Source organism: Cryptomeria japonica, chromosome 9 (genome assembly GCF_030272615.1).
Source record: "Cryptomeria japonica chromosome 9, Sugi_1.0, whole genome shotgun sequence".
Classification (NCBI taxonomy): domain Eukaryota; kingdom Viridiplantae; phylum Streptophyta; class Pinopsida; order Cupressales; family Cupressaceae; genus Cryptomeria; species Cryptomeria japonica.
The window spans coordinates 736,734,864-736,879,042 of NC_081413.1; the positions used below are offsets into that span (position 1 = coordinate 736,734,864).

General features: G+C 37.2%; 2 protein-coding genes and 1 pseudogene across 2 annotated transcripts; 1 reads left to right on the forward strand and 2 right to left on the reverse strand.

The window, feature by feature from the left end:
* Positions 1-4,690: 4,690 nt before the first annotated feature.
* Positions 4,691-86,815, reverse strand: LOC131038653 (protochlorophyllide-dependent translocon component 52, chloroplastic). Its single transcript, XM_057971148.2, has 7 exons — positions 86,009-86,815; positions 43,777-43,964; positions 43,363-43,468; positions 43,021-43,164; positions 42,644-42,862; positions 38,373-38,563; positions 4,691-5,067 (listed from the first exon to the last, which is right to left on the reverse strand). The coding sequence occupies exons 1-7, from the start codon at positions 86,636-86,638 to the stop codon at positions 4,794-4,796; spliced, it is 1,752 nt and encodes a 583-aa protein (XP_057827131.2). The 5' UTR covers positions 86,639-86,815; the 3' UTR covers positions 4,691-4,793.
* LOC131038654 (uncharacterized) lies at positions 28,016-31,237 on the reverse strand. The gene is made up of 3 exons (XM_059210999.1): positions 29,526-31,237; positions 28,888-29,417; positions 28,016-28,785 (listed from the first exon to the last, which is right to left on the reverse strand). Exons 1-2 carry the CDS (start codon positions 30,069-30,071, stop codon positions 29,019-29,021), a joined length of 945 nt encoding a protein of 314 aa, XP_059066982.1. The 5' UTR covers positions 30,072-31,237; the 3' UTR covers positions 28,016-28,785; positions 28,888-29,018.
* On the forward strand, positions 40,568-41,335 carry LOC131858103 (mitochondrial uncoupling protein 5-like; annotated as a pseudogene).
* Positions 86,816-144,179: the final 57,364 nt, after the last annotated feature.

Sequence of the window (144,179 nt, forward strand, 5' to 3'; positions counted from 1 at the left end):
AAAAATTTGCAAGTTGGAGCCATAATCTGCACTATTGAACTATCCTTTGTAACCCCTTATTCACCTGCTTTATCTACAATGTGTAACTGCCCTCGAATACTCTAGAAAATCTAACTCCCATTTTGGGTGCCAAGAGTCCAACAATCCATTTCTCCACTAAAGAAGATATTTTGAAATTTGGATTTTGATTTTACAACTTCTCAAGGTCATAACTTTTGATATGATTATCAATTATAATATATCATTGGAAAGTTCTCAGAAAGACACTTGTCCTAAAATGTGCCCAAAGGGTATGTTTTGATTTTTGGTCAATTTTTCAGGCCCATTCAAAGCCTCTAAGTGCCTCAAATTTGAATTTGAATATTTTTAAAAGAATTTAAAAAATAAAAAATTTATATCTCACAAATGACAAGTGGTATTGAAGCGATTTCCTTACCATTGGTTTCATTTCACCATTCTAGAGATCTACGTAAGATTTTGTGTCCATACATGCACAAATAACAACTTACTAAAAATAGTAACCTTACTGATTTCAACTCTTATTGAAAAAGAAAATATTTTTGGGTGATGCAAGATTTCTCTTACACCCCAGATGCTCCTCCACTAGATTATGAAGTTTTGCAATTATGATAATGTGTTTTTGAGCAAACCTAGAGCGGAGAATATGAAGAGCCTTTCAAATTTGCCTTAAAGGAATTTAATGTAGATCTATAGGTAAATATAAGGCATAATTATAGGATAAAGAGTATATTTAAGAGGCTGATCTACAACAATCTTGAGCATTTTTATAAGAGTTTATACCAGATTTTGTGAGGAACATAAAAAGCAGTATTATAGCAAATTGTTGAGGTATATTGGAGCAAACTTGAGGGACATTCTTAAGCAAATCTTAGATGGATTATTGTATATTTAGGAGCAAACGTTTCAAAGAGAATCAAAGCATATTTATGAGACATATTGGAGCATATTTGTGATCAAAATTGTGAGTGAATACATAGAAATATTTAAACCAGATCTATGAAAGAAAGATATACATCGTTTGAATCAAAATTGTGAAGGAAGGCATATGTGTGTGGATCTGATTTGTGAGGGAAATACTTACATTATGCAGAATCGGAAGTTTTAAGTGAAGTAAAACTATATCACTCATCGAAGAAGTTGGAAGTTGGTGCTTCCTAAAGGAGAGATTGGCATTTCTCTCTAAGTTGGTGCTTAGCAATGAGGGTTGGTGCCTATGAATTGAGAGCATTTGTGTCTCCTGTGTGTTGGTGTCCATGAAGTTGTAAGAAAAAGTGTTTATCCTTTTAATTTTCTTGGTGGTCATTAATCCTTTTAGGTTTTCTTTTATGTATTGTCGATAAATTATATTATTGCTCTTTCTCTTGTTCTTGAAGAAGTAACAATATTTCCCTTTCTTCTACAATAACATTCTCTATAGTTTCTAGTTCTTATGAAAATAAAATTTGGGGTCTTCTGTGTTACTACCTTTTCCTTCTTTGAAGAAGCACCAACATTGAAATTTATATTTCTTTAATGAAGTATCTTTTTGTTATAGTTGATCTTCCTCCTACAACTATTTTAAGAGCTTGATTTCACTTCTCTAAATTCTTGAAAACATCTATTATTTCATCTCTTTGGTAACACCAATGATTTTTCAATGTTATCCCCCATCCACAAAGCACTAAACACATTTTCGAAGCTTTCTAGGATTCTAAAAGTTGTGATTTAATTATTTTTATAATATTTCACTTATTTTCCTAAGAATAGAACACACTAGGATAAGTGCACATACCAAACTTCTATGACCATCTAATGGAATTTGAAAGCCTTAAAATATTAGTAACCATTTTGATAGGTTGTTATATAGTTTCCTATTTTCCCTATCCCAATCAAATTATCAATCGACATAAATTATTTATTAATTGCTTTTCTAGATTCAACAAGTTCTATATTTTGTGTTTCTAACCCTCCACATATTTTAGTCATTTACTTCAATTACTTTGTTTCCTATATCTATAATTGTTCTTTATAGGTCTTTCCACTCGCATATGGAAGTTAATACTATTGTACATGTCTAAGATTCCTCTACAATTTGACGACCTCTATTCTATTCATGATAGTGTCCATATTTATGTTCTTTGTCAAAATAATAGGTATACTAGAAATTTCATAAATTCTTAATCTAAATTCTAACATCTAAATCATCAATCTTGGAACCTGAGATACACTTTCCAGCAATATGTTTCTCCTTACGTATTTTCTTATTTAGCAAGGTATTTTCAACTCTTAACTCTAATCATTCCATTTTATAAAGCAAACCATAATATTATTGTTTGGGGAATTAGCATAGTTCTATTTTAGGTAGAATACACATATAATCTTAAACCCCTTTCTAATAGCAAACCATAATATTATTGTTTGGGGAATTAGCATAGTTCTATTTTAGGTAGAATACACATATAATCTTAAACCCCTTTCTAATTTATACTCTTGTCTAAAAGCTAGCCAATTCTTATTTGTTAGTATACTAATAATGAGGTTCATGTTTTTCTTCTTTTGAATCCCTATTGGAGCATGATAATCAATCAAAATTGTATCTCATCATAACACAGTATAAGAAATAAATCATCACGATCTTTAAAAAATTCTACTTAGGTACATTTTTATTTCTTGTTTATTTTGTTTTCTAAAAGTTAAATAATTCTTATACTCTTTAAATGTTTTCATGTCAATGAAATGGATTAGCTAAAATATGAATCAAATATTCATTTTTGTGGGTAGAAGCTAATTGTTTTTAATCATGTTCAAGTAAATAAAAAATCTTTTTAAACATAGTCACAACAAGAAGTTTACTTACATAAAAAGGAAATTATTATTTTGACTATCCCAATTAAACTTACGATCTAAAACATATTTCAATAAATTTGATAAGTAATCATGAAATGTATTATTTATTAACTAATAATTAGAAATGAGAAAAGTTGTGAAGTCTTTCAAAATCCTTAAATCGGGCACCATCATTTTAGTTCCCATTATAGTTACCACCAATGGTTTCGTTGCTAACCTACATGTTACACAAAGTGAGAAGGTTAAGGGTGGAGTATTTGGCATTAATTGGTTTTCTTCTGTGGTGTCTACTACTAGATCTAGCTATAATCATGTTAAATCTTGGAGTCTATTTCTAATGTTACTAGTGTGAATGAAGATATAAGGAAAAATGTTGCTAGAATTGACGATGACCATGGATCAAGATGCATAGTTCTAAAAGTTGTTGAAGGTGATATGCAAAATAGGCCCTAAGGATGTTGCTCGAGGGAAAAGGCACATGCCAAGACAACCAAAGATGTAGATACATGGTCCACCCTCAAACAAATGGTTTCTCCAAGGTGGCTAGTTAAAGTAGTTTAGAAGATTCACGATTTGTAAATGAGATGTGGCAAGGCTAAGGAAGCAAAAAATTACAAAGAGATAGATTTGATATAGAGTTTTAACAATGTGGCCCAATTTGCCATATGTAAACAAATAAGTGTCTAAAACTTCGATATATTGTGATCTTTCCATGTACTTGGGAATTTTTAATCATCTCATTGAAATGAAGAGAATACATTTTATTCTTGCAAAGGGACTTTGAAGATACAAGAATGCTACCCTGTTTTTCAAACCACATGGTTCTTGGAACTTAATCTATTGTAAGAAAATAACTTGGTTTTATCAATATGGGTAATGATGTCTAATCATCCTCTCTGATTCAAACTTTCTTCCTCTTTGGAGCATGGACAATACTTACATAAGTTTGTTTCTATTTGGTTTGAAACTTAAGGGCTTATTCATACAATGTATGTTCATATTTCAATAGAAATTAATTAATCCCTAGGTCTTCCAATAGATATTTGACTAAAATTGAGTGGTAATTTTAGAAAACAAAATATTGTTATGAAAGGTTGACATTTAAAGGTAGAAATTTTTTGGGTCTTGGATATTTGTCAAATTTATGTCCGAAAAAGACTATCAAATCCACTAGCAAGGTTTATTGGGGGTAGAATGTTAAATTGCAACATCAAATTGTGGAAAGCCCCATGGAAGAGTTATTGAATGTCCTACTTCTAACAAAAAGTAGCAACAAAAGTCTCGCCTCCTCACATAGTGCAAGAAGATAAATTGTATTTTCCTATTATTCAACAAAAAGAGCTTTTGAAACCCTTGTCTAACCAGAAGTTAAAACAAAACAAAAACCTTGTAATATTTTTGAAATAGCTATATAAAGGTGTTATTGGCACTCCAAGAGATTGCCACTGAATTATATTTTAAAATATACAAAACAAGAATTTCTCTTTGTTGAGGGGGAAGGGGATTTTATATATAAAGAAGCCTCTCTAAATAAGGGTTGGACAATAGTCTATAATAAAAAAAAATTCAGTTGTATAAAATTATTCTCACGTGATTTTAAGATCTAAAAGAAAACAAGATTGGAAAAAAATTGAAGTTAGCTGATTCTATTTTATTTTGATATTAGTTAACAACCTTGTTGTCCTCTTGTATTTCTTCAAAAGGATGGGCCTCCATACTCTTCTATATTTTCTCTAAAAATAGACAAATCATATATACCAGCTTGGTACTTAAGCTAGGTATTTTATACATAAAAATTTTAAATAAAATATTAAAAAAATCTAATATTCCTTAAAACCAAATGTAATTGAAACAATAATTTATCATGCTATAGTTTTCTATAACTCATGCTTGGTTATGAAAATTTATGTTACATATAAAAAACTATGTCGTCTTGATTATACACTTCACTTGACAAGAGCATGATTATAGTCATGAAAATAATAGGTTTTGTGGATAAAGTATGGTAACCATCTTGATGCTAAGAAAAACACTAATGCCCCACTAACTAAAATTGAGTTTGAAACATTAAGAGACAATAATGACATAGGTTTAATGATTGCTTTAGCTCCAAGTATTGCAATACATACAATGGATAACACTGGCGTGATGCTCTCAAGAACTCTGAATACCTTTAAAGCACCACTACAACTACGACACTTCACCACATGGGTCCAATACCTGACAATATTTTAAATTCACCACAATTAGAAACATTACCATTTTCTTTCTAACTATAACAAGAATACAACACATAATTTTCTATAATGTTTAGTAAATATCTCAAAAAAATGTTAATAGTTGTGTCATCAAAGAAGAACGTGTTATCTTTTACATTATCTAATATGACATAAATTTTGTTTATGGTTCAAGGAGTAGTGTTTCTAATTAAAAACATGAAATCACATTAAAAATGATCTAAATTGTTATTTAAAAAATAAGAGGCCTCATTATCAAGAACATCATTGTATATAAATTTAAATAAATATTTTATTAACTGTTATATTTAATAGAAACACTATTACATCCAAATTATCGTAAGAATGTATGTTTACTCCAACAACGTATATGGCTCAACCAAAAGTCATTTTAAAATCTTAAGCATTAAATCTATAAAACATTAATCAACCAAGATCAAGATCAACACCAAGGTCAGTCCTCTTCTATAAATGTGACTAAAAGAGAAGTATATGTAAAACATTTAAGGGGTCCATTTTTTTCATATATGATTGATAAATTTATACCAAAGCCAAAGGAACCACCACATGAAATACATGATCTCATCTATAATGTATGCAAGTGCTTCAAAGATCAATGAGAGAGAGAACTATTATCACAATAAAAAGGACAAAGTTGCGTAAAATTATTAATCTCTAAATATACCTTTCCAACAATACCAAAGCAAAAGTGGGGATATATAACTAAGTTTGAGTCTAATGATGTGACAAACAACAAATCATCTATCCAACAATAGCGTACAATTAAAATGCAAGGTCAACCAAAAGATGTTGAAAAGTAAGAAGCAAAACAAAAAGAAAAGTTTTGAAAACAAATTGCTCCTTCAACATACATATTTGTGAAGTGACCTTTACATGATGATTTAGATCTAGTATCTCAAATTCAATAGCAAGCAGTTAATCTTATGATTTAAAACTCACAATTGAAAAGATGAAATATTATTGGTTGATCATGGTTACACTTACCATATAGGCTGATCATCTTCATATACTTCTACTCAATGTGTTGCTATGCCTTCAAAGTTTTCTTTTTCATTTGTACTTCATTTTTATTTTTATTTTCTTCCTCATATTTATATCTAGTTGGTGGATGACAACACATGTTTAATGGTGCATACTAATGCAAGTGAACATGAACATTATTTTTGTTTTGTAACCTCTTTTTCTTTTCCTTTTCTATCTTCTTTTATGTTTTCCCTATTAATTTAGGATAAATTTCCTCAACATAGTATCATTCCTATTGACCAAAACATGATTTAAAACAAACAATTTGAAAAGACGAAATATTAGTGGATGATCATGGTTACACTCACCATTATGGCTGATCATCTTCATATACTCCTACTCAATGTGTTGCTATGCCTTCAAAAGTTTTCTTTTTCAATTTTACTTCATTTTACTTTTTATTTTCTTCCTCATATTTTTATCTAATAGGTGGATGACAACACATGTTTAATGGTGCGTATTAATGCAAGTGAACATGAAAATTCTTTTTGTTTTGTAACCTCTTTTTGTTTTTCTTTTCTATCTTCTTTTACATTTTCTCTATTAATGAATGAAATTTCCTCAGCATAATATCATTCCTATTGACCAAAAATACTGTAGCTTCTTTCTCTTTTAGTTTTATTACTGGCATTATTGATTGAGTCATGTTTTTTGCACTTCTCATTTTGATTGATCGTCTATTTTTTTCAACCAGTTATAGGTAAACAGTCCAAAAATATTTCATCAACTCAAAGCATATTCCAGCGGCAACCTTATGCCAGGGTAACATCAACCAACTTCACTGACAAACCTGCCCTCTTCACCATTGGAGTTTTGATTTTACATTTCAACTTCAAATGCTCATAACTTCAGTTCAACACCTCCTTTTTACAAGCAATTTTTTTTCATTTGAGTTGAAATTTTGTGCTCTTCACAGTGATGCAATAGGTATTTTGTTATGGTGCATTTTTTTTTTTAAATTGCAGATTCTCCTAGGTGTTCCTTAGCAATTCTCATTTTGGGAACTTTTGGAGCTTTGTTCTTGCTCCTACAATATCATTTTTTAGGGTTGTTTTAAAGTGTGTGAATTTTCCTATACAGTGGTGTGATCAAATTGATCTTATTCTGTGTAAAAAAAAAAAATTGGGTTTGTGGCAAAATTTGGCATCTGTAAGCACCAAGATCAAGTCTAGCTTGTTGTTTTTGGCAACTAGCACCTAAAATTCCACTAAGCATAGTGTCAAAACTATATTTTTCTAGGGGGATTCTGATTGTGTAATTTCGAGGGGTACATCAAGTCTCTCGATTGGTCTATTATGTGACTAAATGATGTAGGAGCATCCATGTGTGTAGGAGATTCAAATTTGAATTTGGCTTCCTCAGATTTGGATTAATCCTTCTTGGGGTGTAGATTCATGGAGTTACAATTTGTGACAACTCACTAATTCACTCCTAAAAGATAGTTGTTCAAAATGAGCACCCAAGAATTAGTAGCTTGGAAGTTTTTATTTTCAGGACCCAGGTGGAGTTATGGAGTGTTATAACTAAATATTGTTTTAAAATGTTGGTGGAGGTGAGAAGTAAAATGCTCTGTGGAGAATTAAATGCCATTTAATTACCTTTTTGGCATCTTCCAAGTCTTGTTGTGGGTGGTGGTGAGTCATGTGCAGTGAGAAAATTGGCATTATTGACAATTTTCTATGATAAAAATTGCAAGTTCTCATTTTGGGCATGGGATTTTGGGAACTATTCTATCCTTGTTTTTAGAAAACCAAAGTTGTTTTCCCTCTCATTTTGTTTATGTAAATGGAGGTTTTGAATTGGTGGTAGAGGTTGCATATTCAAGAAGCCTATTTTGCAACAAAATACCAAGAAGAATGAAATTCTTTTCCCTTAGTAGTTCTTTCTTTCTTACGTCTAATTTTAAATCAGATTAGTATCAAATTTCAGATTTCTATGTATGCCTATGAGTTTGCAATTCAATGTAATATTAGATTTTCTTTGTAAAAGCTCAATTTCAAGAGCATTCTGATAGTAAATATGAGACTTATTTTGCAGATTTGTCTTATGTTTCTTTGCATTTTTTAGTTGCATTTGAATGTTGTGGTAAGATAAGGGAGCACTTCTACATCACTAAAGTTGAGGAGTACATCATGTGTACCAAAAGGCATCTAACTATGATCAGCTAGATAGATGGAAGTAGGTGGCTAAATATTTGTCCCCATCTCTATGGACTAGTTCCTAAACCATTGTTAGGGGTAAAAACGTATGTTAGTACGAATAATAATTATAAGTGTGTTATGTGTGTTTATGTTTTGTTGTTGCCGAGAGGTTCCCGTCGGGTAGTTGGGAGTTGGTGACGGTTGGCAACTTGGCCAACCGTCGGGTCTATATATTGTTTGGTTGGAACCTCGGCAAGGGATCATGTATGGAGAATTGGACACATTGGAATAAAGATATAACTTTTTGGTCTAATTATTATCATCTGTCATTTATATTATGATGTACAATTATTATGTTCTATGAATGCTTGGCACGTGCAGGTAATACTACGTTATTGATTATTCACCACTATACCTTTAGGACTAAACATTTTGGCATTGTTGCCTGAACGAACCTGGAGATAACTATGGCGGCAAGCAGAAGCAATTAATGGGCCGGCCGTTTGACCAGCAATTAATTGTCGTGGACAGCGACACCTATGAGGAGAGTACCGCGGAAGAGGAACGAGAGGATCAATTGACGGCGGACTTGCTAGAGTTGTGGGACGTGTCGGTCACGCAGTACGTGCAGCGAGAGGCTCAGGAGAGAGCCGTCTCAGAAGGAATGGTACGTGGTGAACTCACCGTCAGCACCCTCGTCTTTGACCTCCTCAGGAGCATTCTAAGGTTACTTGCCAGAAACTTGATTGCACAACAAAACCAAAGAGAAGAAACAGCAAAGGAACTTCGGCGGCAACAAATCCTCCAACGGTACGAGGAACGGAGTCGTAGGGAGGAAGAGGAGAGGGAGGCCAGTCAGCGCCGTACCTCTGGCACTTGATGCCCCTACGGCCGAACAAAGACAAACGTACCCCTGCTACCAAAGGAGTAAACGAGGGAACTGTACGGCAATCCCTCTGCATAAAAGAACAAGCCAACAGGAGACGGCGACTAAGAGAGGTTGCCGACTCAAGAAGTCCGGAGAAACACAACAAAAGTTGGAGTGTGAGTTGGAGTCGTAGTTGAGAGAGGCAAGAACCGTGTACGTGGAAGGAGTTGGCCGAGGTCGCCAAGAACCTGCCACTTCCAGACGTAGCGGAGGAAGATCTTGCCGACTAGGCCCCACAGTCGACGTCAAGTGAAGAAGACTCCGGAATCGAATCACAAAACACCCGATTGGAATTTTCCGAACAAGGAGAGGAGGCAGTACGAGACCTGCACGAGGAAATCGCCACTATTTTCGAAGCAACTTGTCCGGCATTAAAAACTTGTCCTTGTCAGAGGGCATCAAAATAGGAAGATTGGATCCGGAAACCCCGGGAAGGAGGGACTATAGAAGTGAAGGTGACCAAAGCCCGATTGGCAGGGACCCAACCAGACCAGGAGCGTACGGCACCATCCGGACACATAGTACCTTTCCGACATATAGCCATTTCCAAGCACTACATAAAACCGCACAGAAAAGAACGATGGCACACACCCCGGAGAAACAAAAACTTCCGAAATTCATGGGCGACAGGTCAAAGGACCCCGTATGGCATTGCAAGACATGCGTCACCATCTGGGAAGCAAATGGCCAGGACGACTGGGACTATTGGGTGAAGGCATTTACAGCCACCCTGCGAGGAATAGCTATTGATTGGTACACAGACCTTGATGCTCAATATAAAATATCCCGGAGCAACCTAAAGAAGGCATTAGAGGAAGAATTCAAACTCCTACGGGACGACAACGAGATTGTGGCGGAAATTTACAACACCAAACAAGGAAAAAACGAAAGCGTTCGCGCATATAACAGACGGCAGAGGGAACTACTGAACAAAATGGAGAACCAACCGGCAGATGGCCTCAAGAAGCAGTGGTTAGTCGAAGGATTGGTACCATCCCTGAGAAGGACAATGAAAGTAGTACCTCCGCCATCATACGATGAAGCATACAATCACGCCATGGATATTGAAAGTGAAAACAAGACATCCCAGGGGAAGCAACGGACCAACGATGGTGACAATACGGAAGACGACAGCGATGGGGGTTCAAAAACAGTGCAAGCACTCCGCAAAGATATGATGAGGATGATGAAGGACTTAAAAGGTGACAAAGAAAGTGGTAGGGAAGGAAAAGAACTATGGTGTACTGACTGCAAGACCGAAGGGCACACTAAAGGAGGTTGTCCCCATAAAGTCTTCTGTGACATCTGCCAAATAACGGGACATTCCACCAAGGAATGCACGTACAACTTGAAGGCACAGAGCGCACAAGTGCTCTACGCCCAACCCGACCAAACCACACCACCAGCAACCCCCCCAAGGCCAACAACAAACCTTGACGCCTCACCCGGAGGGTACAAAAACAATCGGCGGGGGAACAATAGATCCAATAATAACACACCAAGGAGCAGAATTCAATACGACGGGAAGGGGTGACCCATGATTCAGTGCAAGAAGTGCAACGAATGGGGTCACTTTGCCCGAGATTGCCAAAACGGAGGTGATGTAGGAAGTTTGTTGTGCAGATGGTGCGGTCCAGGGAATCACAAAGACATAGATTGTCCAAAGCAAAAAGGGGTGAACATGCTCGATGTAGAGGGATCAAAAGAAAACGTACTGGCAATCACAAGGTTGCAAAACAAGAAAGCCATGTACCCGGACCCTCGCACAGAAAAAGAAAGACTTCAGGAGGCAAGGGCAGATATCCAGCGGGCGATGGCTGGAGAGCGGAGGGCCTCGCACCTGGCCGCCAATACATCGGCCCGGTTGGAACCAAAAAAAACTATCATCAAGCAGATGTTACAAACCACAATACCCGTGCGGGTGTATAACGTTCTGCAAACCATGCCACAGATAAGGATGGCTTTGACAAATATAACCATGGATACTACCCCTAGGCAGGAACACCAAACGGTGGCGGAACCATGTAGTACGGACCCAGTGAAGGAATCTGGTAAGGATGCCATGAATCCTATGCTACTCGCGGTGGGCGCTGGACGAAAACCAGCAATAGTAGAGATGGATATAATGGGGCAGAAGCTTACCAACACCATTATTGATGGCGGGTCCGAAGTCAACGTACTACCGGAGGGAACTTGGCAAAGCCTTGGAAAGCCTACCCTCTGGCCACCAACCTTCCACTTGGTCAGCATCGACCAACATGGTATCAAACCTCTTGGCACTCTCATGGCACAAAAGGTGGTAATTGGGACACAGCAGTTCCTCCTGGATTTTGTAGACATCCCGCTGGAAAGGAAAGCGTACGATGCTCTTCTAGGAAGGGGGTGGTTGATCATGGCCAAAGCTAATCATAACTAGAAAGGGAATATGATCTCAATCGAGAGTGACGGTCACAAGTATGTAATTGATCTCAGGAACTAGTCCGTCAACGAAGAGCTCGCGTCATCAGACTCTGATTCAGAAGATTCCAATCGCTGGGAGTGGGGCTCTGAAGGAGGCAGAGGCAGGAAAGAGCCCGACGAAGGAGTGCTAGAGTTGGACGGGTGTTCGGAGGATGGAGTCAGTTCGATGGCAGGACTTTTTCATTGGCAAATGGAGGACTATGAGGTCTTCCACCCGGAATGTCACATGCTACAAATATGTGAGTTAGGAGAATCAAGCGAGGGGACGGAGGAACAATCCTTTTTCCCAAAGTATGGTAGATATCAAGAAGGAATGGCAAGAGTGGATGACATGCCAGCACACTAGTTTGAAAGGGATAAACCCATCAAGTACGAAGAACGAGATGTAGAGAAGATTAATCTAGGCAACGAAGCAGTACCTCAAATGATACTAGTAGGAGATGACCGGAACTCAGCATTGAAGGCACCAGCCTTCAAGATATTCCTGGAATATAAAGATGTCTTCGTCTGGACCTACAAAGACTTGAAAGTAGTACCGCCAGAGTTGTGCGTGCATCGCATAACCCTCGTACCAGGAGCACAACCGGTACGAAGAAGACCGTATAGGATGAACAAAAACTACGCAACCAGAGTCAATGAGGAGGTCAACAAAATGCCAGAAGCAGGGATTATATTCAAAGTGGAGACAAGTGACTGGGTCTCCCCAATAGTTATCTCCCTTAAAAAAGAAGCCAATCAGATAAGGATATGCGTGGACTTTAGGTACCTAAATGCAATAACCATAAAAGACCCATTTCCGATTCCATTCACTGATAGTATTCTGGAAGAAGTCGTCGAGCACGAGATGTACACATTCCTGGATGGATTCTCCGGGTACAACCAGATAAGTATCGCGGAGGAAGATAAGTTGAAGACCACATTTGTGGTGGAGGAACGAGTGTACGCCCATAACCACATGCCCTTCGGGCTATGCAACGCGCTCGCGACCTTCCAACGAATAATTTTGCACATTTTTGACAAAGATGTCGACAGGAAATTTCAGAGCATTCCTGGATGACTGGTCGATTTTCAGCGATCAAGACACCCATTTGAAGGCTTTGGGAGAGTGCATGGAACGATGTCAGAAGGCTAGGCTAGCCCTGAACCCGAAGAAGTGCAGATTTATGGTACCACAAGGGAAACTCCTGGGCCACATTGTCTGTAAGGAAGGATTGAAGACAGACCCAGACAAGATAGGAGTGATTATCAACATGGAAAGTCCAACGAACGTAACAGGGGTGAAATCATTCCTCAACCACGTAGGCTACTATCGGAGGTTCATCAAGGGCTTTGCGCAGGTGTCATGGTCATTGGATAAGCTGACAAGGAAGGGAGAGCCGTTTGTATGGGGTACGGAGCAAGAAGAAGCCTTCACGGAATTAAAAGACCGACTAGTGAGTGCACCGATATTGGTATACCCAGACTGGATCAAGGAATTTCATGTGCATGTGGACGCCTCCAATATTGCAATTGGTGCTACCCTCGCCCAGGTAGGGGCACAAGGACTAGACCATTCTGTCTTCTTCGCAAGTCAACTCTTGTCAAAAGCAGAAAGGAACTATAGCACAATGGAACGAGAGGCACTAGGGATGGTGTATGCAGTTCAGAAGTTCCGGCACTACTTGTTGGCCACACCGTTCACATTTTATGTGGACCACCAGGCACTAATGTACCTAGTAAATAAACCAATCATCCAAGGGAGGGTAAGTCGGTGACTACTACTTTTACAAGAATTCACCTTCACCATTGTCATATGGCCAGGGAAGTCCCATGTGATAGCAGATCAGCTATCAAGGATCAGATCAGGAGAACCGGCCGAGGGAGTAAACAAAGGCTTCCTAGATGCACACTTGTTCCAAATTGCAATACTGCCAACCTGGTTTGAAAAGATAGGGCAATACCTATCTACTTCCACATTTCCAAGTGAGATGCCTCCAGGGGAACGGAGGAAATTGGCACTAAAGAGAAAAACCTTCCAGCTAATTAATGGACTTCTATACAAGATGGGTCCCAACCAAATCTTGAGGAGGTGTGTCATGGAGGAGGAAGTTCGTGGTGTACTAAAGGAGGGACACGACGGATTGGCAGGTGGACATATGGGACCCAATGCAACCACCAGGAAAGTGCTTCTGGCAGGGCTATGGTGGCCAACTCTACACACAGACGCCCAAGAGTGGGTGATCGGATGTGACACCTGTCAACGAGCGGGAAAACCTCTCGAGGGATTTCATGCCTCTCTTCCCCTCGCAGCCGCAAGAGCTATTCGAACAATGGGGCTTGGACTTTGTGGGACCTCTAAAACCAAGTAGCCTTCACCGGTGCAAGTACATTGTGGTTGCCACAAAATACCTCACTAAGTGGGGAGAAGTTAGGGCCTTGCCCAATAACACAGCTCTGAGTACGGCACGGTTCTTGTATGAACAGATTGTCACCAGGTACGGGATACCACTTCGAATTACTAGTGACAGAGGAGTGCACTTCGTCAATCAGGTAATCCGTACCATGACTGGAATTTAAAATATTTCATAACCTATCCAGCCCGTACTATCCCCGTGCTAATGGACAAGCAGAGGCAACCAACAAAGTGTTGGTATCAATAATCTACAAGTCATGTGGGGTAGAACAGGAGGACTGGGAGGAAAGACTACCAGTCGTGCTATGGGCCTACCGTACAACATACAAAGTCACTACCGGGCATACACCATTTCAGCTCATGTACGCGCAGAGGCAATGGTACCAGCTGAGTACACCGTGCCAAGCCTTCGGGTGGCGGTAGAAAATCGATTAGGGGACACCGAAAGCATGAATGCAAGGCTTGATGGATTGGTAAAGTTGGATGAACGAAGACTGATGGCACAATGGGCGACTGAGGTGGCACAATGTCGGTGAAAGCATTGGCACGACCAGCATCTGCGGAAGGCCAATTTCTGATCGGGACAGTTAGTTTTGAAGTATAACGGTCGGAATGAACTTCGACCAAGGAAGTTCAAGGTCCGTTGGCTCGAGCCCTATAAAATCAGCGAGGTTGGCAGGAACGGATCAGTGAAACTTGCGACTCTGGATAACACTCTGATCAGGGACCTCGTGAACGGTTCCAACTTGAAAATCTACAAGGAAAGGAATAAACCTGTGATTGGAATCAACATGCTAGGATATGCCACGAGAGGACATTGGACCATTGGTCAAAACAAGGAGATCAAGACAGACCTGATAGTAAAAGGGGAACCCTACCGGAGGGATGATGACTGGGCAAAACCCTTATCGGCCATGGAAGAGCGACTTGTACCAAAAAGGGTGGAAGGTGTAGCAGTCCCCAGGATTCACAAATATCTCACGAATGCGTACTTCGGAGACCCAGTGGTGTGGGTACGAGTGTCAGGATATTGGAAAAAATGGGCCCCATACGAAGGAGCTCAGGAGGGGTATGTCGCAAATGACATTGACGAAGAAGCAAAAGCTTGGAGGAAGACTGAGAACCCCCTTAAAGAGGTAGAGTCGGGGGACCTAGAGGAAGAACTCAACCTGGAAGAATATGGGGCAACCCTAGGACAATGTTTAAAGATGGTACTAAAGACAGAGGATCTATTTGTCATCGCGTCCGGAGCAGGCAAGGTGGAAGCCAGACCTAACTCATTATATCGGGTGATTCCCAACCCGACTGGACCACCGAAAATCGACGGAGAAAGAGTAAAATGGTACTACCAATACAAGGACCGGTACATTGACGGCCGCTACAAGGGTGTGGGACCCACACCCCTGGTGGACAAAATATGGGACCTGGAATACATAGGGACCTGCTGCGCACAAGAATGCTACAGAAGACTACCACATGTGTGTACTTGGTTGCATGACTCAGAAATAAAAATGAGGATACCTAACAATACACGAGGAGGGAAGAGGAGGAACAATGAGGAGGGAAACTCCAAATGGGAACTAAACAAGAAATGGAAGGAAGATAAGATGAGGAACGTCGAACCAAGGAAGGGAGGGAGGAAAGAGCAAAGTAATAGGCCAACCAGATGGAAACAAAGGAGACAGGGAAACTCTGCAACTAGAAAAACAAATATAATAAGCTGGCCAGGGACTTGCAGGAGGCCAACCAGAGAGCACAATCAGGCCAAAAGGTACTTGGGCAAATTAAAGGCGAGGAAGCTAATATTGAAAAAGTCGTGCCAGATGAAAGAAGCAAGACGACTGGAAAAACAAGGGGCTTGGAAGGGTGAGGAGGAGAGGTACTGGAAAAAAGCAAGTAAGTTCGAGTCTCAATCAACAGGTAGGAACAAATTAAAAAACCAAGCAAGTAGAAGTAAAAATAATAGGGAAAAAGTAAGACTGTTGAAGAAACAATTATTTTATATTAAATTGATAAGGCATTTTTACCTAACCCTAATTCTGGCAAAGGGAAAAGCTTATAAAAACCCCAACGAAGCCTCATTAGACACAACACAGCAAGATGAACCTGACAGCCAGACAAGACTGGGCGTACGAAAGGAAGTAGTACACCGTACGGATCAGTGGAATGCTGCAAGGACAGAAACAACAGTTGGGAGTACATGTACGAACGCACAAGAGGGGACAATTCCGTATAGTGTACAGAGTGAACAATCAAGAAGGCACGAAATCTGAGGGCTATACCGTACGACATACGGTGTGCAGAAGAGAGTCCATCGTACAACGCAGAGGTCGTATCGTACGGTATACAAAACTCATCGGAAGGGGAGCACGGGTACGGCACACAGGCTACGTACGGTGTACGGCACACGGTGCCTGGAATTGTGGCACGAGGAAGAGCAGACCAATTGTCGTATCAGTACAACTTAGGAGAAACAAGGCATTGCCAACTTGTAGTACCGTACGGCATACGGAGCTACCGTACATCCATAACCCTCGAGGGTAGCTCCCCACCGTACGGTGTACGATACAATTCCGCCAGTACGTGCAAAGCAGAGATATTCGTACGGCAACCAGCAGCGACAATAGAGATTTCCGTACGGCAACCAGCAACGACAATTGCCAGGCAAACAGGGACATCCGTACGGCCAGCAGTATCAGCCACAGAGACATTCGTACAACAACTAGTAGCAACATTTGCCAGACAAATAGAGACATTCGTACGACCAACAGCATCCGTGCGGCCAACAGCATCTATACGACCAACAGCATCTGTACGGCAATCAACATCAACCCCACCCATAAGGCAAAGTCCGTATGGCGTACGACATCAGTCAGGCAGACAGGGAGATCCGTACGGTGTAAGGTATCAGGTGGACAAGCAAAGGTATCCGTACGATAGGCACTTATTAGGACAATCGAGGAGGCCGTACAGCAAGGAAGCGAAGAGTGACACAATGGGTCGTACCAACTGGCGAGACAATCTGGTAGGCGGTTATAATAACGACTCAGGAAGGGGTATGGGCAGAAGGGCAGAGAAAGGCAGTTGCAATACAACCATGACTGCCACAGAGCCTGCCAGGAGCAGGAAAACCAAGAGCAGACTGAAGGCAACAAAGGACTTAGAGGAACTCATAGCTGCAAACGTAGCATTCGAGAGTGAGACTAGCAGTGAATGTCGTACTTGGTGGGAGGAAAACCCTCCAGACCATGTGATGAAGGAATCGCTTAAAAAAGCACAGGTCGACCATGTTGTACAGATGCCCATATTTAACATTAAGGAGTTCGAGCTAGTCCTACGGACCATGGTATCTGGTTATAACCCTCACGAACGAGCTTCGGTCATCCAGTTCCAAGGGTACACAGTGCGGGTTTCATTCAAACCTCAGGCGCGTATTTGGCATTCCGGATAAAGGAGCATCTGCTGCCAAACCAACCAAAAACCTTACCAGAGAAAAGAAAAAATGGTTGATAGACCTAGTGTGCAAGGACAACCTCACAGAAGAACAGTGGAAGAGTGTCTGGGTCAATAGCAGAGGAATGAAGCGTAGCTTCATCGCACCAGGAGAATGGAGGATGTTGATGGACCTGGTTAAAAGCCGCCTGACAGGGGCCAGTCGAGCCTCAGACATCGCCATCTGGATGATTGGGTTAATGAACGGGATCAGATGCGGGAAAGTGTACAACTGGGGGCAACTCCTGGCAGAACGCATTCACGACTTCCTGAGATTAGAACACAAAGTATTCTACATGTGCCATCATGCCATCAACTTGTTCCTACATGTCGTACGCCTGCAGGTACCGCCAGAGGATTGGGGGACGTTTGAACCTCATGAACGGGTCGAACCAAATAAACCCACTATGTACTACTACATCCACCTGGACGTCCTTGGCAACATAGCGCAACCCACACGGAAGAGGAGGAAGCTAGACACATCTGTGGAAATTGAAGAGGTTAGCAGTGTCGAGGATTCCGAGGAAGCGGAAGAAACGGAAGAACAAGAAAGTGGGGATGAAGGGTTCCATCTGTCGGAACACACCACCATAGAGGAGGAAGAGGAAACAGAGTCGTGCCAGCAGGAAGAAGATGAAGAAGAGGAGCAACAGGGGGGATTGCGGGCACAATGGAAGAATACAAGGGTAAAGTTTACACCCTCAAAATTAGCTTTGGCACACCTGGTACCTCAGAGGCGCTTGCAGTCGCCAGCCCAATAGGAGATGTACGACCAATGGGGGTACTATTCCAAAAGATTAGAGAAGGGGAGCCACTAGCACAACGACGAGTATCGTTGCCACAGATCAATTTGGTCGTTCTAGTAGCAGAAACTGGTACGACAACAGGAGAAATTGGTACAACAGAAACTGGTACGGCAGCAACAGAAACTAGTACGGCGGCAGCAAAAACTGGTACGGCGGCAGCATGAACTAGTACAACGACAACAAAAACTGGTACGATGGCAGCAGAAACCGGTACGGCATCGGCTAACTTAGAGGCAACCTTGGGTACTATGACAGATGAGGATATAGACGCGTCACTGGATGGATGGCTAGGACAGTTCGCACTCGCCCCACACCTGCCCCCCTCCCCCGCACCACATAACATGGCCATCGGGCCAGGCATGACTCCAAATAGAGAGGTCACTATCCCAGATGAGGAAAGACCCACTGATCAGAAGCAGCAGGGAAGGGACGAGCAGAGCAGTGGCCTAGAGGGGACTCTCACTGGACTCCATATCACACTACCTGATCCGAGTGACCCAGCAGGCTCACTCAGATGATTCCTGGTGGAGCGACAAGGACTCTCGAATGTTGCACGCGGCATGGCTCAGCTTACTGGACAGATGGAGGTCGGTAATTCAGCGGACGCTACACAGTTGTGTCAATTTATGGCCCAGGGGTGCAAAGATGAGTTCACGCAATACCTTGAGCAGCAGGGATGGCCGGATAATAGTACATCGGAGATGATTCAGAACTGGACCCACAAGCACTTGATAGGAGGCTCAGGCACCTTAGGCACCACTTTCCGCAGTATGGAGGGAACTTTTCAAGAGGTATACTTACAGATGTGGCAACATCAAGTGGAGAAAGAGGCCCAACAGTCGTACATAGTAACCCTAGAAAAAGAGAGCAGGAAGCAGACGGAGTTGGCCATAGTAGAGAAGAGCTTGAGGAAGGAGATGGAAATGAAGATGACTACATGTGAAGCCCGCTGCAGTATTGTTGTGACGTATTCACACATTGCCCCATTGCAAATGGGGGCCTCTACTTTTTTTTGCTTTCCGAGGTTCGCTTTCTAGGTGTTTAGGGTTTGTCTGTTAGCCTTTGCATTTTGAGTGTCGCCAAGGGATCAATAGGATGGTAGGCTTTGCGTGAGCCAGGGGAGTCAGCAGGTGCTCCAGGTTAGGGTTTCTTTGAGAGTCTTCCTTAGGGCCTGGTTTTGCTCTTGTTGCTAATTGTGTCTTGCTTTGTGAGTGGGTATCATTCTTGAAAGTCCGAGCTAGGTCGAGTTGGTGAGTGATGAAGTTTGAAATGTCATCCTGATATTCAAATGCCCTAAAGTTTGGCTAAGTCTGGAATGTCCTGATTCTGAAATTTGGCTAAGTCTGGAATGTCCTAATCCTGAAATTTGACTAAGTCTGGAAAACTGAAGAATCCTCCAAAAACTAGATTTTGCAATATAACTCCTGGAGGTCCGAAACCACTCTCAAACATCCTGAAAGTATATCTTCTTATACTTAAATGTTATATTCCATAAAATGATCCTGACGGAGAGACCAAAATGTCAAATTTCGCTCCACACCCTTCCAAAGGGTCCAAAGCGAATTTCGCTCCTGACCCTTCCAAAGAGTCCAGAGCGAAATTCTCCATAAGACATTCTACTTTGACCAAAACCTAGAACTAACGCATTCCCAGGCTTGAATGAAGGTAAAAATGCTTGTTTGAATGAAGAAATGTGAAAATGAAGTCAAGGATCCAACCCAAAAAGTGATTTTTGCTGACCCTTCCAAAGGGTCCAGAGCGAAAATCTTTGTAGCTCTCATTTCCTTTCAAATTTTGACTAAGTGTTGGTTTCTAGGGCATGTTGGGGAATGAATTGGTATGTTCTTGCCTTGAAATGGAGTTGGATGATTTTAAAGAGCAAGATTTTAGCCTAAAAGAGAATTTCGCTCCTGACCCTTCCAAAGGGTCCAGAGCGAAAATCATAAAACCCATCATTTTCTCCAAAATTTGTACCAAGCCATGCCTAGATCAAGGTGAGGGATGCCCTTGAGATTGTCCTTGAATTGATTGTTGTCTCAAAAAATTATGATTTTGGGCTAGAAAGGGAAATTCGCTCCTGACCCTTCCAGAGGGTCCAGGGCGAAATTTCCAAATCCTCCTATTTTCCTTGCAGTTCAAGATTAGATTTTGGTTTTCAGGACTCAAAGAGGAGTAAGGCATGATGTTCTATGCCTTGGAAATGATTTGAAGTTGAAAGGATGAAGGGATTGCCTAAAACCTAAAATTCGCTCCTGACTCTTCCAAAGGGTCCAAGGCGAAAATCCTAAAACCAACATGTTCCTTTCAAGTTTGTGCTAAGGCAAGACTAGACCAAGGTAGAAAAGGCCTTTGAGACCACTTGTGAGTAGATGTTTGTTACAAAATTTGATGATTATAGGTCAGAGAAGGAAAATCGCTCTTGAACCTTCCAAAGGGTCCAGAGCGAAAATCTTGAAACCACCTATTTTCCTTGCAAGTCTAGTCAAACGTTGGGTTTTCATGGCTTGGATGGGTGCGAGGAGACATGTTCTTGCCTTTTGAAGTTAATTGGTGTTGAAAATGATGGAAATTAGCCCAAACCAAGAAATTCGCTCCTGACCCTTCCAAAGGGTCCAAAGCGAAAAACAATAAAACCATCCTTTTCTCCAATTTTTGTGCCAAGTCAGGCCTAGACTAGGGTGAGAGAAGCTATTTGGAATGCCTTGGAAAGATGTTTATCCACCAAAGATGCAAATTTTGAGCTAAAATTGGAATTTCGCTCCTGACCCTTCCAAAGGGTCCAGAGCGAAATTCTAGATAGGTCCTATCCCTGGCTAGCTTCTTGAGCGAATTCTCCTTTTTGGGCCTTGTGAAGATCGAACCAATGTTGCCAAGTTGAGAAGTGGGTTCAATATGGGGGATTCCAGATGAAGTGAAGTGAAGAAAGTGAAACTTAGTGTGGATAGGTAAGCAAAAAGTGAATTTCGCTCCTGACCCTTCCAAAGGGTCCAGAGCAAAATTCATCAAAGTCACTATTTCCTCTTGGTGTCAAGACAAGATTTTGATTCCTAAGGCATGAGAAGACTGCAGAGAGGTTGTTTAAGCCTTGCAAAATGAGTTGAAGTAAAGGAAGTGTAAAATAAAGCCTAAAGAAGGAATTTCGCTTCTGACCCTTCCAAAGGGTCCAGAGCGAAATTCTCATTATCACACCTAATTTGCCCATTTGAGAAGCTAAAAGGATGGATCCCTAGACTTTGTTGGACTAAAACAAGCATATGCTCACCTTCCGAAGGATTTTGGAGTGAAAAAATGGGGTAATTGAGGCCTAATCAAGAAAATCGCTCCTGACCCTTCCAAAGGGTCCAGGGCGAAATCCTTTGAAACTGCTATTTTTCACCTTGTTGGGGCCAGGCGAGGAGCTAATTGTGAGGTAACGTTGAAAGGAGGTCTAAATGAGCCAGGAATGCAAAATTCGCTCCTGACCCTTCTAGAGGGTCCAGGGCGAAATTCTTATAGGGCCTGTCCCTGGAAAGAGTCTTGAACTAACTTCATTTTAATATCTTTTGTTGATGATTTAAGTTGGAAATGCTATGTTGAAATGAATTTATCATGTGTCCTTAATCATCTTTTGGTTTGTTTTGGCAGATGAAAGAAGACCAGGCCAGGACAAGGATGACCTTCTCCAGCCCAGCATCAACAAGGACGACCTTCTCCAGCCCAGCCTCATCAAGGACGACCTCTTCCAGTCCAACATTTGAAGCAAAGACAAGGTGGCATCCTAGTCATCACTCCTCCAGTCAGATTGGTCCACCTCAACTTGTCCAGATTCAATGTACCCGACTCATTGGAGATGGCACAAATTTCGATGTACCTACCCCAGTTATCCATTGGTCGAATATTCCAGAGAAGACAAGTGTCCAAATAATGCAATTATTTCATTGGCTAGAATTGAGTTGTTGTAACAAACCCTAATTAGGGTTTTCATTGTAAAATCTCGGCCATTGATCTTAAGTGGATCTGAGCCATTGAATTGTATGGAGGGCACTATATAAGCCCTAGCTCTTCATTTGTAAAGGCTAATAATTAGTCAATAGTTGATAGTAGGTGAATAGTTAGCTAATAGTGAATAGTCAGTTGATAGAATAGCAATTAGAGTAGAATAGCAAGAGAAGGCAAAGATTGTTGCCAAGATGTTGTTGTAAAAGACTTGTAAAACTTCATTGAAGAAATGGTGAAATCTATGGGTCGATTCAACAATTTGCATGGTCTTTATACTTCTCAGATTTGATTTCATGTTATTAGATGAGTGGAAGAAATGTGTTTGATTGATGGTGAGATTTGTATGTCCATACTACTAGCAGTTTGTTGATTGCAGACTTGCCTTGTGTAGTCAACTGGAATCATTCAGCTTAAGCTTAACTTCAATTGTCGCTTCTTCACTGATATGCATCAACCTGATGGTGTCCATGCTTATAGAGATGATCTGAACATCATAAAGCTTTCCTCCGAAGATCGCACTAACCTTGTGGAGATGGTCCTGGGATGTCAAAACAAGACTTAGTTAGAATTTCACCAAAGGTTATTCATTGCTCCTACATTCTTAGTGTCAGAGTTAGATCCTTTCCTCGCCCTCATCCTTTTCCTTTTTTTTTCAAAATCTAGACTAGTGAAATCCTGTGTTCTAGCAATATTCAAAGCAAATTAGACATTCAATCATCAAGTGTAAGTCCCCTTGTGATTCCAGCAAAATCACATCGTACCACAAAGAGTTTATCCACGAGTAGAGAACCTACATACAAGAACCTTGGAGTTGCCTCGACTGATCCTTCGGCGAGATCTTCAGCAGTCGGGAAACTTTGCTCAAGAGAGGATAAGGTACCTTTACGTATTTTATTCTGTGTTCGCATGTGCATAAAAAACACATCAACAAGTATGCATGAGAAGGAGGCACAAGCATTAGCAACCCAGGTGGCGACGCTCACTTCACAGCTGGAACAAAAAGATAAAAAGCTACTGGAAGCTGCTCACATGGTAAAGAAAGCTCAGGAACGACAATTAATGGCAGAAAAGAACCTGAAACTCCAGGTCGGACAGCAGCCTCCTACCGCGACCTCTACAGGGACGCCTCCTCCCTCTTCTCGGTCTTAGATATGTTTTTCATTTCAGTTTCTCTTGTTTGAGTCGTCTGGAAGACGACTACGTTTTTGGGGGGGCTAATGTTAGGAGTAAAAACGTATGTTAGTACGAATAATAATTATAAGTGTGTTATGTGTGTTTATGTTTTGCTGTTGCCGAGAGGTTCTCGTCGAGTAGTTGGGAGTTGGTGACGGTTGGCAACTTGGCCAACCGTCAAGTCTATATATTGTTTGGTTGGAACCTCGGCAAGGGATCATGTACGGAGAATTGGAGACATTGGAATAAAGATATAACTTTCTGGTCTGATTATTATCATCTGTCATTTATATTATGATGTACAATTATTTTGTTCTATGAATGCTTGGCACGTGCAGGTAATACTAGGTTATTGATTATTCACCACTATACCTTTAGGACTAAACAACCATCATCATATGGGAAAATAATTGTGTAGGACATAAAGAGTATCCAAAGAGTAATCAGTTGTAGTTGTGATATTGACATACAAATGGTCACTGATGGTATTGAGTGCCCTTGTGACCTTATGATCAAACTTTGGGAGATATATGGACACAAATAAACTTCCATTCCCATAAGAAGATCTTGTTCCAAATTTTCTTCTTCCACTTGATGAGTTTTGACCAATTAATGATAAAACATGTACATTTCTTGTTGAATAGGAAATTTCGGTTGTCTTGATGATAGAGAGACTTCTACTACTACGAATACTTCTATTGAGACTTTTGTTTCTATAGCTCTCTTCATCTATGAGTCAACAACTTGAGATTGAAGACCCCAGTATCCAACAATGGAAAAATCATTTGGTATTCTTACTTCTACATCTTGTGAGGACATGATGCATGTGTCGCCACAATTTTGGCTACATGTAAATCATTGCAACAAAACATACATTGTCTTCCAGAGATGGCTACTTAGGACGATTACTTGACATTTAAAAGTCCCACATTTTAGATTTAGGAGACGCCATTGATTACACTACTCTTCTCTTTGATGGAAATGACTCTTCTTCAATTGTTGTGAGGGAGCACTCTAAGCCTCTTGTTCATTCTCTACATTATCATTCCTCATAGTTTGATGAGTGTGGATGCTTTTTAGAATCCTTGATGCTGAGAAGGATTTTGTTAAATCTTGAGAAGGTGGAATTTGAACTAGTTCAAAAAAGAAATTTATTCAAAACTAAATGCAAGTCTGGTGACAAATGTTGTAAAATGATTGTGGATAGTGGCAACACCGACAACATAGTGTATGAGTAGATGATGAAGAAGTTGAAGTTGAAAAGAATGAAACATCCCAACCCGTACAAGGTCTCATGGTTGCAGAAAAAGCATCAGTTGGTGTTGAAGGAACAATGTTTGGTTAAATTTCAGATTGGTAACTATAAGGATGGAATCCTTTGTGATGTGATGTCAATGGATGCCTATCACATCTTTCTAGGAAGACCGTGGCAGTATGACAAACAAGCTATTCATAATGAGAAGAGTAACACCTACACCATCAAGAAGGATGGTCGAGAATTTGTTTTAAATCCGATGAAGGATAAGGAAGAAGATATAGAAGGTACTGCCAGAATGTGTTTGGTCTCAAGAAAGAAGTTCTTGAAGGACTTGAAGAAGGATGGAGTTTTTTTGCTTTTATTCCCTAGCCAAACCAAAACATGATAGTAGAAAAAGAAGAGTAGTTGCCTGTGGAAGTTCAACAGTTAATAGACGAGTATGCAAAGATAATGATGGAGTTGTCAGATGGACTGCCACCGGTAAGAGAAATCAGTCAATGCATGGATTAAATTCTAGGCTCAAGCTTTCCAAATAAGGCATTGTATAGGATGACACCTCGGGAGAATAAGTAGATCAATAAACAAGTCCATGAGTTGTTGGACAAAGGGTTGATTAGGGAGTCTCAATCCATGTGTTGTGCCTATAGTATTGGTGCCAAACAAAGAAGTTGAGTGGAGGATGTGTATTGATTCCAAAACGATTAATAAGATCACCATCGAGTATAGGTTCTCGTTGCCCAGAATGGATAATTTAATGGATTGTTTAAGTGGATCGAGGTACTTCGCGAAGATTGATTTGAAGAGTGGGCCCCATCAAATTAGAATATGCGAAGGAGATGAATGGAAAACACCATTCAAGACGAAGGATGGATTGTATGAGTGGCTGGTTATGCCATTTGGGTTGACAAATGCATAAAGCACATTCATGAGGAACCAAGTGTTGAAGCCCTATCTTGGTAAGTTTGTCATAGTATATCTTGATGATATTTTAATTTTTAGTAAGACAAAAGAGGAACATTTGGAACACGTTAGGGTTATATTACACAGATTAAATGAAGAAAAGCTAATGGTGAATCTGAAAAAGTGTACTTCAATGAAAATGGAATTAGTTTATTTGGGATTTGTATTCTTAGAGGAAGGGTTGAAAATGGACCCTAAGAAATTGAGGGCTATTGTTGATTGGCCATAGCCAAGGAGTACTTTCGAAGCCCGTTGTTTTCATGGGTTGGTGAGCTTCTATAGGAAGTTCATAAGGAATTTTAGTGGGATATGTGCTCCCATTAATAAAACAATGAAGGGAACAAAGAAAAGGTTCAAGTGGACAGATGCAGCAGAGAAAAGTTTTCAGTTATTGAAGAGAAGTGACAGAGCAACCATTGTTAGCGTTGCCAAACTTTGGAAAAGTTTTCCAAGTCAACTATGATGTAAGTAGAACAGCAATTGGGGGTGTTCTTAGTCAAGAAGGAAGATCAATAACATACTTCAGCGAGAAGTTGAATGAAGCAAAAAGGAAGTATTCAGTGTATGATTAGGAATTTTATGCCATTGTTCAAGCACTCAAGAAGTGGAGGCATTATTTGTTGGCAAAAGAATTTGTGTTGTATACAGATCATCAAACCTTGCAATTCATTAACAACCAAGGTAAGTTAAATCAAAGGCATTTGAAATGAGTTGAACTTTTGCAAAGTTATTCTTTTGTTTTGAAACATTGAAGTGGTAAATCCAATAGAGTTGTTGATGCACTAAGTAGAAAGAGTTTATTGTTGAATGAGCTAAAAGTGAACGTTGTTGGATTTGATTATTTGGGTGAGTTGTATGAACAAGATCCAGATTTCAAGGAAGCATGGATGGCATGCTTGCATCCAATAGAAATGGATCGAACTCCATGGCCGGAGTATTTCATTCGAGAGAATTTTTTGTTCAAAGGGAAAAAGTTGTGCATACCTCAAGGCTCCATAAGGGAGAATTTAATAAGAGAAAAACATAGTGGTGGATTGGGTGGACATTTTGGAATTGATAAGACAATAGCTTTGTTGAGTGAGAGTTATTATTGGCCAAGGATGAGTGTTGAAGTCAAGAAGATGGTACAAGGATGCAAAATATGCCAACATGCTAAGGGCGTGAAACAAAATATAGGATTGTATCAACCATTGCCGATTCCGAAAAAACCATGGGAACACATTACCATGGATTCCGTTTTGGGGTTGCCTCGAACACAGCAAGGTAATGATTCAATTTTTGTTGTTGTCAATAAGTTTTCTAAAATGGCTCATTTTATTCAATGTCAAAAGACTAGTGATACTTCTCATATAGCCAAATTGTTTTTCAAAGAAATAGTTCAGTTAAATGGTTTGCCTAAAAGCATGATCTCATATCGTGATACAAAGTTTGTTGGCCATTTTTGGCATACATTATGTAAGAAGTTAGGCACACAATTAGGATTCAGTTCAACGTACCATTCACAAGTTGATGGTCAAAGTAAAGTTGTCAATAGGAGTTTGGGTAATTTGCTGAGATATTTGATTGGTGATAGACCAAATCAATAGAGCTTGACATTGCCACAGGTAGAGTTTTCCTATAACAATTCAATCAACGGGAGGGGGGAAATATCCCATTCAATGTAGTGTATGGTTAGAGCCCAAGAGGCGTGGATGAACTAAGGAATTTAGTGCAGATCTAGAGAGGGCTAGTGTTGTGGCAGAGGATTTTGCAAAGTACATTAGGGATTTGCACAGGTAAAGGCAAAGTTGGAAAAGAGTACTGCTAAGTACAAGAATTATGCTGACTTGCATAGAAGAAAGCAAGAATTTAAAGTTGGTGAGTTGGTTTGGGTTCATTTGAGGAAGGAAAGGTTTCCCTGGGGAACCTATAACAAATTGAAATGGAAGAAGATAGGTCCCTGCAGGATCTTGAGGAAGTTTTCTGCTAATGCCTATGAAGTTGACCTTCTGGAGAACATAGATATCTCTCCTATTTTTAATGTCAATGATTTGTATAAGCATTATGAGGGGGAGATCAGCGCTCAAACACATCTACCTGCAGATACATCTCATGAAACAACTAGGGTGGATCAGCTACCAAAGAAACAATCCGAAGAGGTGGATGAAAATTTGAACATCTCGGACTTGCCTCGGACACGGCAAACCAAAAATTTCGACTCGGACTCAAACTCGTGAAAGACTCGCAAAAGACTCGGCCAAAAAAGAAACCGTAGTTTTACAAAAAAAACATAAAGAAATTAATGCATTTAGAGAACATAAGTGCCATAATTGAAACATTACACATGTCATATGATCTACAAACACGCAATATTTGAAATTTCATCATTCATGGCAGCATATTCAAGTTTTGCAGCATATTCAAGTTTCAACTTTCAGCTCTAAAATGTATAATGGCAGCATAAGTATATAAATGTTCACAAAATTACATATAATGATATGTCCAAGTCCAACTCCAAATGTGGAAAACAACAATGTGAATGAACAAACCAAAGAGAAGACTACATCTTCCTCTTTGTATTTTTCCTAATATAGCTCAATTTTTCAGGCCTTGAGCTAGAAGTAGTAGAAGTGGGTGTTGTGGTATCTAAATGGTGAGATGATTCTTCTTCAAAGTCAAAGTCCTCATCATCATCCTCATCTTCATCCTCCATTTCATCCAATCTTGCTCATTCTGCATCTTGTGCTGCTCCTCTCTCTATTTCTACAATTTCTTCTTCGGTAAGGAGGACATCGTCACCATCATTTTGTTCATTCATGGTCCAATCACCATATGGATCAATTTCATCTAACTCAATGGCCTCATGTGAAACACCCTCCACCTGTCTAACTCGAAGGTGAAGGTTGTACCGAATAAATACTAGATCATTGAGCCGCTTTTGTGACAATCTATTTCTCTTCTTTGTGTGAATGCTCTCAAATACACTCCAATTTCGTTCACACCCAGAAGCACTGCATGGCTAAGACAAAACACGGATAGCTATCTTTTGAAGATTAGGCGTGCCAGCACCATAATTCTCCCACCATAAATCTACAAAAACCATTTAGAAATATTAGAATTAAGAAAAAAATGTAACAATCAAGTTTGTATTTTTTTTCTTGCACTATTGAACTAAGTTACTAAATTTTTTACCTGGTTGATGTTTTCCTCTCCTATCAATTGCTAGTTGTGATGAGAAGAGTCTCCCCCCTACACTTTTGTAGATCTTGAACAATGAACATTTCCAAATTCAAAAATAGATAGTCAAAGTGTCAAACTCAAATTCAATAATGGACATTTCTGAATTCATAAATAAAGATAAAGCAATTGCAAATGTCAAATCTCACCTCCAACTCATCAAGAACCTTGTCTCTCAACTCAAGATCAGGGGTCATCTTATCAATGCATGTAATAACACCTGCCATGACCTCCTCATCAGCCCTAAATGAATCAGAGAAGTAGAATTTCGGGTTCAAAAAGTAGGCGAAGGCATGTATCGGTTGGTGGAGTTGGTTTGTCCACCTACGATCAATGATGCGCCAAAGGATTTCGCATTTTTTTGTATTTCCACGATAGTAATATGAAATGGCCTCTTTGGCCCTATCCATGGCCTCATAAATGAAACCCATTGGCATGCCCTCTCCATCCACCATACAAAGAACCCTTACCAAAGGTTTTGTCACCTTAAAAAATGAAAACAAATTTTAAATTAGTACAAAATCAACCCCTAAAAAATAAAATCAGCAAATAGACAAGATTGTATAAACTTTACTTTTGTGTTTGTTACTTACCACAATCAACTCCTCTCCACTTTTATTGAACCCTTCATCAAAAACAATGCTCACAATCTTCTCTGCTTCAGGTCTTTTGGAGTATGCAAACACCAACCAAGCATTTGACACAAACATCTGCTTAAGATGAGGAATGGCACTAAGAATGCTCTGCAAAGTGATGAAGTGGCTAGCAAATTGTGTCACTCTAGGTCCCACAAGGTCCTTGCCATTTGTGTGTTTTCTCATCAAAGCAAGCATCCAAGTATGGTTGTAGATGAATTTGGTGACACTTCTTGCATCTTCAACCACCTTCTTCACCCATCCAATCTTCCCAATGTCCTCTAGCATCAAGTCCAAGCAATGTGCAGCACAAGGACTCCATGTAATCGAAGGATGCCTCTCCATAAGCATTCTACCTACAGATACATATGCAGCTGCGTTGTCCGTGATTATTTGGACAACATTCTCAACTCCAACTTCCTGAACCACGCCATCCAACAGATTACACAAAGTCTCTGCATTTTTTATTTCATTTGAGGCATCAACAGACTTTATGAATACCATTGCACCATTTGAAGCCACCAAGAAGTTGAGAAGAGTCTTATTCCGTCCATCTGTCCATCCATCAAATAAAATGTTGCATCCTTTTCTCTTCCAATACCTTTTCTGATCATCAACCACTCCTTGTGTATTTTGTACAGCTTTCTCTAGCAATGGCCCACTGAAGTCATGATCTGTTGGGGCCTTAAACCCCTTACCCGCAACTGTTACTGCATTAACAAAACCTTCCCAATACACATTGTTTGCTGCATTGAAAGATAGATTATTGTAAAACCAAAAGTTTGAAGTTGTTATCCGTGCTTGTTCATGCTTCTCTTTATTCCATCATGTACCTTCAAGTGAAGGTTGTGCACCTGGAACATTGCGTGGTACAAAAAAATTAGGGTCTGATCTAACAGAAGTGCCACTAGCCTCACCCTCATTGTCACCAAAAGATGAAAGTGACTGACGAGCCCGAGTGTGACCAATGGGACCCGAAGTGGACAATGTGGGATTCATTGCAGCTGCCATGGCTTCTCTTGTTTTTTGTCTTTCTTCCTTATGCATATCATTCTCAGCAAGAATGGCCTTCATCTCTCTAATAATTTCAAGAGTTGATTTGGGGCATGCCTCCACACCATATCCAGGTATTTGTGCAAGGTGGTATTTTAATCTATTGATTCCACCAGTCATCCATTTTGTACATTCGGTGCAAGTGACCTCCCCCTTTTTGCTTCCTGCAATCCCATATTTCCATGCTTTATCTCTTTGTCTTCCTGACCTTGGGGTTGCCCTTGGAGTTGAACTTGTCATTGCTGATTTAACATGGAAAAAAAAAATCAGCAAGGTTTTATGGAAAATCAACAAAAGAAAATGACAATGAATCATTTGGGAAAAATAGCATTCAAAAACAAGAAAAAAAAATGAGGATATAACTTAGGAAAGAAAATAGAAAAAAATTTGGCAGCATATCCCCTTGTTTTTCAAGATTTTTTTGAGTTTCAAAACATTGAAATGATTCAAATGAAAAAAAAAGAAAGAGAAAAAATCCTTACCTAGATCTCTCTTGCTGATTTTTTCTTCTTCCCTCTACTCCTTCAAACCCTACAAACCTGCTATAACCAAAGAAAAACAAAAATGAAGTGAAAAATTAAAAAAAAAACTTTGTTTTTACCCTTTAAGGGCGTATTTTCTGGGCCCACGAGTCCTTGTGAAAGACTCGCGAGTCCGAGCAAAAGACTCGCGCAAGTCTTTACGAAAGACTCGCGAGTCCTTTGCAGGGACTCGCCTCATGAGTCCTTGGCGAGTCGACTCGCGGCTCCCAAGGACTCGCGAGTCCGTGGCGAGTCCGCGAGTTTTAAAACTATGGATGAAATCATAGATTCCAGGGTTGCCAAGAAGACACGTGGAAAGGAATACCTAGTGATTACAAGAAAATTTGAAATTGTTAAAAAAATATTTTTCATATTTTTTTTCGTTTTTCTATATGTTAGTAAATGGCATGTTTGAAGGCCTTCAAGGCATTTTTAGCCCTTGAAAGTGGCGAAAGAGCATGGCTAGGCATGCTCTTTCAAATCTTCGCCTACAACTCTTGTAGACCTTTCCAACGAGTTAAACGGCTCGTAATTTTGAGTCCTCATGCAGCATGGTCATCCAGTTGCATATCACAGTCAGACGTTTTCTGATATAGTGCATCGGTATGCCACTTACGATAAGGAACTGTATGCTATTGTTCAAACCTGTAAGCAGTGGAAACATTACATTTTGGGTAAGGAGACTGTCATCCACACAGATCACAAACACCTTCAATTTTTGCAAACACAAGGGAAGTTGCAGAATGATCGACATCAACGATGGTCAGCATATCTTCAACAATTTCACCTCAATATTCGTCACAATAAGGGAAGTACTAACAAAGTAGTGGACTGTTTGAGCAGGCCTCCAATTGCATCCATAAGTATGGTTTTGAACTCATGTGGTCATCAAACTGAAGCTTGGGCTTGCTTGTATGAGAATGATGTTGAATTTGCAGATGTTTATAATCAATTGGTGAAGGGATATCAAGTGAATGGCTTCTATTTGCAAGATGGAATGCTTTGTCACCTTGGGCAAATCTGTATGCCAAATGCAGAACGCAAAAAGTTGATATGGGAAGCTCACTACAGTAAGGTTGCTGGTCATTTTGGTATAGGTAAGACTACTACTATACTTCAGAGGTATTTATATTGGCCAAAATTGCGAAATGATGTTATTTCATATATTCAAGCTTGTACCGCATGTGCTATTGCTAAGCCTGCCAATCGTAAACTTGGGTTGTATTCACCACTTCCTGTTCTTGAAAAACCTTGGCATTCAGTTTCTATGGACTTCATGTCTGGCCTTCCCACCACCAAAAGAGGCCATGATTGTGTGTATGTTGTTGTAGATAGGTTCTCAAAAATGGCAGTAATAGTGGCATGTAAAAAAACAATTTCTGCAGAGGACACTACAAAGCTCTTCTTTGAATACACCTGGGTTCATTTTGGTATGTCAAATACCATTATCTCGGACAGGGATAGCAGGTTTCTTGGTAAGTTCTGGTCTACACTATGGGAAAAGATGGACACAAAATTAACAAAGTCTACTGCTTTGCTTTCCACCCTCAAACAGATGGCCAAACAAAGGTAGTGAATCGGATGATCATACACATCCTACGAATGTACCACTCAAAACATCCCTGCACATGGGATGAAAGTCTTCCATATGTTCAGCATAGCTACAATAGGGCAATTCACAATTCAACTGGCCACAACCCATTTGAGGTTTGTCTTGGTTATCAGCCACTTGCACCCATGGATGTTGCCATACCACTTATTCAACCTGATCTGGTTCCACGTGTTGGTAAGGAGGAAGATAAGGCAGCCCGATTCATTGATAGAATTCATCATCTGCAACAAGAAGTTATGAAATCTTGGAACACACCAATAAGAAATATAAGGACAGACATGATGAGCATCGCAGTCCTCATAATTTTCAAGTCGGGGACAAGGTATGGTTGCATATCCAAAAGGAACGATTGCAGGGTGCCAATAGGAAGCTTCGTCCTCTGCATTACGGGCCATACACAATCATCAAGCAAGTTGGTGATAATGCTTTCGAGCTTAATTTACCCCCATTTCTGGGTCTTCATCCAGTCTTCAATGTGGAACTCTTGAAGCCATATTTTCCTCCACTATTAGATGTTGCAGATGTGGCAGAAACAATCTCCACTACAGAATTGAATCCAAATGCAGCTACTCCATTCCATTGCGATCAGATTGTGGACACCATGGTGAAAACACTCAAACAGCAGCAGATTTACTTGTACAAAGTGGTTCGAGTAGGGCAGATTGCTCAACAAGGAAAGTGGTTTACCAGGGAGCAGCTTCAAGAACGTTTTCCTCATCTCATTCAAAGTGTTGATGCAATGGGGCCCATTGCTTTCCAAGGGGGAAGTAATGATCAGAAGAAAATTTGAAATAGTTCAAAAAATATTTTCATATTTTTTTTAAGTTTTTCTATATGTTAGTAAATGGCATTTTTGAAGGCCTTCAGGGCATTTTTAGCCCTTGAAAAAACCTGATATGACTGTTGGTTATTTGATTCTCAAGGAGTTGTTGGTGACCCTTGGAATCCCTTGGACTTCTATATGTTGGATTTTCGAATTGAATACAATACTTTTTGGCTTGCTTCAATTCTATGCTTTCCTGTTCTTGTAAACAGAATTTACAATACTGCAGGTTCTCACTCAGGTGTTGTCATCCAAATCCATAATCCACCGATCTGAATTATTTTGTCAATTCAGAGGACAATACCCAAAGCAGAATTTGTGGTATTGTAAACACATAATAAATCATATAAAATTTCATTTCATTGAAAATATGTAACCATACAATTTTTGGCAAACTCTGTGAAAGAGAGTTGTGTGCCCTTGAATCTATCCAATTTGGGCAAACTCTATAAAAGAGAGTTGTATGCCTGGAATCTATCCAATTTGGGCAAACTTTGTAAAAGAGAGTTGTATGCCTGGAATCTATCCAATTTGGGCAAACTCTGTAAAAGAGAGTTGTATGCCTGAGCTTGTACAATTTAGGCAATCTTGTGAAGGAGCGGATCACCTAGTTCGATGGAAAGGGAAAACTATTGCATAAGCATCTTGGTTGAAGGCAAATGAGTTGGCTCGGTTTGGGATTTAGATCCCCGATGGGCACAAATGTTCATGAGTTTCCTCTCATGGAACAATTCTCTTACCCGGGGTGTCTAATGTAGGATCATCTCAGGCAAAGGCTCAATCTGCATCATTGTACATATATTCATTTTGTTGGTGGCACTTTTGTTTTGGTTTCAATTTTGATTGATCTTTGTTCTCTGTTGCAAGGGATCAATAGGATACAAAACTAGTCTTTCCTAATTTGAGTAAGTCTTCACGATGGCATGCAACAATTGTTTGCTCGGCAGGACTTCACTGAAGTCTCACCATGTTGAGTAATCATGTCGGCATCATTACTTCATCTAAGAGACATGGCTTGGTCAAAGGGACACGAGGAAACCTCATGCCGATGTTGGTAGGTCTCTTCGACAAGCTCCAGATTCGCTTAGTCGTGCTTTATCAGTATGACTTGGTTAGATCAAAGAGACTTCTCACATCTCTCCTCGACAAGAGTTTTTTCTCACTAATAAGTTCTTGGTCATTGATGGTGGTGACATCAAGGAGACTTTAAAAGTCTCTCACCGATACTTCCTTGTCACTTCAATATGTTCCTCATTGCTAATCGATGGGACCCAAAGAACTTACCAATGTGAGTAAGTCTCACCGATGGCTTTATGCGATTCACATTAGCGGTCCTCGTCAATGATCAAAGAGACTTGAGGAGACTCTCACCTATGTAAGTCTCACTAATGGTTGTTTGTTCCTGCCAGCACTCTTCATCTGAGATCGAAGAGACTCGAAAAGAGTCTTGGCGATGTAGTTGTGTCTCACCAATATGTTGCACGTGGCAAGTTGTGATCAGTCGACTTCCCGCCAATGTGGCTAATGGTTGAACTTTCGAATGCCAGGTAGACTCGATAGTTGAGGAGGAAAGAGGAGGTAGGACATAGAGAAATGGTAGGAAAAAAAGGAGAAAGATCAAGGAAGGCCGAATGAGCTAGCTACAGAGAAACTACAGAACAGAGAGTCGAAATTTAGACATACTATTAAAAGTGTTTTCAAACGTTCTTTTTAAATGTGTTTTCAAACGTTCTTTTTAAATGTGTTTTTCGAGCACTTTGTAAATTGTGTTTTAGGCATTGTTTATTTAAATTCAAAAGTTCTTAATAAAACATTTTGTTCTCTTGTGGCTGTGAGATTGAATTTCTATGAGTATGATCGTTTGTTGCGTGTTTGGGCTTATCCATAGGCACAATTGCTCCACTACTGTAGACACAAAGACTGGTGAACTTAATCATATTCTATCCAATCTCAAATCTAGCTTCAAGTCACTTACTTTTTGGCATCTTATAGGAAATAATGGGCCATAATTGTTAGGACCGATGGCACCTTTAAGGATTGATCTAATTATTTGTCTTAATTCAAGTCCATTTACTTCACTACATGTTAATGTATTGTACTCAAAAATTAACAAAATAAATTCAGTATAAAATAGAGATGGAAGAGCTCAAAAGAAGAGTAAGAAAAGAGATTTTGTGTCTTTTACACAATGGAACAGTTGAAATTGAAAAAAACTATATCTTAAAGTGTGAAGATTACATTGACACTTTAGACTAATTACACGAGTACGTTTTTTTTTGGTGCCAAAGGGTATCCTAGCGTTCTAGACCGGCACCCATTTTTTGAGGCAGGCTGAAGTGAGACTAATCCCTTGGGCTGTGGGTAAGGGCCTGTGCATTACACACACCATATAAACACCAGGTTTGGAGAGTCGAACTTGAGACAAATGGAGAGCAAACCCACTGCCCAAGCCAACTCTCCTATCTGTCACGAGCTAATTACCAAATACTTTAGTAGCAGTTTCCTTACAAGATTTATTCAAAGAGGAAAAAGTTAGGAAAATGGAGAACTTCATCATTAAATTAAATAGAGAAAGTCAATAATTTAAAAAACTAAAATAACAGGGTCTGCTATCTCATAAGCATCTTTGACCTTATGAACATTAAAAACCTTCTATTACATTCTATAATATTTTAAGGTGTGAAGCTTATAATGACATTTAAGCCACTCACACAAATATATTAACAGTAACTTCCTTATAGAATTTATTCAAAAATGATAAAATTGAAAAACAGAAAACTTCATCATAAAATTAAATAACAAATTACAAAACTAAAATAACAAGATAAACTTTTTCTTTAAACTATTATTTTAAAAATCTTCTATCTTATTCTATTCTATAAATGTTGATTAGAGCTCTTAACCATCATCTCTTTGACATTGTTTTTAAAAGTCAAACTTTTGTTCAATTGGGTATGGTTTCAAACCCCGCTGACTTACCTTGGCACGTCTGGAGTCTGGACAGAAATATAATAAATTCATTTTTTTCTTTCTTGCGATGTTTTATTTTTTGTTTGCTTTACATTTTTTTTTTCAAAATCGCTTTCAGTCTATCTTGTATTGTTTTTCGTTGTTTTGTAGCTCCCATTCCTATTGATTGTATTTTATAGTCTCGTTCAACTATTTTGGTCATTGGTGGATGTCAATATAAATTTTATTCATACGATAGTTTGCATTGCGTCTTGTACATGAGATGCACAGGATGAACTATGGCCTGCATAATTTGTACTAACCATCATACTTGTGATGGGATGTAGATAGTACAAGGAACTATCATGGATCTGTATAGTGGAAAAGATGTGTAAGAGGTATGAACATTTTTGGTTTTTCCATTGTCATGAGATATATGCTTTTCATGTATGTCCGGTTCTTTGCTGATCTGGTCACATATCAGGCATGAGATAGAAGCCATTTCAAACATGGCACTTAAAAGATGGATCTTGTTCATGCCATTGGAAATCACCAAGGTTGAAAGAAACTCTGAATGACATTATTCAGCTGCTCTAGTCAGTTGTGTGCCTAATGCTATATGGACAAAGAAGAGGATTCATTTAAAAACTACTTTGTAGCTATTAAAGAAAAGTCATCATTTAGTAGTGTATGAAAACGCATCAAAGGCTAGCTTTAGTGGGAAATTGGGCTCTTGAATAGCATGTCAATAAATGCAGGAAAGTCTCTACACAATAATATATGTTAATACTTTGCACATGGCGATTGATATGTATATGTATGCATCTTCCTAACCCTTTGAATCTCTCTCTTGCTTCATTTATGAGAAGCTGACTTCGGTGAATTAGGCATCAGATCTCATCCACCATAAACCTTTACAGTCTTTAAAAAAGATAATAAGCAAAAATATAAATAAACTCGTCTGAAAGCGCAAACAGAAGAAAGGAAGAACACAAAACGACAGAGTGGAAGGAACCACAGTTAAATACTTAGTTCTCAGATACTGCCTATCTTCAAATAAACTATTTAATTATTCTTCTATCTTCTGGCGCCTTGTTGCTTCCTTCATTTATCATTCTTTCTTCTAAGCTCGGTGCCTGTGTTAATGCCACAAACTGGGTCATTAAGCAGCTAACTGCATGATTATTCAGAGGAATTGAAATAGTGGAGATAGGTTAGTGCCCCACACACAGACTTTTGTGGAGGAACCTTTGGCTTGTAGGAGTGAAAAGATTGGCCTTTCTTTAGCCAAATCTCCTCCTAAAGAACTCATTTCGGCCAGTGCGAGTTTGGATAGTAACAAAAAAAGGATGTTGAATGAGGAAGTGAAGCAGACTAATAGCCCTTTGTCCATCTCTGATTCGGATCCAGGTTTAAGAATTGGGGGAATAGCCAAGAAGAATGGCACAGCTGAGAAGTTGGACAAAGCTGAAGTTAGGATGCACTCCGGCTTTAAGTCATCTTGAATAAGTTGGGCTTTAAGTCATTCTGGGTGTTTCTGCTCCCTTGTGAGCTGTCGCAAGTTTGCTATTGGATTACAGCCTGCATTCTGTTTTTTTATTTTTCCTTTTTGGTGTGTGACTAGAGCCAGTTTATCGGCTCTGTTGTTTTGTTTGTAAAAGGTTTAGAATTATTTCAAAACCCTATCTTTGCCCTTTATGAAAAAGTTATATATATTTTATAGTTTGAAGTTTTCTTTTTCAAATTAATTTTCAGTCAAACCTTGACAAAATTATTAATATGTTCTTGTGGACATTCAGACAGGTAATACTGATATGGATTAAGTCAAGGATATTAAAAAAAAATACCTGTCCATTAATTGTTCTTTAGGAGGGGTTGGTGGAAGTGTGCCATATAAATACTTCTCTCCCCAAGGAACTCCATTGCCCGCATATTGTTTCAGCCATTTTCTAAATGCCACCACAAATGCATCTGCTTTTGTGGGAACATAGCAAGCCTTTTCCCAATTTGTTTGACCATAGTCTTGGAGTTTATGCTCCTGCATTCAAACAAAAAAAAGAGTGAATATGAAAAAGCTTCTTGACCTTTCAATCTAACAATGTTTTAAATCAAAATGCTAGCTTTTCCCTGATTCTTTTGACCATACACCTGGATTTTATGCTCCTATACGAAGACTGAATCGTGTTATATTTAATGAAATAAGATATGGTGGTAATTGAGTAAAATATAAGATAAATTTGGATTTCTTAAAAATGATTTTAACAAAATTTCAGCAACTAAGTTTTAAGTTTTTATTTTCTTAGATTAAAATAGACATTTTAACATGTGATTTCACAAAGAAATATAAAATAAAAAAATATTTTCTTAACATTGAAAAAATAGAAAGGATGTAAAGTGGTTATGGGTTCAGTAATGAATGTTTGGTTTAAAAAGATTTCTTCAAGGATCAAATTCTGATAAATGCAAAGGTTTGATATCATAAGAGATGAGGTTAGATTCAAGTTTTAGACCAATTTGATAAAATAGATGCCCTAATTCTAATACTAATCTTAACAAATTGATTACTTGTGTACCCAATACCAATGGAACGTTACAATTCCTATTTAAAAAAACAGATATCATATGTCAGTGCTAACACAGAACCCTGATTGCATCCAAGAATCATTAGATTTGAAGAACAAATTTCACTATTCGAACCTGAAACGGTATTTCTTCCACAAACAGAAACCCTTCTCATCCTAGCAGAGCTATCATCTTGATTCTAGTTACTTTTTATAGCCTAAATCCTTTTACACTGATACTTATCTGGTATATTTAGATTTTTTTCATCCTATTTACCTATCTCCATAGTTTATGGGCATTAATATAATTAATTTATTTCATTCTTTCTTCTATCAATTTCAGCAATTTCCCTTCTCTTGTTAAAGTCTGTAATTCCATTAATTAAGTTATATTTCATGTCTATCTAGCAAAAGGATAATGGGTGAGAGACTGCTTAAAAGTGTTAGGAATGTGAAGTCCAATGGTCACATGACCTTTTGGCTTCTGCACATGAATGTATAAATGGCTATGTATTGGTGTATTCGATATCAGTTAATAGATGATTTTCCCTGCTTTCCCGTGGATGTAGCCAGTTATGGTGAACCATGTAATTCGCTGTGTAGTGTGTTTGTGTTATTTTCTTTCTACTGTTTTTGTTGATTATAAGTTTTTCTCTGCTCGTTTAAATTAACAATTGGTATCAGAGCTTGGTGAAGGTATTGAGCAAAGATGAAAGAAGATGATGAAGCCGTCAATCATCAAAGAATTTCATGGCAATTTAGACTCGGCAGAGAGTAATGTTGTGCAAGTGAAAGCTAAAACAAAATGCCATGTACATTGGTGGGATGGCTGGAAAAATGAGGAGGATTCAGTTGAAGAAGAGGAAGCTAAAGCAAGTGAAGATGAACTTGAAGAAGATGAGACATATGATGTCGAAAACTACCAAGAGAACAAAATTGTGTGGCTGAAGGAGGAGAATCTGTTACTCACGGATCTACTGATTTTTATGGAGGATTCCTTGGCAAGAATTTTGGAGTTTGAGACTATGACAAGTCTAAGGGGAAAAGAACTGAAGGAAAGCTTAAATGGACCAAAAGCAAATATTGGTAGCCTTGAAGATATATCGACTGAAAGACATCTTGAGCTTGAGAACCTTGTAACAGCTCTGGCAAATAATCATAGCAATGCACAAGCCAAATTATTTGCTCTTCAGGAAGATCTATGGAATGCTCTCTTGAGAGAAACTGAGCTTCAGGCCCAGCTGAAGAATGTTTAGGCGCAACTAACGGATAAGGAGAATGTCTCAAAAGAATTATCGGCTAAGTATATAGAGGTGGAGTAGAAGTTGAAATTCCTCGAAGAAGTTCTCTCAAAATGAGCAGCTCAACCAGAGCATCGGCCATCCCCATCCAAACAAAAAAAATTTAATTATGACGAGTTAACGGGCTTTGAAGAGTTAGGGCTATCAAAATGGGTTGTACAGATTTTTAGAAAGCTCGGCATGAAGCAGGCCACACCTGTTCAAAAGCAATGCATTCCAAAAATTCTTAGAGGGAAGGACATGATGCTGCTATGTTCAGGGGTTTCTACAACTATGATGCAGCACCTACTTTATTCCACTACAAAGATGGGGTTTTATGAGATCTTTAAGGAAAATTGGAAGGAGAAGGGGAGTTCTAATCTTCCCATGTTTAAGAAGATTGTGGCGGGTCTACTTGCCAGTAGCATTGGGGTCGCTATGGGAAACCCTGCAAATGTGGTGATGGTGAGAATGCAGACGAACGAACAGTTGCCCTTGGAGTAGAGGCAGAATTACAAAATCATTCCAGATGTGGTGGCACAAATGGTCAGGCAGGAGGGCGTCACTTCGCTCTAGACTGGTTCGGCTTTGACGATGCAGAGGGCTATGATTGTTACAGCCTCACAGTTGGCGTCGTATGACCAGTTCAAGGACAGCATTCTTTTGCATCATTTAATGGCGAACGGACTTGGTACTCATGTGATGGCAAGTTTCGGTGTCGGATTTGTGGCCGTTGTGGCTTCGAATCCTATGAATGTGGCAAGAATATGTACGACACCTGTAGCAGTGCTGTCCAGTGAGGGGGATGTTGAAATCAATGGTGCTAGAGTTACTGCTGTGAAAATTGAACAAGATGTGGAAGGTTTTGCTACAGCATGTGGTTGGAGGTTTGGCCTCTCTAGCAAGCATATGCATCGTTTGTGGGTGGTACCTGTCATTCAAGGTTCCGCAGTTGACCATTTGCAGTGACATTTGCAAAGCTCAACAGCAAGCTTTCGTGGATGCCCTACCCAAGAACAAGGGTTTGATCATGATGGGGCCTTTTGCCAATGAGTCGATGTTGCAAGCCTTGAGAATTGTACATGAGAAGCTCATCAAGGAATCTGAGAAGTTGAGGCTTTTAAAGCTCGAGAGAATCAAAGATTACCTGCTGATGGAAGAAGACTTCGTGACGAACCAAAAGCGCTGCAAACTGTGGGAGGAGAAGAACAAGGAAGACAGGTCAAAGATTGACGATTTGTGTGGCTCTCCCATGAGCGTTGGGAATCTAGTTAATTGATGAAAATCATGCCATCGTTTCGTTCTTCAATGGGCCTGAGTATTATGTTGGGATTTTGTCTTTTGTCAACAAGGACCAACTCGATCTTGGCTGTGCAATTCTCATACAAAATAAGGCTATTTTTGTTGTTGTTCTTCTGCAAGAGGAGGTAGATCCTATAGTGTCTAAGGAAGATGACAGGTTTTTAGATTTTTTGTTAAGGGGGAGCACATCAGCAGGTGACCGTGATGGAGGAGTGTATTTTGAACCTGCCGAAAGTGGTGTTCCTGGTTATCGATTAACGGGTGTAGTAAGAGAAGATGTTTTTTACTCCGATTTGAGTTGGAGAAGACTCATTCGAAGTGTTCTCGAACAGAGTCTGGCTAAGTTAAAATCTTCTCAAGGCTTGGTTGAAATATGAGATTTGAAGTGGAAACACAAAGATGTTACAGTGCATGGCTGTACCGGTCCGACTTCAGGGAGGAGATTGTTAGGAATGAGAAGTCCAACGGTCACATGACCTTTTGACTTCTCCCATGACCTTTTGGCTTCTGCACATGAATGTATAAATGGCTATGTATTGGTGTATTGGATATCGGTTATTAGATGATTTTCCCTACTTTCCCGTGGATGTAGCCAGTTATGGTGAACCACGTAATTCGCTGTGTAGTGTGTTTGTGTTATTTTCTTTCTGCTGTTTTGTGTTGATTATAAGTTTTTCTCTGCTTGTTTGAATTAACAAACGACTTAACAAGGGATCATCAATCTTTCTACTTTTGAAAATAATCATAAATTGCTGGCCATTGTATCAACCCCCTTAGATTTGTTTAAGCAAAGGCAATCTCATAGTTCATATTGAAGTCCACTTTTCTGTTTAAATTATAAGGCTATTTCTTGGAAACAATTAAAGACTTAATGAAATTTTAATCTTGTGTACAATTTCCAACGAGCCATATATTTTATAAAGCAACTTCTGCTGACATGAAAGGATAACATGATTTAATCAACTAGCCGTTTACCTCAAGATGAAGAAAATATAAATCTGAGTCAAGAAAGAGATTTTGTTGAATATGAGTTATCCACCGTGGCAAAAAAATATTTGACCACAAGGCAAAGTTCCTTGGGAAAGCCCATATAAGTCTGCTTTTGCCTGGGCTCACTGGTACACAAATAAACACAAGTAAAATAGTATTCTTTTTCTCCTCTTTGGCTCCTGATATTGATGTCTGACCCATTCCCTATATAAATCACAACAAATTTAGAAAACGAAATGTGAAGATGGAACAGAATGAACTTAGTAAACTACTTTAAGAAATATGTAAGGCTGCAAATTAAGGGCCATAATCCAGACATGCCTAATTTTTTTCCTTGTCTAAATATTAATAGACCTTCCTACCTTTTTTGGTGTGAAACTGAAGTCAGAGACATAGACACAAGGAGCTACAAAGTTTGACGAGCCTTGTTCATTTTCACCTTGAAAACCTGACTTCTCTAGATTTTTTAAACGCAGGTTTATTGGCTTGCCTGCCCTCCTATCACTCTGGTAATGCCAAAAAAAGATAATAGCAAGATTAAACTGGCAAAGCTTATTCCAATCAAAATTGAAGACAACACTATTCATTCACAATTTTACAGATAATTAGCAGCTTAAATATTTTTAAACAGCTACACTGAAAACATGTATTTTTTTTTAAATCAATGTGAAGCTGCATTAAAAAAGAGGATTAGATAAAGCGACCTTTGGGGAGCCACTAACTCTGGCTGTGTCAGTCTGAGCAACAAGCCCATGATGTGCATATGGAACATGGGAAGGGTCCATAAGGTTTTCAGTAAGTATTTCGTATCTGGAATGTTTCAGCCAAGATTTCAAATGGTTTGCATGTTACATTTCAAAATAAAAATGTAAAAATTTCTCAAATGAAGTTTATTTTCCTTCTGTAAACATATAAAATGACTTTCTATTTTTCATGGTGAGATATAAAACCCACCAACAAAAGGTAGGTAGGAAAAAAAGGTGATGCATGAGCTCTGAGATGCAAAACTAACCTTTGGGATGCAAGAAAGATAAACTATAAAACTACTAATCATTTTGTTTCTTTTGAGTGTGACCCCAGTCAATAAATATTTCCTTCTGGTGTCCAACAAGAATTACCCGTAAGGTATATCTCTCATTGATAAAGTGCATGGGAATGAGGGATCGCTTAGCCCCGGAATGAAAGGTGGCCTTTTCTCCACAGCAATATCTTTGAATTGAGGATCAGTATTTGGCCAAAACCAGATGATACCTTGCTGTTGTAGACATGGATAAACACGTGCACATGCTTTCTTGAAGGTATGCACCTGCATACAAGGCAGCATCACTTCACTTAGAAGAATCAGGCAACATAAAGCACCTTTAGTAGGAAAGCGTGTATAAAACATGTGCTTTAATTTAATGAAAATAAGGGACCTCTCAATTTCATGAGATAAAAAAAATATTGTACATACCAACAAATTTACCAAAGTAAAGCAAACTAGAGTGTAATGTGTAAGTTTGTCTCGATTTCGATTTGATCAAATCATAACCTCCATAATCTTATGAGAGAAAAACATGCATACAAAATTAAAGAATGACTATAATGCAAAGATCAAAGACATACCACAAGGTTACACAAGATATACTGTGGGAAAATCTTCAAGAGGGAAAAAAATCAAGCTCCAAAAACATCCACACTCGATGAATTATTCAGCAACGAAACTTTTACAATACACTTACAGAGTCTCTATTAATACTTCTGAAATATCAAGTTCCTCCAATGTATCATACATCTCCTTAAACTCTCATTCATCCTATTGATGGATCATGGAGTGTGATCCAAAATATTGATGATTGAAAATATCGTGCACAATCAAATCCAGAAACTACAAATAATATTGACATAGATTGTGGAAATCTAATATCATTAGTATTCCACATGTCCAAGCATAATGGGTAACCATGCAACCTCACATCTCATGCATCTACAAGAGAGCTCAATACAAATGATAGCCAAATAGCCAACCTCAACCAGTAAACATCTGATTGCTTTTACACAAAACAACCCACTTGATATTGGCAAAACCATGAGTGCACAAAACCATTGACCCCAACATTTATTTTTTGGTACTAAATTTTTTCAATATTAAATATTTTTCCAATAAGCAATCAACACATAAAATATCTAACCAATCTTAGATATAATTTTACAAATAGACCTGTTGTGAGGTATTCACACATTGCCCCATCGCAAATGCGGACCCCCACTTTTTTCTTGCTTCCTAGGTTGTGTTTGAGTCTTTTGCTATTAGCCTTTGCATTAGAGAAGCATAGGCACTTAAAATGGCTGGGAGTCGGGGGAATAGCCTTGTGTGAAATGTGAAGTAAGTTTATAGGGTTTGCATGTCATGCCGGTTAATCAAGAGTCTAGTTAAAGAGTTGAATAAAATTGCTAATAGCGTCAATCCAAGAGTTCAAGGTTGTAGGTAAGCTCCAATTGTTTTAATTTCCCCTAGAGTCTTTTGCTTTAGAATTGGAGTAAGTATAAGTTTGATCGATTGAATGAACTATTCCAAGGATTGAAATCTTGTGCAATGAAGTAATTAATAAGCTCATTTGTAATCCGCCTCATCTCTAAGTCTTCTCTAGGTTTTAACTTCATGACTCACACTTTTGAAGTGAACTTCATGTTTGAAGGATATGGAGCGAACTTCATGACTTGCCTTCTTGGAGCGAATTTTATCAATGAGCATACACAAGCAAACCTACATGGGTGAAGTTGAAAGAGAAAATGAAGGATGATCGCCTTGAATGGATTCAATACCAAGCGAGCTTCATGATTTCATGTTTGAAGCAACTTCATGAGTTGCCACTTTGGAGCGAACTTCAGGTTGGAGAGTTTTGGAGCAGATTTCATGTTTGAAGCAACTTCATGAGTTGGAGTGATGGAGTGAACTTCAGGTTGGAGAGTTTTGGAGCAGATTTCATGTTTGGAAGAAACAAGCAAGCAAGCAATGTGATTGAAATAATACATCATGTGCACACCCCTTGGGATGAAATTTACAACTTCATGAGTTGCCACTTTGGAGCGGATTTTGCAACTTCATGAGTTGCCATCTTGGAGTGAATTTCATGCTTGGGACATTTGGAGCGAAGTTCACACAAGTCTACTTCATGACTTCAAGGTTAGGAGCGAATCCCATTCAACTAACTTCATGAGTCAATAAAATGAAGCGAGCTTTATACAAAATGCACTTCGTGAGTCAGGGAATTGGAGCGAACTTCAGGAGCTTAGGAATTGAAACGAATTCCATATAATAACAAACTTTAGGATTTGGGAAGTTGGACCGAATTCCACATAACAATGAACTTCATGAGTTGACAAACTGGAGCGAACTTCATGAGTTCAAGGTTTGGAGCGAACTTCAGGAGTTGAAGATTTGGAGCGAAATTTTTTACAAAGGTGAACTTCATGACTTAGAAGATGGGAGCGAATTTCATGAATATGCAAGGTGATTGAAACAAGATTCACATGCACACCATCTACAGCAATCTTCATCTCCAAACCTACATGAGCAAACCTCAACCTCATGAATTAGCATGTATGAGCAAATTTCATATTCAACTTCAAAAACTCAACATGCAAGAGTGAGCTTCATGAATGGACAAAGGAGAGCGAACTCCATGTTCCGAGCTTCAAGGGCGAATTTCAAGTGTAAAAGTTACAGAGTGAATTCTACTTCATGTGTTCCTAATTGAGGATGAATTTGCAAGATTGATTGCAGGACCACTACATTGAAAGAGATTTGATGATTGGAAAGAATCATTTTGAGTTGAAAGGATGAAAATTCAAAGATCACTTCATGAGAAACAAGACGAACTTCATGAGCAAGGGCTTAGGAGTAGACTTCAAGAGCTCCTCTCCAAGAGCGAAAAAAACAACTTCAAGTGTCCCTTCATGAGGGCGAATTCTCTTTATATGCTCTTATTAAATCAAGTGTATTTAATACTTGCTTGTTTGTTTTGCAGGAAATAAAGAAAGAAATAAGGAGATCACACAAGAAACATTCAACGACATGAAGGGAGTCACAAGAGTTTGGAGTTTCAAATGGGAAATCAGAAGTAAATCAATACTTCAAAACTAAGATCTACACCTCGCACATCTATGATTGAAGCCTTCAAGAAGCAGATAGTTTCAGAAGAGTTAATCAAAGTTTGCTTCTCATCATCATCATCGTTGAAGCTAGATAATGTTGAGTATCAAGAGATATTCCTTCATGATGAATCAAATCAAGTCTACAAAGGGCAAGTTGGAGGTCGCATCCCGGTCATCATCCTAGTCATTATCTCTACCAATCAAGGAACATCTACCTCAACATGTCTTGATTCAGTGAACCAAGGTCACCTATGGATGCACAAACTCTGATGTACCTACCCTTGATATCTATTGGTCCACACTCATCGAATGTAATTTTCTCATTGGCTAAGGAGAGTTTGTTGTAACAAACCCTAGTTAGGGTTTTCATTGTAAAATCTTGGCCATTGATGGAGATTTAATCCTGGCCATTCATTGTAAATGAGCTCTCTATAAAAGCTCAGACTCTTCATTTGTAAAGGTTAAAAGCAAGTAGAATAGCTAATAGTCAATAGATAGTCTTAAGAGAATAGAATAGCAATTAGAGTAGAGTAGGAGGAGAAGGCAGAAATTGTTGCCTAAGTTGTAAATGAACTCCATTTTCATTGAAGTAATGGTGAAGTGTGTTGTTTGTTTATAACGTGCATGGTTTCTTGTTGGATCTTCATGTTAGATGATAAATAATTAGATTGAATGGAAGAATTTGTTGAATGCATTTGGGTGGAATCCACCCAATCCATACCACTAGCCTCTTACTGATTGTAAGTGTGCCTTGTGTGGTCAACTGGAATGATATGAGCTTAACTTCGAATCGTTATCCATTCATTGCTTATATATTAACTTGAATGGTGATCAATGTTTGATGGTCTCGATTCGAACATCTTTGAAATGTCCTTAGAAGATTGCACTGAGCTTGTGTCAAATTGTTCAAGTTGATGGTGAGACCTCGCTACGTAGGGTCCTAGCTAATCATTCAACTGTGTTCTTACATTCTAGGCCTTAGAATAGACCTTCTCAACCCTATACCTTTTGCCATTTTTTTTAAATCAAGCTAATTTAGGACAGAGCATCACCATATAGCAACATCAGATGATTAAGTTCCAGCAAATCAAGCATTCAGGCATTCGAATGTAAGTCCCCTTGTGATTCCATCATAATCACATCAAACCAATGAGCTTATCCACATGTAGTGACTCTACATTCATAAACCTTGGAGTCTTCTCAAGTGATCCTTAAGCTAATCTTCAGCATTTGCGAGATTTTGTACAAGAGAGGATAAGATACTCTTGGGTATTTTATTTTGTGTTCGCATGTGCATAAAAACACATCAACAAGACACAAAAGAAGATTTAATGTGACTAAACACATCTCTAAAGGTGCATGACAAATACATATTTATTTACATAAGTTTAATAATTCTTTCTTTTGCAAGGTATACATCTTTCCAAAAAATTTAAACTAAATTTCTTAATTAATTCCAAATGATCTGATGCAAAAGCATTCCATTAAACAAAGAGTCCATGAAAGTGTGATATCATTTGACTTTTACATCAAAGATTGCAGTGCTCCACCAATATCTTGAATGACTAGCAAGTTCCTTATGTAATTTATTTAGAGAGTTCGCAAATGGTTAATGGATCTTGTCATTTCAGAAACATGAATCCATTATCTTCTTGACATTATTTCCAATTACAAGTGATGTTTGGCCTATATTTAAGAAAATATATTTTCTCTAACTAGGGGAAAGGACCCAATAGTTGAGCAGATTCCAATTCTTGTGATAGAAGTTGTTGATTTAATGCCCATACTTGCTGATTTAATGTCCAACTTTTGTACAACATTGCACCAATAGTTGTATGATAAGTACCAATAATTGAATGAAATATACCATTTGTTGTGAAAAGTAACCAATCATGTGATGCCACATCAGCTGCACAAGTGTTGGGGCCTTTTTGCACACCTATTGGTCTCACTTTTTTGGGGGGCTGTTTTGGACACCTTGGCAAAAAGCATGCTGATGTGGCATCATATTTGATGATGTGGCCCTGAAACCTTAGTTATAAGCAGGGGACTTGCCAAGTAAGCTGCTGTAAAAAATTCGGAGTGATTTGAAATTTCCACATAGGATTTTGTGAAGCGCAAAGTTAGGGTGCACAACTACTAGGTCCTTTCCCCTAAACAAGGACCTGCATTAAGTTGCAACTCTACCATTTGTAAAAACAATTATAATACTCTTGTGCAAAACCTGAATAATCCATCCAAATTATTTTTTAAGTTTAACATGGGTCACTATTAAAACTTGAGAAATGATGTGATTTTGATCTAAGGAAAAATTTGAAGTTAGACACAGATGGAGTTCAATCCAATTGGGCAATGAGTGAATCCTGTTCAAGGCATGACCTATAAAAAAAGAGTTGAGAACTTTTTCAGCCACAAAGTCATTAGTGAAGAATGTGTAAATATTGTTGATAATGAAAAACCTCATGAAATTCCACTAAATTCATACAAGACAGAAAAAAAAGAGAGAGAATTCAAAAGCACAACTGCATGTGCATGCTTTTAAGATGGAGGCTGTTGATGACAGTTTTATCAAAATCTATGATTACTTGCAATTGATACTATCCCAATTCTTGAAATAAACTCATTACATAATTGCTTTCAGAAATTTTCATTGATTTTTCATGTTCTATTCTGACATTTTCTAAATGGTTCCGTGTTATTCATTTCTTCAGACTGATCACCGTAGATGTTTTCTGTAGCATTTGTTGATGAGCTGTGAACTAAGCCTCAAAATCACACAATGCTTAACAGACCTGAACCATAAGAAATCATCAACAAAATCCTTCCCTTCTGGCATTAATGTTGATTAGGCCCTGGAATAAGCACTCCAATGGTACCAAGTACTAATGTTGAGGATGAGGAGACACGTGCTTTGTCATGGGACCCCTCTACACTCCAACACCATGCTCTGAACAACATAGGAGGTAACAAGAAGACATCTGTAGGACACATCATGCTCAACATCCTTCAGATTTGAGACTTATAAAAGCCGAGTGACCTGAAGACAATAACCTATGAAAGATGCACAACCTTGAAACTGAGAACTGTAGATGACAGTTATCCTAAACAAAATGGCAACTAATTGTTAAGAATAGAATTCCATGCCCGTGATTCTGGGAAACACATGCAATAAGAAATGTCTTATTGTTGCCTGAAATTATAGGGATGACATTCCAACTTTACAAAATTGAATTTGAATGGTCTATTTTGTATGCTAGAATTAAAAATTAGAGCAGATCAAGTGCTACATAGATTACAAACTCACCAAGTACTTGCTGACTCAGCAAGCACTCATGAGAAAAAACCTAAAATGAGAAAATTGGGACTCAGAGCAATTTTTGGTGAATCTAGGGTGCAGACTTGCTGCAAGTACTTGGTCAGTCCACAGTGAAGGCTCGCTATGAGTACTTGGCAAGTCTGCTGCATGGACTTGTCAAATCAAGTTTATTGGTATGCATAGTGTTGGTTCTCCACCCTGCTACCAGTGATTTCTAAGAAGTTGCAAGTTTCTATGTTCAAAGTTTACTGGGATGATGACCAACAATCAAGAGAATAAAGTTATAAACCATTCCCTCCAGCACTTTAGGTTCTACAGAACCTAGAAGAGGAGTCTCCTATTTTGACACTGGATTTTATATGGGTATAATAAGCTTACCACAGTGTATAGCAGGTAAAATGTTCATACAAATATGGAAAGGGTTTACAAGATTCTTCATGCTGCTAAAATATCCCTTGTACCTTTAGAACTCAGGTATGAACATAGGAATATAAATAAAAAATAAACTACACATTGAATTATTTTTCTCCTTTATTGTATGAGTGGGCTAGAAGGAATTTCTCAAACTGACCATTGTCTACATTTGAGAAAACAGAGTCATCAAATATTTCTACCAATATGTCTTGACCGGCACCGTAACTCTTCTACTAGTTTAGAACAAGTAGCACTATCTTACAATGACTATTATTGCCTTGCAATTCAGAACAAGTAGCACTGTCTTACAAGGACTATTATTGCCTTGCAATTACAAAAGTAATCTGAATACAAAGTTCTACTTAATTATCAATTTCTTAATATTGCATTCCCACTTGCTTCCTAGAAATATTTCTCAACCTCCTTGAAGATGTACTAACTAGAACAACAAATATTATAGAAAATGTATGTAATGTCCCCAAATTTGAATAGACCAGTTTTTGCCCAAATTGACAATTCCAACAATATAATTTCTATTTAACAATTACGTGCTAAAGTAACTTCATCTAATCATTAATAAACTTAAGAACTGATCATTAAATACATGGATTGGTGAACAAAATACATCATGTGGACTAACTACCCCATAACCAATCATAGTTTAGTTTGATAGAAAAACCTCGAAAGGGCACCAGTAAACTGCTCAGCCCAACTAAGCCCAAGAGTGCGCAGTGTCCCACTAAGACAACTTACCCCTTGGCCCACAAGTGGCAAGAACGTCCCACTAAGACAATTCCATACCTTGGGGTGGCCTACTTCACTTGGGGGAACCAATAAACTGCATCTCCCTAGCTTATTTCCATCAACTTCGCATGTAATTGATTATGGGACAATTTATATATAATCTCTACTCGGTCAATGCTGTAATGTCCCCACCTTGAAATATAATTTAAAAGTAAATAATAACAATAAAATTAAAATACAAATGAATAAAAATAAAAATCAAATTAAAATATAAAAGAATATAATTAAAATTTGATTAAAGTTAATGAATGGTCAAAAGGCATGAAATGATAAGTTGTGACTCTCCCTCACATGGGAAGATATAAAGGGGAGAAGATTTCATTTGAAGAATACATCCAAGGGAGATCAACTTGGGGGATAATTTCGGAATCAAAAGTGCAGATCTGATTGTGAAAGGTTGTGTCCTAAGTTACCGGTTCAGGTTCAGGCTCAGGTTCGAGGATGCGAACCTGGTTTGAGGGTTCAGGCAAATTTCTTTTTGCCTTTTGGGTTTGTGGTTTGGGTACATACATACATACATACATACATATATATATATATATATATATATATAGATACATACATACATACATACATAGATATATATATGTATGTATGTATATGTATGTATGTATGTATGTATGTATAATGTGCAAAAATTTAAAGAATATACAAAATTACAAATCTAAATACATTTAATAGTATGCTACTTCATCATTGATCAATGCCAAATGCCAATTGATGCTTCAGAATTTCAATAATATCATATTATGTCATATACTCATGCCATATAATATATATCAACGTATCAAAGATTCATATATGTCCAGGTTCACAATTCAAATGAAAATCATTACAATTACAAAATTGGCAATAAAAAATAAAAATTGTCTTCTATCTTCAATGTTCATCAAATCTGGGTTCGTGCCAAGGTTCGCCCAGGTTCGGACAGGGTCCACCCCAGGGGCCCTAGGTTCCCTGTGGGTTCGTGAGCAAAAATAATAATTGCCTTCTATCTTCAATGTTCACCAAACCTGGGTTCACCCAGGTTCGGACAGGGTTCACCGCAGGGGCCCTCATGAACAGGGGCCCACGGGTGAACCCTGTCCAAACCAGTCATGAACCCAACACGAACCAGGACCCATGCGAACCCGGTCCGTGTTAGGGGCTCTAGACAGGCGAACCTGGTAACTTAGGTTGTGTCCCTTTCAAAGGACAGAAATAATGAAGAGTTGCACTCTTTCAAAGGGTGCTAATGGTGAAGGGTGTGTCTCTTGCCAAAGGGCATACATGATGAAGAGGTGTGACCTCTTCCTCACATTGAGAGATATAAAGGAAAGGAATCAAAAGCCTCCAGTGACATCACCATCGATCAGATCAGATCAGAACTGTTATTAAGTTACAGGCAGTAACATCCTTGATCTTGGTGGTATGCATGGGGATGTGCTTAATATGTATGCTTAATATATGAAGCCTGATAATGTTCTTATGCAGAATTTAATAGTAATATTAATATAGACTGCAATATGTATGACAGTCATACTTAATTTCATATACATTCGAAGTACTCATAGCCCAATTACTTAATCGTTTCTATTGCCCCCCCCCCCCCATAGGGAGAGGCGTGGTGTTGTTAGGGAGGGGCGGAGTAAATCCATCCCAAATTAGGTGAGCCCCAAGGATGGTCTGGACAGATGTTCCTGAAACCTGGGCCCAATTATGGAGGTGGTGTCATCGCACCCTAGACAAGTTAATCCCCATCTAGGGTTGAGGATTAGAAAGGAAGTAAGAATCGGGGCTTGAATATAGCCACTATCAGTTGTACTATGAATAAATATGGTTATCTAATTTAATAAATTAATTTAAGGCATGATAATATTAAGTAATGGGTGTTGATTATTGGGAAATTGGCAGTCTCTTAGTAGGGGACATTACATATGCTTATTGAATTCCTTTCCTTGATGCCCTACCCCCATCGTTGTCTCCCTAGTTTTATATCTTAATGTCTTCATGAATAGGGACGACCCTTGGAAAGTTGCTGCTCTTTCAGGAATGGTCATGCCTCTTCAAACGAACTGCTGCCTTCTTTTGTTTATTTGTTAATCGCTGCTTTTGCTTTATAAATTTGTCCTCCTAGAAATTGCTATTGCAGTCCTTATTTATATGTACAACTTGCTTTAGACTATGAGGAAGCAGCCATAAATATTTCCCAATCGCTGCCCTTTAAGAAGGAAGTCGGCCATGCCCTTTCTAAGTAAAACTACTGAAGGCTAGAATTAATAATTACACCCCTGTCATGGTTGGCCTTTTGTATAGCGATCCACATTTTTTATTTAATTTTTGCGCTTATAATGTCCTTGAATAAAATGTTCTTATGCTAATCTCCCTTAATTTGGGTCGGCCTAAGGGAATGTAATTATCTTATTTCCATCACCTAGGTTTCATTATAAAGTTGCGATCTGGGTGGGGGCATGCCAATGCACAGATAAAGATGTACTAACTAGAACAAATATTGTGGCAAATATACAGATAAAGGTTTTCTACTCTCCTGGATACTTCTCTTCAAGAATACAATGATATAACAAAGGAGAGAACAATACAAATCATACCATCATTCCTACAAATCAACTTGAAGTTTAAATCATTACAAATTTTGCATAAACAGTATTGAATTTGATGTATTTGTGAAAAAATAACTGGCATTCAATATAGAGTGTTTTCCCTCTTTTTCTAACCTCTACAAATGAAAAAATGCATCCATCTTATTAAAGATACCAAGGAGGAAGTACTTGGGTAAGAGAGTGAAAGGGATGCCTACACCTTTGATTTTGATAGGATACACACAAGTAGTCATCGGGCATCAAGCATCAAAGATGCCAAGGAGGAAGTGCTTGGGTAAGAGAGTGAGCAAAAGGCTAACTTTTTAAATGTAGATGAAGGAAACGATGGAGTTCGATTTTCAAGGATGACAAAAAAACAAGTACTCGCATAGAGGTAAGGCTGGAGGTGCAACTTTGATAAAATAACTTGGCGAAAAATATGGAGTTGAGACTTGGGAATTGGGGATGACCCAATGAGGTACTCAAACAAAGAAAAGTCCAAACCTCTAGTCCAATGGAAGACTTAGCGAAGTGAATTGAAGTTCAAAGTTCAAGGGAATGAAGGAACCAATACTCCAGTATGGGTAGGCCCGCAACTCTGACGCAATAAGGAACTCAAGGCAAAGTGAAAAGCTTCGTGGTTTCAAGGATTGAGACGAAGGCATATTGAGTACCAAGGTAAGGGTGAGCCCAAAACTCTAATATGACAAGGAAATAATGTAAGGGGTTAGGATTTTGAATATTGACGTCGTCATGAAAATGCTCCCAGAGGAGTTCAAAGTTCAACAACATTGCACAAACTTGAAAATTTGAACATAATTGTTGGAGTAATTAGAACACTTAATCTAATTATTTAATTAATTACGTCCTTTAATTGCTTTATTCACTTAAGCTAAACTTAGGTGCATTATCCTTTAATTTAATTAGGCTAATAATAGCTTAAGTTGTCTCATTCATTATGATTGTGACACTTGGCACTAGCTAATTTAATCTTGCATTAGGATTTGCTCTAAGGTTTCATTCATCCTTTCATAAGGATTCATTCATTCATTGTAACAATATCTTTTGTGCAATCAATACAGAATTCTTAGGTTGTGTTAAGAAAATTATCCTTGATCTTTCTTTGTGACAAGTGGTGTGCTTGCAGATGGTTCTTGGCTTGTGAGGTTGAATCATCAACTTCTACATGGTATCAGAGAAGATTTGCTAAGTTCCTACCAATATTCTCGAGGGATCCAGCCTTGAGAAAATTTTCTATGCAAATTGGGCTCAAATGGAGGTTGTCATCGCATTCACAGCATCCCAAAACCAATAGACCGAATGTTGTTTCGTAAAAATCCGAGCAGTTGAAGTTTTGGGCAAATTTGGTTGAGGACATAAAAATCAAGGCAAATTTTGGGGGTCAATGAAAAATTTGGGCACTTTGGAGCGAAACAAACATCACCATCGCAATCAAAACGCCCAAAAACCTCAATATTGTCTATCCAAACGCTGAAATTTGAGATAAGCAAAAATTTTGGTGATTCTTTGAAGGGCATGTTTTTTCGTGCAAGTATGGATTTGTATCTACGCCTACATCAGCCTATACTTGCGTCAAAAAAATCAGGTCAATTTGTTTTGAAAACAGAAAAAAAATCAATTTTCAATCCCTTTCATAAGTTTTTTTGTTTTCTTTTTTGCAAAATATTAAAAAAAAGGGGCAAGGGTACGAAAGGTACCCTACACATGTACTAGTACACTTGCGCAGGTACCTGCATTTGTACCTACCAATGTAGGTACAATAGGTGCCAGGGGAATATTCCCCTCAGAATATTCTATGTCCTTTTTTTGCATGCAATTTTTTTAATAAAAAATTTAGCAAATTATTCTAGCTTTGAAGAAATATTTGAAGCCTATTCTGAGGAATCATTTTTATAGCGAAGGGGGTTATTTTTGGCAAAAGAGAATATTCCAGGGATATTTAATTGTTGACATCAAAATAATGTCATCTATACAGACACCACATCATCACCCAAGGTGCCCTTCAAGCCATTTTGACCTACCTTCAGTGTTTTGGCCATAACTTGGTCATACGGACTTGAAATCACACAAACAAGATATTGTCAGAAAGATGGTTTCGGCGCCAATCCAATGGTGCTGGTCTTTTTTCCAAAATCTGCTCCAATTTTCTGTACCAGGCCTGCAACGTCAGATCTTGAGTCTTAAGCTTCTAGGGCCATATCGTGCACATCTAAACTTCGTTTTTTGCAAACAAGTAGGAATTTGAAAGCTGGTGGAGTCCTCTACACAGATCCCAGGTCTATTTCTCCAAAATTATATCAAGTACTCAAAGACCTCAATTTTGTTCATTTCTTGACTTTGTCATTTCTCAGCTTTAAAAGTTGCAAAAGGGTTCGTTTTTTCTTGTTGGGGGAGGGTAGAATCGTCATCTTTCAAATTCACATATTGTCCTAGCCCTTGCCTAAATTAAAAACCAAATTCCAATGGCGGACCCTTCTATTGAGAAACTTATACCCCATAACTATCATGGCTAGAAGACCAAGATGACCAGATTTCTTCAATCTAGGGGTTTATGGTCATATTTAGATGTGACTCAACCAAATTTGACCTGTCAGTTTCAGATCCTTCAACGTAGGGAGAAGATGGATTGGATTGCATGTTTTAGATAGCCTCCAATTCCATATTGATTCCTGCACCGCTCCTCAAGCTATGTGGCTCAAATTTGAGCAAATTTTTGGGGGTATTGATGTGTGTTGCCGGGAATAATCATTATGTTATGTTGTTATATTATATTTATGTTGTCGTTGGTAATAATGAGTTACGACGGTCAGTTAGTTAGCCGACGGGCAGGTAGTTGGAGTCGCGACGGTTGTGTCGTACCCCTTCGGGTATTATATATTGTGTACCTTTTCTTCGAAAGGATCATGTTAGTCGTGTCAGATGTAATGTTATAAGCACTTATTGTACATGGACTGTGGAATTAATACAGAGGCTGGTTATTTAATATATTTCCATTATGTTCTGTGCATTTATTTTCTGCATTTAACTGTTTACCCGAGAGGGCAAACATTTGGCGTCGTTGCTGGGGAAGCCATAAGCCGTATAGGGAGACGGATTTGGAGGTTGAGAACAAACAGAGTTTGAGGGAAGGCATTGCAGGTCCGCGCAGTTGTATGACACTAGGGAGTTATTCAGTTCAGTTTTTAGCCTTTGGGGAGTGTGATGGAGGATTTGAGGTGTCTCCTAGCATTTGTGCCAGCGGATTGTGGCCACCTCCAGGCAGGATAGGTACGCTTTGAGGAACTCGGAGTATGTCTCGGCTGGACGTGAGGTTGCCTTGGTGGATGCACAGAGGGCTCGGGAGGAGCTGACCACCAGGTTGGAGGCAATAGTCGTGTGAGACTTAGTTTAGCGTACCCAGGAGTTGGATGCCGGGAGAGGAGCACGGGTGGCTATCGAGGACAAATTGGCTAGGGAGACAGTATCAATTGAGTAGCAGTTGGTGGAAGCGGAGACTGAAAAACGTGTTTTGCAGACAAGTTTGGGTTAGGCACAGGAGGACTGTGATGGCAAAGGAAGCAATATTGGTGAAATCCGCACTTGAGCATCAGATGGTAGCAGAAAAGGGTTTTCAGGCGAGGACGCAGGAGAAGTGTATAAGATCCGGGCTCGACTGGCGTCGGTAGTTTCTGCCGTTCATCTCTATTTTGTATTAAGTCGTCGGAGTCGACTTCTTTTCTTGGGGGGGATGATGTTGCCGGGAATAATCATTATGTTATGTTGTTATATTATGTTTATGTTGTCGTTGGTAATAATGAGTTACGGCAGTCAGTTAGTTAGTCGACGGGCAGGTAGTTGGAGTCGCAACGGTTGTGTCGTACCCCTTCGGGTATTATATATTGTGTACCTTTTCTTCGAAAGGATCATGTTAGTCGTGTCAGATGTAATGTTATAAGCACTTATTGTACATGGACTGTGGAATTAATACAGAGGCTGGTTATTTAATATATTTCCATTATGTTCTGTGCATTTACTTTTTGCATTTAACCGTTTACCCGAGAGGGCAAACAATGTGTTCCATGCACTTCAACTTGAGACATATTTGACATCATTGGTACCCGATTCCTTCCCCTCCATTGAGGACTTTTGAGAGAAATTTAAATCCATCAAAACACTTTTACAAGGTTGCAGCAAGAAGACTGCCAAAGAGTGCATCTTTTTAATTTTGTCAAAGCTTCGAGGACCCTTTCATTTCTTTGTTTCATCACTTTATTTCACCATAGATGCTTTGGGTAACCGCCTTCACTATGCCTTCATTTCAGGTGTTTTGTGAGCGCCTGACACAGGAACAAGCCAAGTTGACACAACATGATTCAATCTTTGGTTCCAAATCATAGGCTTTGGTTGCTCAAACATCTACAAGGAAACTGAAGAAGAAAAGGCAAAACAAAGGTTTACAATCTACTCAAACAGCTTTGGAGTCTCATGCACAGGATTCAGATTGTTCCTCCTCTTCCAAGAGATCTTCATCTAGGAAGGACAAGTCTAAGTGTGCTTATTGCACCAAGACAGGACATGATGAGCATCGTTGTTATGAAAAGCATATTGATGAGCTGAAATATCTTCTCCAAAAGAATAATATTTAGTCACCTTCATCTAGTGCATCCTCTTCTACCACTTCAGGACCTGCATATTGTGGGTCAACTTCTATGGCATGTGGTGAAGACAGGATGAAAGGCCATGCATTCTTTGCATCAACACACCTTCAGTCCTCCAGGTAGCTTCTTGATTCAAAAGCCTATCATCATATGGCATCATCCGAGGGTATGTTATCTTCTTTCAAGCATCGTACATTTCCACACATTTTGATGGGTAATAACAGTTACATGAGTGTTACTGGTAGTGGTTCTATTGAGGTTAATGACGACACATTCAATGATGTTCTTTGTATCCCTTCACTATCTTCCAACCTCCTTTCCATCTACTAGATTACTTATAGTGGGACAGGCAAGACAGTTGAGTTCACCCTAGATCTAGTGCTCATCAGAGATCTACATAGTAGAGAGCTTATCGCAGTTGGCAGTGTTGATCATGCATCTCGGTTATATGAGTTTTCCCATTTTTCTTCCATTGAGCATGCATTCCATTGACTGGTCCCACCTCTCATGCATCAAGAGTGGATCAAAAACCTGAGGAGAGATTTGGTCAATTGAACTTATGTGTGCTTCAATCATCCACAGTGGTTCCTAAGACTTGTGTTGAGCCTCCTCCACCTCTTTGCTTCTTCAAAGATCAGTTCAATTCAGCAATTGGCAGTGTTGATCATGCATCTCGGTTATATGAGTTTTCCCATTTTTCTTCCATTGAGCATGCATTCCATTGACTGGTCCCACCTCTCATGCATCAAGAGTGGATCAAAAACCTGAGGAGAGATTTGGTCAGTTGAACTTATGTGTGCTTCAGTCATCCACAGTGGTTTTTGAGACTTGTGTTGAGCCTCCTCCACCTCTTTGCTTCTTCAAAGATCAGTTCAGTTCAGCGGGTTGATTGTTCCCTTCCATTTTTTGTTTTGTGGGATGAGTACTTGCTATATATTGCAAGGTTATTTGATACATCACACACTCCAGACATTGGGAACATGATTGAGGATATTCCATTCCTCTTTGATGGCAATTTGAGCATTCTTGTCATCCCATTTTCAATGCCTTCACTAGGTATCTTCACAGTTGTTTGGATTTGCTTCATTTGATTTGGCATCTTTTGATTCAAACATGTGGACAGTTGAGCAGTCTTCCATGGCACGCATCATGAGACTATTCCTTCCATCTCCTTTCATGGAGTTGCTTTTGCCTTGGCCATTTGATTTGTTTCTTCCCAAGGGGAGGGATGTGGTTTTCCGCTCTTGGATCTTCATCTTCATCTTTGGCATTCGAGCTTCTTCATTATGGGGAGGATGCATCATCTCTTCCTTTCTCTCTTATAAGGGGGATATTGATTGTACTTTTGTGACCAATTCAATACTTTGGGGGACATTTGGAGTCCATGCTTAGTCACATGTACTCTTTTCCATTTCTATTTTTCACTTTTGCAGAGGAATTTTCTCTCATTGGGTTTTTCTCCTTTTCTTTGTTTGTGAGAATCGCATTGGTTTGTACATGGATACCTAATCAGGCCCTTGTTGTCACAACCCATTTGAGCTTGCATTTTGCATTAATCATTAGCTCTTTAGCGTATCCCTAAGTTAATCTTAAGGGGGCGGGGGGTGTTGAAGTAATTAGGTCACTTTATCTAATTATTTAATTAATTAAGTCCTTTAATTACTTTATTCACTTAAGCTAAACTTAGGTGCTTTTTTCCTTTTATTCAATTAGGCTAATAATAGCTTTTTAAGTTGTCTCATTCATTATGATTGTGACACTTGGCACTAGCTAATTTAATCTTGCATTAGGGTTTGCATCTAGAGTTTTATTCATCCTTTCATAAGGATTCATTCATTTATTGTAATAATATTTTTTGTGTAATCAATATAGCATTCTCGGGTTGTATTAAGAAAATTATCCTTGCTTGATCTTTCTTTGTGACAAGTGTTGTGCTTGCAAATGATTCTTGGCTTATGAGGTTGAATCATCAACTTCTACAATAACCCCCACACTTCAACTTTTTGAGATTTTTGCAATGTCCCACATTGATCAACGCAAAGAGGATGACAATGGACAACACTTAAACAAATTTTTAACAAAGGAAAAACCCACTTAGACTCTCTTAAATCAGATATAAATGATGGGTAACACAAGGCAACTATAACAAAGTGTATCAAGACTTAGGATTTTCAAAAATTAAGGCATGTGAAACAAGGCTTCGACACACTCTTGTTTCAGTATCCATATGCATGTTTCATTAAAACATGGCAAGGATCTAGAGAACTCTAGGATACAAACCAAAACACACACAAACAACACAATTCACCACAGGTCAAAGACAACCATGGTTGCATAAGACACAAAATAGAGGTGAGAAAAATTGTGTTATGGAAAAACAAGACAAATCCTAAGAGAAATAGTTTTTCAAGAATTCTCTATGCATTAGCTTTTCCTAAAATTCTCCACCCAATCTCTTAATGAAGTATGAATCTTCACTATATAAATTCTCAAAAATGTATGGACCTAGCCACATGGAATCAAACTTTCCACACTCTCCTTCTATCAAACAAATATTTCACCTATTGCTGCCTCCTTATGTGAACTCATTGAGCCCTTCTCCTGCTCTTACCAAGTTCAATCAGCTGATTTATCTTGCAGATCATAGCATCATCAATTTCTTCACTGGACTCTATTGTGACATTTTCACACATCACCCCTTTGGAAATGGGGACCCCACTTTTTGCTTTGCTTTAGTGTTTTGCTTGGCGATAGCGTCCGAGTTGTTAACCTTTACTTATGAGTGGGGTTGATTCTGTCAATCCAGGATGAGTAGTTAAGGTCAGGTCGCTAGGTGATGTCAAGGTTGCAAAGTTGCAAATAGATGTCAACAATTGTTTTCAATGACGTGAAATATCCAAAACGATGAGGTATGAAAACGTTGAACTTACCAAAATTTTGGAGGTAAATTTTGACTAAGGCAAAATCTTGCTCACGGTGTGGTCTTATCACTAGCTTGCTTGCCATGAGGTATTTGTGCAAATCAACCTTAAAATTGTGCCTAAGCTACAGATGGTTTGAGGGAAGGAAAAATCAAGTTGATCATCTCAATGAACAATTTGTCTAAGGCAAGGTGAAATTCAACTTCAACTTGTGCAAATCAACTTCAAAAGGCCGCCCAAGGTTGTGCAATTGACCCTCCAAATGCCGCCCTAACATGGAGTTTGTGCAAATGAAGGATAAAATACCACCAAACATTGTGCAAATTGTTGAATTTATAGCTGTGATAGAAGATCTTCATCGTCCTTATTTAATTTGTGACTTCAGTTATTGTTTGTTGTCGGTGAGATGGTTATGAGGATTTCAGGGAATTATATTTGTAGTTGTCAGTGACTCTTCCTCTCCACCGTGGAGTCTCTTCATGTCTCTATTGGTGACTATTTCTCTCCACCGTGGAGTCTCTTCATGTCTATGTCGTCTCCACCGTGGGTTCTCTTCATGCCTTTGTCGGCGACTCTCCCCCTTCATTGTGAAGTCTCTTCATTTTGTAATTCGATTCTTTATATTAACCACTCCTTCAATTTCGTGGCCTTCTTCCTCTTTAGCAGATTGATAGATATATTGATGGCTTCTCATTTTGAGAGCAAGTTGAGAATATTGTGCACGTGTAGTTTGATAGATCAGTTATATTATATGTTTTCTATGTTCAGAGTTTTCAGTCTTATGAGATGTATCATTTGATTTCATTGTCATGGTTGATTTGTAGAGAATCAAACTTATCTTATTGTGATTGATAGTAATCTGAAACTATCATCAGTTGTATTCATTTCAGAGTTATAATAAAGTTCATTTTTGAGTGGGCTGGGTTTTTCACCCTCAAGTGGAGGGTTTTCCCAGGATGAGCTCTTGTGTTTGTGTTGTTCATAAGTTTAGTTTTCTACTATCTATTTATTCTGGTTCAAATTTAACATGGTATCCGAGCCAAGTTTAGAAGATTGTTCCAGAACCAGAATTCTTAAGTTCTTTATTTCTTTCTTTTGTTTGCCTAAGTTATTCATAATGGTGAACGGATTGAAAGTAGAAGATAGACTAAATGGGTCATCAAATTTCTCTTCTTGGAAATTTAGAATTTTGATCTCTAGAAGAGAATGATCTCCTTGACTATGTCACGAAAGATGTAGAAGAACCTTCTGCTGATGCAGAGAAAGTTCAATGGAGAAAGAATGGGACCATGGCTAAGAAAATTCTGATTGACTTTGTTAAGGATCATCTGGTACCTATCATCTCTAAGTTGGATTCAGCTAAGGAAATGTTTCAGACTCTAAAGGATCTTTATGAATTCAACAACACCAACAGAGCTTTAGCCCTGAGGCGTCAACTGCTGCATGTGAAAATGTCTAGAGGAGAATCTGTTACTTCTTATTTCATGAAGATTTCTAAGTTAAAAGATCAGCTTAGTGCAATTGGAGATACTTTTGCTGATAAAGACTTGGTTATGTTAGCTATGAATGGACTTCCCAACTCTTGGGAATCCTTCATTCAAGGCATTAGTGGAAGAGATGAGCTTCCTAAATTTGATCAATTGAGGGCAGATTGCATCCAGGAAGAATGCCGACAAGAAGCAAGAGGCAATGTGTCATGTCCCCCTACTTGATATATATATATATACTAAGTCACAAGGTTCGAATTCAAATTCGAAATCGACGGCCATGAAATTCGGATGAAATTCGACAAGGGAAAAATTCGAAAAATCAGATAAAAATCGGCCTTATATAATTTTGGTTTTTTTTTAAATATATGTATACTTCGGGTAGGAGAAAATGTGACGGCAGCTGGAGAAAATCCGACGGCCACGACGACCTTTGAAGCCACGAAAGTGAATACCCGAGTGCGACCCAGCAGTTGCGGAGAATACCAACGAATCGCGACCCAGCAATTGCAGATACAAAGCATACCCGCGACAACGCTTTATAGAGAATCCGCCGAAAATCTTTTAAAAAAACCCTAAAAGCTTTTCGGAAACCCTAGAAAAACGTTTTTAAAATTTTAACTTTAATTTTAAAAAATGACGTCATGGCCATCCGATTTTTTGGTCGAATTTGAACGAATTTTTGATATTAGTTTGAAATTCGATAAAAGTCGGCCCTCATCTTTGAAAATCGCCGATTTTTGTGACTTAGTATATATATATATATATATATATATATATATATATATATATCCTAAATAAAACAATTATAAATTAATATAATAATTACCAAAGAATGATTATTTGATATTTATTTATATATTAAATATTATTATTTAATTAATATTTATTACTAATAAAATCTTAAAATATTCAAATAAAATAAATTAATATTATATCATAAACATATTTATATATTATAAATCATAAACATAGTTTACATATTCTTAATTTCAAACAATATTTATTTATTTAAAATAATACACATAATTTACACAATCGATAATAAATAATAACAATAATATTTACAATAGAATAGACAATGACTAATAAGAAGCCTATTTAGGCATCACGTATATTGCGATCCAAATAAGACTCCCCTTAGGAAAGAAAAACCATATTATTAAACCCAAATCATTTTGTAGAGGGTGTGATTTGTTTATATTATAGGGAGATGCGATCTGCTTGGAACAATGCAACCGTTTCTCTAGCAAGATATAATAAGTCCACAGCGGGGAGGGGGGGAAACTATGATGGGATAGCCGCCAATCAGATGAGAACTATTAAGTTACAGGCAGTAACATCCTTGTTTGGTGGTATGCATGGGAACATGCTTAATACGTAAGCTTAACATAGAGTCCGATAATATTTTATGCAAAATTTAAGGGTAACATTAATATAAACTGCAATACACACTGCAATACACATGACAGCCACTCTTAATTTAATATATAATGGCAGACCAGATCTGAAGCGTGTCAGATCTGTCTGTCCTTATAGTTATTAAATATAATTAATGTTGTTAAGAAGTGATGGTACTAATAATTTATATAATAGGTAACTAATCAATAATTAAATGATTTATAATGTAATATAATTATTTTATTTGTTTATTTATGTTCAAATCAGAATATATATATATAACAATGATGTAATATCAATAAGGTGACATATGTATATACATACACATATACTAATACATATATATACATATCCATATATATAAATGTATACATAATGTCTTTAATCAGACAAGTACCAATATTAGATTGTAATTGTGAAAAGCTTGTAGGATAATAAATGGTAAGAAGAATATGTTTACATGTATAATCCCTGTTACTGTTGTCTAAACCTAGTAGGGGACATTACACACACATATAGATATAATAGTATTTCTTTGATAGATCTGTCTCCAATCTCGTCCTGCTGAATTATATTATTATGTTATGTATATTATGGAAATATAGCTTGATTATGATGTTGTATGTATGCAGTATATTCATATGCATGTAGGACTAATAATGGGAATGAAGATATATATAAAATGTAGACTTAATTTATGAAATTAATGACAATGTAACAATAGTAAGGCATACTTGATATATATATGTTAACGAATACATATTAACGAATCGTTAAGAATATATGTTAATAATGTAGATTATGAAATGGAAAATAATAATAAAATTGTCAAATGCAATATAAATATGATTAAATAATGGAGGCCATAGGGAGGAAACTCCCTTAGCCTAATGGAGGGATACGTGAATCCCTGGTTGGCAGTATATATATATATATATATATATATATATATATATATATATATATATATAGATGGTCTATATGCATATATGAATGGCTTGGTTGACAAGTTCATCCAAGAAGAGACGGATCTGGCCGGTCCCCTCTAATGGACTTGGGTGATGAGATACATCACCCAAGGCAAGGAATTGACTTATGGTCTTCCTTGGATGGCTTGGGTGTAAGAAATTACACTCAAGACAGGGATCGAATTAACCTTCGATTTCCTAGATGGCTTGGGTGTAAGAAATTACACTCAAGACAGGGATCGAATTAACCTTCGATTTCCTGGATGGCTTGGGTGTAAGAAATTACAAGACAAGAATCAAATTAAACCTTGGTTTCCTGAATGGCTTGGAACCAAGAGGGGTTCCAAGAAGGCGAGCTTCACAGCCGCCTAAGGACATACCTTTGTATGGCATTCGTATCCTCTTCATAGATGAGAATTGTGATTAGTGTTAATTAAGTATTTTAAAGTAAAATTGCAAGTTGATTTAGTTAGAAGTTGATATATATGTTATATTCTAACAATTTGTTTTGCAGGACAGTGATCAGAGCTATGATACTGTCATCCTGCAGGGTAAAGATGAATCATTGAATCATTCTAGTCAATAAGAAGAAATATGACAATACGTGTATTCATGTGTATGCTTTGTGTTTGCAGTTATCCATGTGTATGCTTAGTGTTTTTCAAGTGTATGCTCTTTGTTTTTTTTATTCGTATTTGTAGATGACTTAGTTTGAGAAAGATAAAATCTACATTGCTTGAGGACAAGCAAATTTGGGAGGGGTGGACTGTAATATCCCCACTTTGAAATAGAATTTAATAATAAATGATAATAATATCCCCTTTGAAATATAATTTAATAATAAATTATAATAATATCCCCACTTTGAAATAGAATTTAATAATAAATTATAATAATATCCCCACTTTGAAATAGAATTTAATAATAAATGATAATAATAAAATTAAAATATAAAATGATATAATTAAATATGACTAATTAAAAATTAATTTAAGTTAATGAAAAGTCAAAAGACATGAAAGAAAAAGTTGTGACTCCCTCAACAATGATATATAAAAAGGAGAAGAAAACCTCATTTGAGGGGGGGATAATAGGGTAATGAGAAGTGCGGATCTGATTTAAATAATAAGTGCAGATTTGATTATGAAAGGTTGTGTCCCTTTCAAATGGTAGAAATAATGAAGAGTTGCACTCTTTCAAAGGGTGATAATGGTGAAAGGGTGTGTCTCTTGCCAAAGGGCATACATGATGAAGAGGTGTGACCTCTCCCTCAAATTGAGAGATATAAAGGGAAGGAATCAAAAGCATCTAGTGAGATCAGATCAGAATTGTTATCAAGTTACAAGAAGTAACATTTGTGTTCTTTGTGGTATGCCTCCCAATCTGTAGGTGACATCTACAATGCGAACTCCAATCGTAGGCTACAATCTGCGTATAGGTAAGAGGGGTTAAGAAGTCTTAAGGTATATATGTGTGCCACACACACACACATATATTAATGCATTTTTATGAATACATATATCTCTAATGATTACTTATATGAATGTAGCAATAAAGATAGGAATCTATGTAGAATATGTATGTATATTTAGGATCATTAGAAAGATTGAAGAATATGTAAATGAAGACGTAAATTATGGAATGAAAAACACTAATGAATCATAAAATGTAATATTAATGTGATTATATGATGGAGGCTATATGGAAGAAATTCTTTTAGCCTAATGGAGGGATTATGATAATCCCTGGTAGGCAGTATATACTGAATATCTATATGCAAATATATGGCTTGGTTGACTAAGTTCATCCAAGAAGAGACGGATCTGGCCGGTCCCCTCTGATGGACTTGGATGATGAGATGCATCATCCAAGGCAAGGAATTGACATATGGTCTTCCTTGGATGGCTTGGGTTTAAGAAATTACACCCAAGACAGGAATCGAATTAACCTTCGATTTCCTGGATGGCTTGGGTGTAAGAAGTTACATCCAAATTTCCTGGATGGCTTGGATGTAAGAAGTTACATCCAAGACAGGAATCGAATTAACCTTCGATTTCCTGGATGGCTTGGATGTAAGAAGTTACATCCAAGACAGGAATCGAATTAACCTTCAATTTCCTGGATGGCTTGGGTGTAAAAAGTTACATCCAAGACAGGAATCGAATTAACCTTCGATTTCCTGGATGGCTTGGGTGTAAGAAATTACATCCAAGATAGGAATCGAATTCACCTTCGATTTCCTAGATGGCTTGGAACTAAGATGGGTTCCAAGAAGGCGAGCTTCACAACTACCTAAGGACATATCTTCGTATGGTATTCGTATCCTTTTTATTTTAAAGAATTGAAAGTAGTGTAAATTAAGTAATTGAACTTTAATTGCAAATTAGATTAGTTATGTATATATGTTTTTGTTGTGTTCTAACAATTTGTTTTGCAGGACACTACACAATGGTCGCAAATCTCATCATGAAGATGATCATGTGCTAGCTACTCACACATCTAAAGGGAAAGAAAAGAAAGGTAACTTCAAAAGATTTAGAGAAAAGAATTTTGAGTCAGTCCCTGATGTCAAGAAAAAGAGAAAGGATCTTTCTAGAATTTGGTGTTTTAGGTGTGACAAATTTGGTCACTTTGCTAGAGATTGTGTTTCAAGGTCAAAGCCTCAAGCAGCTGCTGCAAATGTTGAGAATCCTTCTCCTCAAAGAGAGTCAAGTGAAAATTCTGAGGGATTCTTATTTATTTCTGCACTTTCTAGTTATGTTCCTCCTAATAGTGATATGTGGTTGATAGATAGTGGAGCATCTCGTCATATCACTGGTTATCGTGAACACCTTTCTAACTTGAAAGAAAAAGACTCTCATCTTCAAGTTATCATTGGTGATGATGCTTGCTATTATGTGAAGGGTGTTGGTTCTACTTCTTTTCAATTGGACTCTGGTATTCCTCTTCATTTAAGTGATGTACTATTTGTTCCTAGTATTAAGAGGAATTTAATTTCTATTTCTGCATTAGAAGACAAAGGCTATCATGTTGCTTTTGCTGATGGAAAAGTACTTGCATGGAAGAAGAACTCAAGTATTCAATCAGCTCATGTTATTGGTGTTCATCATGATAGTCTTTATAAACTTTCAGCTCATCTCATTCAAGTCTTAGCTCATGATTCTTCAAGTTCAAGTGAGCTATGGCATAAAAGATTTGGTCATTTAAATTTCAGAACTTTGTTTGCAATGGAGAAGGTTGTCAATGGTCTTCCAAAGCTGAATCAAAATCATGAAGGTGTTTGCAAGGGGTGTGCTTTAGGTAAGAACATTAAGAGCACCTTTCATAGTAGTTAAAGTAGGGCAAAGGATGCTCTAGAATTAATTCATTCTAATTTATGTGGACCTATGTCAGTTGCTTCTCTTAGTGGTTTTTGGTATTATGTCACCTTCATTGATGATTTTTCACGTAAGTGCTGGATTTACTTTCTTAAGTCTAAAGAGTCGGATGAAGTGTTGTCCAAATTTAAAGAGTTCAAAGCTCTAGTTAAAATTTTATCTAGCAAGAAAATAAAAGTTCTTAGATCTGATAGTGGAGGAGAATATGTTTCTGGTGTTTTTCATAACTTTTGAGTTGAAGCTGGGATTAAGAGGGAGTTTTGTGTCCCTTATAATCCTCAACAAAACGGTGTGGCTGAAAGAAAGAATAGGATTATTGTTGAGGCAGCAAAGGCTATGATTCATGACCAAAGTCTCCAAACATTTCTTTGGACCAAGGCTTGCAGAACAACAGTTCACATTCAAAATTGTAGTCCTCATCAGATTCTAGACAATTTGACTCCAAAAGAAGCCTTTTCAGGTGTCAAACCAGATGTTAGTTATTTCAGAATCTTTGGATGCCTAGTTTATATTCATGTTCCAAAAGAGAAAAGAACTAAATTAGAACCCTCAGGCAAGAAAGGCATCTTTGTTGGTTATAGTGAATCTTCAAAAGCATATAGAATGTGAATTCCAGGTCAAAAACAGATTGAAATCAGTAGAGATGTTTCTTTTGATGAAGATGTAGCTTGCAAGAAATCCGAAGAGACCATCTTGGAATCTGATGAAGATCTTGAGCATCTTCAAGATATAGATACACCTGATCCGAATTTATCTTCAGACATTCAGAGGGAGTATACTGATTTAGAAGATCCTGCTGATTCAACTGATCCAGCTGATCCAATTGATCCAGTTGACTCTATAGTCACAATAGCGGGCCCCAGTAATAGTTCAGCTCATAAGAAAAGACCTTTGTGAGCTAGGCACAGTATGGAAGAGGCTGAAAAATATGCAGCCCCTCGTGGCACTTTCAGAGAAAGTAAAAGACCTCACAAATTTGTTGGCTATGTATCTTTGATGAGTCATATCATAGCATCTGGGCCCTCAAGTGTTAAAGAGGCTTTAAATCAGCAAGTGTGGAAGGATGCCATGATGGAGGAATATAAATCTATTATGAAAAATGATGTATGGGATACTGTTCCAAGACCTAAAAACAAATCAGTGGTTTCTTCTAAGTGGCTGTTCAAAATCAAACATGCAGCTGATGGGAGTATAGAAAAGTTCAAGACCAGACTTGTAGCTAGACGTTTTTCCCAAAAGGAAGGCGTAGATTTCGAAGAAACCTTTGCACTTGTAGCTCGTTACACTTCTATCAGAACTATCATAGCTATTGCAGCTGTTAAGGGTTGAAAACTTCATCAAATGGATGTGAAAACAACATTCTTAAATGGTAAGATTGAAGAGGAGTTTTACATTGAGCAGCCAGAGGGTTTTATTATTCATGATAGAAACTCACATGTATGCAGGCTGAAAAAGGCCTTATATGGTCTTAAACAAGCCGCTCGTGCTTTTGGTATGAGAGGATAGATCACTATCTTTTGAGCTTGGGCTTTCTAAAGAATGATGTTGATCCGAATTTATACTTCAAGGTATGTGATGACAAGGTGCTGATTTTAGTGCTATATGTTGATGATTTATTTCTCACGGGTAATGATGATCTCATTGTCAAATGCAAGAAGGAATTAGCTTTAGAATTTGAAACGAAAGATCTTAGCTTGTTACATTATTTTCTTGGACTTGAAATATGGCAAAGACCCAATGAAATCATATTGAGTCAAGGAAAATATGCAATTGATATTTTGAAAAGATTTGACATGTTAGAGTGTAAGTCTATGGTGACTCCTATGGAGGTAAATCTGAACAAATTACATGATGATGCAGCAAATTCAGATTTAGTTGATCCTACTATGTACAAGCAATTAATTGGCTCCCTAATGTACTTGATTAACACAAGGCCTGATATATGCTTTGCAGTTAATACCTTGAGTCAGTTCATGTGTGAACCAAGGCATATTCACCTTGTGGTAGCCAAACACATTTTGAGATATGTACGTCGTACAATTGGATTTGGCTTAAAAAAAAATTCTTGTGTAGATCTGAACTTGCTAGGGTTTTCAAATTCAGATTGGGCAGGTTGTGTGCCTGACAGAAAAAGCACTTCAGTCTGTTGTTTTAGTCTAGATTCAGCTATGATTTCCTGGAGCAACAGGAAACAATCTTGTATTCCTCAAAGTACAGCAGAAGCGGAATATGTTGCAGCCTGTGTGGCTGCAAGAGAAGCTGTGTGGCTTCGAAAATTACTTGTAGGCTTGTTTGGGCAGCCTTTGGAACCTACTGTGATTATGTGTGATAATCAAAGTTGTGTGAAGCTTTCAGTCAATCTAGTATTTCATGATAGATCCAACATGTGGAAATTAAATATCATTACTTGAGAGACATGGGTCAGCGAAAAGCAGTTGAACTCAAGTATATTTCTACAGAAGAAAAAACAACAAACATTCTCACCAAGCCGCTTCCGAGAGTGAAGTTCTGTTACTTCTTAAATAAGCTTGGCATTGTGGAGAATGAAGCTCTTGCTAAGAGAGAGTCTCAGCTTTATTGATTTTTTGTTAATGATTAATAAGTTCTTCTCTGCGAGAGAAGTTCGAGGTGAAATCCCTTGCTTAATGAGTTCTTCTGTGCGAGAGAAGTTCAAGGTGAAATCCCTTGATTTATGAGTTTTTCTCTACGAGAGAAGTTCGAGGTGAAATCCCTTGATCCACCCTCTAGGAGTAGCTATGGTGGAAGTCATGTGTATGACTTTATGATTTTTATTTCTGTTTTTCATTCACCCTCTAGGAGTAGCTATGGTGAATATTGTTATGATGAGATAACAACTTTATTGAATAAAATCTGTGATGAGACTCTGTTGGCTTTCTTTGATTGCAGTTGTATGTATCTGTCATGAGCTGATGAAATGAAGATCTCTCTCTTGCTAAGAGGGAGTGTTGAATTTATAGCTGCGATAGAAGATCTTCATCGTCCTTATTTAATTTGTGACTTCAATTATTGTTTGCTGTCGGTGAGATGGTTATGAGGATTTCGGTGAATTATCTTTGTAGCTGTCAGTGACTCTTTCTCTCCACCATGGAGTCTCTTCATGTCTCTGTTGGTGACTATTCCTCTCCACCGTGGGTTCTCTTCATTCCTTTGTCGGTGACTCTTCCCCTTCATTGTGAAGTCTCTTCATTTTGTAATTTGATTCTTTATATTCGCCGCTCTTTCAGTTTCATGGCCTTCTTCCTCTTCAGCAGATTGATAGATATATTGATGGCTTCTCATTTTGAGAGCAAGTTGAGAATATTGTGCATGTGTAGTTTGATAGATCAGTTATATTCTATGTTTTATGTGTTCAGAGTTTTCAGTCTTATGAGATGTATCATTTGACTTCATTGTCATGGTTGATTTGTAGAGAATCAAACTTATCTTATTGTGATTGATAGTAATCTGAAACTATCATCAGGTGTATTCATTTCAGAGATATAATAAAGTTCATTTTTGAGTGGGTTGGGTTTTTCACCCTCAGGTGGAGGGTTTTCCCAAGATAAGCTCTTGTGTTTGTGTTGTTCATAAGTTTAGTTTTATGCTATCTATTTATTCTGATTCAAATTTAACACAAATGAACATGCAATTTGCGCCAAGAGTTGTGCAAATGAAGCTCAAAAGGCCACCTAAGCAAGAATGTTTTGTGCAAATGAAACTCTAAAAGCCACCAAAGTTATGCGAACGGACCATGAAAAGCCGCCTTAGCAAGTGAACTTTGTGCAAATGGAGCCATAAATGCTGCCCCAGCAAGTTTGTGCATATGAAGATGAAGTTTCCGCCCTAACTTTGTGCAATCAAACATGAAGATTGTGCCCTTATTGGTGCAAATGAAGCATGAAAAGCCACCCAAGCAAGAAAGAGTTGTGCAAATGGAGAGTGAAAGGCAGCCCAAGCAATCTGATTTTGTGCAAACACACCTCAAAATCCTGCCATCATTTGTGCAAATAAAGGTCAAAATGCCACTCAAAGATGTTGTGCAAATGAAGGTCAAAATGACACCCAAAGGTTTTGTGTAAATAAGGGTCAAAAATCCGCCTAGGCAAGAATGTTAAGCCGCCTTAGCAAGTGGACTTTGTGCAAATGAGAGCATAAATGCCGCCACATTGTGCAAAGCAATCCCAAAATGCCGCCCAACTTTGTGCAATTCAATCAAGAAAATCCACCTCAGCAAAGTTGTGCAATTCAGCCTCAAAATGTCGACCAAGTAGAGGTTTGTGCAATCATACCCTAGAAATGCACCTTAACAACAAACTTGTGCAAATGCATGGGCAAAATGCGCCCAAGGTTGTGCAAATGAGGGTAAGAAATGCACCCAAGTTCTGTACAAATGGGCATGCATTTTGCGCCCTAGAAGCTCCAATCAGACCTGAAACATCACATAACTAAATCTGCAAATCAAAATCAGAGAACATAGGGATGAAAGATAGGTGAAAATAGTATAGGTTATATATGTATGATGCTCTCTTGTTCGCTTTGCAGGTGACTAAGGAAGAAATCAGGAGCAGGTCTGATTGTGGGAGGATCTGAACAGCATTTCAAGGAAGGACTTCGCCACGAGGAAGAGAGTTCAAGACATTGCAACATAAGAGGTACCTTTTAACATGAAAGATGTATTCCACATTTCAAGAAGATCAAGGAGCATCAAAAAGAGATGTAGCTGAAGAAATCCAAACATCATCACGACTTTCACAAGAATAAGCTAGCAGCAACATCAGAACATTCAAGGCAAAGGTGTAAAAGAGGCTGGTACAAGGAATCAGATCAGAACAAATGTGAATACCAACTGAGATGAATGCAAATTCAGGACAGGAGAAATCCTATTTCCAAGTGAAATGATAAATGAAAAGAATGAAGAGCTCTACAACAATGCTGAAGAAAGTCAATACTCAGCAAAGTCAAGGGAAGACAAGATCAAGGAGGGTACGTAAGAAAGGAACTTACAATCTCAATATTCAAGAACAACATGAGAAGCAGAATGCATTCCAAGCTCTCATCACATCATGGTGATATGAGGAAGTCAAGGCTTTAAGGCATGAAAAAGAAAAAACATACAAGATAAGAAGATGTTTTACAATCTTGAATTTCCTCCGGAAATCCAAGAATCATTGCTAGTATACTGAAGGAGGAACCTCAATGAGGGACATTGAAATGAGAGAAATTTAAGTTCGAGGATGGAAATATCACGAAGAAGAAAATTCCCCAAGTTAGGAGGCAAAATTGTGTTAGGGGATCAAGGAGATAGTTCCAGAAGAGTTGAACAAAGTTAGAAGGATTGATCCCCATGGATGTTCGAATTTGGGAATATGATCATCATCACACCACACCAAGCTTGAGATGTTGAATATCAAGAAATATTGCCTGAGGCATCAAACTTGCTTGTGATGAGGTATCATGTCTACAAGAGCAAGTTGAGGTGGCATCCTTGTCATCACTCACCCAATTGAGGAGTTCCACGTCAACATGTCCAAATGCAATGTACTTGACTCATTCAATGGAGGAACAAAATTCAAGATACTAACCTCATTTTCTATTGGTTCACATTCAAAGTGGAACATATGTCAAATCAAATGTAATTTTCTCATTGGCTGAAAAGGAGTTTGTTGTAACAAACCCTAATTAGGGTTTTCATCTTGTAATCTCGACCATTGATTCTGAATCAATCTGAGCCACTCATTGTAAAGAGCTATCTATATAAAGCTTAGTTTTCTCATTTGTAAGGGTTAATAGCTAATAGTGGGAGAATAGACAACAATTAGGAATTAGAAGTTAGAGTAGAAGTTAGAATAGGAGAAGGCAAAGATTGTTGCCAAGATCTTGTTGTAAGAGGCATTGTTTTCATTTAAGTTATGGTGAATTCTCTATGTTAATTCAATATGTTGCATGGTCTCTACTTCTCATTTGCTATAAAGTTGGTTAGATGAATGGAAGATATCATTGTTGATGAATGGTATACCTAATGTTCATACTACTTATAATTTGTTGATTGCAAATTGCAGTGTATAGTCAACTGAACTTGTGTGAAAGCTTAACTTCTATTACTTCATGCTCATTGTTCGTGTGGTTGATGTGCATTGGTGATATGAAAATCATTCATTTATCCTTAGGAGATTGCACCAGTTTTGTGTAGTTGTTCCTCAATGGCGAAACAAAGCTTGGTTTGGTCACACTTAATCAACAATTAGTTCCTACATTCTTAGGATTAGATTAGCTTTCTTACCCCTTTATCCTTTTGCTCATTTTTTAAAATCAAGTGAAATTCCACGTTCCAGTAGCCTTCAAACATTCAACTATCAATGTAAGTCCCCTTGTGATTCTAGCAAATCATATCAACCATTGAACTATCTACACCTCAAGACCTGACAATAGAAACCTTGGAGTCATCTCAGTTAATCACATAATTTAGCATCTAAGGAGATTTTGATCAAGCAGATAAGTGCCTTTGATATTTTATTGTGAGTTGCATAGTGCATAAAAACACATCTACAGACTCTTGTATAAATTTGTAGACTAGAAGCAAATTATTAATAGGCTCAAATCTGTACACCATTTCAATGGGCAGCACTCTATCAAGGATTGGAGTTCAGAGGAATGAAGGAATTGGTACTCAAGTATGGGTAGGCCCAAAAGTTCAATGCAAGAAGAAACTCAAGGAATAGTGCAAAGTTTCAAGGTTTCAAGGATCGGGAGAAAGTCATACTAGGTACCAAGGAAAGGGTAACCCAAAACTCCGATATGACAAGGAAATAATGTAAGGGATTGAGATTCCAAAGATCAAGGGGATCACGAAACATGCAACCCCAAATATTTTCACTTTGCCTTGATTTCCTTCTTGTGTTGGAGTTTTAGACCTACCTGTACTTGATTACTAGTTCCTTCATTCCCTCAAACTCCAAACCCCAATTCACTTCACTAAGTGAAAAAAGAATATTTATTCATTTCTTTGGTTGCAAGAGAAAGTAAAAATTGTGTCAAATCCCTTTAAGATTAAAAGGGGGTAAAAATATAAATCATGTCATATATATTAAATTACTTCTTAAAAAAGGAAATAAAAATTAGTAAAATAGGAAGAGAATTCATTTAATATTAGTTGTGAAGTGAGAAGATGTGATGGTTTGGAACTATATCTTAGAAGATTATATAAATCACTTATGTGAGACGTGGAAAGCTTATGGAGATCATTTAAGGAAGAAGGAAAAGTCATATAGTGTGTGTCCAACTCATGGTATAAGGTATACTTGAAGTTGTCCTAACTGGCGCTTTGTATTAAGTTGTTGCTTTGTTGATCATATTTGACATGATGAACTATTCCTCCTAGAGCATGCCATAGCTAAGAGGGCCAAAACCATTAAGATCTTCCCTATTAAAAACAATCATTCTAAAAAATTATCCTACAACCTCTTACTAAATGAGTATTTTTAATAAATGAGTATTTTTAATAAATGAGATTTAATTATAGTTTAAATAATTAAATATTTATTACATTAATGATGTTCTTTAAATTTATTGTAAATATGTCTTCTACAAAATTTAGAATGAAATTGTTGAGATATAAATTTAATTCAAGTAAGCCCATCATATAGTATAATACTAGGCGGTATGTATATATTATACATAAAGAGTAATTAGCATCATGGAACTCAATGCCAAAGTCCAAGGCTCCTCGACAAGCTCAAGGCTTGGTGGGGAAGAACAAACAATGGAGGTAGGAGAGAAAGTAAGATGGGGAAAAAGTAACTTCGAGAACCTATCAAGGATTTAGGGGGTTAAGAACTAGTGGATTCTTTAACATCCTTTCTTCACATCTCTCCATATTTTTTTTCATTTTTTGGAACTTCTAGTCACCTTGGAACAATGTTGGATCTTCATAAAGTTCACGAACTCGCACACCTTTCAATATGAAGAACTTCATCACTTTTCTTCCTTGTTTCCTTTTTCCTTCATCTTTCTTTCATTCTTTGTTCTCATTGCCATAATTTTTGCAACTTGGCAAACCACATCACAAAGTTCATGAAATCACAAACTTTGTGACATCACGAACCATGTGACTCTAAAATTTCAAAGAAATTTCACTTTTCTTGTTCACTTTGTCACACTTTTGGCAGCATCTCGAACCTTGTTGGATCTTTGCAAAGTTTGCGAACTTCACAAAATTTATATTTTGACACTTTCTTTTGTTGAGGTTTTGCAAAATTCATGAACCACTAAACTTAGTGATACCTATTCTTCCTAGTCCTTTCTTTTCCATGTTGAACTTACAAGGAAATATGGAACTATTGAACTCCCTAACAAGTCAATCCTTCAACACTTAGCCAAAATTTAGCTCAATGATGATGTCAACAAGTGGAGAAGAGGATAAGGGAAATATGGCCAACAGGAGGTCTCTTGGAACTTGTACCATTGTTGGGGATTAGGGTTTGGGAATATTGCATACTTGGTACCAAGTGAAAGGGATGCTTGCACCTCCGATTTGATATGGTACATCCAAGAAGTTATCAAGCATTAGGCATCGCAGATGCCAAGGAGGAAGTGCTTGAGTAAGAGGGTGAGCAAAAGGCTAACTCTGTAGAGGTATATGAAGGAAAGGGAAAAGTTGAATTTTGAGAATAGCAAGGAACAAGTACACACATAGAGGTAAGGGTGAAGGTCCAACTTTGATAAACTAACTTGGTGAAGAGTTGGGGATGACCAATATAAGGTACTCAAACAAAGAGAAGTATAAACCTCTACTCTAAAGAAAGATTTAATGAAGTGAATTTGGGGATCAGAGTTCAAGGGAATCAAGGAACTAGTACTCTAGTATGGGTGGGCCCAAAACTTCAACACAAGAATGAACTCAAGACAAAGTGCAAAGCTTCAAGGTTGAGAGAATTAACAAGAAGGCATATTGGGTACTGTTAATGGTGTTTTCACGCACTATCGAACACAGAATAAAGTACTGAATACTCTATCCTCTCTTGAACAAAGACTTCTCAAATGATGAAGATGGCGAAGGATCACTTGAGACGACTCCAAGGTTTACAATGTCAGGTCTTGACGTGTTGGATAGCTTCAATGGTGTGATGTGTTTGTCGTACCTTCAAGGGGACTTAGACAATTGTTCTTCATCAATTTCAAGCTCAATGAATGTTATTCTCCAAATGATGTTGCAATATCGCTCTTTCCTGCTACTAATAATCTTTGATAAAAAAATGAAAAAGGGAGCAAGGTTTAGGAATGCTACACTAATGCTAATGCTAAGAATGCGAGACAATGGACAATCTCAAGTGAGCTCAACTAACCTTTGCTTTGACATGCCATGAACATCTCCACAACACTAGTGCAATCTTCTAGGGATAGCTTGATGATTTTCAAATCACTACCACAAGCATAAATACCTTGAAGATGAAGCATATCAATGATGGAATAGTAATTAAAGTTAAGCTTTCGCTAAAATGAGTTCAGTCGACTACACAGGATACTTCACCATCAATGGAGTACTAGTAGTATGAACAATGAGAGCTTCACTATCAATCATGCACATGCATCTTTCATTCATCTAAAATACTTAAAGAAAATTCTACTCTAATTTTTTTGTCTTATCAAATATTAAGTTCTCTCATAAAAGGATGAAGAAACAAGCAAATGCTCTAAAACTCAATAAGTCACCAACACTTCAATGATTTTATAAATTATGCGGCATCGAGCAACAATTCTTCAAAACTCTTCTAATCGATCCTTTACAAATGAAATGAGTTGAACTATATCGAGCTCTCCAATACAATGAATGGCCAAGATTAAATCAAAATCAAGGGCCCAGATTTTGCCACCTAAACCCTAATTAGGGTTTGTTACAACAAAACTTAATCTTATTGCAAATTATTTAATATCAACCAATGAGAATGTGAAATCCATTTGGCACAAAATACGAGGAAAAATCGTCCAATAAGAAAAATGACGCCACATGGGATCACATATCTTCTAGAATCTTGTTTCCCTTATCCTTTTCTTTTATTGCAAATTCAACGAATCTGGACATCATGAATTCAATCTCAATTATTGGAGCTGCAAGCAGGTTCTTCAATTGTTCTTTGAAATAGCCGACTTCTTCTAAAGAAGAGGCAAAGGTTGTCTCCCATCCTGGCCCATAATCTCTAGTCTTGTTGGCAAGTATTGTGAATGAGTGTATATCATCCCGTTATTTCTCAGAAGGTGATCCATTTGTTCCAAAAGAATATGATCTTCACTCTTTCAGCTAGCTGATCGACATCTATATTAATTCCTTCATTCATTTCCTTCTCAAAAATTATCTCAACTACTTCTACGATCTTGTCATGTATCAAGTTCATGGCTCCATCGACTTGGGTGCATCCACTACTAATATCTTCGAAGATGACCTTCCTCATTCGGAGCAAGTTACACCACTGTCGGAAATCAAGCGATTGTCCATCCCTCAATACTCCACCATTCACCAAGGTTTGTTTGGGTAGATTCTTCATTTCTTGCAGTCTTGGCATGGTGCAATCCCCGATGAATACGAAAGTATCATAAGCTGCAGTGAGGATTTGAGTTCTTTCAAGAACAATTGCGGCCTTATCAAATATCGTCACTAATTCCTTCACAAATGCATTCGCCTTCTTGAAAATCTTATTTATCCAAGTCTTCATTAAGTGTGCTGAAGTTTTCATCTTTCCCAAATTGTCAACTAAGTTAGGAGGAAGCGATGGTGGTGGAATAGCTGAAGGATCATGCTGCCTTAGCGGTTGTTGCTTGAACTACTGGAAGTAATTCTTCAATGCACTCACTTCTCTTTCCAATTTCTTGTTATTTTCTACTTCCAACTTCAACATGTTGTGACATGTTTTCACTATGTCATCCATGTCTTCCAATGCTTGCTCAGTGGTGGTAGGACCTAAGTCAATAGTTTCCAAGTCATATTCTTCTACTATGATCTCGCCTTCAGGCTTATCTACTCTTGGAGTGACAATTTGTAACACTCGATATCAGGGATACCGTCTCTTGCCATCTTTTACATTTTCACTGCTTTCTTCTTCTCAATAGTCCCTTGGGTTTTGTTCAAGAAGTTGTCCAAATCAATAGAATCTTCCTCTGCTACTATCACTTCTTTTGTTAACCTCTCCCTAAGCCATATTGGGATAGCTGATTTCTCTTCTCCTACTTGCACCTCATTCAACTGCTAATCTTCTAAGGGTGGAGATGTTACTTCTTCATCTTCGTTTTCAATGTCTACATACACATCTTTGCCTTTTTGGTCATTGATTTCCTCAAGTGGAACTGAATTGTCTTGACCCGATGGTTGCTTACCCTTGTCTATCTTTTCGCACCTGCTGTTCTAAACTATAGATTCCATCGACCCATTCACTCCATGATCAATGCTCTCTCTAGGTGGATGATTTTCTTGGCCAGGTGCTTGATTATAGTGGAAGGGCGACCTGAACTTGATTTATGCTCTTGTTTGGAGGCTCTTTTGACTTTATTTTCTCTTTGATCCTTTGGAGTGAGCTGACTGGGCGACACTTCCACTCTGGCTTGCACTTTCTATATCATCGTCAAAAGACTCCCTCTCCCATCAATTTGAAAGTCAGTTGTGTATACTACTTCTTCAATTTTTGGATTTGGATGTCTACTCATCGTATTGTATATGCAAAGATTGGCTTCATTAAATCTTTCAAATTGGTGATCTCCACATCAATCCAATTGACCTTCACCTCCTTGTCTTTCTCTTGCTCATATATTGGTTGGAGGCATCTAAAACTATCTTGCGCTTGATCTGGAATGTCAAAGACTTTGCACGTCCTGACGATGTCAATTGGTGGTCTTGAGCACATTCTTCTTCTTATGTCTAAATCATCTTGAGCATTCATGAAATGATCTTCCACTTGTCGCTTGTGTTTGTGTCTTCTTCCACTAGATCTTTTGATACAGTTGTAGGGATCAAAGTTGTCTCTGGAAAAGTATGGAATGAGGAGGAGAGATTTCAATTCTTCTTCCACCTTCTCTACCGCTTGTAAGGATGAACATACTTCCAGCAATTGCCCAACTGAAATGGGAAAAGGGATTCTAGTCTTGTGTCTATTCTTCTGTGCTTTGTTATATGTTATCAACTGCCTCACCAATTCAAGCAATACTATCTTGTCAGTGGGATATCTTGGTAGCATGTAGGGTGGACAAGAGCATCCTTGAATCCTTATGTAGGTGAATTTGGGAAACCGGATAGACCAAGCACTGAACTTCTTTATCAGCTCCTTTGCTTGTGGGGATAACCTTTGATGAATGCCAACTTGCAAGGTTCTCATTATGTGCATCGTGAAGGCATCATTCACCCTCCTATAATGTACTTTGTCAAGATAATGTAGTTGTGTATACGATTCGCATGCTCTCAATTCTCTAGCTCCCATACCAACTAGACCTCTATAAATTAATCTTGCGTATTCATGAGCTCTGGCAAGCAAATATATGAGATATGAACTCATGTAGAATGTTTTGGTTCGTGCAAGTCTCTTGAGTTGTATGTCAAGGTTATTGCTTATAATTCTTGCCCAATTGATCCTCTCCTTTCCAATCAATATGATCTCCATGAAGTAGAACATCCAATTCTCGAACTGGGATGCTTGAGGTGTTCCCATGATTCGGTTGAGCAAAGTGATTAAGTCACTGAATTCCTCCTTGAAATCAATCCTATGAAGTTTGGTGAGAGTTGCCTAAGTTAGGGTTTTGATATGATTATAATATCAATAATGCTAAAATGTCTCGAGGTTAGTAATTCCTTCCAAAAAGCTCATAGACTCATCGAAATCACAGATGAATTTTTTTTTTAGTCACCCAATGTATCCCCGCGACTCAACCCAGCGACACTGGTTTCCCATTATGGAGCGAGCTGAGGCGAGACTAGTCCCTGGAGATGAGCTAAGAAGACCGTCAGCCAAGCCCATCGGTTGAATCCAAGCCACAGAGTCTAACTCGAGACCAATGGGGAGCAAACCCACAGTCCAAGCCAACTCTGCTACCTGTCCGGGCTGAAATCACTGATGAATTACAAAACCCTAGATGTAGATAAAACCCTAGACTTGCTGGAAATCTAAAAATTACCCTCTAAATCAATGAATTATGCTTTGAAGCATGTTAAGATGATCAAAAGTAATGAACAAAGCATCTCATAACTAAAACCACATGAAAATAATGAACAAGAAGCTGAACCAGCGTAAATTTAGGGTCTGATTTCAATAAAGATGGTTAAATGACAGTCAATTCAGACCTGCAAACAACTTCTAAAGTGGCTGGTAACTTCAAATTGATCATCTATTTGGCAAAATTGCCCTTATGCTGATGCACTTTTCACTATGACAAAGATGTCAAATGCTGATGTTTATCTAATTATTGATGCAAAATCGCTGATCTTGAGTGCTGATTGCTGTTCTTGATGTTGAGAAGTCGATGGTTGCAACAACAAAGTTCGCTTTGTGTTTGAACAAGATCACTATTGATTGGAGAAGGAATTCGCTGATGGCAAATTTGCTGATGCTAAGTTTGAACTCGCTGATATTTGAATGTCAAACACCAAGCAAAATCATTGAAGTGCTGAAGCTTGATTAAAATGGCTACTAATGGAGAGGGAATTTGCTGTCATAACAATGAAGACTTTGGCAATATTTCGCTTGAAGTGGAATCGCTGCTTGATTGAGATCATTCCCCTTATCGATTGTACATTGATCAATGTTATCTTTATAGTGACTGGAAGGGGTGCAATTTCTCATCACAAGGCCGACTTGTGTTTTCATTTAATGATTTGCAATTTTGGTTTCCAAAAGCTGACTTGCATCTATCAAATTTAAATTGAACAAAAAACGGTTCTCCTCATTGTGGGGCCCTTTCTTAAGGTGGCGCAAAACTTAAATGCTTCTCCCTTCGCCTTGAATGCTAGATCACTCTTCTACTTGGGTGGCAGAAGTGTCTATGTGTTAGGTTGCACTTTTGGTGCCTGATTGGAAGTCTTAGGTCACACTTTGGAGGACCGACCGGAAGTCTTAGGTCGCACTTTGGAGGCCTGACTGAAGTCTTAGGTCACGCTTTTAGCCTATCACAGGAAGTTCGCATTTTTTGAAGGCAACTAGAAGTGGTTCGTTGTGGATTAATCAACTTGCTAACACATTCGCTTCCTTGACTTGCTATTGATTAAGTTTGCTACAACTTCTTGGCAACGTACCAGCAAGACTGTGGTTGCCTTTCAAGCAATGGAAATGCACAAGGCTTAGTTCGCACATTTGGAGCCCAACTGGAAGTCTTAGGTCGCTGATTTGAAGCCCAACTGGAAGTCTTAGTTTGCACATTGAAGGGTACATTGGAAACGATCAAAAATGATAACTTTGCTATCTTAATCCCTCTGTTCTAAGCCTCTTCATGGTGATTTGAACTCTAGCCTATCCTTCCTTAAAGTATTGACTCTCTAAAACAAGTTTGCCTTAACCAAATCCAGCGTTTCATCTCCATTTAAGCAAGCAAAAGATGACAATCAAATGGAATGATCATTGTGAATCATCCATTCCCAAAAATGTTGGATAAGATCAACTCGAACTAACTCCTCCAGAAGGATCACTACTACCAATCTAACCTAAAACCCTAAAATTGAAAGCAAAAGAGGGGTCCCCATTTGCGATGGGGTGATGTGTAAAATGGTCACAACAGGTACCAAGGTAAGGGTGAGCCAAAAACTCCAATAGGACAAAGAAATAATGTAAGGGGTTAGAATTTTGAAGATCAAACAGATCACGAAAATGGTGCCTAGGGCAGGAAAACTCTTATAGTCTAACAACTTTGCACAAACTTAAAAATTTGAACAGCATAACCCCCCACGCAGACTTTTTGAGATTTTTGCAATGTCCCACATTGATCAACACACAAAGGACAATAAAGGACAACACTTAACAAATTTTGACAAAGGGAAAACCCACTTAGATTCTCTTAAATCAGCTATAAATGTTGGGTTAATGCTAGGCAATTGCAACAAAGTGTATCGAGACTAGGATTTTTGCATTTTAAGGCATGTGAAACAGGGCTTCAACACAATCTCTTGTTTGAGGATGCATGTTTCATTAGAACATGGCAAGGATCTAGAGCACTTTGGGATGCAAACCAAAACACGCACAAACCACACAATTCACCATGGGTTGCACATGACACAAAATAGAGGTGAGAAAATTGTGTATGGAAAAACCAGCCACATCCTAAGAGAAATACTTTTTCAAGAAGTGTCCATGCATTGGCATTTCCTAAAATTCTCCACCCAAGCTCTTGATTAAGTATGCATCTTCACTATATAAATTATCAATAATGTATGGACCTAGCCACATGGAATCAAACTTTCCATGCTTCCCTTTTATCTAGTGCTCTGGCATTCCATACTAGGACCAAATCTCCAATCTCAATCTTTCTAATGCTGGCCATTTTGTTAAACACATATTTCACTTGATGTTGCTTCCTCATGTTGACTATTTGAGTCGTTTTGTTCTCATCAAGTTCAATTAGCTGATTTATCTTGCAAGTCATAACATCGTCAGTATCTTCACTAGATACTAGAATTTTGTATAAATTTGTGGACTAGAAGCAAATTATTAATGGGCAGCATTGCATCAGCTCCATACACCAATTCAATGGGCAGCACTACATCAAGGATCCAGTTCAGGGGAATGACGAAACTGGTACTCAAGTATGGATAGGCCCAAAAGTCCAATGCAAGAAGGAACTCAAGGAAAAGTGCAAAGCTTCAAGATTTTAAGAATCGAGAGGAAGGCATACTAGGTATCAAGATAAGGGAGAGCCCAAAACTCCAATAAAATGAGGAAATAATGTCAAGGATTGAGATTTTAGAGATCGGGAGGATTGTGAAACACGCAACCCCAAAGCTTTACACTTTGCCTTGAGTTCCTTCTTGCATAGGAGTTTCAGGCTTACCCATACTTGGTACCAATTCCTTCATTCCCCTAAACTCCAATCCCCAACTTGCTTCACTAAGTGAAAAACAAATACTATTTATTTCTTTGGTTAAAAGAGATAAAAATAAAAGTTATGTAAATGCCCTTAAGATTAAAAAGGGGTAAAAATATAACTCATAAAATTTATATTTAACTATTTTCTAAAAAGGTGATAGAAATGATTAAAATGGGAAAAATACATTTAATATTAATTGTGATGGTTTAGAACTACACCTTAAAAGATTATATAAATAATCTATGTGAAACTTGGAAAAGTTATGGAGATCATTTAAGAAAGAAGGTGGTTTAGTGGGCTATAAGTATCGAAGAAAAAGCATACAATATCCTTTATGGAGATCATTTAAGAAAGAAGGTGGTTTGGTTGGCTATAAGTATTGTTGAAAAAACATACGTCGTGTCCAACTCACAATATAGTGTACACCTCACATTGTCCTAACTGAGGTTTTGTATTAAGTTGTTGCTTTGTTTAACATTTTTGACATGATGCATTCTAAATAGAATTTTTTCTCTTTGAATATGTCATAACTAAAAAGGCAAAGACGTTAAATTTCTTCTCATTAAAAATATATCATTCTAAAAAGTTATCTTACATATATATTTACATACTCTTAATAAATAAATATTTTTAATAAAAGAGATTTAATTATTAATTTAATTAATTAAAAATGTATTACATTAATCATGTTATTAAAATTTATTGTAAATATGCCTTTTACAAAATCCAAAATTAAATGGTTGAAATATAACTTTAATTCAAGAAATTAAGTCCATCGAAAAAGCATAATTTGAGGAATATGTATATATTGAACATAAAGAATCTAATTAGCTTTTTAATCGCAGTAGTCATGACCTTGTATTATGCGGGTATGCTGTCATTTTAAAATGCTTAAAATTGTCAATGGGCCTTTTGTCTATCCTTGGCTCTTAGCTGAAGTGGTGCAGCCAAAGGCTGTTCTCCATTATAATAAAAAAATGCTTAGCATTCTAGTGGTCTTGACTCTTGATTCCCTGTATCCTGCTGTTATTGTACTCTACTTCAATGCTAATGGATAAATCAAGAAAAGCATACTCACTAATATTCCAAGATAATTAGACTTCGCATAAGATTCCAAGCTCATGACTCTGTTTGTGTGTGTGATCTAATTGGGAATTGAGCGAACTTTATGAATTCTGCACTTATCCATTCATTCATGCAAAGAACTTGCATTGCTAAAAAGTGTAAGGATTGACAAAACATACCGGGGGTCCATCAGAGGGGACCTGTGGAATGTATTTGCATTCTCCCTTGGAACCAAAGCACCAGCCATGATAACTGCACTGCAGGTCACCATCTTCATCAATTCTTCCTTCAGAGAGAGGTGCCCTTCTGTGAGGGCAGCTGTCATCAAAGACTCGCCATTCCTGTTCTCTCTTATCCCACCACAGAACAATGTCAAGCCCTAACACCCTGAATGCATGAGGCACTCTCTTATCTAGATCATATTCTGGTGCAGCAGGATACCATTGCTGGAACCAATTGAATTTGTTCTCCTCTTCATTTTCAGTAATTGCATTTGTTTCTGGGGAAGAGCTTGTTAAGGGCTCTGCAATGGCAAGGGGAGTCAATTTCATTCTCGTATAGCTCCATCTTCCGCTTGTGAAATTATTCATCGATTTTGGGGATGTGGGTTTTCTGTTGGGCAATAATTTGTACCCAACTGAGCCTTGAGATGTAACTGTATTCCATCTTCTTGCTGTGAGATTATTTTTTGTTTTTGCGGACGTGGGTGTGTTTCTGCAGGGAAATGAATTGAACCCAATTGGCCTTTGAGCACTCATTGAATGGCGAGCTGATTGTGCGAGCCAGTCCAATGCATACGCACCATTCATACTTGCACAGAAAATCTTAGAAATGTGTACTTAATATTTTTATCTTCTCATTATCAAATTAGAAATACCTGGCTCTGGGTTAAATTCATTGGTGATGGTATACTCTAGAGTCTCCAATGAAAGCAGCGAAACGAACACCACATGTTCTTGAAGTGGGCCAGAGCCGTTCTACCAGACTCTTCAGTAAGTTTTTACTCCTTTTACCCGGATACTACAAAGAGGCGAGATTTTACTGACCACCCGTTATTCTCTATACAAAACCCATACTTTACTATATATCTATATTTTAAAAAAATATACTTAAAATAATGTGAGAGATATCAAATAATTGTCTTGCATCTTTATTGATTGTCAAAAAAGACATGGAGCCACTTTCGTATACTTAGAAACAAGTGGCAATGATTCTATTTTATTCGGATTAATAAAATAATACTTATAGAGAAACTGAAACATGCATTTACTCGAATATTTGTATGTCATTGTAGATGCTTCTCGGCATAACAATGCAAATTTTACATGTTACATGGGAACATCACATGTGAATTATTATAAAACTAACACCTACATTCTAAGGTGTAATGGTTAGACATTGTTTGGATAGTCTATTTGGAGGATGGAGAAATTATAGGAAATTGTGGAAAATGAAAATTGTCTTATGTGGGATATTTAAGCATATGATTGTCCACAATAATAGTGATCAGCATTCCTAGAAACTTTGTAGTATGTATACAACCACCTTTGTGTAACAGTGTGGTTAGAAAATATGATTAATTTGATTAGTTCCTTGATATTCTCTTTGGCGTGACATTACAGCAATATGTCCATGCATCAATTGCAATTTTAAGTATGATGTCTAGCAAGTTACATTCATGAACATGATTATCCATCCAATATGATAGGCAAATACGAATAAAAATTTGGTTACCTTCTACGCTAATGTTTTGTGATAAATGCTATTCATCTTGAAGTATAGAATATTAACACCATAAATTAGATGCTTGGAGTAGGTGTAATTTTTTTGAAGAGTGTACAATTTAAGTAAATTGGTAAAATACAAAATTCCAAAAGAGGGAAAGTTGAGAGATTTCAAGCACTAATCATAAATTTCAATCTTTATGTTGTATGTTTCTTATAAAAATGAAAGAAAATAAAAAAGAAAAAGAAAATCTAAAAGGTTGTTAAGTCAAAAATACTCAAATTGCTGAGAGATTAGATCGGTTTTTGTTATCTGAGAATTGCATTGATTAAGATTTTGAATTATTTTCCTCTATTCTATCGGTCTCGGGTTCTGATCATTTTCCAATTTCCCTTTCACTTGTTGATGATAGGGCTTCTTTTAAGTCACTTATTGAGGATAGGGCTTCTTTTAAGTCTCCATTTAAATTTGAGCCCATGTGGTTTAGGGATTCTTCCTTTTTGCCTCTGCTTATGAAATGGTGGAATTCTGCTCCTTTTTGTTCTGGGTCCCGTATGTTTCAGATTGCTAAGAAATTAAGTTATTTGATATTGAATATTAGGGAATGAAATATCTCGCATTTTAAGAACATCTTTCAGGAGAAACAAAGGATTCAAGATATGATTGAGTGTCTTAATACTTATGTGCTTCAACATGGTATGGTGTGATAGGGAGTTTTGAGTGAGAAGATGCCAATAAGTCTAGGTCTTTGCTAGAATCAACCAATTGGTTAGTTTTTGTGTTCAATGTGTGTTTGCTATATCAACTTTGATTGTTAGCTATTCATCCCTTCACTTCTCTTCTCAGACAATCACCCTGTTGTTTTAGTTCACCTCCTTTACTCAAGTATACTCCACCTTGCTCAAATAGTTGTTTTTCTCAATCTTTGACTTTTTCTCACTTTGCATATTGTTTTACTATTCTTTGGGAGGTTTTAAGCTTTCCACCATGTCATGAGGAAGAATTGCAAGTTTTACTCTTTTATCTTGATTTAAAATCCCTTATTTGGAGTTAGCTTCTCAACATTGCTCACATTCACCATACTAGGTCCAAACCCCCAAATGTTTAAACTAGAGTTCTGAGGGCTTCACAAGGTTTTCAAGTTGATAACACTTGTGTACTGTTTGTGGACATAATAAACTCATCTCTTCATCTATGTTCCATGTCAATCCATTCAAATACCTTGCTACCTTTATACTCTCATCCTCTACTACTTTGGATCTCATGCATAGTTTTTGGAACTCCTCAGTGTAGCTACTGACATCTAAGTCTTTTTGTCTCACGTTGGATCTCATAGTTCTCAGGAAGATAGGTTTCTTTTATTTTGGCTATCATTGCTTTCCGGGTGGCTATTGGTTGCTTACCTTCTTTCACCCTTTCCTCTTGGATGAACTTCCACCAAGTTAAGGTTGCCCCTCTCAACCTTGATTTTGCTACTTTAACCTTTTGCGCTTCAGTTATTCCATCACATTCAAAATGGTTTTCTAGACCTTCAATCCACTCTATAAGAGCATCTGGATCCATCTTTCCACTAAAAAGAGCCACTCCCTCTAAGGTTTTACCACTCATAGCTCTCAAAGCCTTCAAGAATAGTTCTTGCTCAATAACAGGGTCATGTATGGGAACCTCATCTTCTATTGCCACCATTTTGCCCTGATCTCCAACCTTATCATGGACTTCTTCAGTTTTGACTTCTACTTCAGCTAATTTCACTGCTAGCTTCTCCAACCTCTCTCTGAGTGCTCTATTTTCTTCTTCTTGGTCTTTGACCTTCTTGGCTAACTCAACATTAGTCACCATGTTTTCTTCTAAGGATTCTACTGATCCTAAGTCAATTTGTTTTCTCTTTTCACCTAAATCTTACTGTGCTCTAATACCACTATGATAGGGATGATTTGAGTGAGAAGATGCCAATAAGTCTAAGTCTTTGCTAGAATCAACCAATTGGTTAGTTTTTGTGTTCAATGTGTGTTTTCTATATCAACTTTGATTGTTAGCTATTCATCCCTTCACTTCTCTTCTCAAAAAATCACTCTATCATTTTAGTTCACCTCCTTTACTCAAGCATACTCCACCTTGCTCAAATAGTTGTTTTTCTCAATCTTTGACTTTTTCTCACTTTGCATATTGTTTTACTGTTCTTTGGGAGGTTTTAATCTTTCCACTATGTCATGAGGAATAATTGCAAGTTTTACTCTTTTATCTTGATTTAAAACCCCTTATTTGGAGTTAGCTTCTCAACATTGCTCACATTCACCATACTAGGTCCAAACCCCCAAATGTTTAAACTAGAGTTCTGAGGGATTCACAAGGTTTTCAAGGTTGTTTTGGACTAATTTTAAAAGGTTTTACAAGGTCACCAAACCTTACTCCAATCAGATTCTTAATTTTCTTCAAAACGGGGCTACAAGGAATAAGCCCTTTTTAGCCCTCCTAAAACACTATTTTGCTCATTACTCACTCACATCTTGGAATTTATGGAAAATGTGAATAGTTTTGAGTACCCTTTTGGCCAAAATCATGAATTTGTTCCAAGAGAGGTCTTGAGAAGGTCAATTTATGATTGTCCTATTTTGTAGCCTCAAAACAAGGGTTTTTTGTGAAGGTTTGGTAACTTAGAGTTTGGCAAATCACTCCATGGCCTTGTACCTTGTCTCCTTGTTCAATTCACACTTTTGCAACATCATTCCAACCTGTTCAATGACTCTGGCCTGCAAGCATAATGTCAAACAGATGGCATACAAATTGAAAAATCCAAATTTATGACTGTCAAAGCCCTTGTGACAGTAGCACACTTATGATTTTCAGAATTTTAAGTGCTTGGAAATTCACAAAAATCTCAACCTTGCTTCATATTCATCCAAACACATTGCTAATACTGAAAAACAAACACTTTTATTGGTTCCATTGAACAATAACTCGAACACCAGGTGTCTTTGCTTCAAACCATGAAAAATCCCAAAAACATGATACTTGCTGCCATGAACAAGAAATTTATTATTTGAGGAATATTGTCATTGTTTTGAGACACCAACCATCTTCCAATCATTACAAGGAAGTGTGCAAACATATTGGCCTTGTTTGCATAACTTAAGAGCATACTAGCCAAGTTAGGAAAACTTGCCTATTAAGAGCTTTCATCCTCCTTCCAAACAACACTCCTGGCAAGTGTAAAATATATGTACACTATACAAATGCAAATAAAATTGACTAAGACCATTTTGGGAGCCCAAAACCTGGAGTTAGTCAAGTGTATGTATTTTTGGGCCTCAAAACCCTTGACAGGGCAGCAACCTTGCAAAACTGAAAAGATTATTTGCACACAACTCCCAAAAGAAAAATCACCAAAAAGATTACATGGAGAGCATAAAAAATACAAGAAGATCTCTATTCAAGAAGAAAAGTACGGAAATGATGAGGTTTTGTACAGATTGCTATTCCCAAAGAGGAGAAACCATGTCAAAAACCAGAAAAATTGCTCCTTCAATTGACTTTTTTTTATGAAAGTACAAAAGCCAACCATTAAAAAGAAGAGGAAGGCATTTAAATACTATTTAGAAGTGCTTACTAATTCTTGTACGAACACATAGCAATTTTGTCTTGTTTTTGCAAGAAAATGTCCAAAAATGGCAATTTTGCACAAGCAACATGACAACTTTTGATGCTCCAAGTAGCAAAATGAGCAACCAGACATATGCAACCTTCCTAAAACATTTAAACATGATAAAAAACACTTCCTAAACATGATCCAACACTTTCCAAAGCATAACTAAGCTCATAAGGCAAATTTCCATTTTTTAGCCTTATTGGGCCTAGGAGCACAAAACTGACAACTCAAACCTTACAAAACAAAACTTGATCTCTCAAGCACTAAATGAGATCAAACACTCATGAAAAGAATCAAAAAAACCTAAGACAACATTAGAAACCTATGACAAGACTTAATCAAGAAAATACTCAAAAATGGAGAGCATGAGCAAGACTTCGTGCTCATGCACCATGGTGCCACAAGTTTTTGATGAATTGAAATCACTAAAATTACAGCTTGAGGAGGTGTTAGCTAGAGAGTAAATCTATTGGAGACAAAAATCTAGAGAGTTATGGCTTTCAGATGGTGATAGAAACACAAAAAAATCCATTCTTGAACTAAGATTAAAAGATGTAAGAATAGGATATCTTGTATTCAGTGTCAGAATAGGAATTTATTGACAGACCCGAAGGACATTGCTTCAGAGGCAGTTAGGTTTTTTAAGTCATTATTATCTTAGGAAAATGGAAATCTCGGCAATGATATTATATCTAATATTCCTCCTTTGGTATCTTTGGAAGACAATAAGATGTTGATGTCTCCCTTTTCCTTAGAAGAAGTTAAGAGTGTTGTCTTTGCCATGAATCCGGATAAAGCTCCAAGACCAGATGGTTTTACTCCTTTATTTTTTCAAAAATGTTGGGATTTTGTGGGAAATCATGTTTTATTGGCTCTCGAGGAAGCTAGGAGAAATAGGTCTGTTTTAAAAAAACTTAATACTACAATGATTGCAATTATTCCTAAAAAAGAGGATACTAAGACTTTTGTTGACTTCTATCCCATTGCTTTATGTAACACTTTGTATAAGATATTTATGAAGGCAATTTCCCTTAGGTTGGTGTAGCGTCGTAAATTGTACGCACTTGCTAGGGTGGTACAATTTCACACCTAGTTTAGCACCCGCCTTGGCGCATTTTGCATTTTGCATCGCATTTCCCCTTTAGCACTTAATTAATTAAATTAATTAGGTCTAGGGTTCTATTTTATCATCTCCCATATCATAAAGTTGGGCCCTTTTCATTAAAGTGTGCCCCTTTCATTTTATTCTTCCAATACATCATTTAATCTAAAACCCTAATTAGGTCCTATTTTGAACTTGGGGGCTTGATTTCGGGGGTCAAAACATCTCGAAATCAGCTGTAACTTCGGGATTCTCTCTAAAATCATCATATCTGATGGCCCTGAAAATTTGGTGAAAAGTTGTCGGGACCATGGCGCCCGGAGTGCACACGGTCCCGGACATTTTTCCCGAAATTTTAGGAGCGCGATCCAATCATAAAATAAAGCTTAACCCCAAGAAATTGGCGAGAGATTCAATCTCTAAGTCGGCCTAAAGTTGAAATTAAGACCTAGGGTTTCATATATAAGAGCTCTCTTTCTTCATTTGAAAGGATCCGGAATCTTGGTTTCAGGGACCTTCTATGCAGCGAAAGAGCAGATCTTTGAAGACTTCAACAACATTCAACATCCATCCATCAAGCATTCATCGATTTCATTCATCTATTTAGGGCTTTGAAGACATTGAAGAGCAATAAGGGATCACCGACTGAAGATTGGCTTGTACCCCTCCCTTGGGGTTGGGTATGATTTCATGTTGTTTTCATGTCTTTGCATAAGCCTCATTATATCATTTTTATTCATGCTTTAGATCACTTTGCATCTTGATTTGGAGCATTTACATTATCATTTGCAAGCAATTAGGGTTTACTTTCTAGGTTGCTCTAGTTTGCTTACTTGCATTTTAGGATCTTGCACACACACTACTTTTACAATACAACTTCGCTATTCGTGGAGGTGGAAATCACCAAAGCGGGGGTTTGACTAAGGCAAAACCCTATATAGCCGCCCACCATACCTTTTCAAATATAAGTGCAGATTTCGAGATTCGGACGACGCCGCAAGTTGCAGATCCGACGGAAGCAGACTGAGACGGGACAACACACCAAATTGCAGAGAAAAAGACCAGGACAGGGGCGTGGGGCGCCCTGGTCCCTGGGACAAGGGTGCTGGGCGCCCTGGTCCTTCTGTCAGACAGCAGTTCCAGCAAGTTTCCGATAGCTTTTTCAGGTTGCAAACAGTAGTTTCAGGAGCAGAATCAGGATAGTGGCGCCCACGCCCCCGTCCCGAACATTTTCACTCAAATTTTAACTCCGGGTATGCATTTGCATTCTTGTCTTGTCCTTGTGTTTACAGCTTTCCATTGTTTAATCTCAATTCTGCAATCTTGTTATTAGTTCATACTTGCACTTTGGGGTTAGGAATTGAACTTGCATCATTTTATCTTTCAATTACAACAAAGGAATAGAAACCCTAATAGGTAGCCTGTGGCTCTCTCTTCCACAAAAAGAAGTAGCCAATTATGTGATACCTCTAGGCTCTTTCGTATTCCACAAGTGTGTGATTGAAAGTGGGATTAGGGCATGTTAGCCTAGTCTCGCTTTTTCCCCCACACATTTTGGTGAACCCGACATGAATTCCAATCTTCTCTAATTCTGATCTATGTTTTCAAATTTGAGTGTTTATGCTATTTCAAATTCAAATTTGCATTTACAAGTTCTAATTTCTTGCAAGATTCAAAAAATTTAGAGGAAATTTTTGCTAAAACCCTAAATTTTTCAATTCAAAGTTGAACTTGTGGATAGCTTAATTGGGATCAATAATTTCAAATCTGATTTAGGAACTCATTTGAATCATAAATTTCATTTTCTAAATCTACATTCTAAGTGCTTGCATTGGTTAAAATTAAACATTTCCTTCTATTTTGCATGTGTTATCATTTGAAAGAGGAAAATTGATGTCATGATGGATTCATTTCATAGATGTGATAATGGGTTAGTTTCCCTTGTTTCAATTTTTCCTTCTCCTAAAGAACCTACCCCCATCTATAATAACATTTTAGTGCTTAAAAGAGTTGCTACCAATCCCTTTGAGACTCTCCCATGCTCTAAGGATGAAGACTTTAAGAGTGATCTTGACAATTCTCCTAAAATGTGCCCTTCCTATTTAGCTATCCTAGAGGAAGAGAATGATATCATAAACACCTTTCTTAATGTTACTTCACCTTCCCTACATGATGCCTCTCTAAGTGAAAAGGTATTGATGGACATTGACTTATTTTCTCCTAAAGTTGGTCCTTCCAATGGGGGCATGTTAGTGCAACAAGAGGTTATGAACACTTCTTTCAAAGATCTCCTTCCTAAGCATGAATCTTTGGAGAAATATGTTCATGTTCCTCCTAAAAAACACTCCCTTCATGAGGATCCTTTTGTGCAAGAAGATGACATTATCCCTACATTTCCTAGTGATGGCATTTCCTTTTCCAACAAAATTCCCACTAGAGATTATGAATTAATGATAAATGCTTACCCTTCTCCTAAAGATTGTCTTACCCATAAGCATCCCTTAGAGAAAGAAGATGAAATAATAAACAATTTCCTTAATTCTCTCTCCCCTAAAGATCATATTGAACATATTTTGAGGAAAGAGGATGAGTTTAACACATCTATTGATTCTCTCCCTCCTAAGGATGAGGAATTAATAAACAATGTTATCCCCTCTCCTGAAATTGACAATACTTCAAACATTCCTTTCAACAACTTCGCTATTTGGATGAACCATTAGAAGAAGGTGTAGATTATTCTCTACCCCATGAGAGAACCCTAGCCAAAGGGGATGAAGTCAAGATTAAAAACTCCCTTGATAGTTTCTCACCTTCCTTGAATCTCAATCATTCTCCCTCTAAAAATAAAGCATCTCTCTCTCCTCAACTTGGTTCTACTCATAAGGAAACCCTAGTTCAAGGCAAGATGGTTAACATCTCTTTCAAAGATCTCCCTCTCAAGAGTGAGACTTTAGAGAGTAATGTCGATCCTTCTCCTAGAGAGTTTATTCCCCATGTAGATCCTTTGATGATAGAGGATGATATGACCTTTCATAGTATTTCAATGCCTACCCCTTGTCTCTCTCCTAAAATTGATTTAATCCGTGATAAGATTTTAGTGCAAGAGAAGACTATCAATAATTCTTCCAACACTTTTGTTCATTCCTCTAAACCATCCTCAATCAATTTGATACGTGTGAATGAAACACCTAACAAACCTCTCTTCACTGTCTAAGGTGCTTGTCCTTCTCAAAATTCTCAACCTTTAAATAAGCCTATCTTAGTGGTTCAAGGTGGTTATGCTAATGATTCTTTTTGCACTCCTAAGAAACCTATTATTACTGTGCAAGGAGGTTACTCTACTAAGAGCCCTTATGAGTATGCTAAGCAACTGACTAGAGAGAGTTATAATGCGGTTGCTCATACCTATAACACAAGAAACAATAGGCAACCTAATCCTCCTCCCGTTATCCCAATTTCTCTTCCTAATCCTCAACCAATTCTTCCGCAAGCTCCACGTATTTCACAAGTTCTCGGTAAGGAATATGATCTCATAGAACAACTTAAAGCTACCCCTGCTAAGATATCCCTTTGGGATTTGATTCAAACTTCTTCTGCTCATCATGGAATGTTACAAGATGCCTTGAAAGATTTGAATGTTCCTCCACCTAATACATCTAGTAATATAGTGTCTTTGGTTAACTCTGTGATGAATCCTAAAGCTCAAATCGTGTTTACTCAAGATGAGTTGCCTACTAGTGAAATTCAACATCAATATGATCCCTTGATGATTGTGGTTATCATAAATGACACTGCTATAAGACGAACACTGGTAGATAATGGTTCTGGCCTTAATGTGTGTAGCATTAATCTATTGCATAAGATGAATGTGGATACATCCCTTAATGAGCCTGACTCTCGTCCCATTCGAGGCTTTGATAATGTGGCTAAGTCTTCATTAGGTATTATCACCTTACCCATCACAGTGGGACCTGTTACTTTGCCTACTCCTATCCATGTTATGTCGAGAAATCTAACATACAACTTGTTATTAGGGAGACCTTGGATTCACAATATGCAAGCTGTCCCCTCTACATTGCATAGACAAGTTAAATTTATTCATAATATCAAGACATATACCTTGATAGGTGATACTAATTTTCAAGCTTGTTTGCAAACATCTACTTCCAAAGGGAGTTCTTCTAAGCCTTCCTCTTCTAGTGATGACTCGTTAAAAAAGATACCTATGGATGAATCATCACCCTCTGATAATCAAAATTCTTTAGATGAGTCTGAAGTTCCTGAAGAAGATTCTTCTCAACTTGAATCTACACATGAAAAGGCTTTTGATCCTGAGAAGGTTTTCACAGAAGACGATTGGGGATCTCTTGATTTTAATCCCACCTTTGTAGGTGAGTATAGGGTTCCTCCTAGAGAGCTTAAAGTTAAAAAGAAGGAAGAAACTAGAGATCAATCAGTCTTACCTGAACCTATGAGCAATAATTTTGTGGCCGCTTCTCAAACTTCTTCTCCTCACACCTCTATTTCTGAAGAATTTGATTCTTTGTCTTATGAAAAACCACCTTTTCTTTCTGAAATGGCTAATCGTTATGGTCGTGGTTTTCACATTTTGGCTAAGAGTGGCTATAGTGGAAATGGTTGTGGCACAAATGAACAAGGAATTAAAGTTCCTTTAGAACATAACATGCATGAATATTCATTTGGACTTGGATATAATCTTTCTAAGCCCACCAAAGCATCTAAAAGACCATCTCTCAGTGTGAATGCTATATTTAGTAGTGATGATGATCTCACTTCAACTAAATCATCTTCTACTTCTGTCAACTCTCATTCCCCTCATAAGGAAATCTTGGCGATGAACAAATCTCTTTATGAATCCCCTCAAATTTCTAAATCCACTTATGAATCTTTAGCTCCTATTCATCATAAAGTCCCTTCCTCCAAGGATAAGGCTCTAATAAATTACACTCATCCCTCTTCTAAGATTTCTTGTGACTTTTCTTCTTCAATTTTTATCATTTTATACATGTTTTTGATCTCACTTATGGTTGAGCATTCAGCATGTCATATTCAAATACCTCATTCAATCTATCATGTCTTTAAATAACATTAATGGCTATTATGTTGCTCATCATTATGTGACATTGGTAGCTCATTTACTGGGGGCTCATTGTCATTCATGATGGTACAATTTCAAGTGCAATCATATTTTTGAAGCAACATAATAGCCTAATTTTTCTATGTTATCCCTTGTTCCTATGGGGTAATAATGTGGAAATATTGATCATATTTTCTTTAGAATCCTCTTTTCCTAGATATGGGAGAAGATGTGTATTCTCTTTCTTACCTTACCCACTTCTTGTGAGGAGCATTTTACATACACTAATGTCTTGCTTGCATGAACTCATGTGAGTATGTAGTACATTTTTCTTATGTCTAAATCTCTCCCTAGAAGATTGTGTAAGTCCTTCTCATTGTCCTTATCCTTGGGAGGCAATGATCTTTTCTTATTTTTTATCTAAGGATCCACTTTTTCCTATTTTCGTGGATGGTGTGAACTTTATTACTTGATGTTATTCCTTGTATGCATTTGTTGTTGTTTGTTCAAGGATTATCTCTTACAAGAGGTGTAAGTCCTTGACTACAACCTCTTTTGCACTTGGTAAAATACATCCATAATGAATTCACTCTCCCAATTGGGTTAAAAAGAGCGTCATCCTTCTTTAAGAATCACTTTCACCTCGTAAAAGAAGGAAGTATTGCATTCTTATTCTCTTCTTTGTCTTATTCTAGAAGGTGTTATATTTGTCTAAAACAATTCCTCTCGGGGATAGGTGTCTTTTGTACAAAGATCTCTTCTCCTCTAAGGATCTCCTTTACACATACTACAAGATATCCCTCTTTTTCAACTATCTTATCCATGCTTAAAGAGTATAAAACTCTCTTGCTTGGATCTATGACATTGTTGCATTTTTGGGGTATCTTCTTTTGTGATGAAGGTAGGTATCCTTGTTCTACTTTACTTATGACATAAACTTTACACTTTTTGAGCAATGGGTCATTCTTAGAACCAGAGCACAGACTCTTAGAACGAGATGTCTCCATTTTTCTTTTATGCAAGGCGATTATTCTCGGAACCAGAGCACAGACTCTTAGAGCGAGATGTCATACTTTTTTACTATACATATACAAGTTGTAGCATACTCGGGCATAGACTCCTATGAGGTGCTTCTAACCTCCCTTACACACACATGCACGAGGTTGAGTGGAACTAGCAGCATAAGGCTAGACTTTCTCACTCTCCTCCCTTACATGGATCACCTAGACAGACTCTAGGGGCTAGTTTTCCATGTCCTTTTTCCCATGGATCACCTAGACAAGATCTAGGGGTGAGAAGTCCATGTTTTCTCTCTCTCACTATTCTTTTCATGGATCACCAATGTGTGTATTCATGCTTTTTTCCTTTCTTTTCTTCTCTTTGCATTTTGTTTCCATTTACATCCTTCATCTTGTGTTAGAGAACTCTCAAATCCTCACACTCTTTGTTGTGTTGGAATTGAGATTTAGTCCTCTTTCTTACCAAATGATTCTCCATTAGTTTTTGATCTCATATCAAATCTTCTTGTGAGCATTTGTCATCAATATTCTTTAACAATTCGAAGTGGTAAACATGATACCCTGTTTCAACTCACTAAAATTAGCAAGCCGAAACAGGGGGGGGCATATAGCTACCCTCGAATTTTCATCACCTTCCTTAGTAAGCATTAGGTGATTTTGTGATCTAACATGTGGTTTTGTAGGTTGTGGTTCCTAACTGTGTACTGCAGATGTCGCTGGGGGCTTCCTCCGATGACTTATGGATATATCCTTTTTCAAATAATGTTTAATTTTCTGTACTTTAGCTTGCATATGCACGTAGTATTCATACGACCGCTAAAGTGGGGGCTAAATGTAGCGTCGTAAATTGTACGCACTTGCTAGGGTGGTACAATTTCACACCTAGTTTAGCACCCGCCTTGGCGCATTTTGCATTTTGCATCACATTTCCCCTTTAGCACTTAATTAATTAAATTAATTAGGTCTAGGGTTCTATTTTATCATCTCCCATATCATAAAGTTGGGCCCTTTTCATTAAAGTGTGCCCCTTTCATTTTATTCTTCCAATACATCATTTAATCTAAAACCCTAATTAGGTCCTATTTTGAACTTGGGGGCTTGATTTCGGGGGTCAAAACATCTCGAAATCAGCTGTAACTTCGGGATTCTCTCTAAAATCATCATATCTGACGGCCCTGAAAATTTGGTGAAAAGTTGTCGGGACCATGGCGCCCGGAGTGCACACGGTCCCAGACATTTTTCCCGAAATTTTAGGAGCGCGATCCAATCATAAAATAAAGCTTAACCCCAAGAAATTGGCGAGAGATTCAATCTCTAAGTCGGCCTAAAGTTGAAATTAAGACCTAGGGTTTCAGATATAAGAGCTCTCTTTCTTCATTTGAAAGGATCCGGAATCTTGGTTTCAGGGACCTTCTATGCAGCGAAAGAGCAGATCTTTGAAGACTTCAACAACATTCAACATCCATCCATCAAGCATTCATCAATTTAATTCATCTATTTAGGGCTTTGAAGACATTGAAGAGCAATAAGGGATCACCGACTGAAGATTGGCTTGTACCCCTCCCTTGGGGTTGGGTATGATTTCATGTTGTTTTCATGTCTTTGCATAAGCCTCATTATATCATTTTTATTCATGCTTTAGATCACTTTGCATCTTGATTTGGAGCATTTACATTATCATTTGCAAGCAATTAGGGTTTACTTTCTAGGTTGCTCTAGTTTGCTTACTTGCATTTTAGGATCTTGCACACACACTACTTTTACAATACAACTTCGCTATTCGTGGAGGTGGAAATCACCAAAGCGGGGGTTTGACTAAGGCAAAACCCTATATAGCCACCCACCATACCTTTTCAAATATAAGTGCAGATTTCGAGATTCGGACGACGCCGCAAGTTGCAGATCCGACGGAAGCAGACTGAGACAGGACAACACACCAAATTGCAGAGAAAAAGACCAGGACAGGGGCGTGGGGTGCCCTGGTCCCTGGGACAGGGGCACTGGGCGCCCTGGTCCTTCTGTCAGACAGCAGTTCCAGCAAGTTTCCGACAGCTTTTTCAGGTTGCAAACAGTAGTTTCAGGAGCAGAATCAGGACAGTGGTGCCCACGCCCCCGTCCCGAACATTTTCACTCAGATTTTAACTCCGGGTATGCATTTGCACTCTTGTCTTGTCCTTGTGTTTATAGCTTTCCATTGTTTAATCTCAATTCTGCAATCTTGTTATTAGTTCATACTTGCACTTTGGGGTTAGGAATTGAACTTGCATCATTTTATCTTTCAATTACAACAAAGGAATAGAAACCCTAATAGGTAGCTCGTGGCTCTCTCTTCCACAAAAAGAAGTAGCCAATTGTGTGATACCTCTAGGCTCTTTCGTATTCCACAAGTGTGTGATTGAAAGTGGGATTAGGGCATGTTAGCCTAGTCTCGCTTTTTCCCCCACACAGTTGGCAAAAATTATATCTAGGATCATTTCATTGGAGCAAGGTGGTTTTGTTCCTAGAAGGGAGATGACAGAGGGTGCAATTGTAGCACATGAGGTGTTGCATTCTATTTCCACCCAAAAAACCCCGGCCGTGATACTTAAACTAGACATGATGAAGGCTTATGATAGAGTAGAGTGGGGGGCTTTATGTGTTGTTCTCAAGAAGTTAGGTTTTTCCAAGGCCTAGGTCAAATGGATTCGTGCATGCATTTCTTCTGCAAGATTCTTGGTTTTAATTAATGGTTCTCCTTGTGGTTTTTTCACTTCCTCCAGAGGTTTGAGATAGGGAGATCCCCTTTCTCCCTTTTTTTTAATTCTCCTAGCTAAAACCTTTAGTTGGGCTATTAGGGTTGCTAAAGTGGGGGGGGCTTTGGAATGGTATAAGGATTCATAATATTCCCCACAGTATTTCTCATTGTCTCTTTGCAGATGATACTCTGTTATTTGGACATGCTTCGTTAGTTGAGGCAAAAGTGATTAAAGGAATAATATAGAAATATGCATCGTTTTCTGGTCAGAAAGTGAATGGTGATAAATCAAATATTTTCTTCCTTAATACATCACAACTAGTTCAAAATAGGTTGCAATCCTTTTGGGGATTTGAAACTAGAAATCTTCCATGTACTTACCTTGGGATTCCTTTCTTTGTTAAACAGGATAAGATTGGTTTTTGGGATAAGATTATTTCGGTCATTTCTAAAAGAATTCTCTCATGGAATCATAGATGGTTAACTTTGGCGAGTAAAATTATTCTCATCAAGTCTGTTTTGAATGTTGTTCCCATATATCTCATGTTTGTTTTGAAGTCTCCAAAAGCAGTTATTGTTAGTTTACAGGATACTCTTAGAGATTTTCTTTGGAACAATAATAAAGATGGCAAGAAGAAACTCCCTTTAGTTGCATGGGATAAGGTATGTTTGCCTGAGGAACTTGGGGGAACAAGAATTTGGAGTCTGGAGAATCAGAATTTAGCCTTAGGTGCTAAGTTGGTTTGGAAATTATATGACAAGCCTAGCTCCTTATGGGCACAGATTATGTTTGCCAAATATTTAAATAATGGACCGAGAGAGTACATTTTTAAAGTGTCAAATTTGCCTTCGGGTTCTGCTATTTGGAATTTCCTTTGTAAATGTAGATCAGTTATTTTTCCTTATCTCTCATGGATTGTTCATAATGGTAGAAAGGTCAGATTCTGGGATGAAGTATGGAATGGACACATAGCTCTGGTGAATATTAGGGATTGGTCTCCTCTTATCACTATTGTTTCCTCCCTTTGGGGTGTTTTTGTAGTAGATTATTTTGAAATTGTGAGTAGTGGACCCCTTAAGCTAGCGAGATGGAAGTCAATTGATTTCTAAGATGTTGATCAAAGTATGAAATTAGATTTTGAGAAGTTTTGGGGGGATAGAATTGTATTTCTTTCTGATATTGAGGATGAACTTATTTGGACAAAGAATATTTCTGGTAAGTACACTATTAAAGATGGTTACAACTCTCTTATGGTTGCTATAGATTTATCATCTTGGCCTTATAAGTTATTTTGGCATTCGGCTTGTCTTCCTAAAGCTGGAGCCTTTGTTTCATTGGTAGTTCAGGACAGAGTCCTTACAGGTATGAGATTGGACAGGCTTGGTATTACTGTTGTTTTCCCATGTGTCCTTTTTAACAAAAATTTGGAATCTTCTTCACACATGTTCCTACATTGTGATTATGCTTATTGATGTTGGCAATGGTTGTTTGAGAAGTTAGATGTATCATTTGTTATTTGTAAGGATCCCATTTCCCATTTTAGATCTTGGCCCTTTATGTTTGCTTCATCTTTTTATGCATGTCTTTGGATCATATATCCATCTATTGTGATTTGGAATGTTTGGCTAGAGCAAAACAACAGGATATTTAAAAAAACAAGTTATCCTGTGTCTGAGGTTCTATTAAAAATCGAGTCTTCAATCTCTGAGGTTGCTTTGTCGTTTATTTATAAGAATTTGGAAAATCTTACTTCTTTTTCGCATTGGGATAGTAGAGTTACTAGAGTTTGGAAGATGTTGTCGGTTTTACCCTCTCATGGTTTAATTTTAAAAAAGAATGATGCAAAAGATAAGAGATGCTCTGCTGGATGGAAACCTCCTCCGTAGGGGCACTTTAAACTAAATTTTGATGGGGCCTCTCGTGGTAACCCTAGGCCGGCTGGGGTAGGCATGGTAATTTATGATCACAATGCAAATTTTATTCGAGCTAAGTGTCATGCTATTGGTTTTCAAACTAAAAATTATGCGGAATTTCATGCTTTGTCTTTTGGATAGGATATGGCAATCTGTTTGGGAATTAAGGACTTAATAATTGAAGATGATTCTATGGTGATTATTCAATGTGTTATGAAAAAGAAATCGAATTGTTAGAATTTGCAGTATATACTTGATCTCATTTTACAAAAAATAGAATTGTTTGAATCTTTCTTGTTATCCCATTGTTACAGAGAAGTTAATAAGATTGTGGATTATTTGGCAAATTTAGCCATTGATAGCAATGCTAATCAGCGACATGTGGGTTTTGAGGAAATTCCTTCTAGGGTATGGGAAGGTTTGTAGCAATAGTTATGTGATTTTCTTGAGTAATGTTGATGTAAAATTTTATGATGATAATTATTCTCGCTTTCCCCTTTCATTTCAAGTATCCATGTTCATTGTTTGGAGGAGAGTTTGAGCTCATGGTATTTGATACAATAGTGTTTTTCCAAAGATTTTTTGATACTTTCTTTTTTGGCGGGAAGGTTTTTGGCTCATGGGATTTGGCACAGGGCTATGGAATTTTTTGTCTTCTTCCATTGATAGCAGCTGTGGAGTCTACATTTGAAATTTATCCAATGGGTTTTACATATGGGCTCTATGTAAAATTGATATTATATGGGTTGTGATCGCATTTTGCATGTGGTTTTGGGCGGGGTGTATAAACTGATTTGTTAGATACTATAGGTTTATTTTATGAGCTGTGACCGGAGGTTTTCTTCCCAGGGTTCTTTCCTCTGGTATGCTCTTTGAATCCTATGTAAAAATAAAAAAAATATTAATAAAAATATTTAGTGGAATAATCCACTTTTATTGAAAAAAAAAAATAGTATGAAGCCAATGTTATCATAAGATGATATAATCTATAAGTAATGCAAGCCAATTTAAAATGATATCATTTATGAGTAATTTATTTATATTATTATCATTATTGTAAAATGATTTTCTCAATGAATGAACACAAATTACCTTCAGAAATTGATTGTACTGAATGTATTCATTAATTGGTCAGATTGTGTTCTTTGCAGTTCATAGCCTTGATATCGCCTCCTTGTAGATGAATTTGGCATGTCTTGGAATAGATTTTTGCAAAAGAGAAATTCGCAAAACTGAAATTGGTGATTTGTGAATAATTCAAATTTGAATATCAGCCCAAGAAGACTTTCCTCCAAATCATTGTTGTTCCATGGCTCAAGTATAATATTACATTTTCATAGTGCTCTATGTGAGCCCTAAAGTCTTATATATACATTTAAATTTAGCCGGTTTCATGGAACCTTATTTCATTATAAGTAATGGTACAGGTGACACATGTTCATATAAGGTCCTTAAAAAATGCATTCTTATACTATTTCTATGAGGATGAGTTACTTTATATATTGTCTCCATGGTGCTAGAGTGATCCTCGTGTTACATCTACTCTTGCCCATTGTCAAGCATTCTCTTTCAAAAATATTGTTTAATAAATTGTATCATATTAACAACATTCTATTATATTAGTGTCTAGTGTTACATCTACTCTTGCCCATTGCCAAGCATGCTCTTTCAAAAATATCATTTAATAAATTGTATCATATTAACAACATTCTATTATATTAGTGTCTAATAAAATTCACTTGCATATAATTTTATTTCAATCTTATATTATTTTATTTCTTGAATATTCTAAATTAATATAATAATAAGTTTCAAATTTATTTATGTTACACTTTTTTAATTTTCTTTGTCTTATATTTTATTTATAGTATTATTTTATATTATTTTATATTAGTTTACATATGAAATATCTCTAATCTTAAACATAACATATAAAATGATAAAAACATCATATAATTTGTGTCTTTTTTAATATTTTAGTAGAAAACATAAATTTAATTATTTGTTACTTTGAGTTTAACTATAATTTCAATTTAGTAATATTTGTATCTTTAGAAAACCTAAACCAATAATAATAACAATCAATTTGCAATTGTATGATTGGTAAAGAAGGATCAAACAAAAATACTAAGTGGAATAAAACTCAAACATGTAAGAAACTATAACTTGATCATGACTTGATTTTGAAAGGAAATACAAGAGCAAGGAAAGAATAATAAAATTCAAGTAAGTTTATTGATAAAGTAAATGTTACCAAGAGAAATGCAAAAAACCTTGGAGCAATCACCCAAATGTGAAGAAGGAGGCACGAGAACTTTTGAAAAGGAAAAAGCAAAGAAAAACCCCTTGTGATATTATGAATGAGGCAATGCCTAAAATGAGAGAGAGAGAGAGCAAGAAGCTCTTTACAATAATTTCATTAAGAAGAAATGAGAGAGGAGACATCTCTTAAATAGAGATGAGGAGAGGAGTTACAAAGTAACTCCCAAATCTATGAATACCACCATTCATAAAATGTGTGTGCCATGTGTCCACATCCTCTTATGGAGGAAATCTAATATTCCTTAATAAAGGAAAATAAAAGAAATGACTTGTCCTCACACATGTACTAGAGGACAAATTACATGTAGGAATTCCAAAGGAATATCCTAAACTAAATGTAGACGTATAAAAATGACCACATTCCTAAATGAATATTTTATGTTCATTTTTCTATTTGATTAAATCCAATTTAATTAAATTATCCACATTCTTCTATTTTATTAAATAAATTACTCAATTTATTTAAATAAAATTCACTATATCCATTTAATGAATAAATTATTTTATTCAATTAAATCCCCCCTATCCACTTTTAATTAAATTCAAATTTAATTAAATAAGTTATCCCAAATTGAATAAATCTAATTTATTTAATTTCTCCAAATTGTAACCAAATTGAATGAAAATCATTTAATTCAATTAAATCCTATTATCTCTCCATCCACTTGCAAAATCCCAAACCCATTTCTAATCCCTTCTAGAATCTTCTAATCGCTTCTAATTAACCTAACCCTCCTCTAAACTTTGTCACATCCCTAAGCAAAGGGAAGTCACTTCTCAAAAACCTTAAAGTCTTTGATAACCATTGAAGGTTTTCAACCTTCAACCACTAAAACCCTTAAAGTCTTTGAAAACCATTAAAGGCTTCCAATCTTCAACCACTTAATCCCCAAAGTCTCCAATAACCATTAATGGTTAATTCAAACCTTCCCACATGGTTAAAACATTTGTTTTGACTCAACCTCTATCCAACCCAAGGGTCTCATCAGGCCATTAATGCTTTGACCCTGATTATCTCTTAATCATTTGCACAAAGGTTTATCCTTGGATTAACTCTTAATCCAGTGGGTAAGCCTAACTTAGACTTGACCCTTAGCCTTTAGATAACCATGAGGTCTTCTCAGGCCTTTAATGCCTCCAACCTCTTCTCTCAACCCAATCCTATGTTGACACTTGTCATCATTTTATTGGTGTCAATTGTGCACATGGATCCCCAACTTTCAAATCTGGCCCTTGATTAAACCTTTCAATCTTGACCATCCATTGCCCTGTTTATGCTATAAATAGAGCCCTCATTCCTCCATTCAGAACAATCATCTTTCAAATTTGAAGCATCACACTTATGCTCAAATCATTTCAAGCTCTCATTTCATATATGCTCATCATTTAGCCTCTTTTAGATCATAAATTAGACTAATATGCATGTTTAGAGTAATTTATTTATCATTTTAGCTCAATCATAGACTAAATATAGTATGTTAGGATAGCATTCATACTAATCTTGTCATCTTATCATTTAGTTTATTGCATTTTTAGCATCATACATAGTTTCACATCTATCTCATACTAAAATCAATCAAAAGCATCTCTCGTTCTCATATTTGCCATCCCTAAACCATTTTGCTCAGTGATCTGAGAGCAAAAACATTGGTTTGAGGGACATTGTGAGATAGAGAACCATGGGACCCTCCTTGGGAAGCTGAGTAACACTACGTTACTCCATAGCTTGCATCAAGAAGTCCTGTGTGTGTGTGTGGACTAGTATTTTGAAATATTTTCACATATTCAGTTTTATTCGCCCACTTTTCCCGCATACACTAAATACAAATAAACCTAAGCCAAGTAAAGATTAAATATTTTAGCACCTCCCCTTAAGCTTTACTTAGGGAGTTTACATCAAACCCTTCAACGGGTTGCAAGCCAAGATTTTTACAATGAAATTGGAACTTTTCTTTACAAAGTGGCTTGGTCAAAATATCTGCAACTTGGTCTTCCCCCTTACAATAGAGGAGTGAAAACTTGCTTGTCTTCAATTTGTTCTCTAATAAAGTGGTGTTGGAGAGCAATGTGTTTTGTCCTTGCATGGAAAACTAGATTTTTAGCTAAAGCAATGGCAGTTTGGTTGTCACAATACAATTGAGTTGGTTCGTGTTGAGGTAGACCCAAATCTTCAAGTAGTCGTCTAAGCCACAAGACTTCTTTGGAAGCATTAGTGCATCCTTTGTACTCAGCTTCAGTGGATCCAAGAGAGGTAGATTGTTGCTTTTTACTATTCCAAGAAATTCCTCCTAAACCAACAAAAAAACAGTAACCACAAGTAGATTTCCCATCATTGGGATCTCCACCTAGATCGGAATCAGTAAAACCTTTTAAAGTAAAATCAGAATTTGCATCATAAAACAAACCTACATTAATAGTTCCTTTAACATATCTTAAAATTATTTTAGCAACTTTAAAGTGTGTTTGTTGAGGTTTAGACATGAATCTTGAAACCAAACCAACACTATAAGCAATATCTGGCCTAGTAAGAGTTAAATAATTCAAACTTCCAACTAATTGTCTATAAAAAGTAGGATCAACAAGAGGAGTTTGCATATCAAGCATTAACTTAGTGCTTATTTCAATAGGGATTGAAACATGGTGAGCATCATTCATGTTAAACTTATCTATAACATCATGAGCATATTTACTTTGAGATAAGAAAATTCCTTTAGAGGTTTGCCAAATTTGCATTCCTAAGAAATAATGTAAAAGACCTAAATCAGTCATTTGAAATTTTTGATTAAGTTGAAACTTAATATCAGAAATCAAAGTATTGGAACTTGAAGTAAGAATCAAATCATCTACATACAAGATATTAATGATAATATCATCTTCACTATGTTTAATATACAAGTTAGGATCATTTTTACTCCTAATAAAGCCTTGAGAAAGAAAGAATGCATTAATCTTTGAATACCACTCCCTAGGAGATTGCTTTAATCCATAAATTGATTTCTTTAATTTACAAACTAAGTGTGCATTACCTTCTATAATAAAACCAGGAGGTTGAGACATAAATTTCTTCATGTAAATCACCATTAAGAAAATCACTTTTAACATCCATTTGGTGAATAGGCCAATTCATTCTAGAAGCTAAAGCAAGCAGAAGTTTAATTGTAGGCGTTTTAGCAACAGGAGCAAAAGTTTCAGTATAATCCAAGCCTTCAATTTGAGAAAAATCTCTAGCAACTAATCTAGCTTTAAATTTACTAACTTGACTATTAGCATTCAATTTAGTTTTATAAAGCCACTTGCAAGAAACAATATTTTTACCATGAGGCAAGGGAACTAAATCCCAAGTTTGGTTAGGAGTTAAAGTATCATACTCTTCCTTCATTGCTTTTTGCCAATGTGGTTGATTTTTATCTTGATCAAATGTTTTAGGATCATTAGAATTCATAATAGTAGTCATTAAAGCATAATTACAATAATTAACTCTTCTAGATTGAAGTCTATCCATTTTAGCTAAGTATTCATCACTATCTTGAATTAAAGATTTGAACCATTTAGGTCTTCTTTTAGAAGTAATGGATTCATCACTAGAAGAAGAGTCACGAGGAGTAGAGTTATTGTCATCATCATCACTATCACTAGAAGGAATAGAAAGAGATGCATTCGGAGTAGGGTTAAGAGAAGGAGGTTGGTCCTCCACAAGAACAATTTTGCTTTGAGCAAGTTCATCATCCTCCACTATAGAACAATCATGAATGCCTTTTTCTGCAATACAAACATCTTTTGCAACTTTTACCTTGTTAGTAATAGGATTGTAAACTCTATAACCTTTTGTATTTTCATCATAACCAACAAAAATAAAAGGAGAAGATTTAGCATCTAATTTTTTTCTTTTCTCCTTAGGTTTGTGAACATAAGCTATGGAACCAAAAATTCTTAAATTCTGCAAATTGGGCTTTCTACCAGACCAAGCTTCTTCAAGAGTTTTATCCTTTAAGGCTTTGGTAGGTGTTTTATTAATTAGATAAGTTGCACAAGTCATAGCTTCTGCCCAAATCTTGTAATTCATATTTTTTGCATGCAATAAACATCTAGCCATTTCAACAATTGTCCTATGCTTCCGTTCCACCACACCATTTTGTTGTGGTGTATAAGGAACAGTAAGCTCATGTTTAATTCCAAAAGATTTCAAATAAACATCAAATGCTTTATTGACATATTCTCTTCCATTGTCAGTATGAAGAATCTTAATTTTAGAACCAGATTGCCTTTCTACAAACATATGAAATTCAGTAAACACATCAAGCACTTGATCCTTACTATGAAGGAAATATATCCATGTTCTCCTTAAAAAATCATCAACAAAGGTAAGTGCATACCTTGAACCTTGGATGGAGGGATTCTCCACGGGACCTAAGAGATCACTATGAACTATATGCAATTTAGTATATGCCCTCCAAGATTGACCATGAGGAAAGGGTTCCCTATGCATCTTACCACTCATGCAATCATTGCAAACAATTTGAGAAGGAACAATAGTAGGCAATCCATCAACCATATTTGCTTTTTGCATCAATGAAATATAATCAGAATTGAGCTGGCCAAGTCTTTCATACCATATAGTAAAATCAACAGTAGTAAGCAAAGAATACTTTGGAGGAGCAAATTCATAGAACTTGAATAAGTTATCACTATCCATTTTAGCAGTAGCAATAACATGATTAGTTTTTGGATCAATGATATAACATATGCCCCTATAAAAGTTAATCTTATAATCTTGACAAAGTTTAGGAATTGAAATCAAATTTGATTTTAATTCAGGAACATAAAGAACATCATGTAATTTCCCATTAGGAACATTCACATCACCAATAGCTTCAACTTTGCAACTATGATTATTAGCTAATTGAACAGGAATATTAGAAGTATCAGGATGCAAAGATTCAAAACATTCTTTATGAGAGGTGACATGTTGAGATGCACCAGAATCAATAATCCACTCAAGTGGTTGAGAAACATTATAAGTACATGTAAATGCATGACGAGATGAATTACCATTATTATTACCTTTCTTATAATGAGGTTTATGTTGTTGATTATTTTGATTATTTTGTTTCATGGGCTTTTTACCATTGTTGGTGTAAATAATTATTCATCATGGATATTATTACACTTTACTTAAGTTTACTTAGGAAATGCATTTCATAGTAGTTTGGGTATGAGACACTTGGGTGTTTGTGCCACATTGGGATAGTGTGTGTAGGAGAATTTCCACCTTTTATGGTGTTGATCTTGTTGTTACACTCCACATTTAGTGGGTGATCCACCTCATGTGGACTATTATATTATTTCTCCTACCTACCCACACCTATTTCCTACCTACCCTTGTTTCTTATTGAGCCACATGTCATGTTTGTGTGCTCACATATCCATATAGCTTTGCCTATATAAGCAGGCTCATATTCATTGTATGTAACGAGTGATGATCCAGTTGATCAGTATTTTCATCTTGATAGAATACAATTTATTTCTACATATATTTTGTCTCTCTTATTTATGTTTTCCATTGCCTCTTGATCTTGGCAAAATCTCACATGGTATCAGAGCCATAGGAGTGTCATTGGTTTGCCAATTGAGAGAATTTTGGGGTTTGCATTTTGGAGCTTTCTATTGCAGGTTATTATTGGAGCTTGTTGGGTCAGATCTGAGGTCACCATTGGATTGAGGAGGTTCGAGAAAGTAAGAATCACCTTTTATTTCGTCCAAATCCGACATCCGAGGCCAAATCTAGAGCCGTTTGAAGGTGGAGGGTGGTGACTTGTCTCGACAGCGATTTGCAATTTTGGAGCATTTTTGGTCAAATCCGTCATCCCCGTTACGCTCAAAAGGCCCAAAAACCAGAAGATCGACTGTCAATTCGTCAAAATCGACCTCCATTACCCCGAGGAAAAAATCTCCCCTCCTAGCCCGCCATACGGACTTGCAAGTACAGGTCTGAAATTTTTTAAAATTTTTTTTCCATTTAATTATTTTCGGAAAATAAAAATCAAAATTTTTGTTATAGAGGGGAGGGGTGGAATTTTTTTTATTGTCATTAAAAAAAAAGGGGGGGGGGGGGAAAAGGGGGGGGGGGGGGGGGGGGGGCGGGGGGGGTGTTCACCGCAGTATTGCGGCCCGCAGTCACTACAGGTAACCGCAGTGTACTTGCGGCCTCACAGTGTGCCTACGGTGGTACCGCAGTTGTCTGCGGGGCCCCTCCCCATATGGGGGGGTAAATTTTGTTTTTTTAATTTTTTTTAATAAATCAAAAAAAAAACTTTTCATTTTTCTTATTTTTTTAAATAAGTTTTTTAATAATAATAAAAAAACCGCTTTTTTCTTATTTAGTTAAATAAGTTTTTTTTAATAAGAAAAAATAAAGTTTTTTATAAAGTTTTTTTCTCTTTAATAACTTTTTATTAAAGTTTTTTTTCATTTCATTTTTTTTCCAAAAAATGACTATCGCCTTTTTTTTGCATTTTTTTCTTTATTTTTTAATAGAGTTTTTTCATGGGCATAATAAGTTGTTTTTATTTAGATTTTTAAAATCTTTTAAAAACACAAACATCATTTAATAAGTCAAATTGGGAACACTTTTTTTCTTGTCACTTCACACCTGTCTTGCAGTGCTTCCAACTGGCAGTCAAGAGGGGGGGTTGATTTGCTCCTTTATATCTCTTGGCCACATCCCAATCGGAGGCGTCTTTTTCTGCAATATTCTACAAGGCTTCTTGGTGGCATCATCTTCATGTTTCCAGATTTGCACTATCATGTTGTATGTTCTTGCACGAGCAATGTTGTATTCGCACTATCATAAAGTGCCACACCTCTTTGTATCTTGTCATTGTTGACATATTTGATGTAATCCTCTTGTATACATAGATTAGGAATATCTTGTGAGACTTGGTGCATGGCTCCAATTGAGACTTAGATTGTACACATTTGTGCATGGCTCCCGTGAGACTTGGATTGTACCCGTATTTCTACTATTTCTGAGTATCCAGATGATGCTCATAGCAGGTTGTCTCAATGCGTGATCTTCATTTTGTTGCAATGAGTGATTCATCGTCATCGACTTGGTACCTGGTTTTGTCACACTTTGACATTATTGGTGCAACATTGGCTCTCTTTCTTCCTTATGGGGAGGTATTTTGGTCATCATCATTGGACCATCTTTGCAGGAGATTTGACATTGAGGAGGGGCTTCATGGTCTCTTCTTCTCTCTTATGGGGGGGACACAATTTTGTTCTTCTCATTCATCATTGAGAGCATTATGTGTTTTCATCATCTCTCTTTTGGGGGAGGGTTTTTTCCCATTGGGTTTTTCTCTCTTTCCCCGCTTTATGGGAGATTGCATTTGCATTTGTACATGGGTACCTAACATGGCCTTGTAGCCAGGACCCATCTTGCATTGCTTAGTTGCATTGTAGACTTAAGTGCATTCCCCTAAGTTGCACTTAAGGAGGGGTGTTGGTGTAAATAATTATTCATCATGGATATTATTACACTTTACTTAAGTTTACTTAGGAAATGCATTTCATAGTAGTTTGGGTATGAGACACTTGGGTGTTTGTGCCACATTGGGATAGTGTGTGTAGGAGAATTTCCACCTTTTATGGTGTTGATCTTGTTGTTACACTCCACATTCAGTGGGTGATCCACCTCATGTGGACTATTATATTATTTCTCCTACCTACCCACACCTATTTCCTACCTACCCTTGTTTCTTATTGAGCCACATGTCATGTTTGTGTGCTCACATATCCATATAGCCTTGCCTATATAAGCAGGCTCATATTCATTGTATGTAACGAGTGATGATCCAGTTGATCAGTATTTTCATCTTGACAGAATACAGTTTATTTCTATCATATATTTTGTCTCTCTTATTTATGCTTTCCATTGCCTCTTGATCTTGGCAAAATCTCACAACCATTTTGTTTCTTAAAACAATTATTAGTAATATGTCCATCTTTCCCACAATATGTGCAATGGGGTCTTGTTTGAGAATTATTCCTTTGATTATTGTACGTAATATTATGATTATTATTATGAGAATTGTTATGATAGGATTTAGAATGAGATTGATAATTAGAAGATTTGTGATTATTATTATGATTATTATTATGATTATGATTATGATTATTATTATTGGATCTAAAATTATTATTATGATTTTGATTTTTAGACATAAAAGCATGTTCACTACTTTTAAGAGTACCAAATTAAATTAATTTAGCTTCCTCTTGACGCAATAAATTACGAAAAATATCATAAGTTAATTGAGTAGCTAAGCTAGGAATAGCAAGTTGAGCATGAATATTCATAATAAATTGTTGAAATTGACGAGTTGAGCATGAATATTCATAATAAATTGTTGAAATTGACGAGGAAGACATTTTTCAAGAATAAGATGAATTAAACGTAAATTAGCTAGAGTAACTCCTAAACCAATTAATTGACTATTAACAGAATCAAACTTTAATAAGAATTCATCCATAGTTTTAAAATCTGTATACCTGAGATCTTCAAGTTGATCTTGAAGCTGAATTTTTCGGGATTTATTTGAGCTATCATAAGTTGTTTTTAAAATTTTCCAAGCTTCATACGCTTTTGTACAATTTCCAATTAGAACATACAAATCAGAAACCATTGAAATACTAATTAAACCAAGTGCGGTTGTAGTGGGCTCAAAGGTTTTGTCAGTTGCAACATTCAAAAGATGCTTGAAATGAAAAATAAAAGAAATATGTGTTTTCCATGAATGATAATTAGAACTATTTAATTTGATTTCCGAAATTAAAGTACACACGATAGCAAAATAATGGTTAGTAAAAAAAAATTCCCTTTGAGTAAAAAACGAAAATTAACCTCCTTGATTAAAAATTTCAATAACAATTTCTTTAATTTTTTATGAAAAAAACTTTATATTTTTTTTAGAAACTTTTTTAGAAAAAAGTTTGAATTTATATATATATTATTAAAAAAAATTAAAAATTTAGTTTTATTTAGAAAAAGTTTATTTTATTAAAAAACTCTAAAATTTTTAATAATAAAAGAAAACTTTACTTATATTCTAAATAAAGTAAACTTTATAACTTATTTTAAATAAAGTTTTTAATATAACTTTATACATGAGATTAAGAAAATGAAATTTAAAGTTTTATAAAAGAGTTGTAAACGATGCTTTTAGAGAAAGGAATTAAATGTAAGCAATGAAATGATAAAGGGTAGAGGTGTTAAAACACAGATTGTAGGAAAACCAGAACAAAATAAAATGCAGACTGAGGGCAGGTAATAACAGTAAAATTAGAGAGAAAACGTGACAAACAAAGAATCTACATAGACTAAATGATAATATATATCAAGAACATGCAGAGACGTTACATGAAGCAGGTAGAAGAGAATATATTTTTAAATCTAATTTTTTATCTTTTTGCTGCAGACTGAGGGCAGGTAATAACAGAGATCTAATAAAATTGATTCTGAAATTGAAACTAGAGATCTTTGTTATTAAAGTCTGCACAAGAAGCAGTTAGAAAACACAGAGTTTGATGTAAATGAAATAGATAGATTCAGATTTAAAAAGAAATAAATTTAGATTTAATAGAATTATTTCAAACAAATTTAAACAGAAAGATGAAAGTTTTAACAAAAGATTGAAATAATATAAAAAACAAGATTACTATAGCAGAGAAACATAAATAGTTTTGTTTTTTAATTTGCAAACAGAAACTGTTAGAAAATACAGAGAAAAAAAAACTAAAATATATCTCTAAATCAAACAGAAACTATTATAAAATACATCTAATAATCTGCAGGAAATGTTAGAGAGAAAAAAAAAAAAAAAACTAAAATATATCTGTGAATCAAACATAAATAGATAGAAAAGAAAAATAAACCAGTAATAATCTGCAAGTGAAATAAAATGTTAGAATCTCCAAATAAACAAAGAAGCAATTGAATAATGCAAAATGTTTTGGCGGCAAGCCCTCCAAACTGATAAATATAAATTATAGAATGCAGGGAAAGAGGTTAGAAATGGAGTTTTGGTGGCAAGCCTTCCAAAACCACAACTTAAAACCAGAAAGAAGAAACTTTGGCGGCAAACCTTCCAAAGCCACAACTTTAAACCAGAAAGAAGAAACTTTGGCGGCAAGCCTTCCAAAGCTTATTTTAAAAAAAACAGAATCTAAGAAGATTGAACCTGCAGGCAAACTTGTTAACAAGTTTGAAAAAAAAATTTAAAATCTGAAACCAAAACCTGCACAATAGAAAATATTAGAGAAAGAACTTCTCCTCTCAAAAATGCCTCCAAGAAGGTGAACTCCACAGAATGGTAACCTTCATCAATGTCAACTTAAAACAAGGATTAGAAACCTGCTCTGATACTATGAAAGGAAATACGAGAGCAAGGAAAGAATAATAAAATCCAAGTAAGTTTATTGATAAAGTAAACGTTACCAAGAGAAATGCAAAAAACCTTGTAGCAATCACCCAAATGTGAAGAAGGAGGCACAAGAACTTTTGAAAAGGAAAAAGCAAAGAAAAACCCCTTGTGATATTATGAATGAGGCAATGCCTAAAATAAAAGAGAGAGAGAGAGAGAGAGAGAGAGAGAGAGAGAGAGAGAGAGAGAGAGAGAGGCTCTTTACAATAATTTCATTAAGAAGAAATGAGAGAGGATATATCTCTTAAATAGAGATGAGGAGAAGAGTTCAAAGTAACTCCCAAATCTATGAATGCCACCATTCATAAAATATGTGTGGCATGTGTCCACATCCTCTTATGGAGGAAATCTAATATTCCTTAATAAAGGAAAATAAAATAAATGATTTGTCCTCACACATGTACTAGAGGACAAATTACATATAGGAATTCCAAAGGAATATCCTAAACTAAATACAAATAAACCTAAGCCAAGTAAAGATTAAATATTTTAACAGATTTTATGAATATATCAATCATTAATTAATTAATTAAAAAATAGAATGAATAAAAATAATAATTTTAAACATTTTCTTTAGATAAAAATAATTTTGCCACATAAAATTAAAAAGATCAATGTTTTGTTTATGCATAACTCACTAAAATGATGTTGTCTAGAAATAAATAACTAACACAAGTACAACCACAAAATAAGGCTTCCACAATAATTCCATACCAGAGACAACTTTAAAAATTTCCAACAAATATTCTTCATTCAAAGATAAAAAGGATTGAGAGTTGCATTTAGATTGAGGGTAGAAATAAGTAAAACTTCATTTGAAAGGCATTAATGTTAAAAAACACCCTTTATGGATATATGTTGTTAATAGAGTAAGTAGTAAAGATTGAGATAGTTAAAATTCTTATTTACATTGAGGAAGAGACCAAGACTATAGAAAATGAAGAGCATCAAATTCCTCTTGTTTCTGTCAGAAGAAAAACATATTGTTAAAATAGTTTATTATTTTATTGTCTGAAGCTTAGTGTGGTTCTCTTCCTAGCCTCTTGTATTTGTTTGAAATGATAATGGAAATGCACATTCATTCATTTTTTTTATAACTAAAAACATGAGAGGATATGTAATGGTGATGTAATGTTGTTTTTGGTTCAATTGCATGATAGTTTTTTGCATCAACATTTCGTAGAACACTACGTGATCCATCATCAAGATGAAGAACATCAAAAGAGAAGAAATGAAAAGATATTATTATACTTATGTTCACTTTCAGATCATATGAACAAAAAAAATACCCCACATAACTAAAGATACATTAGTGTACACTAAAAACTAAATGACCCAACACATGGTGTGGTGATATTTGTAGCATGGTAGTGAACCTGCTTCAAAAGTTAGGGTGTTGCAATTACTTCTACATTTGTAGTTTGGCTTCATTAAATAAGGCAAAATGACTTGTGAGCTTCATTATTTTTTCTGATGAATTCTATTCGACACATGTGCATTTGTGCAAGATGGGCAGGAAGCTCATATCATGCCTTGAAGAAAAGGGCATCACAAATTTGATGACTTCTAATTCTTACTCTAACTATGATTCTTTATTAGCCATATACCTTGATTCATACCATTTAATAATGAATTGTGAAATTGAAGCATATTCAGAGGTGAAAAAAATAAAATAAGAACAAGAAATATCTATTATGTACAAAGCATTGTTCCACTAATATCCATATTTCAAGAAATCAAACATACATAGCAGTGTCATTAAGCAATAGAAGTTCTACAAACAAATTGCAATGATAATAATTATATGTAATTGGCATACAACATTGACTACAAAGGCATTTGGTATGTGGCGAGCAGTGTGGCTCACTCCATTACAAAATTGGTTTATCATTGATCATAGAAATTCTTTAAAAAAATTGAGCTAGTTATTCTCAATAAACCACATGACTCCTCCACTTCCCCATGCATTTCTTATTGAAACACATCAACAATCGAAAGTTTCCAACAAATCCAAATAAATTAATCATATCAAGTTTCCAAAATCTATAGTAAATTATTGCAATTGTTTTGGATTCAATTGTGTTTGATAATGATTACTGTAATCGGATTAAATTTTAATTATAATTAGGAGATATTTTCCATAGCAAGTCAAATTAAAATATTGCTATTAGAATTCAATTGTGTAGTTTTTTAGTCAAACTCATTGACCCATGTTTTATAAGTAATGGTTCACAAGAACCCATCTCTCATGACAATGAATGGTCCACTTAGCTCTCATTGCATCTAGGTGATGCTCCCGGAGGTGAACATTGGACCTTCTAGCAAACAACAATGACTTAGTAGCAATGACTTCATTTTGGAGGGCGTCTTACCTCAAAAGCAACTCTGCATCTACCAAAACATACGGTATGTATAGAATGCCATCTATTTATTGATTTTGACAAACTTTGTGATCATTGTTGAAGTCTAATACTTAATGTAGATTTGCATACACTTCATCATAGCCTTAATAGACATTGATCCAGAGTTTAGAATCTTTATTAGATGCTTATTAAGTCGTGTTTTATAATGACTTGTTTTGTTAAAATTAAAGAGGGGTGAAAATTTATTTGAAAAATAGAAGAAATACAAAAGAAGGGCATCAAACCGCCCTGTCAAGATCCACTAAGTGATCTAACTGAAGAGACAAATTCAAGGGTAACTGACTCTTATCTACAACATTCCAGTTATGCATGTGATCAGAAGCCTATTTGATTAGACAGTCCGCAACACCATTCCACTCCCTAAAAATATGCATAAATGCAACAAAATCCAAAAAAAACACTCAAATGAAAAATTTGATTAACAACCAAAATTAACATAATGACTTATTTTGTTGCACATTTCATAGCAAGTCAATAATATTTTTGACTGACCTTCCTTGATTGCCTGTATCGTCTATTCTTTTATGCATGCCTCTTTCTTTCTTTGATTTGGTCTACATTACTGCAAGAAAATCATGTGCCTCAGATCAGTAATAAATAAGACAGTGTAGGAGTCGATGCTTAGTATGGGAGACCATGTGGGAAAGGAAAATAAAACATAATCACTGGCTAAGGATGTGGAATATGGCTTTGCATCTGCAATTTTCCATCTGCTTGAAGTTTCCAAAGCTTTTTCAACTAACCCATTTGTGCATATTGTGCAATACTACATTCCCATCACATTCTATGACAGCTACATCATTCTTCTCCCATATGGAATTCGATGTTTTGTTGGTAAATAGCACAAGGTTAGTGAATTATAGTGTTTTTGTTGGGATTCACTTACTCATTATTTTCTTATTTGTGTCCCAACATTATGGAGGAGAAAACCTTGAAAATAGAAATATGATTCAGCTCATTTTCAAGTCCATTGAAGCATTGATAATTGCTTTTCCTATCTATGTATATCTTGTAATAATGGCAGTAGAAACCACCAACTTAGAAGCTTTTTAAAGCTCCACAAAATTTCATTTCTTAAAGGGATTCCATCAAACAATTCACATGCCTTATTTGAGAGTCCACGTTATGTTTGCAAGTCTGGAAGTGCATTGTAATTACAACCTTGGTCAACCAATTGAAATAAGATAATGTCTCCAATCAAATTGTCAATAGAATACCTTTTGAGTATGATCTTCTACAAGATGGAACATCAAATTGTACTTATAACTTTATATTCTTAAAGTAGTAGATATTAGTAAATTGACGTGTATAGACATTTATATACCTTTAGTATACCTGATAATGGATAGATTCTTTAGTTTTGTTTGTCAAAGGTGTCCTTTCTTTACAACTTATAGACTCAAAAAGAATTATCCCATATCATGTTAATGATAAGACTATTGTATATAATGATAGTTGGATAATTTAGTTATCATTGACTTAGTAGCTTTGGATCATTTGTAGTGAGATTTTAGACATTATTATGAATCTTACAAATGTTCAAATGATGAGCCATCTTAGCATATGATTATATAGGTAATGGTATTTTTAGATTAATACCTAGTCAAAGATGACAATGCTTTAGAACCCACAAGAGTAGGGGTACCGTGAATAAAGAAAAAGAAATAATTATGTTTCATAATGGATAGACTAGAATATCCTCTAGACTGTGTCGTGTTGAACTAGAAAATGTTCAAATCTTCATTATGAAATTTTATTATTTCTTTATCTACCTCGTAAGATGTTCTAGTGCAATTAAGACTAGCTCATCTTATCATATCTTTTCAATTGTAAACATGTGGACATTGATCAATGATAACTTTTGATGATCCTTAATAACTAAAGTCTTGAAATTGGTATCAAATGTGCTTCTTATTGATCATTTGATTTGATTATGTGAATAATTATAGAATACTAGTGGTTGGAGTTTATGTCAAATTTTGTCGAGTAGACAAGAAAATATGCATAGATTGATACATATTAAAGCATAAGAGTGTTTGTGTAAACTTGAGCATACACCTAGATTATTGCACCATAAGTACTTGTATTCTTTAAATGCTCATGCATGCTTGTGTAGACTCTTATATGCGCTCGTAAGAATGTTGAAAGGAAGAGCTAAAGTTGTAGATTAAAATCTTTAGCTCTTCCTTTCGGGCCCCTTTATTTTACTTATTAATCCTTTGACTCCCGACCCTTAGAAGTTATCTCTCCCATTTTGCCACGTGTTGATCGGTCGAACTCTTAAGCCTTGTATTTTGTTTTGTCTCTTAAAATCCCCGCCAAGTCGCCACATGTCTCAACCTTGGCCTAGGTTCAAGCCTCAAAGTTGAAGCAGCCCACCACATGTCTCATTTGTGGAGCTTTCCTGGAAAGGGAGGAAGAGAAGTGGAGAGAATTCATGTCATTTTACCACGCGTCTCATCTACGAGTATTTTAGCAATAAAGGAAACTAAGGAAAGTAGGGCTTCCCCCCAGCTGACACGCGTTCGCCCAACCAAGTTTTGATCATGCATGAATCAGGAGAAATTTTGAACACCGACATGATACGATGGTAGGCATCCATCTTTGGGAGCTATGCAGGCTATTACAAGGTGTTGATTTGGGAATGCAGTTATATTGATATGATGATAAAAGGAATGGGGGGACAACTAGTGCAAAAGGAGAATGGAGAATTTTTTCTATTAAGATTTTTGGGAAGTTAGAGTAGGCTATAAGGGGGGCTTTGAAATGTTTTTCAGGGGGTTCACATAGATAGAGATTTTTCAACTTGCTCAAACTTTATTATTGTTTTTCAATTTATGCAAATAGATAATCAGATTGTGCCAACTTCTAGCCTTTGTGCTTGTTTGTTTACGTTTCTTGTTAGATCATGCTTTATGTCATTAGAGTAAGAATTAAAGATTTATAATATGTATAAGCTTTTATGAGATTAAGTGTAACTTATGTTAGTTGAATCATGTCACATACTCTTTTAATTTGTTCATTGTTGTGTTTAATTCACATTATATTTGTATTGAATCTTAGCACTTTCACTGTTTCAATTACTAAATTTTCAAGCCTTTGAAATGTGCATTTAATGTATGGTTTTATGTGCTCCATTGGCTTAGGAAACTCAAATCTCTAGCACATCACCTTAGTTAGTTTATTTTCAGCAATTATTTTTCCCTTTTCCCTTCCCAAATGAAGAGTCGGCTTGTAAAATCTCGGAGGTTGTCTAGTGAGGCACAATAGGCCCCCCCTCACTAAACTTCCCATAAGGTTGTTGTTCTACGAGAAATTTTACGGACCAAAAATTACAAAAGAAAAAGAAAAGAAAAAAGCACGCAAATTTAATTAACAAATGAAAAGGACTAGAAACAAGAAACCCATAGTAGAAGTTTTAAGCTCTTTGCCTTGAACACTAGTGCCTTGCATAAATGCTAGCATGATGTGTTGTCATCTTATACGAGTAAAAAATTACAAATGTTGTCTTGTCCACACAATCACAACCTACACTTACAACAAGAGAAACTTTGAAAATATAATGAAATAATAGTGACGAAAATAATAAGATGATAATAATTGTTAGTAAGAAATCTAAGGGATACGGCCTAGAGTTTTGTTACCCAAAATATTTTTGTTGTTGTAGTCTCCCTACCCTAGACAGGTGGCAAGGAAGGTATTCCAGATCCTAACTAATTTGTAAGTGAGAATAAAATATGGCATACAAAGATTAGACCCAAGATCAAAAGTTTTCTATTCATATATCAATGCATAATTATTACAATTCTTATATCTCCTTTACAAATGTATCTCTTATATTTTATCTCTATATCTTCTTTCTATCTATATTCTATTATGGTGAATAAATATATCTTCTCCACTTATATCTCTTAAAGGGTATGTAGCCCTTAGATGATATCGCTAAAGTATGTCCTATTTTCTAAAGTACATATTTTGGAATCTTATTTCAACTTTATAGTAGCACATCTTACCAATGCTTGTATACCATTTTCTGGGCAACATTATCCCCACATAGAAAATTTGAATTCTACTTAATCCAACCTTGTTCTAAATCATGGTGGAAGTATTTTAACCTTGCTACAATGTTTGCCCTCTCGGGTAAACGGTTAAATGCAGAAAGTAAATGCATAGAACATAATGGAAATTTATTAAATAACCAGCCTCTGTATTAATTCCATAGTCCATGTACAATAAGTGCTTATAACATTACATCTGACACGACTAACATGATCATTCTTCGAAGAAAAGGTACACAATATATAATACCCGAAGGGGTGCGACACAACCATCGCAACTCCAACTACCTACCCGTTGGCTAACTAACTGACCGCCATAACTCATTATTACCGACGACAACATAAACATAGCATAACAACATGACATAATGATTATTCCCGACAACATCATCCCCCCAAAGAAAAGAAGTCAACTTCGACGACTTAATACAAAATAGAGATGAACGGCAGGAACTACTGACGCCAGTCGGGCCTAGATCTTATACACTTGCTGCGTCCTCGCCTAAAAACCCTTTTCTGCTACCATCCGATGCTCAAGTGCGGATTTCACCAATATTGCTTCCTTTGCCATCACAGTCCTCCTGTGCCTAACCCAAACTTGTCTGCAAAACACATTTTTCAGTCTCAGCTTCCACCAACTGCTACTCAAATGATACTGTCTCCCTAGCCAATTTGTCCTTGATAGCCACCCGTGCTGCTCTCCCAGCATCCAACTCTTGGGTACGCTGAACTAAGTCTCACATGACTATTGCCTCCAACCTAGTGGTCAGCTCTTCCCGAGCCCTCTGTGCATCCACCAAGGCAACCTCATGTCCAGCCGAGACATATTCTGAGTTCCTCAAAGCGTACCAGTCATGCCTGGAGGTGGCCACAATCCACTGGCACAAATGCTAGGAGACACCTCAAATCCTCCATCACACTCCCCAAAGGCTAAAAACTGAACTGAATAACTCCCTGGTGTCATACAACTACGCGGACCTGCAATGCCTTCCCTCAAACTCTGTTTGTTCCCAACCTCCAAATCTGTCTCCCTCTACGGCTTATGGCTTCCCCGCCAATGCTTAGCTGCAGGCTTCTTTCTCACAGTATGGACAACCACAACACTTCCCGTGGTATTCTGTAGCTCAAGAACAAACTAGGGGTCTGGGGGCAACGCCCCCGGCGGGGTCCAGGGGCAGCACCCCTTGCGGGGTCTGGGGCAGCGCCCCCATGAGGTCGAGGGGCAATTCCCCTCGCGAGGTCCTGGGGCAAGTAGTACAGGGCGGGGTCGAGGGGTAGCGCCCCCGCCACCAACACCAATTTACAACCCTCAAAACCATACGAAAGTCCATGGCGCACAACATTTCTGTGATATTTTAAGATGCCAAAAACCCTTCTTTTCCACTTTGAATTTCTAGTGTCCTGGCTTCAAATTCCAACGAATCATTTTAAATTTGGTCGTCGTTTTTTTTTTTTTTTTGGGGGGGGGGGCACTGTAATGTCCTCGATGGCACCCCGGCCATACAACCTCCCTATACGGTCAATAACAGCACTGGCACCTCCAATCGTGTGGCCACCTTCCCAATCATACGGCCACCTTCCCGTGCGGCCTACACCCCTCCACCGTACGGCAGACCATGACGGCTATGCGGCTGTGCGGCTTTGTGTGCGCCATGTGCGGGGGTTTATGCTGGGTGTGCGGTTGACCACTGCACGATGGCATCCACCATCGGTGTGACCACCTTCAGTGGTTCCACCGCACAATGGTCCCACCTTCGGTGGAGCCGGTGGCCTCACGTCTCTTTTTTTTTCTTCCAGCCATACGGTCATCTGTCGTATGGCCCCATGCGGTGGTGTTTTTTTCACAATTTTTTTCCCGTCGTACAGTTAACTGTCTCGTATGACCGTATGGTTTTTTGTTTTTTTTTTAAAGTTGTCTAGAGAGTCTTCGGCTCGAGTCCCCTGTCTCCGGGATTGCCCTTCATCCTTCTCAGTTTTCCTCGCCCAAAAGTCTCCTGCTTTTGTCCCGTGCCTCTCGAGTCGCCTGCCCGGCCTCTCAGGTCCCCTTCCATCCTCTAGGGTCCCCCTTCGGGCTCTCGGGTGTCCGTCTGGCCTCTCAGGTCCCCTACACGCTTCATGTGGTAGGGTTTCAATTTGTACCCGTTGGTGGCCAATCTATTTTTAATGTCCATCTGAAGACCTGGAACCACAAATTCTATAGGGACCACGGTCTCCTTCCCGTACATAAGAAGAAGAAGAATAATAAAGATTTTGAAGACTACGGTCTTCCACACAGGGTTCCAATCGTTGCCAACACTCTTTGGATTATCTACGTCGCCAGGGTTTGGGGCGTCTCCCTTCCAATATTCTTTGTATTCTGGCAGGTACACCTCTGTTGGTTGCTCTGGTTCCTCTACTTCGAGCCTGTAGCTTTGGAACATTTTGTAATCCTCCATTTGCCAATGGAAGAGCCCGTTAAGTGAGCATACCTCATCTTCAGAACATCCCTCCAATTCGAGCACCCCTTCACTGTTCAGCTCCATCGTGTTCTTGCCCTTGCTTTCATCGGGACCCCCTTCCCCTTTATTAGAGTCCTCTGAGTCTGAGTCGGAAGAGGCGAGCTCTTCGTCGACATCTTGGGTGTGTAGGTCAATGGTATATTTTCGCCCTCCCTTCTCCATGGAAAGTGTATTTTTCTTCCAGTTGTGGTTTACCCTCGCGTTGATCAACCACGCTCTCCCCAGGATGGCGTCATAGCCTTTCTTCTTCGAGGGAATAACCACGAAATCTAACAAGAATGGTTGCGTACCAATTGTCACTTGCTGGGCCATCAACAGGCCAAGTGGCTTAATGTCGTGTTGGTCCGCTCCCACTAGGTTGAATTTGGGTGGCCATAGGGTGGGCTTCCCCAGCCGCTTCCATGTTTCTTCTGGTAGTACATTCACCCTAGATCCCCCATCCACAATGGTGTCCTTCAGAATGGTCCCACGGATACCCATTTCTACCACAGCTGGGTATCTACCACTGCTCAAGGCTAGTAACATCAGGTCAATCGAAGGGCTGATGGAAACCTCCACCTGTGGTGTACTCTTTGAAGCGGTGGTGGGAACCCCTAATCGTGGTGCACTAGACGATGCGGTGGTGGGAACCCCTACCTATGGTGCACTCGACGATGCGGTGGTGGGAACCCCTACCTGTGGTGCACTCGATAATGCGGTGCTTTGCACATTGGTGAGGATGGCAGTCCTCAATTGTGGCATAGAGTCTAGAAGGTCTTTTACCTTTATCGACACCTCTATCTGCAAGATTTGCCCAATGATGTTATTTTTTGCTTCCGTACGGGATGATGTACTCGCCACCTCGTTGTCCTGTCGTTCGGTCATCATCTCATGTTCAATATTGGCCTTTGCCTCCCGTAATCTCTCCTTCTTTGTACGGGGGTCGGGATAAGTGGCTTTTTCGTCTGGGCGCGGGTGATCGCTAGTACTTCTTTCTCACCAGTCTTCTCATCCTTCTCAATGTTGAGGAGATTAACCCCTGCCTGCAGACAATTTGCATCCTCATGGTCGCCTGGCCCTCACCAACGACAGAGGTGCTGATGGGTGGCTTCCTTCGTGCAATCACGGGCGAAGTGCCCCCACTGATTACAGGCCCTACATTGGATAATTGGCTGACCCTTGGCATCATACTGGATACGGCTTCCGTTATTGTTATTGTTGCTATTCCTTCCGTCGCCGCATCTGTTGTCTTGGTATCCTCCATATGATGTCATTGTGTTAGTATGTTGGCCAGTACCCGCTGGTGCGAATGTTGTGGCCTGCTCCGTGAACAACACCTGGTTCATTTGCGTACTTCGGGTTTTCATGTTGTATGGGCACTCCTTGGTGGAGTGTCCCATCACTTGGCAAATCTCGCAGAATGCCTTCTTTTGGCAAGTACCCTTTGTGTGCCCTTCCTCTTTGCACTCAGTGCACCATATGTCCCCTTCGTTCCAACCAGTGCTTCTCATTATTTTGAATTCCTTTCTCATTCGCTCCATGTCTTTCTGGAGCGCTTGCACCCGTTTGCCAGCCTCGTCGTCGCTGCTGCTTTCTTGTGAAAAGTCATCGTCCTCGGATGAGGATTTATTACTTTTCTTCTTCTTTGATGTTTTGTGTTTGCTCTCTAGGTCCATCACCCTATTATAAGCATCGTCATATGATGTCGGGGGTACAATTTTCATCTTCCTCCATAGGGAGGATTTCAACCCTTCAATGAACCATCGTTTCTTCAATCCATCTACGGGTTGGCTTTCCATTTTACCCAAGAGTTCTTTCAGCCTCCAATTGTATGCTCGTACTGTCTCCCTGGTACCTTGTTTGGTACTGTATATCTCCGTTACAATTTCATTGTCATCACGGAGCAACCAAAACTCCCTCGTGAATTCCTTCTGTAGATTGGCCCACGTGGCCACTTTTTGATTGTCCACATCAGAGTACCAATCTATGGCAACTCCTCGTAACGTGGCTAGGAACTGCTGTACCCAGTCATCCTGGCCTGTTACTCCGTTGGTGAACCAAATGGTTTCACATGTACGACAGTGCCGTAAGGGGTCTTCCTTGCCCTCCCCTGTGAACTTTGGCAATTTTTGTTTACTCGCCATCCCACCGCTGGGTCTCACTCCTCTAATTCCTTGTGTGCTTCTACCTAGCGATCCTCCGCCTCCTGCAACTGAACCTCCACTCGTGGGTCCTCTGAAAAAAGTTGTTGACACGGAACCGAACAAATTGCCTCTCGTACGGTACCCTTGTGCTCCCTTGGCACCTTTGGTCGTACCGTCACCTTCCGCTGTCTCCCTCCGGTTGTCCTCCGAAATGGACAAATTCTTTAGCAAGTCTCTGGTAGCATCGATTAGGTTTAGACTTCGCCTTGTTTGTTCCACCAACTCTTCCCGACTTCTTACCCTATGGTGGTATTCTGGAGAACTATAGAGTTCTCCTTCGGCACCCTTTGTGACTCCTTCTCCGTTCCCTTTGGGAAACCCTACGACAGTGTAATTCTCTCCATCTATCTCTGCCTCCACAACCTCTGTGACACCTCCTGGGTTCCCTTCGGGCAACCCCTCGACCGGTCGTCCCTCGGCAAGCTGCCTTAGCCTACGCCTTCGTTCTATCTGTTGTCTGAGATTGAACGCGGTTTGTGCCACTTCCCCTTCGTCACTCTAGATCTTTTTATTTTTGTCCTTATTTAGTCTATTGGGCATAAGTCACTTCCATACACAGAAAACACATGCCATGTACACAAAAAAACTTTTATTATTTTTATTTTTATTTTGTCTTTCGGCCACAATTTATATCAGCAGTGTGTCGGGATTATTACGAGGTTCAATTTCCCCTTCGCCTCTTGCCATCACGCTCTGCGTCCCACGACGATTGTTCCCTTTGCGCGTCATCGGCCTCTAGGTAAATCTCACCGACAGGTAGGCCCGTTGTGTCCGTGCTCCATCCATGTCTTCCATTCCCGAGTTCGTCTAGGCAACGACGCCAAATGTTTGCCCTCTCCGGTAAACGGTTAAATGTAGAAAGTAAATGCACATAACATAATGGAAATATATTAAATAACCAGCCTCTATATTAATTCCACAGTCCATGTACAATAAGTTCTTATAACATTACATCTGACACGACTAACATGATCATACTTCGAAGAAAAGGTACACAATATATAATACCCGAAGGGGTGCGACACAACTGTCGCGACTCCAACTACCTACCCGTCGGCTAACTAACTGACCGTCGTAACTCATTATTACCGACGACAACATAAACATAATATAACAACATAACATAATGATTATTCCCAACAACAGAAGTATTTTAACCTTGCTACATTTAAAACATATCACTATAGGATCTTGTCATCTAAAGTGTCCAATCCAATTGCTCTAGAAGCAAGAATATCATTGATTTTGTAAGTTCCTAGCCATCAAACTTTTAGTTTGTATTGCTTCTTAAATGTTATGTAATATAAAAGAATAATATCTTCATGCTTAAATTATTATGTCCTCTGGTGTTGGTTATGTCAAGCTTTCTAACTTCTACATTTTGGGAATAGGTGACATTTTTCAATTGTCTATCCTCTTCCAATTTGTCTAGTTTCTCTGAGTGTTGCAAAACTGATTCGTCATCAATAATTCATTGTGTTAATATCTATTGGAGCTTTTTGAAAATGAAATTTAAAGGTAAGGGCTATTCCATGTCATGTACTAATTCAAAGGGTGTATGTGATGTAGCCCTTTTGTATGTTGTCCACTAAGCCTAAAGCAGTGTCAGTATCTTGAAATCCCAATCAGTTTTCTATGTATTACACATCTTATTGAGAGTTGTCCCTGGGATTTTTTTCAATGCTTCACTCACCCTATTGGATTGTGGGTGGTAGGGGTGCTCTGGTTATGTATGATCATTAAGTTATCTAGTATCTCTATAATAGTTTTGTTCGCAAAATGCTTCCCCTAATTACTTGTGATGGTTAAGGGACACCCAAATTGAGTAATTATGTTGTTGTAGAGGAATTTAGCAACTATGTGTGCAGTGCAATCTTTAGTTGGTTCTACATCTACCCATTTTGTTAGGTAACTACACTAGTAATGATAAATATTGCTTTGGATAAATTTATCCAAAGGGTCTATAGGGCCAAAGAAATCAATTGCCCGCTTTTCAAATGGATTTTGTGCGAGGACTTGTATTGGCATCTCATCCCAAGTTGTGGGACATATAATTTGTTGACAAATGTCACATTTCATTGTATATTGTTTGCAATCTTTATATATGATCAGTCGCCACAATCCATATAGTAAAATTTTCCAAGTTGTAGCACTCTATCGGTGTGTCCTCCTGCTACGCCTTTGTGAGCCTCCCTTAGAATTTGTTTACTTTCATGTGACATAGAAAACTCTTCAAAGTACATCATCGCTCCCTCTTTTATATAGGGATCCTTCAATTCAAGTGTATGGTAATGATTCTCTTAATAGTAATAATTGTTTTTCATGGGCATTCATATCTGGAGGGTATGTTCTAGTTGAAAATAACTCAACAATATTGTGTAATTCCTCTAGAACTATTGTGATTCTGAAAAGATATGCCCTGGGAAGGTCTTCTTCATCAACTTCTTCAAGCTCCTTTGTAATGTCTATTCTTGATAGATAATCAGATCCTTGATTTATTCTTATAAGCTTGACCATTATGTTGTAGTTAAACTCTTGAAATAACAATAGTCATCTACATGCATGCCCTTGTATCACCGGTTTGTTTAGGAGGAACTTTAGGGGATCAAGGTTTGTATAAAATGTGAAGGGAGTGGATAGTAAATTGTGTCAGAATTTATGTACTACATCTAGACCATGGCTAGGGCCTCTCACTCAACGGTACTGTAGTTTCTTTTTGTTTGGGATAGTTTCCTACTGGTGAAGGCTACTGAGCGGTCCTTTTGTAATGGTGGGTGAATGGAGTTCACTAGTCTAAACATAAAAACTAGGAATTAAACCCATTCACAACAACATCACATTAAAGTAAATAAATGCAACATATCCAGGTTTAGTCCTATTGGGAAGAGTTAGGCACAAATGGGATTTACCACCTTTTTGTTGAATTATTCAATCAAATAAGATTATTAAATACAAACACTAGGGCTAATGATGCAAAATTAAGAGTAACCAATATAAATAGATAGTTTCATAATAGATAGGAAAACTTTGAGTACAAATATAGAAATGAGAGTCAGAGAGGAACCTATGCCTACAGTTTGAGATAAAAAATATTGGACTATCTGGCTAAGTGACCTAGTCCTGCAAGTGCCTGATGTGCATATAAAAAACAGATTCAAAATCAGGAGGTCACTATGAGCATCACCTTGAAATTTCATTAGAAAAGTGTCAAACTATGTGGCTAAGCCACAGTATCCAAAATTTTCTACTCCTTCAAAATTTGGTTCTATTTGTCTCAATCTGCACTTTCTAGATCTATATTTCTTCTCTTTTTAACATATAACTTGCACACACAAGAAAGGAAAAATATTGTTGGGTTGATAGGGGGTCAAACCGTAAGTTTGTAATTATCCCCATGATAAATGAAATGAAAAAGATAACTTACCCTTGTAGGGCAAAGGCTAGATCTAGAAATAAATGCTTAGTTGAAATGTTATACCTTTATGAATCTCCTTTGCCTTGAATTCTTCATAAAAAAATTGATGTTGTCATGTCGAAAGTCATGGATGTCTTCATGCCATCTTGAATGCTTAAAAATATGAATACTTGACCTCTTTTTCACTGCTCTAATGACACTTGATTGCTTGCTCAGTTGAATTGCTTCATATGGAGTAAATTCCTTAGTGCTTGAGATGTTTAAATTGAGGGGATACAAATTTATTTTATACCTATCCCCGTGAAACATATTGAAAATTATGAAAAAGGGTGACATCTAAAATCATTTCATGCTCAAATTTTCTAACCATTAGAGGATTAAAAAATGGGCCCTTTTGGCTTGGACTATGACACCCACCACACTAGTCCATGAGGACAAGGGTGTTATGAGACTTATTCCAAGAGGAGAAGTGTGCTAAATGCCATAGTCTAGTCCATCTAGGTTGAAACAAGGTTTAGGAGTCAAAGGAGAGAATGAAGATCATAAATTTGGCATTGGTGTGTGAAGAATCAAGCATAATCAAAGCATAGAGGGAAAAAATTCTAAAGCGAGGACCAAGTGATTATGAAATTATATAAGGATACAATTTATGACACTATACCTTATTTCCTCTAGGTTGGGCTAATACAACACCTACTGCTATTCTAGATGCATTTACATGAACATGGAAGGGAAGATAAGAATGGGTGCTTCTTCTATTTATTGTTTGAATTTGCCAAAAGATATCTAACATTCTTCTATCCAATCGATAGTTTTATTTTTTATTTGTTTTTCAATAGTTCTTTTAATGGTGCAACTATGGTGGCATATCCTTTGATAATTTTTTTGTGTTTACCGGTGTATTCAAAAAAAATTACTTTGGAGTTCGTGTGAAGAGGTAGTAGATTCATAATTAGAGCAATCTTCATTGGGTATACCATTAATACATCTTTGGAAATAATATGTCCTGATAGAGTGCCAAAGGGGGCTATAAAGATACATTTTGTTAGGTTTAAAGCTATTTTCATGCTCTTGCATTTTTCTAGCATTGTTCAGAGTGCTTGAGCATTATCTTTCATCAATACATATACTATCCAGTCATCCAAGTATACCCCAAAGAAGTCATGAAAATAAAATATTTGAAAGTGTTCACCATTACCCAGCTAAATACAATGAGCATTTTAAGCCCATGGCATTATTGTGTACATAAATAATCCTTATTCAGTGGAAAATGTTGTCAAGGGTTGATCCTCATCTCTTATTTGGACTGGATGGTATCTAGATAACCCATTAGTGAAGGAGTAGATTTATCTTCCTGTGACGGACTCTAAGACTTCTTTAGCAAACGGTGTAGGGAAGGGGTCATGTATACATACTTTATTCAATTCTTAGAGGTCAATTAATGCTTGGATTTCTCCTATCTCTTTATTTTGTATCACTATTGGACTTATCCAACCTAAATCTTCTATCAATTTTATTATTATGACCACTAATATTTTGTCCAACTCTGTCTGTAGTCACATAAATCTGTCCAGTTTAATTAAACGAATATTTGATATTTATTTGATTAAAAACCTAGTAGCCATCAGTTAATTAAATTAACATTTAATTAATTCATCTTCAAACATTCTCCTATTAATTAAATAAATTATTCAATTTATTTTAATTAATTCATTTAAACTAAATTCACAATCAATTAAATGAATAAATTCTATTTATTTCATTTAATCCCCTTTCCTCTTTTAAATAAATTAAATTAAACATTTATTTAAATAATTAAATCTCCCCCCCCCCCACTTGCATTCTCCTAAAATGCAAGTTGCACCTATTTGTTGAAATAAATGAATTTTATTTTAATAAAAATCCTATTTTCCCTCACCCACCAAACCCACTTGCAATCCTAAACCCCTTCTAGAATCTTCTAACCTCTTCCTAATTAGCCTAATCCATCCCCTAATTATTGTCACTTCTCAAAGACTCCAAAGTCTTTGAAAAGCATTTAATGCTCTATGTGTCCAACAAGCTAACCTCTAAAGTCTTCCAAACCACTAATGGCTCTTACATGACCATTAATGGCTCTTACATAACCATTTATGGTTAAATCCACTTGCACCCATGATTAGGGACTTTGACCCCTAACTCAACCCTCATGTGACCCATGTGTCTCCTCAAGCATTTATTGTTTTGACCATGGTTATCCTTACTAACTCTTTCACAAGAGTTTATCCATTGGATAAAAGCATTATTCTTTGGATAATGAATTTATTCAACTCAACCTTAACCTTGGCCTCCCAAGTTAACCCTCAGGTCATGTCAAGCATTTAATGCTTCTTCCCTCAACCCCTCTCATGTTGACACTTGTCATCCTGGGATTGGGTTGAAAGTCCTCACATGGATCTTAAACCATTCAATCTCGATCCTTTTTGAGATTACTCAATCTCAACCATCCATTGCTCCATTTTACCTATAAATAGAGCTCATTTCTTCATAATCCAGATCTTGAAAACTTGTATGCATTCAAATTATAGTCATTTTTAGAGAGAGCATTTTAGTATAACTACTCACATTCACTCTTTTGGTCTAAAATTAACATTTGCATAACATAGATTAATCATATTCAATCTTGAACCTCCATAAGGCACCCATAGTGCAAAAAGCTGGTGAGAGCTACACTCATTTGGAACTTGGAGAGGAGAGGAACAAGGGAGGAGGAGCTACAAGCATGGTGGAAGGCATTTGGAGATGCCTTGTTGTATTTGCTTTTATTGTCAAATGCTCTATTATGTTTTTAGTGTCTCTCTTGGTATGCCTACTTAGAATAGTCTTTGGTTGATTAACACTAACTCTCTTTGTTTCCTGTGTTTTTCGTGTGTGTTGTCTAACCACAGGTTTTTCCAATCCTTTCATTTTGCAGAGCATCACTGTCTTTACCCTTTTCTTCATATTTGGATTTAAATGGTATGGTCTCTTCCAATGTGGTTTGGTTCCCCTCTTTTAGTTAGATTTTTTATGGTCCCCACTTCTTTAATACTTTTTATTTTGGTGAATATTTGAGGAAAGAGTTCCTCATAATATGTTAATAGTTGAATTATTGTTCCAACAACCGATTCATCCCAATAGTCTCCAATTTTTGCCATCTTTGGGTTGTCTAATGCAACTATATTTTCTTTTATTAAATTTAGTGGCTAGGTATAATAATGTTTGCCAAAGTCTTTCATAAGTTTCATTTTTCTGTTCTCCCTCCTCTACGTGAATATAAAGTTGAGGGTCCACTTCCTCTTCATCTTTATAAATTTTGTAGCATCTATTATGCATTAGTTGTGTTTGTTTATCCAAACACTCCACTAACTTCCATACTCCTTGACTCAAAGGTGGTTGATGTTGTTGGGAGTTAGGTGTTGTATGCATTGCTTAGTGTTTATAATGTATTTATTATTTTGTGCACCTAGGGGAAACCAGATGGACATGAATCACTAGAGACAACATTGTTGGGCTCACTTTATGTGTTGTATTGTAACATTGGGATTTATAGTTAATGTGGGTATCACGCTGATATATTATATTGTATTTATTTAGTATTAGGGAAAGTAATTTATTAAAATAAAAACTTAGTACTCAATATTAAATGTGGATTCAATAGTTTTAGTCATATGGTTTCATGTAATACCACTTGGTGGTTTTGTGGGAGTTTATTTCTATAAAAGCAACCACAAGGGTAGTTATTTGAGGTTGGCTACTCTGGCAAAGGGGTTGAGAGCATATCTTATAGTATTTGTGAGGGTTTGAAGCATGGCATGGGATGTGTGGTTGCAAGTTTGTTCACATGTAGTGCTTGTGATTCAGAGATGCTCATGGATGTATTGTAATGTTGCATTGTTGAATAATACATGGCAGATGGATGCTTTTGAAGGCTATTTTTTCCCCTCATGAGTGTTTTTCCAAGGTATATCTTGTGTCATCTTTGATGGGTATTTTGTCTATTCTTTTGTATATATATTTTGAATACTTATTTGCATAGATTTTTCTTAAGGGTCATTTGGAAATTGTCGTTATGTGGTTCCATATTTTCCAACATTTGGTATCAAAGCCATGGTTGTGGTTGGATAACCCTAGGTGGAGCAAATCTTATTTAGTTTGAATCTATGGACTTGCATGAGAGAATGAAAGACATGACAAGATATGAGATTTTACGAGTTGTTTATTTCAAATATTAGGGTTTTGGGTTTGTTGTTATGACAAGTTGTTTGCAAATTTGGAGTTTGGAAAATATTGGGTCAAATAGGTTTTTTCGATATGCATTCATATGAGGGTTCTAGGAGAGAGTTTACATAAATGGCCTCTTGGGAAAAAGCGGAACTCGCCATTGCATCCAAATTGGCTAAGCAATGAATATTGATATATAATTTGCCCTATTTTGGTCAAGTAGAAAAAACTACAAAAAAAATAGTACTAGACTAATTGTACAATCATACCAACACATCAATGTTTTTATGTTTTGATAAGTCATAGTTGAAGCAGTATTTTTAGTTTTTCCCTGAAGCTAAGAACCAGTCGAGTAGACTCGAACCCAAGACCTCCCATGTAGGAAGCTTGTCGCTAGCCATTACATTGTGGGGTCATCCACCAGTACATCAATGGTGTAGAAAATAAAAACAATAATTTTATTATCCTGTCGGGTTTTTTAAATTTTTGTACAAAGAAAATTAAATCAAAATAATATGTAGGAGTCGATAGAATATCAATTTTGAAGAGTTAAAAAGATAAATTATTTTTTTATGGTATTGAACCACTATGTAGTCTGGATACTAACACTGACAGTGCTAGGATTGGCACTACTAGTACTCAATTGTGGTATTGGCACCCCCCTCACTATGTGTAGCCCCACCATTGACGTTAAAGCCACCATAAAGTGTTATGTGTAGTGTGAAAAATAGAATTAGCATGCAAGAAAAATTAAACTGCCCAACACATTTAAAAATTGTGCTTAGAAAATGTTTTTAAATAAAATCGCAGCTTAGTTATTTTTGTGAGATTCTGCGAGAAGCGAGAACCGAGCCAAGATCTGATGTCGGTCATAGATCACATGCAACTCCTCACGCAATAGATGATCAAAGATCAAAATAGCTGAATGAAGATAATTTCAATATGAGAGAGAAATAGAGACAAAGAAGAGAATTTGGAGAAGACTCTCACCGAGCTATCACTTCACCTGCATGACTAGTGAAGGTGAGAGTATAGTGCTTATTATATAGAAAAATATAAGCATATACATCCAAGGGGTGCATTAACTCCTATTCCCCATAAAAAGTGGGAGGTTTTACCTTCTTGGTAAATGCCAAAACATGTGGCATAACCTCCTTACATGAAGACAAAAAAGGAGTTGAGAAAGTTGGCACATAAGGCCAAAAGAGGGTGTGAAACCCAACTACCCCATAACCCACTTAGGAAATGACAAAATAGTGGTTATGAGAGGTGGCACAACAAGCCAAAAGAGGGTGTGTAACTCAACTACCCATGTGAGGTGGAGAGTTACACATGTAGCTGAAGTATTTCGCCACGTGTCCTCATATAAACCACTCCTATTAACCTAATCAAGTTTAAATAATATATGTGTAGGAAAAAATAAATATCCCCTAACATAAGGAAAATAAAAAACCTACACTAACAATTTTTAAATTTGTCGACCCTAATTTTAGTTAAATTGCCCTTTGTATAATTAATTTGACTATATTTATATCAAAAAAATTGTAAGTCAAAATAAATAAATAAATTTAAACACTTGAAAATGGAAATTTTGCCAAATTTGAAAAGTTTTCCATAAATGGGTCCATATAGCAAAATTAGACTTTTTCTTCCAACTAGCATAACTTTCACCCACCCAAGATGTCCATTTTTTAACTTCTTATACTTGTTGGAAATTTAGTTTCGAGCACTACACGATGGTATAGATTTTCTTCTATGATTTTATTTTTTTGACATATTTTTTAGGCCTAGAAGTTATATATTCTCCTTTACACGATTTTGTTCTTAACTTTTGCATATGGAATCGAATTTTAATTTCAAATAAGTATTGGAGGGAATGTTTAGTCTCCTATATAATGGTGTTGTTATTTTATTAGTTTGATGAACATGGAGAGTTGCATACCTGGTTGATCTCTTGTAAGTGCCTGAGATTCCGATTGTGATTGTGTGAGCATCAAGAAAGATTACTAGGAAAACCTTAAAAGAGTACATATTTTTTATGAGATATTTATGATACTACAATTAATTATCGGATTTGGTGCTTCATGGTATAGGTTTACATGTATTTTTCAAAGTACTTTGACGATGACAATTTGTCTTTGGTTTGAAGACATGTTTAGACATAGTTTGAGACTTGGAATCTTCTATGGGTGATAGTTGAGTGCAAATACAACAATGGTGATGATTACGGTATAATAATTATGCAAGTACACTTTTGCATTGACATAATATAATTAGGTTTCTGGTGGTTTGGTGGTGATTTGGTTTGATGTTAGGAGGTTGTTTCTTATCTCCTTGATGCCTACTTGGTTCCCTAACTATGGCACTTGGATGTGGACATGCTTGGAAAATCAACTTTGAATGTTGCTTTGGTATTTGAGTCATTTGGTATACATGATTATTCTCTTTGATATCTTAGTTTACAATTTACTAATGCAATGATGAATTTTCATTTTTTAGTGATTGGATCTACAAGTTATGTCATTTTGTGGGATGATCACCTGTTTAGTTGTTGTGGGATGACTTAGATGTGGACTATCTATAACCACCAAGTTTGATTCAATGTTGATGCAGACTTTGTTAATTGGCCTTGTTTGTGGTCATTAGTGCATTGGTATGTTTAATTTGAGACAAGAGGATGGATGATGTTTATAGTAACTAGATAGTTGGTATTGGGACTTGTAGCATGTGGTTTATCATAATGTCATGATAACTTGGTTATTCATTAGTTACACTTTTCAGTGGGAGATTTTGACAATAATGTATTTACAGTGTAGGACAAACTACTGTTGGTTTGTTGGTGGTTGTATCTTCTTTGCTTTGAGGTCTTAGTTTCACTTGATGTTGTTGATATTCTAGTTGTATGTGTGTAGACTTGGATTATCTTCATTTGAAGATGGTTGTCACGATGCCATGTGTGACATGATATCACAATACAGTGGGAATTGTTGGCAATGATGTGTATTAATTATTGAATGGTGTGATAGTCCTGAAAAATGATTGTGCAAGAAATTTGATGTCCCTATCAAAATTTTAGTCATTTTGAATTAATTATGCCCTATGTTGTTACCCTCAAGGTCTAGGGTTTAAGGTCTGTGTGTTTTCGGATAACTCTTTTGTTAAAAACCCATAGCTTGTTATGTTTCTTCATTACCTTTTCCACTTAAAGATGAGGGTTTTTTTCATCGTTGAAGGGACTGCATTGCTTTTCCTAGGCATTATTCCTATGGTCAAGCCCCCTTTAATATGTTAGTGGGTGTTATTTTCCCTAAATCCGGTCTAAATATTATGGTTAATGTCTCTATGATTAATTATTGAACAGCTAAAGGTTCCATAATCCTGCACGTGCATCAAGTGGACGATGATGTTTTAACCCAACCAAGAAGATGCACAAAGGATAGCAGTCAATGTTAAATGGTTGTTGTAGCTGGTTTGTAAAGAGCGAACATATCTGACGACCTTCGCAGTCCAATAAAGGAAGATGCAGGGAAGTTAAGGACCGCGACATCACGAGATGATGCCACGTGTCCCAGGCAGACCAAGAAGGTTCGACAATGGGGCCGCTAATAGAATTGAGCTGGAAGATGATTGGATGATTCTCAGTCAGACCTTTTGTGGACCTGTTTGCCATAGTAGAAGGTCGATATCATATTGACTGATGGTGATCGCATGATGTGCCATGGTGGACAAAATCTATGGTAGACAAAGAATGTATTTCAACGTAGAGGTGATTAAGACTTTTGTTATCACTCAAGTGGGAAAATAAAGGTAGGAGGAAATAAGCTTGTTGGCATAAGATGAATAGAGAAAAGTCAAGACATGTGGACGCCGACTAATTTTCAAGAAACCCATTCTAAAGGCTATTTTACGGGTCGAAGTGAATTGGCAAGCAATACAGGCAAATTTTCAGGGAGCTGTCTTAGCAAGTTCCATCACCATGACAATGAGAAATTGAAATTTCCAGAGGCATCAAGGGTGATAGTGGCACGACTCAAATTTTTTTGTTTCTACTAAAATGCAGTTAGGAATTCTGGGTCTACCTCATCATGAAGTGCTGGTATGGACAAGTTTTTTTTGGAGATTGTGAAGAATCACAAGCAGTCTTGTAGGCTTGTGACAGGTATCTCCTCTAGCCCAAAGCTTGTTTGCTCCCTTGAGTCTATAAAAGGGAATTCAAGGCCATGAGACGGGGTCAAGAAATTTAGTCACAAATCTTGCGTCCAAATCCTTGGTCATGTATAGTGAGTCTAGGTGAAATGAGTAGGTTGTAAAAGTCATTTACAAAGCAAATAAAATGGGTCTTGCGTCATATTTTTATGCAGGTTCTTGAAGGAGTTATATGTAAGATGACTTCTAACAAAAAATAGCTTGTTAAATGAATGAAAATATATTTCAAATCCATTTCTCCAATGTGTAACTCTATTATGTTTTGAATGAGTAGAATCAAGGGTTTTCTCGTTCATTGCATTGTTATGGTGTATGTATTTTTTGTTTTTGCTTTGACCTAAGGGGTTAATTAAATGCTTGAATAGAATTGTAGACTGATGGGGCTTATGCATGCATTCAGATAAGTATTTCGGGTTGGAATATGTAGATGAGAGATATTGTAAGGCAGTATTATCTTAGATCTTGAGTTATTAGATTAAAGGTTTTGTTATATTTTCATCCTACGTTTTGCAATTTTAGTCGCCCAATGGATAAGACACTATTCATGGATTGTAGCTATCTCCAATGATAGTTTCGTATGCATAACTCATCGACAACTCACTGAGAACTGCAAATATCAGAACATATTTTCATTTTTGTGCATGTTTTTGCTTGTCAAAAACATCTCATGCTCCAAAGCAAGTCGAGGATCACTGAGATCCAGCCACTCTGTAGCATTCTCCCTCTTTCTTGAGCCCTCCTAAGAATGAGATCTTTTTCTTTGTTCTAATGTCACTTGCAAGTATGGCACAGAGATTGCGAGTGCATTAAGGGATCACCCTCTCGGGTTTTGCAGAGCCCAAAGTGTAGAAGGATTAGTAGAATCCTTGTCATATGTTGGTCCAAGTCCCTAAGTATTCTAAACAGTTGGAGTTGGCTTCTCCATGCATGATTTCGAGGACTCGACTTGGTTTTTGCCTCTGTTGCAATATAAACCCCATTCTAGGGAACCAACATGGTGGATGATCTTATTTAGTGTTGTAGATGTTTGGAGGAGCTCTTGATCCCATTGCTACAAAAGGTTATTTGGTATTTGCAAGTTCATTGGTAGGAGATAGTTATCTTCATGATGTTTGGAGATGTTAACATCTTGGAGCCATGGAAGACTCATGGAGTCTTTTTTTGAGGTGTGGTTTATACTTTCATTCAAGATATTATTCTTATCATTTGCTTGATTACTTCATCATGGTTATATGCTACATTTGGAGTTTGGCATGGATTGATTGGTTATAGGTGTTGATACATGGAGACATAGGTGAGGCTTCAGTTTTCTTGAGAATAGAGACATGTGTTGAGATAGTTGATGGTTTCAACAGGAAGACCGATGAGCTTTCACTTGGTATGAACTAGAGAAGAGATTGTTTTTAGAGTGAGTCATGATGAGTTGGATATCTTGACAAGCATTCTCATTCCCTACTCTTGGTCTACTCAGTAGTTTACTACTTGAGAGGTATTGCCCATTGTTCCTTTCAGGTGCATTATGTTTATGCTTTATCTTTCATAGTTATGGATCTTGAGCCATAGTTTTTTGGTAATGGATGACTCATTTGAGGATTGTGTATGGCATGTTTATCTCCTTACACATTGTGAGTTCTTATATTCATTTATTTTTAGTTTAGGAGATGGTATTGGGATTATTCCCTTAAACTAGGAATTGATGTTTGGTTTGATCTTCTTGGTTAGAGAGGCTTACATCCACGTGATTACATGATATATATATGTTTATTTGATCTTATGGGATTGAAAGGATGGGCATTTTCTATTCTATTATCTTTAGGGTTTCATGGAGGAGATTATATTTGACACAATGAGAATTTAGAGGTGTATGTAGAAGGACATGCCATTGGTTTGATTTGTAGTTTCTCTATTTGGTCTTAGTTATTTTTCTAGATGGTTGGTTTTACATTACATTTGATTTGAGGTTTGGTTAGAGCTATGGTGATCACTATTTTATGGTCATGTGTTGTAGTGTGGGAGATGACTTGCAGGTTCTTTTATCTCTTTTCTTTTTTGGGTGTGAAGAATTTGGGAGAGATATGAAGGCGTGTGGTGAGAGTTGTACTTGAAAGTTATTGGTTTGTAGGTTATGCATATCATTATGGATGTTCTTTAATACTATACCATTACAATTACACTTTCTATATGATGCTACTAGTGGATTATTATATATATTGATTATTTTCAGATTTGATATTACCTATGAAGTGGGCGTTTCTAGATGTATATGTGATAGGTATGGCACTTGGAGCTTATGATTGCAAATAATTTTATATTTTTATCATTAGCCTAGAAATACTTTGGTATTTTGGCCTATCATAAGCATCAACTGCATCTCAACCTTTGTAATTTGATCAACCTATTATTCGGCCCACTAATTGACTAGTTGTGTGACCTAGAAAAGGCATCGACTTGCATTATTTGCTATTTCTTTACCTACTGATTGTCTTTACATTGTAAAATATCATGGATATGCTACTATTGCTACTAATAAGGAAGATAGGGAGACAAAGTACTATGATATTCATGTTTGCATTTCTCTTGTAAAATTGAATTGATCATGTGAAATGTTGACAATCATTACCATTTAAAGCTTTATGCTCCCATTTTCATCACCCATTTTTGTTGGTACAGTGTCTTGCCTAGAAAGATGCAGTGTTAAAAGCATTCAAACATGAATGATGTACCATACTTGCAAACGTGATAAAAAAAAAAAAAGTAAGGCTCGTAGTATATTATTTATATTATATGTGCAACCTTTACAATACATTGCTAGGGACAAACATTTTATTTGGATTTATAGTATTCAAAGCACGATGATTTGTAGTCTTGAAAAATGAATTGATTTTATTGGTCTTAGAACATGGTCATAATGTTCACCCTTTTCATGCCTTTCGCTTCCTAATAGATTCCTAAGCCTTCAAACTATAGTGTATTATTTTCTTTTTTTACCGGTAATCGCTTTTGACTAGAGCTACGAATCAGTGGGACCACAATGGGGGACCCCATCCCCGAGTACATTATCTTGAAAGATGAGGTATTAACACCTCCATTGTTAATCACACCTTATCGCTCTGATAGTCCTTATCACTCCAAACACCTTATCTCTCCACTCCTTATTTCTCCATACTATCTCCTTATATATCATGCTCCTTATCTCTCCACACCATCACTCCTTATGCCTCCCCTCCTTATTACTCCACGTGCCTTTGTTCCATATTGGCCACCAGGATAGGTTGTCGAATTTGGGTATTAACACCCCTGCAAAGGATCACCACGTTCGAATTGAGTAACACCATGTTTGAACTACCAACCTGTCGAAGAGATCGCCTACATTGGTATTAACACCAACGAAGAATGTAAGCCAGTGATGGTCAAGTCTTTGACCAGCCATCCACCTTCCATCTCTCACATGCTTGAGTGGGGGACTTGCAAGGAATTGAACACACAACCTTCTGCATCAATGCGAATTGCAACTGCCATTGCACTACGGGATTAACCCTTGCATTGAAAATATTCTTAGTTATACTATATCTAATAAAAAAATTATTTAATATCAAACTATCACAATGATAAATAGGAAATAATACATCTATCCATAAATAGAGGATAGACTTTTTTTTTATGAAATGTACAAGCTAGTAAACATGCACAAGTAAATTCCAAGTTGAGAAATTGCCCACTAGCATATTTTTTGGACATCAAAGATATTTGTTCTTCTATTTTGTATTTGATCCATTTTTTAAATCACACTATTCATAGTGGGAGGCTATCGCCCTCATAAACTATATAGGGAGCAAACTTATAAAGGATAGCTCACCCATTACCTAAATTCTTATGGATCATTACTATGTAGTAGCATGTCTATTTTTATTTTAAACGAGAAACTTAAATATTCATGCTTATTTTAAGAAAATATATTGACCTCCTTGCTACCAATTATTGAACTATATTTTACATTTATGAGGAATATTATATGATATTTGGAAAATGACAAATATATATTCTTATGTTATTTCTTTGAACCAAAAATAAAGTTTAATTGATTACTATATTACTAATATTTTATTTCTTTTGTGGCAAGATTATGCCTTCAAAACATATGATGCAGGTGTTATTACATGGATGGTGTAATACTTTAATAAAAAGGCTACCTTCTGTGTGTATTTGAATCAAATGGTGAAATATAGAAGTAGTTGTTGAAGAATCAATATGACCTTGAAGATTTATGGAAGAGTTATAGTTGGATACGTGCAAAAGTGTCATCTTACTTGAAGACATTTTACTCTTTCCAAAGAATATCATTTCTAAAGATCAAAATGTAATAGTGAAAAATATTAGGGTTCCCACCACAAGAAGGATGAAAACCGCTAATATTTACTTAGTGACCATTACATTCAAAAGAGGGTTTGAATCCAATAGATATAGTCAAAAACCAACAAAGATAAGGATTGAAAATATTGATTGGATTCAAGGGATGAATTTGTCTGCCCTCTTTTGTAAGTTAAATTGTTGAAATTAGGGGTAAAGTGTTGAAAATTAAGGTAAAATAGAAATAGTCAGCTATAGTTGTTGGATTGAGGCATGCACTTGGATCTGAGAAATATAAGCAGATTTGGACTTGATCCCCAAAAGAGCTCCTAAAATGTTGGGACCATGGCGAAATTCACCCTAATCCTCTGGACTTTTTGCACACCAAAGGGGGATTGATTCATCTCTGTGAATGTTGTTGATTTTGAAGATCACGACTCCATACCTGTTTCTTGCACACATAAAGAAAGGGAAATAGGTTGGGGCTAGGGGTTTGCCTAAGTCAAACCCTAGTTGAGGAATCAACCTTGAATAAAATCTTGCAAATACTAAAATAAATAATGAAAGGATATACCTTAGATTTGCAATGATTGAAAATGATGCTTTGCTTCTTGAATGTAATCACATTTGTTGTATGAAATGGCATGAACATGATAAAACCCTAATCACACACACATGCTTACATATCAATGATGTAATGTTGCTCCACAATTGAAGAATGGAGAATGCAACCCTGAAGACCTCTAGAAATGCTCAATGATGAATGCTTCAATACTTGAATGAAAGATTACTTGAATGGGCGCCTTATTATTCTCCTCTTATCCCCTTGTATATCAAAATGAGAGGGGAAAGCCTCCTTATATACTTGCCCATCAAAAAACATGCTAATTTTCCATCATAGGCCAACATAGGGCTAGGTTTCCCACCCAAATTT

Coding starts and splice junctions, on each gene's coding strand:
- LOC131038654 (XM_059210999.1), bottom strand. CDS start 30,071: ATGGTATTCATAAAGTCTGTTGATGCCTCAAATGAAATAAAAAATGCA. Junction 29,418..29,525: donor GTGGAGAGGAGTTGATTGTG/GTAAGTAACAAA, acceptor TCATTTTTTAAG/GTGACAAAACCTTTGGTAAG.
- LOC131038653 (XM_057971148.2), bottom strand. CDS start 86,638: ATGAATGGTGCGTATGCATTGGACTGGCTCGCACAATCAGCTCGCCAT. Junction 43,165..43,362: donor GAGTTAGTGGCTCCCCAAAG/GTCGCTTTATCT, acceptor TGGCATTACCAG/AGTGATAGGAGGGCAGGCAA. Junction 5,068..38,372: donor AAAGAACAATTAATGGACAG/GTATTTTTTTTT, acceptor AAATATTGTCAG/GTATTGGACCCATGTGGTGA.